Source organism: Caloenas nicobarica, chromosome 5 (genome assembly GCF_036013445.1).
Source record: "Caloenas nicobarica isolate bCalNic1 chromosome 5, bCalNic1.hap1, whole genome shotgun sequence".
Lineage (NCBI taxonomy): Eukaryota > Metazoa > Chordata > Aves > Columbiformes > Columbidae > Caloenas > Caloenas nicobarica.
This window is the reverse complement of record NC_088249.1, coordinates 17,752,338-17,873,263: the sequence shown is the minus strand read 5'-3', so window position 1 is coordinate 17,873,263 and position 120,926 is coordinate 17,752,338. Positions and strand designations below refer to the sequence as shown.

The 120,926-nt window shown below is 41.6% G+C and overlaps 1 protein-coding gene across 1 annotated transcript; it reads left to right on the top strand.

The window, feature by feature from the left end:
- Positions 1-2,206: 2,206 nt before the first annotated feature.
- Positions 2,207-68,195, top strand: KCNK13 (potassium two pore domain channel subfamily K member 13). The gene is made up of 2 exons (XM_065636575.1): positions 2,207-2,543; positions 67,229-68,195. Exons 1-2 carry the CDS (start codon positions 2,207-2,209, stop codon positions 68,119-68,121), a joined length of 1,230 nt encoding a protein of 409 aa, XP_065492647.1. The 3' UTR covers positions 68,122-68,195.
- Positions 68,196-120,926: the final 52,731 nt, after the last annotated feature.

The window sequence follows — 120,926 nt, the reverse complement described above, 5'->3', positions numbered from 1 at the left end:
GAAGGAACTCAAAATCCTTGGATAATTCTTTGGATAATGTGATTGTTCTTCCCATTCCTTTGGGCAATCGCATTGACATCGTGGTTGCAAGCAGTGAAAGGCTCGCACTGTGCTAATCCAAGCCACTCAAGGACAACTGCGATGGACAGAGACTTCCATGCGGGCCAAGGGTGCTCTGCCGGGTCTGCTGCCTCTGCTGCCCATGAGAGCACTGATTTACACCCGTCTTCTTTCTGGCTGGCGAAGCAGGGAAACATAGGGGGATTTTCCTCTAACAGGGACTATCAATAATTTTAAAGATACACCAGCATTTTTTATGGAAGCATGTGGTTACCTTTATCACTTGGCACAGAGTCTGGTTAGTTTGACTGGCATCCTGTCTTCCTCTTTTTTTGTTGTTGTTTAATGTCTTCCAGCATTGCTGTTAATTTTAACTGCCATATGTCAGTCTATGCTGAGGACTAATGAAGAGGGAATAAAATCCTGCAACACGATGCATTATGAATCACCTATGAATAACAACAAATAGGAAAAAACAAAGAGGAAACAAGAGCCCCATTCATCCTCAGCTGTTGGTTTACTTTGCAGTGTGAGAAAAGAACTTGGCTTCTCTCTGTGCCGTGCAGATTCATTGCCACGCAGCTGGTGATCCTGTCTTGAACACAGGCACAGAATTGCCCACAGTCCACCCCCACGAGTCAGATCTATACCCAAGATGCAAATACACCTGAGGTGGTGAGACCATCAATGGCTCTTACACTAAGTATACAATTGTCTAGCGCCAAGGGAGATTCGTAATTGCTAAGACCTTACCATTATTTCCATTGCATTTTAACTGCAACATAATTAAGAGAAAATGGAGAGAAAAAACCAACCAAACCAAACACAACAAACCAAAACAAACAAAAAAGAGGAAAAAACAATCAAACAAACCCCCAAACTAGTAAATGTTGTAGTAATACCTCATTAATTTGCTTTCTAAAGTAAAATATATGTAGGTCAACTTTCACTGGAAAGAGTGCTTATACACTAATACGTTTTCAGAGTTGAATTCTAGCCCCCAATCATTTTAAATTAGAATTCAGCAGTGTAGTAATTGCTGGATATTGCTGAGTTTAGCTTTTTCTTTTTATAGTAACAATGATTTTTCCAGAGGGTTTGGATCGAGAGCTCCTTGACCCTGAAAATAACGCATTTTTAAACCACATTGCAGCGGGAGAACTGCCAGTGTCCTCTACACACAATTTCCCTTCGACTCCGCAGCGTTGGAGGCTGGAGATGTAACAACCTGTCGAGAAGGCAATCAGCCACCAGACCTGCAGAGAAACAGGTGCCCTCTTTTGGCAAAAGGGAGTAATTGTTCTTGCTTTGGTAGTGAGGGGATTTAATCAGCTGCAGACTGTGACTCCGGCTCTGTGTCAGCGCCCGCGTTCCCCGGGCTGCGCAGCGCTGCTCAGCCCCGCGGCCCCGGCCGGACGGCGGCCCCAGCGGGCTCTGCGGGGGACGTCCCCGCCAACTCTGAGGGGTGGAGCCGGCGGCTCGCCCTGGCAGGTGCCCGCCCGCCCTGTCCGGGGCACCGGGGAGACCCCCGGTGGGCGGCGGCTGCGCCTCTGCTGAGGGGACCCTCCCTTCGGGGCTCGGCGCGGCCCGTGGCTTCCCGGTGGCCATGGCGCGGGCGGCCCGGGGTCAGGGGCAGCCGTCCCCCGCGGACCGGGGCAGAGGAGCCCCGCGGCGTCGGGGGAGGGCGGCGGGGAGAGCTGCCGCCGGTCCCGCCTCGCCCCCCCCGCGGCAGGCAGGAGGCGCCTGGCGGTGCCTGTCCCTGCGCCCCGCTCCGACGTGCTCGGGGCGGGGGAAGGAAGGGGATATGAAAGTGGCGGAGACGGGGGCCCGGCGCGGGGCGCGGCGGGGCTGAGGGGCTGTGCGGGCCGGGCCGGGCCGGGCGGTTCCCCCGCCCGCAGGATGCGCCGCAGCCCGAAGCCCGTCCGCCGCGGGGCCGTGCCGGGCGCGGCGGGGCAGCGCCCTGTCCCCGGGGCGGAGGTGCCGGCCGGCTCCCGGGAGCGCCGCTCGCCGCCGCCGGGCTCCGCGGCTCCCTGAGCTCTGCGGCCGCGGCCCCGCGCACGCCTGGCGGGTGGCGCCGTGATGCCCGGCGGCGGGAGGGCCCCGACGTAGCGTGGCGGCGCGGCAGCCCGGTCCCGCGGGGCGGAGGATGGCGTGTCGCGGCGGCTGCTGCTCCAGCGCGGGTCGCCTGAACGCGGACAACGCGCGGTTCCTCCTGCTGGCGGTGCTGATCGTGCTGTACATGCTGTGCGGCGCCGCCGTCTTCTCGGCCATCGAGCTGCCCACGGAGCGGGAGGCCAAGGAGCGCTGGGAGGAGCGGCTGGAGAACTTCACCCGGCGCCACAACCTGAGCCGCGCCGAGCTCCGACACTTCCTCCGCGAGTACGAGGAGGCCAGCGTGGCCGGCATCCGCGTCGACGACATCCGGCCCCGGTGGGATTTCACCGGCGCGTTCTACTTCGTGGGCACCGTCGTTTCCACTATCGGTGAGCGGTGGGACCCACCGGCGGCCGCGAAGGGACGGGCGGGGGCCGGGGCGGCGAGGCGAGGGCGGCCGGGGATGCGCAGCCCCCTCTCTCCTCCCCAGCTCCCTTGTGCCTTGCAGCGGGCTTCGCGCAGGTGCCGGGCATGCTCCTGTCTCCTCGCTGCTCCTTTTTTCCCCCTGTCCTGTGAAAGAGGCGCGGCCGCGGGCAGCACCCGCTGGCGGAGAGCGCTCTCCCGCTGAGCGCCCAGGTGCGCTCGAAGCCGCGGCCCCGCTGGCTGCCGCTCCCCGGCGCGCTGCTCCGGGCGGGCACCCCCGCGGCCGCCAGACTTTTCCCCGGGAGTTTCGCCCGCCCGCGCGGAGGAACCCGGCCCCGGCATGCGGTGGCAGACCTTGTGGGAGAGCAGCTGCACGCAAAGCCCAAAGCTTTTTCACGAACGCCGTATGTCTTTAAATTCTGGGAAATCTTAGATCAGGAGGTAGGTGGCTTCATAGGCTGTAAGCTCAGAAGGGACCTTTCTGAGGATCGAGCCTGGTCTTAACAAGAATCGTAAAATAGCTTGTGTAGCGTCCAGCTGCTGAGTGTACAACTTGGAAAGGCTGGATTTCAAACCACTTGGCTTTTTGTTCTACTGGCTTTGTGAGGCAGAATCAACAAGTCGGTGGGTACTGCTTACTTTGCGAGTAAACCCAAGTTTATTCAGGCTGAAGGAGCCTTTGGGGGAAGGTGATGTTGAATGAGCTGACGGAGAGTACATTAAGATGAAAAGCGACAGCACCAAGAACTGACTTAAGCACCCCAGGGAGCCCATGGATGTCACCAGAATGGTTTCGTTCAGGCAGCTGCGAACAGCTAAAAGCCCTGGAGAAACGGAGCTTCAGTTAGAGATGGGCAATCTTGTGTGCATTTTCCACTGTGACAAATAGGGTCACTAAATCTTGGTAATGGCATCTCCAATTCACATCAGTCTCCACGTGTGAAACGCACACTCAGGAATGATTGTTTAATTACCAACAGCAATTCTTCAGGAAATCTCCATTAGCGCTCATTCCCTGAAGAGGAAGCCTTGCTTTGTGTGGGACGTGTGAGAGTTTGTGCTGTCCTGCAGTTTGTAGAATACCTGACGCTTTCCAGTGGTTCTGCTCAGCCTCTCCCCAATACTGATTTTCTTAGATCTGGAGTTAATTTTGTTGTGAAAGCTGTAATCGGGCTGGTTTTGTATTTCCTCGGGGCATCAAGATCTGGGTGTTTTGCGTCCTTAGACCTTAAGTCTGTAAGACCCTAGAACTATGCCTAAATGTTCTGCCGAACTGGTAATTTAAATTACTTTATAAACCCATTTTTGCAAACTCCATTAAGGTGTTCTTGTACGATTGAAATACAGTGTTGGTGCTAACCTTTGCTACAGACATAAAGTCATAGTAAAAAGAGCTGGGACCAGATCTCTGAAGTCCACGTGGTCCACTTCTGTTCCTAGAGATCAATTATATGCGACTTTTCTTTTTCTTTTTTTCCTGATCGATGGTTGTCCAAGCTGCCCTTTCGAACCTGCACTGTTGGAGATCCCACAACTTCCACAAGGAATCCAGCCTTGTGTATTATTATCCTCATCAGAAAAAAAAGGTTTTCCTGATATCTACGTTACTGCAGTTCAGTGACTTGCATTATTCTTGTCCTACCATCCTTCATACCCCAAGAATAGCCTCTTAGGTACACAAAGACTGTTGTCATGTGTCCCTTAGGTCTTCTCTCAATTCAGGAAGCCACAATGTTGTCACCTCCCTTTGCCGTGATACAGTTACTCCTCACGTGTATTAACCGATGCCAGCAGTTCTTAACATAAATATTTATCTTCTATAAATGAGATTATTAAGAAGGGTATTTGTGGTCTTATTAACTAGCTTCTTGCAAACACAAGCATCCACTTATCGACTCACACTTTCTGGTAATTTCTCTGGCTTGCTGATTTCTGTTGCCCGCAATTTAGACCTCCATCAATGTTTCTGCAGAAAATGCCAAGAACCCTTTTTCCTTTGGCTTGTGTATGGTCTGTAGACTTTGGCCATTTACATCCTGTCCCTTCTTTTGACCTGGTATTGCTCTTCCTCAGTCTTATCCGTGGTGTCACTCTCTCAGCGTGTTTTACCAATTGCATCGTCCATTAATCCCATCAGTAGCATTGCACTGTTTCAGTCATATCAATACCATCCCTTTTTTCTTAATCTTCTCAGCAGCACTGCTGCTTTGTGAGGCTCATTGTGTGTTTCAGCACTTTATCTTGGCTTGTGCTGCGGGCTGGGCTCTCCAGACATTCACAAGACCCTGGTGCTTCAGTCAGATCCCCTCAGCTGTGCCACACAGGAGCATTCTCCTGCAGGCTCTGCAACCGTACACTCACTTTCATCAACTTTATTGGGGTCCTAACAACAGATTTTGTTTTACACAAATCAATATTTTTGCACTCTTCTCAGCCCTTTGCAGATGGTCCACATCTTCTTTCATGCCCCAGTACAGTGCCCCAAAATTAACATATTAATATTCCTCCAACTGCGACCTTGCTAGTTCCAAGGGAAAGTGGAAGGATTATTATTTTTTGTGTTTTCCAGTCTATACTTGTGGTGTCTATAGAAATTTCTACAGCTGCATAAAATTTGGTGCCTTCAGTTAAAAGCACTTTTTAAGGAATAGGTGCTTTTAAGGCATATTCCTAATATCAGCTAACCTACATTCAGCACTATATGCTAGTATAGACACTTTTGATTTAGCAGGGAAATCGTTGTAAAAGCAGTTATCTTTTACTTCTTCTTTAAACTTTTTTTTTTTCTCTTTTGCATAGTGGAAATTATTTTGCTAATCCACCAAAGTAAATTTATTTCTTCTGCAGTAAATAAGGTGAACCTAACCACTTTGATATACTGCTAAAGTGTCACTCAAACATTACCTGTAGCATCAACTGCTTCCTGTACTTTAACTAGAAAGAAATACCATAATGTATTTTTGGCTTGCAGAGGAAAGAAGAGAGTTTTGCAATATCTAAGAGAATAATACTGTCTTTTAAATTAAGATTCACATAAAATGTTTGTCACATAGGTATCAAAGCATGATATCAGTGCATCGAGGCAAGAGGTCGAAACTAAATATAACCAGGCTATTTTAATTTGTCAAGAAAATATAAAGCTAAACGGAGCTGAGCTAATAAAATAAATAATTTGTCTTTTCTCAGTTTAGTAATTTAGAATTTGTTCCATAAAAGGGTCTTTTCCTATCAGTGCTCATCCTGTAACACCTTATTTTGATGTGTCTTTAGCTTAGTGTGATCCAGCACTAAGGTTACCTATACTGTAAGTGGAAACATTAGAAAAATAAGAAGGTAACCACAAATACCTGCCCAACTAGGAGACTACCTAGGCTACCCAGGAGGTGACGCCAAGGAAGAAGATGGGATCGAAGCCTCTCCATCCCACAAAGGCAGGTGCCCAACTCCAACCCACAGGGAGGAGCCCACACGGGTGTAGTGGGCTCCTCCATAAGCCCTGTTTGGTTTCCGATCAGCTCTTTGTCACTTAATGTAGTGTCCCTTTTGCCTCGAAATCAGGTGGGAGTACTGTCTCAGGATGCGAGTGATCAAAGAAACTTATTTCTCCGCAAGGACTTGAAGCCACATCCCTGCATCTCAGCAGAGTGTCCTGACCACCTGTCTGGGGAATAATTTTTAAGCCGGGACTCTCAGTGTTTTCTGTTGAAACTCTTCCACTTTGCATAGACTAATCAAATATTCCTCAGACCAGAAAGTAAAACAAGACCTGAGTCCCAATTTGCACTTCAGTGCATGTATATGTGGTTTATACAGCATTTGGTATGCTCTGGGTGTTCAGCAGCATTGGACTGTAAGGTGGCAATCATCAGCAGGCATTTGGCTACTGAAGGACCTCTGTGGTACCTGGGGACAGTAGTGCCCCCAGAAGGTAGGGAGCTGCTGTCCAGGTGTTTGAAGATCTATGCATTGGATCGCTGCTTGTCTTTCATGACAGACACCTGGGCACCCTCCGTTCCACTGGAAACAGGTGGACACTACTACCTTTGAGCAACACAAAGGGTTAACATACGGAGATATTTGCAGCATCTAGAACCTTCTCTGCTTTTTGAAACCGCTCAAAAATAACTCAGTTGCATCAAATGAAGAATGTATCAATGCATTAAGACACCCTTATCTCGTTTACAGCTGTTTTTCTTTGAATAACTTAAGAAAATTGAAAGACTTTGTTTCCTTTTCCTTTCTTTAAAAAAGCCTATGTGCATCCCAGAGTCTATTATGATGTTGATTAAAACCTGTTTATTTTAACTGTAAATGGAAAAAAATGAATCTTGTCGTAAAGACAGAGCCTGAAGCAGCTCCTCAAACCGTCAGGTACAGTCGGCTGCGCAGGGCTGCGTCCTGTCGGGGTTTGAGTATCTCCATGGATGGAGACTCCATAAGCTGTCAGGGCAACCCGTGCCGGTGTTTCACCACCCTCACAGTAAAAGACGGGTTTTTTCTCCTGTTCAAATGGAATTTCCTGTATTTCAATTTGTGCCCATTGCCTCTTGTCTTTTCTGTCTTTTCTGTTTCTCTTGTCTTTTTTGTTTATAAGCAGTGAGGCAAAGTAGGAAATTATATCACCTTCACAAAATGAGGTACATTTTCTGGAGAAATTGTCAAAATTTGCATCCGTCCTTTCTGCAAGCAGCTGCAGCATTGTGGGCTGGAGGTGTAAAGTCTTTCTGCAAGGTGAGAAAGAGATTTGTCCACCGACGCGTGACCTTGGGCCCAAGAGGTGAAATTTCCTAGAGTGAAGGGTGAGATTTTTACAGGAGAGAGTGAGGAGCAACCACACGGCATGTTGTCCAGAAGGGGTAGAAGGAGTCACAGCAACTTATTTAAGCAGCCTAGGGAGGGTTGCTGACAGGAGCGTCATTTATTAACAGGGAAACCTGCACGGAGTGAGACAGCCGCACTGTCCATGTTAACAGCAGTCGGTCATGGAGCGAAAGAGGGAGCACTGATCAATGCCAGAGAAAGTGCTGCTTTCCTCGTTTTCACTTGTGTAAATGCAGTACCTGCTGCTGAGGCTGCGCACAAAACAAGTGTGTTTTTGGGATAATACCCAGCAAATTGCCAGGCTCATTCAAACCAGAGGGCTGGGGTACTGCTTGCAGCCTTCAGATCACCCTGTCTTTGCCATGTGTGGAGTGAACACAGGGTGACAACTGCGCCGAATGCTCTGCCTGGACCCAAGGGACAAGCTTATTCCTGGTGTCACAAAGGATGTGCCATTACCTGACCATACCATGCCTGAAATATTGGAACTTGTGCAGCACATGGCGCGTTGTTCTCCTAGCTAACATTTTTCTTCTTTAAATATTGCTTATGCTGCAAAAAGCTCTAATAATTCAAAATGACCCTCTTTAGCCACTGACCAGGGCTTTGTAATCCCAGGTGGGATAATAAGTTCACAGGAGCTAGCATTTTCTTTTTCATAGATTTATTCAGTTTCTGGTTTTTTCTAATCATAGATTCTGGTTGTCTCTTTTCTCCTGGTGAGCCGACACTTCAAGAAGGTTGTGCATATGGGGCAAGTGTGTCCTACCCTTTAGAGGAAAGCAATACAAGTCTGTGCTTTTAGTTATGATCCTAGCTGTGCCCCTCATTCATTAATAAAGTATGAGTGTCATCTCTCTGTTTCACTTTATCCAGCCCAACAGTGAGAATAAAACTAATTTTTGACTCAGAGAGGCTAAGCTCGTTTTTATGCCCATAAAGCGTATTGTTGTTCTCGTCCCTTAATGTCAGTTGCCTCACCGTGAACTTCAGAAGACACCATCAGACCCCGAATCCTGTTCTGAATGCAACCCTCTATACATTTTCTTTTGGAGAGATCTCTCTTTTCCATTAAAAAACTGGCATGCAGTTGTTGAATAAAAGCATAGTAATTAAAGTTCTACTACAAGAAAGGGAGTTCAGGTTTCAGTTCCCTGCTTTGACCACAGCTCTCACATTCTGGCTGTTCTTGATGAAGGCTACATTTAGTGGAAGGTGATGTGTACATAATTTCAGTTTTATGGTCCTTTACTGATTCCAAGATGCTTTTCACCAAGGCTGCTCTCAGTGATGGAGACATTCCTATGAAGAACTCCTTGTTCGGAATGGGGGCTGTTTCGGAAATCCTTCTGAGGTGCCCACCTTCTCCCTGGTACGACGTGCAGAACCAGAGCATGCAAGGACTAGATTGCTTTCCTGGAGCCAATAAGCCTCTTAGTCCTTTCCTGGATATAAAGTACTTCTTGTCATCTTGCTGTACTCATCAACAGAAGTGCAAAAATTGCACCAGGCCATTCAGATTCTCTTTCAGATAACTAGAAATAAAACATGTAGTTCCAACATGCTCTGTTGAAGGTGACATATTGATGGCTTCTCTGCTTTCTTCTATTGTAGAGTGGCCAGAAGGATAGGAATACCCCAAGTATCAATGCAGTTCATGACTGCTTGAGTTAGTGTGACACTCACTCTCTCTTTCCCTTTGAATCTACCACATCCTGCAGTGTCTGACTTGCCGAGCCTATTCTACATGTAGCCCGAAAAGGTGGAATACAGGTTACTGAATGCTGTGTCTGCTGTCCTTTTCCTTTTGTCATACTTTAAAAATGATAATTAGTTTCCATGATGACAAAATATTCAAAGATCTCATTGTTTTGGTGCAGAAAACTAGGAATTCTAATGAGTAGAAATAGTATACAAGAAACAGCTTCATAAAAATGTAATTGCAGTAATTAACGTATCAACAACTGTATGGTGATAATTTAAAAGTGAAAAGTGCATCTGGCTGAGTAAATAACATTGCGCAAGGAGATGAAATTTAGGAGGGAAGATTTTGCTTTGAAATATTTCACAGATATACAAGAAACAAAATGAAAAAAAAAAGTTACACTGATTGCTTTGGAGGCTGTTTTTTTCAGAAGGTATTGAAACAATCCTGCTGGCCTTCATTGTGTAAATAGAACAGAACTAGGTTTATTTTTTTTCCCAAATAATGTAGCATTTGCATTAAGAGGAGTGCAAAGAGGGTGTTAATTAAAGATAAAAAATACCTTGCTCAATAGATGTCTTAAAAGTGGAGCTACAAAAGAAAGAGGAACAACAAGGCTTATCCCATGCCAACAAGAGGAAACTGCAGCCAGAAACGATGAAATTAGAAGCAATGAAGAACAAGGAGGTTTATTTGACGTGTAGGGAGCTGACAGAGTGGAAAAAAAAAAAAAAGGAGAAGAATGTTTCCTCTTTCATTTTGATACTTCAAGAAGAAAGTTTTGTCTACTGTGTATTAAAAAGTCTTTTATTGTAGATCGTGTTTTATAAAGCACTGTAATACTCCTGCATTGATAGCCCTGAGCGCCTAACAGACCTGTGTGCTCTGAGAGTGAGGATGGGACTGATTCCCTTCCCCTGGGCTTGGGAGGCTGCTTCAGGAAAGGCATCTGTAGAGCAAAAGGCTCTTCACTTTCCATTGCCATCCTTCATCTCTCTCCCCTCCCCCATTTCCGCCTTTGGTTCTGTGTTTGCCAATAAAGAGTGCTTGGGCTGATGTTTTAGGGAAGTTGCAGGTAAATGATGCCATTTACATGCTTTACAGGAGCACCACGTAGTTGTCAACTCACTAACTTTTAATTGCTACCAGCCGAGGACTGCATCTGTTAATAAAACTAGAGCATTCCCCACCTTAGAAAGATTTCCCTGCTCAAGTGAACGGTCCATGAAAACTTGAACTGAAAGTTTTCTGTAATATAGGACAGATCTGTATAAAGCAAAGGTGTAGGAAAAACTGTGAAAAGGAGAACAGTGGTTATAATGACAGAATGGCCACCAGTCTCTGCTATCTGCAGGATGAAGTGGAAATCTTCAAACAAAGCAAACCATGTAATAGAAAGGAAGTATGACATTAAATCAACCTGGAAAGCCTTTTAAAAGCAAGATCTAAAAAGCTACAGGAGTGACAGCCTGGCAGACTCCTTCTTGGACAGGGGTTGAAATGCAGGTTAAACCATGTGGTTGTAACCCACAAGGTTAGAGAAAAGGCCAGGTCAGATCTCCTTTGTCGATTTTATTACTTCTGTTAGTGCCAGAGTCTTCAAGTGATCTTCAAGTCATCCAATTTTATGGAAGATATCTCAAATAGGTCAGATGAATTAATATGTCCTAATGCGTCTGTTCCTCCTCCCTGACTGGAAAAAAACAAACAAACAAAATCACACAGCAAAAAAACAGCTGAGGCACTCAAGTGCAAAGTAGATATTTATACTATTGGTGTTGAAATTTAGGTTAGACAAATCTCACACCCAGGCAGGAGCAGAATCGAAACAGCACACCACTGTTGGCAACACTGACTGTAACTTCTGTACCACAGGTTTTCTCTCTCTTAAACAAGATCAGTAAGTAGTTAAAAGCACTCTGAAGTCTGTAGAGGAAAAAAATTTATCAGTGACACCCTCAAGATCTGGAACAGGTTTTTTTTGTAAGGAGCTGGCAAGATTCTCCAGGGCATGACTTGATCATAATAGGGTATTTATCTGTAATATTTAGTGGCTTATGTGCTGGGAGATGGGCACAAGTTCTTTAGCAAGTTTTTGAAACATAGAAGCAACTTAAGAGGAAATCTTTTTGGATTTGACCCTATCCTAGTTTCACTGAAAGTGCAGAAAGCAACTTCGGTGACCACAGTGTGGCAGAGTCCATTATTCTTTAGAAGAGAAGGAGGAAGAACAGAAAACCAGGGAATTTCAAGAGCAAAACTTTTAATAAGCTCAGAGATCTGCAGTGTGCAATCTCAGAGGAACCAAAACTGATGCAAAAATGAGTTAAGGCAGGCTAACAGTCTCTTGGACAAAAGATACTAAAGATGCTGGCTCTAGTAATCCAATGTAAAAGGAGGACAGCAGTAAAAGACCAACATGTCTAAATGTTAAGTTAGTTACTGATTTCAGCCACAAGAAGGAAGCATATGGAAAATTAGTGAAGACAATTAAAAGGAATAATATGCAAATACAGGAACAGAATAAAATGTCCAGTCCCTCAAAACATGATGCCATAAGCAAAGGGGTATCAAAGGTGATGTGAAGTCATTCATCAACACAATATTGACGAGAAAGACTAAGAAAAATATTGGTCTGCTGTATAGAAAAGAGGAAGAGCTCTCAACAAATTACTCCGAGAAGACTGAAATGTTTAATGCCTTTTTCTGCACCCATCTCCTGAAAAGATCAACTCTGAACTGATGTGTGATGCAATTAACGCTTGTGATAAAGTGGAAAGTAAAAGAATGGGTTATAATCCCTAAATCTGTCAGATCTTTTCAAATCATTTAAGCCAACTCAACTTCATTCTAGAACATTCAAAGAGATTACTAAAGCAATAAGGAGCCCTTCAGCAACTCATGGAAGGGAATGAAATTCCAGGCACCTTATAACAGCATCCAGTCTTAAAAAAGGGATGATGACAGAAAGGAATTTAAAAAAGAAGATTATAGCCCAAACGACTTAACTTTAATTCACTGAAAAATGCTTGAATGGGTAATCAGATCAACTATTTGTAAACATCAAAACTGAAACAAGGAGTCAAGTAGTGATCAACATGAAATTACCAAAAGTAGATCCTGTCAAATTTAGTCTGTTTTGTTGTATGACAAGGTAACTAGCCTTGTGGTTAAGAAATAAGCAACTGATATCAGATATCTTGACTTTAGCATGACTTTTGACATTGCCTCGCATTTGATAAGCAACCTGAAGAAACGTGGTTGTGATGAATTTGCAATGGAACCAGCTGGAAATTGTATTCACTGAATAGATTTCATTGGATCATTTTCAGAATAGAAGGATGTATCAAATGGGGTTCTGCAGGGGCCTGCTGCCTGTATCTGGTCCAGAGCTGTTGCTATGCCTTTGTAAAAAATTTTTTTAAAAACTCACATTGAAATGTATGAGGAAGATTGCAGCGTAGTATTTCCACTGTATGCTGTACTGGGAAGCACTTTCTCGAATACAGTTTTCAGATTTCGTCTGCTTCACTTCTAGAAACAGAGTCTAGAAGAAAGTGATTGGTATAACCAGACACCTAGAAAACAGAACTTATGCAAAAATCAGAAGAAATCAAGGGACTGGCACAGCTGAAAGAAGGGAATTAGTGAGGGAGAAGAATGTATGAAAATTCAATACAGGAAGCATTGCACACTCTATTCTCAAAGTGCATGGCAGCTAGGACACAGGTTAATGGGCTGAAATTGCAACCAAGAAGATCCAGGTTATACATTAGAAAAAGTTTCCTAACTCAAGTGAAGCAGTTGTGTCTCCCTAGAACGCTGTACAGACCCCATCACCGGAGTCCCTTACAAGCAGGTTAAGCAAACATCCTGCAAGAATGACACTGGAATCTTTAATTCCATCATTGGGCAGTGAATAGATGAGATGACCTTTTTATGCCTCTGCCAGAACTTTTTCCTTGGATTCTATGATAATATGTGTTAATTATCCCTGTTATCCTCAAAAAAAAAAAAAAAAAGGCAAGGTGTTTGGCACACTGCATATCTTGTTCTTTGGCAATTTTTCACTTTATTTTTAGAATGCAGATAAAAATAATTTTGTGACAAATTTACATGGAACTTCATAGATTTTATGTAAACCTTCAGGAAATCAAATCAACATTTTAATATCAGGATGAAGCAGGCTTTGACATGTGCAGTTATGATACTCTGCTTAGTATACATCTCAAATTAAATAAACTTCAGAACAGCCTAAAATAGAATTGATCATGGACTGAGAAGCACTTAATTAAAACAGTGAAATCAGATATATCAATATCTTTACTGCTGCTGAAATGAAACAAACAAACAAACCAAAACCCGAATCAAAAAAGATTCATTTTAAAAAGGCTAAAAATAAACAGATCTTAACTTGTAAGAACTTGATTCTTTAAGGAGTGAAGTACTTTGCTCCAATTCTCTATTTCAGCAGCTGTAATTGATTGTACCTCCTTCTGCTGGTGTTACTTGTACTATTATGACTTGGAGACAAAGAGCATGAGGAAAGTACAGTTATCTGGGTTCAACAGATGAAGGCAATTAAAGGCAATGAAATGAAACTTAAGGCAATGAAATTCCATTTAAATCAAGTAGTAGATATTCTCATCTGTGCCCTCCACTGCTCCCCTCGTGTCCCACTTGTTGAAAAGAGAGACCGAGCAAAAGAAACCATTACTCACTTTGGAGCTCTCCGCTTGCATTGTTCTCCTGCGGAAACCAGGGGATGGGAGGAAGGGAGGACGGGGGCCTGGGTGTACCCAGGCCTTGCCTTTGTGTTCGGGTGGGACGTGGCTGAGGCCACCGTTGTGTGATCCACTTCTCAAACACAGACAGATAAGAAGTCTTAGATAATTGCTGGAAGGCCTAAATGATTTGGATGGCCAAATCCCATATTCAGGAGTGATTTAACTGCTTCTGCAGCTCCCTGGCAAAGACTGCGCAGACAAATACTGGGCCAAGGAGAGCCCTGGTAGATGTTGGCTTTCTCCAGATGAGACAGCTGGAGAAAGGGTCTGCTTTCCAGATGGGCCACTCTCCAGCCTGCTCGCCTTGTGAAAAGAGCTCCCTGCTGTAATTCTACTACTTCCACCTAATACTTCTAAGGCCTCTATTATTTTCCAAGCCAGAAGTTTCCTGAGGAGCGTGCTGCAGGCTGAGCTGGAGAATAATCCTACATATTGGAGCACACAGCGAATGAGGGGTTTCTGACTGCAGTGGTGACACATGCAATACTAAGCTTTCCTGTTTCCTGGAGGGAAAATTACTTTTTTAATTGAAAGCAAAAGCCTAATCAGGGCTGAGAACATTAGACATGCCATGAAGTGGGATAAGCTGGGTGGAGAAACGAAAAACACTAATTTAAACAAATTACTTGCTGGTTATGGGAGCAGTCCTAATTTGTCCTGCGGATGAATTCTAGGAATAAAGAGGGTCTAGGTATATCAAATAGTGAGATTGTTATAATATATATATATATTATATTGACTTAAGAAATTAAAAACTAGTGAGTTCAAATAACATTACATTATAGTTGAAAATGTATTTAAAAAATTCTTTTAACTTGGATTAGCCCGTATATAAAAAGAATGGGAAAGTTGTTCTAATTAAATCATAAATGCTGGGGGGAAGGGTTGCAAATGTGAATCCAAATATTCACTGACTGTCTTAACTGAATTTTAGAATAGTTTAGTTAAGATACAGAACACTGAAAATAAAGGCTTTGATTACTATTTATGTTTACTTGTATGGATAGTACTGTTTATTTAGTAGAATTATTTCAGCTGTTAAAGAGAAGCATTTGCTCAGGTGATTGATGCACCAACAGTTAATTTATTACAGCTTTTCAGTGCAGTAAAAACCACTTGAAACCAGAATTGTTTAATATTAAAAATGAAAATAATACTTTAATACATGAATAGTATTCTTTGAAATATTATTATATAATTTAGATTGTCAGGAAAAATATTTAGGATTATAAGACTGGGATGTTGATAGCACTCACGTGGCTGAAGTGTTCCACTGATTTCACACTGCCATCCCTGAGGGAAGAATATAGCTTGTGGAAGTGTTTCAGTCTTCTTGACTTGTGAAAATTCAATATATCAGAAGGTGCTGTTGGTTGCAAATACAGACCAGGCTTTTTGCAACCTCAAACCAATTTTGATTTTGCGGTGGTTTTGTTCTCACAGTAAGAATGTTAATAAGACCCTAAATGTGATGCTATTTGTACACAAGAAATGATGACTATTTTAAGTGTGACACTTTTTAATAGAAAGCATTTCTGCTGAAAATCTGATAGGCTTCAGTTATTAGAAAAATAAAGAAGTAGAAAGCATATATTGCTTCAGTGTCAAGCTGTAACATTGTAAAAAAGTAAAGCAAGTAGCAAAACATTGAATTTAAATGTACTAAGGATGCTGACTAAAAAAAGTTTTCTATTTTAAGCATGTATTTGCATCCAGTTTGTACTTTTCTGCAACGCTCTTTTGCAGTAATTAGTCAGAACTTCACAGCAACTGCTTTGCAGCTTTCTTGCTAAAATAGACTGTTCCTTGTGTACATCTGTACTTGTGATTCTCTTATTCACGCCAGAAATGTCAATGTAGCCTGTACAGACTGCTGAGCTCCACTGGTTCTGTCTGGTAGAGGGTAATACTCAGCAAACAGGCATGGTACTGTGTTCCATGTTCTAACATAGACGTAGTTACATATGAAGTCAAGCTCAAAAATCATGAAGCTAGGAAGAGCAAAACCAGCATGTTCCATGAACTGCTTTGAAAATAAGGAAATATTATAGCCCAGTTAGAAGCAGAAACAGATTTTTTTCCTGTGGTTATTTCTATAAAAATATAAATAGTGCTGTTAGGGGAGAACCTTCGCTTTAAATGCAACTTTTCTTTCATATTGCAGATTAATTTCTTTTTTTTTCCCCTTCCTTTTACATTCTCCTTACATCACATCACTTTTTCATTCCCTGTGTGCTGTGCCTGGCACTGTGGTGCTGTTTGTTGTAAGAAAAATTATAATTTGTACTGGGCAGTTTCTCTCGTTTTCTAAATAGGAGGTAATTTTGTTATACAGGCTTCCCTTCTTCCTTTCATCTTTTATGTATAATGCTTTAAATAGGAATTTTCATCTGCCCAGGGAACTGGAGTCTGCATCATCCATCTCAAGCTCCAATATTCCTAGTTCATTGAGTAAGCAGGTGCAAGCTTGGTTTGTGGCTTAATGAGAAAGTTCTTCAGATTGTCCTGTGTCCAGTACTGGGCATCCCTTCCTCTGAAGTGCTGCTTCACCACAAACTCAAACATCCTTGTGCTGAAACAGATGCTGCCTTCCAGATGAGCTGTAAACCAAATCCCCTATTATTAGAACTGTCCTGGCACCCTCTGTAAGAGTAAGACTTCAGCCTTGCCCATATTTTAATTTGGATGCTCCTGGTACCAAACAGGAATTCTCCCCATGTTTTCAGCTGGACGCTGTATTCTGGCTGTTCTCTGATACCTCGTGGGTTTTTGTTCGCTATTACATTACAGCCTTGTTTCATGTCAGGACTGCTGGAGTTCAGTGCCATTGACAAGACACTCCTATATAATCTTGAAAACATCATTTTGGAAGGAAATGTGTTTTGGAAATTATAAGTGTTGAAGTATTGCAAAGAAATAAAACGTTTACTCTTGAGCGCCCTCATTTACTCCTGAAGGCCGTGACAGTTTCAAGTTTCCACAAATTTGTTCCTTCCAATTTCTTGGTCTGGAATCTGAAAAAGCAGAGAAATAGCAAGTGGCATGTAATAGGCTTGTCATAACTAGATACTAAATATTTTGTAATTTATGCAGCAAGAGCTGGGCTGCTGCTTTTCAAATGGTCCTTTTTTTAAGGAGAAATACTCCTGTTCATGATGTTTTTCTCTGTTGCTCCCCCAGAATGAATTATCTCCTGCTTCAAGAGCTGATTTAGGTGGGTACTTGAAAAAGAAATTAACTGGATCAGGTTTTATTGCAGAGATTCGGAACTCTTTTCCTGATGTGTTTAAAGTTGAGCATGTGAATAACCAGGTGAGTGAGTCCGCAATCAGTTTAAAAGCCATCTTTTGCAGTGTACTTCTACACAGGTTGTAGAGTATTTTGCTACTCAAATCAAGGACAGAATGCTGCTTTTGGAAATAACATCTTATTTAGTCTATAAGTCTGTTTCATATCTTGGAGAGGCTGTTGCACTGAAGGGCAGATATGTTTAAGGTAAGTTTTTTATCTTACCAGCATTCAAGGGGCTAAATTCAATGTTCTATATAACCCGCCTGCAGAGCCTGCTCGCCCTAAAGAAAATGTTGGCATGACTCTAAATACACACAGAACAAATCTGCTTTGTTTACTAGGTGGTTTTACAGCCACGTTTCAGAGCTGACTTGCATTTTAAAAATCAAAGTTTGCTCCCATTGAATAAAAGCCGTCAAATATCATCCATTAGTACTAGTTTATGTATTAGCTCTTCCTAAAGTTCTTTCCCATTATTTCTGAGCCTCATTAACCTAAATACCCCCTCAGAAAAGAAGGTGTAAATCCAACTTTTAATCTTGTGTCCTTGCTCAAAGGCAGAACTGCAGTCAGCTGGGCATCACCACTCTTTTTAAAGCAGGTGCCTGGGCAGTGACCCAGCAGAAATTAGGAAGAAGTGGCCAGTGGAAGTGATCAAGGCAACTGCCGAGATAAAGAACCTCCCTGTAAAGAGCCAGTGGGCAGGCAGGTGTTTAGGATGAAGATCACAGGCTTAGAGTCACCTGCTGAGCTTCAGCAGCAGCACAGGTGCTCGCTACCCATTGCTCAAACTGAAGTGATACGGCTGTCTTTTAGTGCCACTGATAATTATCTAGGCTAAATGCCTTTGTCCCTCCTTCGCAGGTATTCCAGATGATTTGAAGGCATAGGTCTGGCTACTAACATGTTGAATATAGACACTTGCCTTTCAACAATGAAGCTACGCTTCAGAATCTTTTGGCCTCCGTGCTCCTGGTCTGCTTGATTTAGTGAATCCTAAGACAGATTTTGTCCCTTACACATGACAGTTACAGCATCACACAGCCGCTTGTTCCTACAACATTTCATGTCTTCATTAAGAACTTGGAGCTTGAGGCTTCATTGCTAACTGGCATATCTGTAGCTCCTGAAGAGGAAGGACCTTCAACATAATGAAAGGATCCATTTGTTAATGGTGTCGATCCATTCATTTCAGACAGGGAGTGTCTGTTTTTCTTTTCACCACTTCAGTAGGAAGCATTTTAATCACTTAGAGCATTTGTAGAAAATATAGTCACTTGGAGGGTTTGTATTTTCTTTTACCTGTGGCAATGGCTTAAAATTTACATTATCTCATCCTAATCAAAAGCACAGAAGTTAAAATTTCATCTGCATGTATGGGTAAGTATGGGACCCACCCTATGACTGTTTTAAGAATTTCCTGAACAAGGAACTAACAGGAACTAGGAACTTAATTAGGGTAAAACCAATCTCTCTGTGTACATTGCTTCCCTCTGTCTCAGCTTCAGCCTGGCAGTCCTCCTCAGAACCTTCTCCCATGCCGTCTCAGTGTGCTGGGAACCTTCCTAAGGATTTAAAAAATTATGCAGATTTCTGCATGATCCTTGCTGCAGAAATCTAGATCACAGCAGTATAGCTGTGCTATGAGTGCCGCTGATAGGACCTGCTTTGGTGGCAGAAAATTGTCCTGCAGGATGAGGAGTTACGTTGCCCCAAGAGTCACATTGGTTTTCAGGCAGTTACCGGAGTTGATGGAGAAAGGGCACAACAAGTGGTTAAGTGTCACTGGTTCTGCACAGTTTTGGGACATCCTTTCTCGGAGTCTCTTGTGCAGTCTTAGCTGGAATTAAAACCTGCTCTGATTCAGTGGGGTCCCTCGGGTGATCCTGCTGCCATTAACACGCACGCACCTCACTTGCCCAGGAGAAAATTCCCCTGCAGTAAAGCAATGTCTCTGACTATCTGGCATGTAACTTCATCCATACTAGGGTAAATCAAGTGCTGACTAGAATAAATAACTTAAAGTAGCGTTTCTTCATCTACTTATGTTGTTATTGTTGTTGCTTTCTTCTTAGAGCAGCACTTTCAATTGCAAACAGATGATTTTTTCCATGACAGAACATGTTGCACGAGAAGGAAGTAATAGGCAGTATCCCAAACCTAGTGTGAAAATGAGCAGCTCAGAGTCATACAAAAATACCAGCTCAGTTTCCGATGTTTTTATTTGCTGCTAGACCTGCGAGATACAACAGTCTCATACCTAGAATAGCCTCCCCAGCAGATTAAAGGGGGAGCATTGGCAAGTGTTTGCAATCCTGACAAAATCATGTCAACTCCTGACATGATGAGTAATAATAAAAAAAGAAAGCGTGAAACACATTTAAGTATTGGCTTGGGATACCTTAGGGATGACAGATAATCAGCACCTGATCAGCATAGAGAAAAATCAAAGCAAGAAATATGGGTGAGAAGAAGCACTACTCTGAATTCCATGAGCACTTCCCAGCACTTGCTGCAGGTGCCAGCCAGCGGTCCAAGGTTCGGCTGTCAGCGGTGGGGAGGCTGCGGGGCTCGGAAGACAGCTCGTGCCTTGCTCTGATGTTAGAAAGGTGAGGTGACTAAGCTGTAAATTCAAATAGCTGTGGAAGAAAGGGATAAATGTAAAGGGCTAGGAATTTAAAGGAAAACAATAAGTATCCACAGCAGGGGAGCCTTGTCTCATTGAACCGAAACATTAAAATCAAATCATTTGTTTACCTTTCATCTTAAATAGGCTTGGTTGCAAATGCAGTCCCCTTTCCTCCCCCTGTGCTGTTGTGACTGTTATCCTAGCTACTGATATTCACTGGAGCTGTGCCCAAATTACATCTTGGAAAACTAAACCCTCATGCCTTGCTTGATGCCTGTGATTTGTGAGAAGGAAGATGCTCTCAGCAAAGCAGTTTGTAGAAGCCTTTATCTAATACTGGCTGCTCCAAGAGTCTCCTGTAAGCCGGGCCGTGGGCTCTCTCTTACTGGCCCACAGTTATCGAGCCCACTGTTCCCCAGCTGCCAGGGGATTAGGCCTCTTGTCCTGAGGAAGGGCTTGTTTTCAGCAAAAATATTTTCTTCCTTATACTTCTGTTCTGTTCTTCAAGTCTTATTTTCCATGTAATGTCTAGTGAGCCTTGACTCTGTATTTTGCTGTACTGCCAAAATCATGGAGTGCAGATAACCAGCAATGAAGAGGTGGATATTAAGGGGGGCTGACTCTAGCTGAATTTCATCTTCTGACCTGGAATAATGAGTATTACTCTTTATTTGAGCTCTTGTAAATCCAAACATTTGGTCACAATTTTATCTACCCTTTAATGGTAAATTAGGCTGCAGGATATCTCCGACTTCATTTCTGCAGTGCTACTGCATAATTTAGAGTTACAGACCAAGTTATGAAATGAAAATGTGTTTCTTAGCAGAAGTGTTTACAAAACAGATGCTCAACTTTATTAAGAAAGGAGCTGGCTAGTAATTGGTAATTTGCCCACTAAACCCTTGAACTCTGGAACTGTCCCAGGACACAGCATCAGCATTCAGTTAGGTCGGTGGGGAAAAGTTTGCAATAACAGCATGTTCAAAGGAGGCAGGGGAAGCAGGTGCCCCAGTGCAGCCAGTTCAGGCTTGAGATGCCATTTGCACAGAGACTGAAAGTTTCTACAGATCATGTGCAAAAAGTTGTCTGCAGGAATAGTTTTTTCCCCTCATTTTCAAAAGCAACGTGGAGCAGCCAGATATGTAATGTCAGGGTTTCAGCACGCTGCCAAGTGCACCAAGGACTCCACTTGCTGAAGCTAAAAAGGAGAGTGGTTTCTGGAAAGTTTCTGGCAGTGGGACAGTCAGAGACCTTTTCCCAGAATGAGGATAGTTTCTCCAGATGCCGAAGGGAGCCTGAGGAGCACTGTGTGTCCGAGAGCCACCAGCACAGCTGGGCTGTCATGAACCTCTGGCTCTGCAACAGGTTGTTTGGGGGTTATGAGTTACTTGTCACCGGACAACCCACAGACCGGGGCTGTCTCTCAGCCACACACAAGGACACCAGGGCTCTTTAGCAGACCATGAAGGCAGATGGCTTCTCAATTGTCAGAATCCTGTTTCTGTTTTGGGAAAAATATGTCAAAACCAAAATTTTTCTGTGAACTGCTTGGGTTTGATGCTTTGTTATTTCCCATGAAAAAATGTTTTGTTAGAAAATTCCTACTTAATTCCACTACACAGAAACAATTAGAATATAAGTCATTTTCTTTATTTGTTCCCTTATTGTTTTCCATTTTAAAAAAAGATATTCTATTTTTAAAATTAGAAACAAATCAAGCATCTGGCAATTTCGGCTTTTCTTCACTTCAAGTAACTATTACGTGACTTGGTAAGAAGTCAGTTCATTCTGCCTGGTGAAGTTCATCTGTGATGGCCAACAGAATTTTACTTGAATCCAGAGAAAACAAGCAGACCATTTTATTCCATAGAGGATGTCAGAAACCTCTGCCTTAACCACAGATCCAAACTCAAATTCTCCTTGGCAAAATACCTGACAGTGCTGATGGACGTGAACATCAGAAAAGTGAAGTGGGCCTTCCCCACCATTTCTGAGGTTTGTGCTCTTGCAGGGCTCTGACTCAGAGAACAGATAACTCTAATCAGTGGTGAAACATGAATTTAGCCCTGCAGAGAAGTGTAGCTCCCTTTCATGGCTTTAATGAAGCTTTGTCCATAGGAAAACAAGAGAATCCTAATGCATTTCAAGTCTTTTGTAGACTTAACTTAGAAGAAGCATCCTGAGAGACACGAGTTATGCAGACATTTCAGCTCTTCATGTTTAATTGCCACTTAATTTAAATGTTAAAATTGAATAACTTTACTGATTAATGCGTCCAGCAGCAGGAAGGCAGAAAGGCAGAAAATGTTGAGGTTACAACATTATGTCAACATGCAAGAAAGGAAAGTTAAGTGGGCATGACAAACTTTAACAATATGCTTTGCCTTAGATGTAAATATAATTGTTTGCCATTATTTCATTAATGAGAAACTGATAAAAAGGCCTATAGATAGAGAGAAGCAAAAGCCTCAGTTACATCAAATACAACTTTTAAGTACTTGGAACAACAGCCATTTCAAAAGAATGGGCAGACTTTTGAACCATATGACTACTGATTTTCTAGCAATGTACTGGCTCTAGCACTTGCCCTTTCACAGGACATCCAAAAAAAGGTAAATCTATGCAAGATCCCACAAAACTCAGCAATGTAAAAGAAGATACTCAGCAGAGTAGATGCATTATTACACACTGCACTATTAGTTCTGTAAGATAGGTCAGACCCTGAAATACCATGAACTGGTTAGGTTTTGGTTTTTAAAATCATGAATTTGGTTTTGGTCAAATAGAAGCAGTAGCAGTAGGGTTTTTAATTTCAGAAGCGTCTTTCTAAAATGAAGAATGTTGTGTTTACAACTAGTCCATTCAGAAAAGTATATCCCTCTCAGAGTCTCTCTGGGTCTTGTTTTTTGTTTCAGGACTCAGTAGAGCTCTGGGGTCTGATTACAGCAGGAGTCCAACAGACACTGTTATGAATAGTTTAATTTGGATGCTTTGTCCACTTTATATGAAGTCGCTTTCAACAACCACAGACTTTGCACCTGATCTTTCTTTTTTCCCCCCTCTTCTTTCCTTATTGTCTACTTATTTGTTCATTCCTGACCATTACCTTGTCTCTGATGACAACACAGGCTGCATTAGGCTAGATCTTGTCTTTTCTGAAGAGACTTCTTCTAGGACGGAGCTCTGGAGAAGCCCCCAGGGGCCCTTGTCTGAGCCAGCTCTCTGGTGCAATAAGCTATGGGGCTGATAGGAGCAGTTTTTCCAGGAGCGGATTCCTCTGAAGAATCTCATTTTCCTGGGGCAGGGATGAAAGCTGACACCTTAACAGCATTCATAAGTGGTGACCATCAGTGTCAGGACTTTGCTATACTGGTAAAATAAAAAAGCAGAGGTGACACAGTCCTTATGTTCCGTGGCAGCTCTATGTCCATGCTCCGTTCCTCCTTCTGTTACAGTTGGCGCCATGGCCCAAGTTCTCCAAGAAGGGACAGAAAAGGCTCTCTCCCAGCCTTGTGTTCAAGTTGGTGGTTTAGATACTGCTTTGGGGAATGAGATGAATGCTTGAAACCTCCCTGTGGGCAAGTAGGACTTAGAGTTGAAGCTTCTGGCTTCCCAGATGAGTGGTTACTTCAGTCATTGCCCACTATATGCAATAAAATTAGGCACCACCACTAGTGATTTTGAACAGAATTTGTAATTGCCGATGCCTAGTAAAGTCAACAAATGTAAGGGAAGAGATGCAGAAAGTATAGACATCTCTCTATATGACTCCTGGAATGCAAGATTTGGATAGTCAGGATGAGTTGCTGCATTCATGGCACCTAAATAGGTGCTTTGGGTATTTGTGAAGGAACAACGAGGCTCTAGGAATTTTGTAAGCCAGGCATCTGCAAAGGGGAGAGAGTCTGCATAGCACTCTTGAGTTTCTGTGTTGAAAATGTGCCTAAAATAGATAGTGCTGTAGATAGGATCTGAAATACAACCCAGATTTATGCAGATGCTTAATCTTACACATCCTCAGTAATCACCCTGAAGTAACAGAAATAGTTACTTTCTTCCCAGAGGAAGTAGTATGTATAAACAGCTCTATGTAGAAATGAGTTTTAAATTTTCCTTCTGCAATTACACATAAAACATGTAATTAATGTAGCGGAAATTTCTTTTTTGCCGTTTTTCTCAATGTTTTCTTCACAGGACACTGAAGTATAGCCAGTTTTCTTCATACTGGCAATTCTTACAGCAAGGTGCAACAGAAGGGCAAGTGAAGTCTTCTGTAAAACCATGAACAATCTCAGGAGGACATAAAGGGAGCTATTTTTCAGATTTATTAGATTTCAAGTTTTTTGTATCCATTTAATTTTACATTTAAAGTTTTCTTTTTAAAGTATTATGACAAAAATATGTAGGCTTGGAGCTCTGATGTGTGAAGTAAAAGAATAAACCCAACACTTGCTGTTGAGTAAATCCTTCTGCTGTTGATCTGAGCATTGCAGAATCTACCAGACCTCATAGCAGCACCATGGGAACCTCTGGAAACATCAAAGGGTTCAGTGATTACTGTCAAAACATGCACAATTTAGCAATGAAAAACAACAACCCTGCAGCATTTTAGAGATTATTATCTCCTTTGAACCTTTCTGCAAAGTAATTGATACCAGTTCAGTGTCACTAAATTAAGAGCATTTTGTTGGAGGAACAATCGTTGTCCCTTTTGACGTGACATGGTGAACCACGGGCTATAACAGTGTCATGGTCACCAGTCAACTCTATGCATGAGGTGTGCAGCCTGGACCGCGTGGCGTCCTGCCCTCACATCCCAAGGCCTCGGTGCGAGATGCCGCGCTGCCAAGAGCTGCCGTGACGCGCCGCCGGGCGCCCGGTGCCAGGGCCATCGTGCCTGCGAGCCGTGCTAATCTGCAAGTGCAGGGCTGTGATATTAGTTTAGATTTGGGTATAAATTACTTTTTTCAGTGCATCAGCACTTAGAAATGAAGACTTCTACTCTTACACAGTGCATCCTTGGCAGAAGTTACATAGAGGGGCTGCCGAGGCTACTGGGACACCTCAGCCTGAATGTATATTTGACATACACCATGCCACAGAATACCAGCATTCATTTACACACCTACACACAAACAAGTGAAGTAATAAATAGGAATGAAGCCAGCCTGCAAAATTTTCCTCACATTTATCTGGTTTTGATATGGTATTTTCCTGTTTGCAGAAAGCATGTTGTCATGTAGAAACCATATATGTCATTTATCTGAGTTCTGTGTTCGGTAGGCGATTGAAATGCAGGCGTAATGCTCCTGTAGTGAACACCAAAGTGGGCGTATCTGATCAAAGTCATGGAGGAGACTGGCAATGACTGTGAAGTCCACATGGAGGAACCGAGTTTAGGGATGGTTTTGAAGCTGGTTCTACCTGTACCTGGTGCACTCACACATCTGGTAATAACCTCAGGAAACAAAGCCGAGGTCGTTACTTAGGTTTTAACTGAACTGCGAGTGCGTAACATCCCCACTGGCCTAGATGTTTGTCAGGATGTATTGAAATTTCATTAAGATTGTATTAATTATATCTGATTTTTTTAAAATTTTAGTTTTTTACTTGAACTCAGTTTCCTTTAGTTTGTTCCTGTTATTGCCTCAGCCAACTCACTCTACAGTAACGGTTAAGTGTCTTCTGATCCCCTTAATTTCACAAAAGTCATCTCTGTCTGCTACCCAAACTCTTATTGTCAGAAAATCTGGGGGATCATAATTATCTTGGAGACTTCTAGCCTGTTTCAGATTTGACAGAGACTGCTCAACAGGTCCAAAAACTAGTCAAGCAGAATATGAGTGATAGATAATCAGAGAGATCAGTAGGTGGGCACATAAGCTCCATTTTATTGCAGAGCCCAACTAAAACTATATATATATGTTTATTTTTTCAGTTGCTATCACTACTGAGCTTTCCTATGTCAAGCTTTTCTTTAGATTTCTGAAAGCTTCAAGCTTCACAGCATATCTGTGGGTGTAATTGCTTTCTTGTTAATTCCCGGCTAGGCATGGCAAGAATGTTTTCGCATTTACATGTTTTATGTGTACATACATAGGTTCAAGAAAGGTATAGAGGGCTTCTCCCATCAGAATTAGGCAGGGAAGCCATGACTAATAGATCTTTACAAAGTAACATAATCTTTGACTAGAATGTTTTTGCTTTGTAAATAATCTCTAAATAAACTAGAATGTAAAGGATGAGCAGGAAGGATATAGACTGTGGATGTTCACACACGCTTGGATTAAAACTTGAGCAACTTTTGAGCAGCAAATGAAAATGAGTAAGACAAAACTGATATCTCATGAAAATGAGTAAGACAAAACTTTACCTTCATCTTTCAGACACTATCATCTCGACATCATTATTGTTCTCTCCACCATTTTTTCTGCTGAAAAATTCCATTTCTTCTCATTGCTATGGGACTATGAAAAAACTTGCTGGGTAAAAATGGAACAGCTGTGGTTTTCAGCCCATAAAATCCAGTGAGTCATCTTTGACTCTTACACATTGCTCATGATCACATTTAATGAAAATCAAGAGCACGATAGATCTTCCTCAGCAGCCATAAGAAAAGAATTACTGGAGAAACAGCCTTTGAGTCAGTTGAGGAAAATTCTGTGGGGGAGATTTTTACTCTTCCTTCCCCCAGTATAATCCTGGGGCTCGTAAATTATCAGGACAAATGATCATCATTGAAATGTAAAGAATGGAAACCAATCACTGCTTCACCCAGGTATTCATAGCTTCAAAAATATGCAACCGTTGTTTAGAACCAATGCATAGTTCCAGCTAGAAAAAATAGCATTGCAGGCATAGGCAAGAAAGCCTGCTGTCCTGATGGTGTGTCTTAGTTGCTAGGAAAATACGGCCACTAATGCAGTCCTGTACCCATGGCAATATGAGTTTATGAAGCTGAATTTGCAGCACTCAGGTTCTTGTGGTTTCCATATTGAAATGCAAATCATCCTAAGAGTTCTCACTTCAGGAGCCGTATAGCAATGAAATTAGTAGCCCTGCCATTAGGAAGAAAATCCTGGTGATTGCACATTTTACAATGCTAATGTCCTTGCTTAGCGCATTGGGATATGAAACTCGCTGTTAATGGTGATTTTAGTTCCTCACTGATAGAGGCAGTGCCACTGATTATTGCTGGGAAATTAATGTACTTTGAGCCACAGGTCTACTGTCTTAGATTAGAGCCTGATGGTAATTATCTAAATCCCGAAAGTCCGGAATTTGGAAACTCAGCAACACTTATTTCTTGGTAGTCCATTCATAAGGGAAGGAAGAAAGGAAAAGATATCACAGTTTCTCACCTACACAAGTTTGGATTATGTATTTTTTCTTTATTCCAAACTCTGTATTACTTGATATATTCCTTGAGAAGTGGTGCTTTGTTCTTAAAAATAAATGTGTGATCTGGAAGGAAAGAAATGTCTTTAAGCAAAGGATAATGTAATGTTTTCATGATGATGATGCATCCAGTTAGGTTAGTTGTAATGACTTGTATTTAATCCTGGAATATTGTAAGGTTGGATCAGTGGTTTGGAATAGGAAATGTACCAAAAAATCAGCAAGCTGTGCTTGTCATGTAGTGCTCAAAGGTGTGACTTGACTGAGATCTTTACGATACTGCAAACTGTGTCATCTTGCAAAGGTGCCTCCCTTGACAAGGTATTTTAAGTAGAAAATTAGCATAAAATTGTCCTTTTGGACTACTATATGGACTTGGCTATCTCAGTGCAAGAGACTAGACCCTGAAATTAGTTTTCACACTTGGACAGAAGTGGCAGCCAAGGTGTTGCTGTCAATTTGTTACAGATGGTCTCGAACATTAAATTTAAAGTGGACTACTGCTATGATCTGAGTTTCAGATACCTCAGAGTTCCCAGTCAGGAATGATTTGCAAGGTACTGAAAGTTAGTGTTTAGTTGGCTCTGAAGTGATGTTTTCCTGCAGATCTTTCTGTCTTTCCAAATTTGATCTACTATGGTGCTATGTGGGGCTTCCCCTTCTCAGAGTGAAAAGGATCCTTCCTCGGCAGATGGGAAGACTGGAGTTTGGTGAGGACTGCAGGACTTCCCCACACTTTTAAAATGCTGTGGGATCTTTACGTCCCACTCCACAGCAACCGTGCATGAACAGAGGAAACACTGGCTTGATATCTCAGCACGAAGAGAAGTGTTTGTTGCCTTTTGGCCTCACATAAGCACTGATTGTCTTTCCTTGCAGGAATAATTCAAAATAGAAACAGAAATAAAGGCAGAGTGTCTTCACTGGAAGAACACGTCTTGTTTGCCTAAAGATTTCTTCACAAAGAACCGAGGCCAGTGTATACCTGCATCTCACAGGAAAGCTGTGCTAGTGCCACTCAAAACCAAGATTTTATGCCTTTTTTTCTTCCTGTATGTCAACTGAACAGCACAGTTAAATCCTGCAAAAGAAACTTGTACTCACTGTCACAGATATCACACTACACCTTACTTTGCATAGCTACCTCATTTAAAGCTTGCCAGATTATGCTCTTGATATTAAGAGTATATGTATTTGGTGTTATTTTAATACAACATTGTTATTAACTGTATCACATAAAAAGGAGAGCCTGTCATATGGTTCCAGCTCAGAAATTGCTGTCTTTGCTGCTTTGTAATGTCAGCTGGCCATAACATAGAGACCTTGCACACTGCACCTGAGACAATCTGTCCCCACCTGTGTAAGCAAGAGAAAGAAAGAAAATTGAGTATATTCCAGGCAATGATATTGTTGAAAATAAAAGGGCTAAGTTTAGCTCCTATTTTGTGGGCTGATATGCAGCTGAATAAATCAGAGTTTATTAGCAAAACAATCCTTCAATTACGAATTATGACAGAGCCAAAATATTCAGTAATTGTATCTTGTTAATACCGCTGAAGCAAAATTTTTAATGCAAAATTTGGCTAGCATGGGGTCCCAAAGGGTTAAATAAACTAAGGAGAAGAAAGAACAAAGTCCACTGTCAGTGGGAGGCAAAGATGAGTATGCAAAAGAAGATGCCATAGAAATTTACGCAGACGTAACAGGATGTTTTGCTAGAAGTGAAAAACACGAACCATTCTCAGATTTTTTTATTATTGTTTTTCCCCTGTATCTCTGCTAAAAATGAAGGCAGCGTGATATCTCCTACCATCAGCACAGTCCTGTAATGTCTGTCTGAACTGGGGGAGCTGTCTTCTCCTGGAGGAGAAGAGGTGGCTGTGGCTGAACTAACTGCACGCTGGTCAGTGATTCCCACTCTGAACTGGACACCAGGCACTGGTTCCCGCTTTGAACTGCACACTGGCCAGAGATTCCCACTGGGAACGGGACACCAGTGATTCCCGCTCGCTGGTCCAGGTCTGGCTCCCCGCTGCAGCAAGACCTGAGCACACTTGAGATGTTATTCCAAACGGTCAGAGATAGAAAATATATTTTATGAATCAGCCAAGTACATAATGCAAATAAAGAAAAAAGTGCTTGCATGCTTTTAAGGTATGTGTATATATATTATAAGAGATATACAAGATATGTATTACGTATATGTGCATATATAGTGTTTATGAAGTATTTGTGAGGGTGAACACATTGGTGTTATACAGATGTTCTTCATGTTGTTTTGCAGCTTGCACAAATGCTGTTGAGCCTCTAGGCCTTTGCTGCAATAGAAGTAATGATCTGCTGGTTTTACCTTTCCCTGCTTCCCTGAGAAGCTCTCTAACCAAAAAGAAACTATTTGTGATGTTCTGCCAGGGTAAAAAGCAATCAGGAGAAAAATGCTCACCTTTGTGAGGTTGTCATCACACATCCTCCCATGCAGTGATGAAGCATTTTGCTTCACAGTGTCCCCTTAAACGACAAGTAGGCAAACAAAACAGAGCATTTGGAGGATTGTGACTTACCAGTATTTGTTACCACTTTTGACAGCTTTGCTGCTTGCTTTGAAATAATCACTTACTCGCTTGGAACCTAAGGACGATAGAAAGACAATAAAAAAGTGTGAAGTTATCCACTGAAAAGGAGCAGGTGGAAGTTTAGAAGAACACCAGGAAACTGTGGGAAGAATATTTTGCGACTGCTTTCCTGGAAGAGGAAGGTTGGAGTCTGACTTAACAAATTGGCAGTGAACAGCTGGGCATAGTTTGCTGAAGGAATCATTAGCTAGTTAAGAGACATACAATAAGCAGCTTAGGTAAATACACAGTAGGAGTTATAAAGAAAAAAAATACCAAAACATTAGTAACAGCTTTAAAGACAGATATGAGGTGGACCAGTGACTGCTGTAGTGACAGACAGACAGACAGCTGGAGAGTTCCTGTTATCCCAGCACTGACATGCAGCAAGCAGCTACAGATCAGGTGGTAACTTCACTAAAAAGGAAGATATGGGGAACAATTATCCAATATCTTGACAAGTTAAGCTGTGACAAATACCAGTTGACTTCAACTGACAGCTTGTATTTATGAAAAGAAAATGTTCTTAATTAAGTTATGATAATTTTATAAAATGAATCATTAAGCACCTGATTCAGGAGATGTTATATACTGTGCTATGCCATGCTATACTATATACTTCTTCATAATATTTAACCTATATGTAGGACTGTGTACTCTTATTTATTTGATAATTTTGCCACATATTGATTATTTAATTTGAAAGTAACCTCTCAAATTCTTATTGTCCCTTTGGAATAAAAACAAGCAGATTAAGTAAAAAGTACGTTTTCCAATGAACAACCAAAACACAAAAAAAATTGAGCCATAAAAAAACCAAAACGAAACCCCCAAACGAACAACAGAAAACAAACAAACAAAACAATTTTCAGGAACATTTTTTTATCAATTGAAAATATATCTGGAATAAATTGGAGCATGTTTGCTGATTCAAATGGCTTGTTTACAGCAATTGAAAAGTTACAGCTGTTTATTACTGGTATTAGATTTCGGGTTGAAAATGTTCAATTGATACAATTAGAAAATATCCTTTAAAAAAAGAGATTCTTCTAAAGAAAAAAAAAGTGCTCTTTTTTTTTTAAATGAACAATGAATCTCAGGAAGAAGAAAGAACAGGTCTGAGAATCAGACAGGTGAGTTGGGCATGTTAGGTGACAATTCATATAGTTTACAATTTGGAGGGTTTTTCTGTTTGTTTTCTGTGAATAATTGTATTTTGCTTCCCGGAACTTTTTTTTTTTCACTTGGAAATTCCTGCCTGGTCACACTGCAATATCTTTAATTTTAGATAATACCAATTTTAGACCATTTCAAGAAAAAACAGGTTTACTGGTGTGTGTTGCCTGTTTCTAGTCCACTGTAATTATGACGTCAGGGAAAAGAGCTATCAAAGTTTGGATCCCTGAATCTGCAGGGACTATGGTTACAGCCAGAATCTTTCCTCTATGGACTGGATGTTTTCTTTCTTCCTCTCTTTATAATATGAAATACAGAACAGCATAGATACATTTCAGGCTAAATATATATATATATGCTGATATACTGATGGTAGATGGAAAAGAAAGAAAACTATTTTCTTTCCTATAAGCTGAGAAAACTTGAGTAGGAAGGAAATAAGGGGCAAAAACATGAAAGCCAGTGTACGAGGGATAGCCTGTATGAATTATTTTCTTTCCATGACAAGGTAATGGGCCTTTTCAGTGGGAAAACAGAGAAGTCATCATTACAGAATAAATTCTGATACTGTCTCACATGGCTGTTCATGCACATCCTGCATAAACGTGGTCTAGATTAAATTACTGTAAAGTGAGTATAAACTGGTTGCAAAACTGCTCAGCCAGAAATAATCACTGTGAGTGTGTGTACCTACGTCAAGTGGTACTCCTAAAGCAGGGTAATCTGGTCCCAGTGCAATGATTCAGGATTTTTCCTAGAAGTCTTTCTATGAAGAAAGAGAGAATTAGCTTATTGAACTCACAGCTGCTGATGGGAGGGCTGCAAGCCTGTTGAATGGCAGGATGAGAGCTCGAATTGGAGGAACAATCTGCAAGAATGGGGTGAAATCTGACACATGGGAAATGCAAAATCCTGCACACTGAATGACCAAGTGTGCAAGGACAGAAGCTGGACAACAGGTCGCGTAGAATTTCTTCAGTAACACCCAGGCATTGGAGAGGATCGCAAATGGAACATGAGAAGATACCTTGCTGGAAAACAAAAACAACCAAAAAAACCCCAAAAAACCCCACGAAGGTCTCCCTCTGTGGCATACAGGCAGGAATATTGCTTGTAAGGCGTGCAAAGCAACCACTGCTGTCTGTTTGGACCCTGTTTGCAGTTACTGGTGTACTCCTCATTCCTGGGCACTGCACTCTGAGAAAGAAGTGGAACTAAGTTGGGGAGAGTCCTGAGGAGATGGCTGAGAATGATCAGAGCCTTAAAACATCATCTGTTAGCAAAAACTGAAGATTTAAGATTGTATTGGTGAAAGAAAGAGGAAGGAAAATGGGATAAGGATCTTCCACTAAGTGACAGGAGGTGGCTGGAGCGTCCTGCTCTCTGCCGGGCGAGCGGGGTGCGGTGTGTTAGGGGGACTGAGAAAGGCTCAGCCTAGATGTCAGCAGAAAGGGATTTCAGTGCCTTTTGGATCCTACTAAGCAATTAGACAACCTTACTTAGTGTTGCTCTGGGTGGAGTAATAGATAAGATGACCTTTTGGGTTTACACATACTTACATTGCAGTAGTGTACAGAGTTCTTGTGCCCACTTCTGGGTTGATTTGTGCAAGTGCGTGGTAAAGTTCAACCCCCATCTCCAGTGATTTATGTAATGTGAAAACATTTTATCTTCTTCATCAGTATTTGTATTTAAACAAAGAGCCTCTTGTTCTTGGGTTAGAAAACACAAGCAAGGATGCTTCACTTTCTTTACACCACTAAGTATCTTTTTTATTTTTGTCATAGTCTAACTTCCCTTTATATTTAACAGCCAGAGCCTTTTCAATCTCTCTTCATTCAGCAGTTTTCCCATGCTTTTCATCATTATTGTGGCTACCCCAAATCCTCTTTCTCCTGCACTGAGAGAAGCCCACAGCTGACAATAGTATCTGCTATGAGATCACACCAGCCATGTGGAGTGGGGCTTTGCAGTGCTGCACACTCTGACCCCCAACTCCAGCAATTTACATAAGTGCTTAACTTTAATTATAATATATATGGTACCTCAGCCTGTACCGTATTTTAGATGAATCTCATCTCCTATCGTTTATGTTCTAGCATTTCTTAGCTATTTTGATTGTGACATAGCTCTATGTCTTTTTAATTATAAGACAATTTGGTGTGGCAAATCAGCATCTCTTTGTATTGTGGAAGGCTGTGTTCTCTCCTGTCATTCCTTCCAGAGGTGTGTGTTTGACTACTTTAGACAGTTTCATATTAGACTAATTCAGTTCATTAACCTTTCTTTTCTTATTTTACTCTATGCCTGTTCTTCTATATATATTTTTCTCCTTTTTTTTTTTTTTTCTTTTCTTTTCTACAGTCTCATGATGTTTTTCTGTTTCTTCTGGGGGATTCTTTACTGAACTACTCCCTTGGCAAAATTCAAGGCCTGGTTGTGGTCTCCCTGGCCAAGGATGAGATCAGGAAGAGAGCCCGTGCATGCGTGATGCAGTTTTGGACAGGGTCAGATCGAGATGCTCTGTTGAAGCTGTCATGAAAGCCTCAGAGCTGTGACTGATGTGCAAGGACATGGGCTGGCAATGTTTTTCCACAAGGGAAAATCCAGAGTTGGAGGTAGAAGTGATTCTTATATGAAAAGGGGGTTTAAGTATCTCTGGGTTGGTTTGTTCTTACAGAGTTGGGGGGATAACAGCATGAGGGCTTACAGCACTGCAAAATCCTGCCTTAAATAATGGGAATGCTTTCACACTTGCCATAGTAACAGTAAAATTGCTAGTGGTAAAATTAACTTAGCCTCTGTATACTTTGTATTATTACCATTTTAGCACTTTGTATGCCTTTTAACTTTGCCTGTGGCCAGGATATATAAAGAAATCAGAAAGGCTACAGTCTATTAGAGTAGCCCTTGATAGTGGTTGTAGTGTATACATGTGAATGGTGGTATAAAATTGATGCTTGGAAATAAGGTTTTCAATTTGGAGCCTGTCTTCATCAGAGAAAAACTGAAAAAAATGACATTTAATCTAAAACACAAGACACCGCGAGGGATAAATTTACTGCTAACTGTGCATTTTATCACTGAGACTGTGTTTGGATTTTGGAGAGTCACCACAAGCTTTATCAGGGACCTACCTGCAGACTTTCTTCCTAAGTGCTTGTTGGAGCCATTCCGAGTTAACTCCACTAATAGATCATTGTTCAGAACATGAACATCGATGCAAACTGAGTTTTAGAGCAAATGACAATATTAGGCTGCAAACAGCATGAGTTTCCTAATAGATATATTAATGCGATTGTTGTAGGTATTAGTTTTGGAAGAACTATGAGGAATCTAAGCAGCTTTTACAGATTTTTTAAAATAAAACCTTCCTTTTCTAAGAAAGTATTCCAGCAAGTATCTTTAAAAAAACCACCAACAGTTCCCTTCCCTCCCTGAGTTACAAACACTAAAAGCAGTAATAGCATGTCTTCATGATAAATGTTTCAGTGGCAAGGAAAACACAGTTGTTTTTTACAAGTCAAATTATGTATTTCCACTGTACTGCTAGAAACCAGAAAACTCAGTTACTGCTGAATCAACTCATTGAGTTTTGTGGAGGTGACGAGGAACTAGAGGAAAGATGTCCTTCTCTTTGCTCTGCAGATGTCTGCAGTCGGGAGCTCGCCCTAGAGCACCTCTTAACCTCCGTTATTTTGGCAGCAGGGTAGCAAAATTTTTACAGAATAAAAGGAGTTTAGAGGAGACCTACAGAAATTTCCGGTGGGTTGAGGTGCAGTTAGATGAGAGGGGATTTAAAAAGGCAAATAAGGCATGGTAAGAGACAGTTAAGTAAGTTTTACATCTGTTGTTTACAGAACATTTATATGTCACCGAATTTGCTGTCTTGGTGTCTGACTTATCATTGTGTTTCCCCAGTGTAAACAGATTTTTTTATAATGAAGTTACAAAGGCATAAGAAAGGAGTAACATAGCACCAGACCAAACTCTTCAGCTACTGTAAAATTTTCCTATGTGAATATCTCTGCATGGCTAACGAGATTATACACAAATAGAGACAATTTTTCAGAGGTGGTTTTCTGTTTGTTTTCATTTTCATAAGCTGTGTAAATAGTTATGCAATAGTTATGCCTTGGGGTCTAACCTGCTGTCTAACTGACACAGAAGGAAACCTTCTGTGACCAATTTGTCTTATAGTCAATTGGCAGCAGCCCTTCCCTTTCTGAAGACTAGGTATCTGGTTATTTTTAGAAGTAGGATACACTATGTTGGGCATGTAGGCACCATAATGTCATATCTATATTCCTTGGGAAACCAAACAGCAGCACAAGAGTAGCAAAGCGAATGCAATTTTAAAAGCATGCTCTCACCTTTATTTAAGGCCGTGTACAATCTTTTCCAGCTTGTGACCCAGAGCAGGGCTGCCATGCTAAGTGTATTGCCTCGTACTGTGTAACAGGCAGAATATTTGAACATCAATGCTGAGGTCTCTTTTAAAACTGCAGATGTAATTAGACGATGCTGACATGTGGAGCAGCACACAAGGGTGGGGGCAGCCTCGGAAACCGGCCTCCAAACCTGGGTGGGTGGAAATCTTAACTGGGCTGCAGGGTTAACGTGCTGCCTTGTCAGGGAGGCTGGAAATGCAGGAATATCACAGTGTATGGACTGGAAAGATGCGAGGCTGTTGCCGTTCGTGGTGTTTTGCAGTTCATCCTTTCTGCCACAGCAACAGTGTACTGGAGCTTTAGTGATGAAAGTGCTGCGTGGCGTCGAATGTCGAACAACTAGTCAGTGGGGAGTCAGTCAGAGGTCAGCCGTGCGCTGCCGTGAGATGCCTTATGTCACGGGATTAATCTGTTAGAGGACAGGAGTTGCAGAGTCTTTTTGTTGCCTTTAGTACTTTAATATGTTTCCCTGTTAAGCCTTCATTTTATACTCATGGGACAGCTGCTTGGTCAAGGAATTAGTGCTGTAAGCTATTTAAAGAAATGGGGTTCAAAAACTTTTAGCGTTTATTTGAGGTTCTGCCATTAGCTGCTAGAGAAGCTTTGCCTCTCCTGTGTCTCAGTTTAAACATGTGCCAAATTAGGCAAAAATGCTTAATTATCTGATACAACTGCAGCAAGATTCAGTTTAGTCACATTCATAATGGAATGTAGTATTTGAGTTTATGAGTTATGAAAAGTAGAAACAAATACCAGTTTTAAAGCCTTGTTAATCATCATTTTCATTAGCTGCTTCAGTTTTCAAGGTGATGCTTTGCCATTGACAAGTCAAGATTTTACTCGAAGTGCAGGGGTTTTTTGCACATTCAACCTCATGGAATAGTTTCTTTAGCTTACCCCATTCAGCTTTACGGTTATAGAGAAGCATTTGCCTATTGCCTGATGTGGTTTGAGAGCAAGTACTGTCGGGGCACTGGTGACCATTTGTTATGACAGATTCTCTTTAATGGCCTGCTTCATTACGTGCGGTTTTTCACTTCACCTGTTTTTTAAAAGAGGACACCTGAGATGTATTAGTAAACTCTTCTCCAGGTTTCTGTCTCTTGGTCAAGTCCACGCTTTGTCTTGCTTCAACCACATGAAAAGAACAGAGAAATTGCAAGAGGAGGTCAGGCTCCCCCTTTGGTGGAGGAGATATTTGTGTTCCTAACAGGAGGTAGAAACCCATGTGCCTGGGTTAGTTCCCAGGTATCTGGGGTTTTACGGGGTAATGAGCAGTAGCAGACAGCATGCTTTTCAGTTGAAGCAAATGGGATACACTGTGCATTTTGCAACAAAGATTGCAGCTGGTATTTGCAGGATGGAAATGCTCCTCAGCAGTTCTGGGGTTAACATGGTCAGCAGCTCCGTGTGCAGCCTGCACTGGCTTCTGCAGCTAGAGAGCAAAGGCTGATTTTTAACTGTCTCAGCAAGGAGATGTTGAGAAGTGGGGAGGTTACAGCCCCACTGGTGACTTCACGGTGTTGGGTGCTAGTGAATCTTGCTCTTGCAGGAAAGAGTCAAGGGAACAGCAGAGTATGATGAGACTTGTTTTCTAAGGAAAGTCTTGAGTTCAGTCTAATTTTTGAAAAAGGAGAGTGCATGATGCTTTTGTGACCGTGTGAGGAACTGAAAACTGATTTCAGAGAGTCTAGTAGGTTGGTTTGTATGGTTTGGCCAGCTCAGGCTTTCCATGGTTTTTCTAGCTGCTGAAGTTAACCAGAATTTGTCTATCAGCATTTACAGTTAGGAATTCTTTTATTCAGAATTTATGAAGAAATATTTTTTTGCCTGCTGAAGAATTCATTACCTTCCCACGTCAAAAACAATTGCCAGCAAGAATATTGATAGAATTGAAAGTAAACAACTATGTATTATTTTTCTTAATCTGAAAAAAAAATATTGCTTTAAACACAATCTTTTTTCTTACATAATATGTTTCCTTTTGGACATGAACAGTTTTTCCTTTTCTTATTTGCCATATTTTCTGAACTTCATGTGATACATGGGGAAAAAAGTGACTCCTCACATATTTCTCTGCATATTGAAATACATGAGAAGGTGCTCTGTGGAAGGTATGTGTCTCCAGGGACAGTCTAAATCATAGAAAGAAAGCTAATTCAATGTTTTCTTCTAGCCTTTAATTACCTTTCCATATGCTGATGAACAGATTATTGTGGCAGGCATCATGATTATTTAATGGAAATATTTTAAAATAATTCTTTTTCTGTAGTGTTTGCACCCAAAATATTATGGCATTGGATATTTCTGCCTGAAAATCTGCCCAGGTAAAAAAAGCAAAACTCAAACCTGTTTCCACTAACTGTAAAATAACTGAAAAACTCCTCAAAAGAGCCACAGATGGCAATTACTGAAATGCTTTTTTGTTGTTTTTTTCATACTTTCAGTAGTCTATGACTGGGTTAATAATGCTGAAGAAGAAAAAGAAATACTTGACTTTTGAGTTGGTTTTGGTTAAATTTTAGAGGTAAAATTTATCTCTGGGAGAACCAATAGTGATTTTATCAGATCAACTTAACCCATTAAAAAAAAAAAACCCAAAAGCACAGAGCATCATATTTCTGTATAACTGAAATAAAATTTCAGACTGATGCATTGTAACTAAAAGTGTGGCAAAAAATCATCAGTGGGATTGAGTAGCCATCTGTCGGTTCATTCATGTGTCTTTCAAAGATATACCTATGCACTTCAGTTTGTCACGGCTTCAAGCCAGTAATTTCCCACCATAAGATAAACTGAGCAGATGTGGAAGTTTTTCAAAGCAGTGACAATAGTTTCTTTCACCTTTTGGTGAGAAACTCAAGGAGAAGTCTGTGTGTTTGAGACTCAGCCTCACACATTGCACACTCACTTCATACCTGCATGTGCCATCACCAACTGTTTTTAGAAGAGTTGAAGTTCCTGTTTCCCATCACTGCTTCATTTTTTCAAGGCATAAGCCCCACACCATCTGTGCACATTTCATTGCAAGACTTTAATTTCTAATTTAAAAAGGAAGCATCTTTTCATAGCAGTTCAATATTGCTCATTGTAATTCAGTGAGATTCATCCTGGAAGGCAGGAAGAAACATTGTCAGAAAAAAAGGAGTTCTGGGGTGTGGGAATAAGAGTCAAAAGTGTCCATTGCCCGTGGAGATATACTTAACTTTCCATGAGGAGTGAACATGGCAGTTTCCTGCGTCTTGTTACTTTAAATTGGCAGGACCCCCCTTGTATTAGTGGAATTATTCACTTGTTCTACAGTAGGAAATGTTAGAAATTATTTCTTAATTATTGATGTCAACAATTGCATCACATCCAGTGTGCCAAAACTAAATACAGCTCTTTTAAGGGGACATAAAAAGGATAAATTTCATTTCTCAGTATTTTGACCTTTAATTTCATTCAGTGAATTTCTTCAATACTTGCCGATGTTGGGCAGCAGAGAGTTTTTCATAGACACAGTCCTTCATCCGTGGATGCACACATGCTGTACATCTGCTTTAAAGGGAAATATTTTCCTGCTCTGTATTTCCTATATAAAGCTATAATTCTCTCTTGCAATGTTCCAGTTAGTTTATGTGCACATAAATAGCAGGGAAGAGAAGCTTAAAGCTTAAGAAAATGAGATTGTTGATTTCTAGCGAAAAATATGCCTGCATCAAATGTGAGAAGAGAAAAAACAGGCAGGAAACCTCGATGTTGTCTTCAGGTAGAGTCGTACCTAATTAGAAGACATCTCAGGTTTTTCCATGAGGTGCTAGCAGACTTCTTACTGTACCTGTTTAATGCTGCTAGAAAGTAATTGGAGACCTGAAGATGTGACAGTTCCTGGTATGTTTTAGTTGAATTTACTGAAGTTGGGCTTGAATAAAAAAAATAATCCTTCATTGAAAAAAGTCAATGAAATATAAACTGGCAATGATATCTATGACTTCTTTGTAGAGCTTGTTTATATCCTCTGGGAAATAGAAGACTAAAATAAATGATAGGAAACTTAAAAGCTGCTTGCAAATTTCAGGGTAAGTTCTTGTATATCTTTGCAATTGATTTCTTGCCTTAGAAACAAATATCATAATGCGTGAAACTCAAAGCTGCGCATGAAAAATGTTTGGCTGAATGAGATCCCGGGAGACTTCAGTGTCATTCGGGTTTGTGTTAAAAAGTGAGTGATTTGCCATATTTGAAAAGAAGGCTGATTTAGCTGAACCACCTTCATATAAAACAGAGGTGGATGGAGTCTGATCTGGACAAGCGTGTCCTGAAGAAGCCAACCTGTGTAAGGTCCTGGCTCGGCTGCCTCCTCAGCTGGCTGGACCTCACTCCGCGAAGTGCCTAAGGAAAACAGGCAAACAAGGTAAAACCTTATCTTGGATGTGGAAAGAGAAAGGCAACAGCAACACTATGGGGTACTAAATTGAGAAAAATCAGTGACTTGATTGTCCAGGTGGCCTTTGAGACAGAAGCAGCAGTATCGCAGTCCTGGCTCCCCCGCACCAGGATCGAAGGCAGGGCAGCAGGGCAAGGTGAGCTGAAAGATGCGGGGGGAAAATGGTTCTTTTACGGGTTTCCAGCAATAGCACTGACATACCTGGTATCTGGCTGTCACTGTGCTTTCTGGCTCAGTGCTGTATAGTCCTGGGAAGGTTACCAAAACTGGGGCATGGTGGTATGCATGGAGTTGTCCATCTAAGAATCCTAAAAGCAATTGTGAAGCAACTGGAGGTGAGGTGGAAGTCAGCCTTTAAACTCAGGTGCGTAATAGCTGTTTTGGCTACCATCTGTGTTAATGGAAAGAGCTAACATTTTCCTTCAATGGAGGGTTGCACAGAAGGTTACCTGCTCTTTTCCTGGACAACTAAACTGCTTAGGTTAGACTGGCTTGTATAACTACCTGTCAGACACTCTGCAAGGGCCCTAAGAGAAATTAAACATTAATTTCCCTGATTGCTCAGAAAAAAAAAGTATTAATTGTGCCCAGCTAGGCGTGAGGAAGGTAGTACATTGATCACGATGTCAGCTCCTCCTCTTCCGTGAGCAGAGGGAAGACAGCAGAGGACGGTGCAGAGCTGACTGCTTTGCTGAGTCTCTGCAACTCCGTCTGCTCCCCATCCTCAGAGGAACAGGTACCTCCGCACCCTCATTTCAGGAAGCCTGAAAACTCACATCTGCTGCCAGGAGTGATAACTTTTAGCCCCTTGGTGTATTGGCTGTGATTTTTTGCGACTACTGGCAGACTGCTCGAGTTGCCTTTATATCAGCATTTATGCCCACTCTGAGAGCTGTTCCTGCTGGGCTCTTGTTTCTACTTCGTCCCTCTGGCTTTCTCTGCCTCTAGCCTACGTTCTCCTATATATAGTTGCCCATAGCAACTCACATTTGATAAGGCCCCTGGTGTTCTCTCTCCAGTGCGCCGGAGGGGAGCTCTGCCAGTGGCAGCTGGAGGAGCTCAGCCCCCTCAGCCTCCCCTGGTGAGCAGGGTCTGAAGGAAACATACCTTCAGAAAATAACCGTTTCCAGGAATGAGGGGACAGCATATCCAAACCCAAAAGCATTTGACGAATCACTTACTAGGAGCTGGTCTGGTAGAAATGCTGCAGATTGTCCTTGAGAGGCAATGTTGCACCCTGTAGCCCTGAAGCTCTTCCATGTCCAACACCCAGCACCACCTCCTCTCTCTAACCTACCTGCTTCTTGTGGGGATGTGCAATTAGCTGCATCAAGGAACTCATCTGGTTAAAAATACTCTGACAAAAGGGTTATTTTTAACCTCTGCTCTGGGTCAATGTTCTGCCACAGACAATTGCGCTGTCACGACAAGAAAGCCAACACCAGGGTTGAGTGGGCAAGAGCTGCTCCGCTGCCATTATCACAGAGATAAATGCTTGTCAAATTTCAGAGTAAATTGAGAAAGCTCCTTTTTTTTTTTTTTTTTTTTTTTTTTTGGCAGTATAGCTGACAACTTCTGCATTTATGCTGGAGATTCTGATATAACTACAGCAGCAGGGCTCAGAAAGACTTTGGGATGTAGGACCCACTCGCCCTGGAGTCCCACACTCAAATTTGCCATCACCTGGAAGTAGAAAGGATTTGGTAAAAGATGTCCAAATGCTGATATAAATCCAGGATCTGTCAAGTCTGTGTTCCTGGAGATCCAAGTCCCAATCTTTTTCAACCTTAATGCTGGAGTGTTTGAACTCTGATCTAAACTCCTTATGCCAGGTCATTTGAGCTCACACCAAGCTCCTCCTGCATTCTCATTCTTTCCTGCTTCCCCAATGTATACCACCACCTGCCAGTTACGTGAAATCATGGATCTGTACCTTTTAGGCAATTGGATTATAAAAATTACGTTTACTTAAATAGCAAACCTGCAACAGCATTTGGCAAGGCTTGACGCAGTGAGGTGTCTGAGCAAGAACTGCTGAAGTCAGCAGGTTGTGACTCAGAACAGTGGTGCAGCTCAAAACTGGGCATTGAAGCTTCAAGATCCTCAAGCCTGTGTGTCACCAATGCTAAAAATGCCTTCATTTTCTGGTGTGCATTGCACTGAATTTCTCTTAATAGGTAATCACTTCCTGAAGTAGTTTATTATTTCTGTTCTCACAGCTATGGCTGTTCTCATGTCCAAATACAAATTAGAAAAGAAGTGGATGTGGCAAACCTCTAATAAACAGAGTGAAATAGAAGTATGTTATAGCTTTTCAAACTGAAAGTTAATTTCTATTTGTTATGTAAAGCATGTGTTTTAAAGACGCTTGGAAAATACATAGTAGGTGTGTAACTCCTGGAGGAGAAGCTTATGGAAACGGTTGTGGGAACCTAGATTTTCCTTAGCCAGTGCAGTGGGTAGGAAAGCTCAAATACTCACAGATACCTTCCTACTCAAAGCAGTCAACCCATGCTTTAAATTTTTAAATTAGTTCTGCCTGCAAAATTGTTTGTATGCCTGATGCAGCTCTTAGGGGATCAGTGCAGGCAGTGCTGGGTGCTTTGCCTCACTCCAAAGGCAGCATTGCTGCAACAAAGGGTTGTGTAAAATGGGGAATCCAGAAGTTTTCAGATGGTGTACTAGCATCTTGTAAGCCAAAGCAGTAAAGAATGTTTCATTTTAAAGACACCTATACCCTACCAGTCAGTATTGTCACATCGTGGATGACCTGATCCTTGAGCAGGCTGCTTTAGCTTGTGCCTACTCACTGCAATAAATCTGGCATTTCCTCACACCTGTTCACATCATTAAGTTAGGATTATGCTGATTTACTGCCCTCACACTGCTGAGTTTAAAAACAGTCACTTCAACATATTTAAAATAGAATTAATTAGAGGATGCCATAATAAAGACTCACAATTTACTAATATGAGTAGAAGAAGTAAAGTAATATTTATTTGTAATATAAGAAACATAATTGCACAGTCTCCTTAAAAGGATGAACTCAAATTTTTATCATTTGCTTTTATGAGGATATATAAAAGGTGGCAGGTTGTTGTGGGCTTTTTGGGTTTGTGTTTGGTTTTTTGTGGGTTTTTTTTGCATTTTGTCATGTATCAAAGTAAGAGAATACCATAGGCATCAACACATTCAATAAACCTGCAGTGAGCAAAGTCCCTGAAAAGAGCAGTTACTATTCCTCATGCTGAATGGGCTGCAAAGCAAATGATGTCTTTGCCTGAATCACCAGTGATCTCCTCAGACTCAATTGTTCCAAGGTAAAAATAGCAAAGTCTTTAACTGAAATTGTGGATGTTCGGTGGAAAGACAATAATGCAAGAACTGCACATCCTCTTCCTTACAAGGTCCAAGGCCTCGGCTGTGGCAAGAGATGTAGGAGGTCAAAATACACAGCACCATGTGTTTTTGTAATTGAGTTATGAACAAAAGTTGAAGTGCGTGTAGTCATGATTATTCTGTGTTGAGGGGAAATATGTGCCTTAATAATACATGGAGACACTACAGTGATTTGCAATTCAAACTATGAATTTTTATGCATAGAATCTTGTACTCAAATTTAAATTGACAAGTAGTAAAGTAATCATGGTTTGCTAATATCCCTTGATAATTTTATGAAAACAGATGAGTTTTCACATCAAAACTTGTTGGGAGCAGGTACCCAAAACTTAATCACATGTGTGATGTCAGTCAGCCCAGCCTCCCTCATCTCGGTGTTGGTTTTCATTGTGTAAGTAAGTGTATCGTGTTTCATTTCCATGAAATGCTGGAAGCTGATTAAATAGATATTTCTAAGATGTTTTCATAGTAGTTATTTTCTGAGAGAGATTCTTTATTATGTAATTAAGCAAGGTAAAATGGAATGTCTAGCTTGAATTAATACTTTTGCTAAGGAGCACAATAGAAATGTGACAACTAACCCACAACTAAAGGAGAAGGTGGGAGAAGGACGGAGGCAGCCCTCCTACCAAATTTTCAGCATAGTTGAAGTAACATGAACACCCTGACTTGGCAAGCAGGAAAGCAAGGCTCTTCTGAAAACATGAGACATTCCCAAAAAGACCAGATCAATGCTCCCTTTAGCCCACTGTTGTGTTCCAGCAGGAGGTTCCAGCAGGAGGTAATGTCATTTGGGGATGTGAGCCTGGTCAAAGTCACAGCTCCTTGTACTCCCTCAGCATCCACAATTGTTGGATATGGATGTTAGAAGGTGTGTTCTGACCCATTCCATTTCCTCTCTGCTTGTAGACCATAAGTCTATCAATTTGTCCAATTCTTTTTTGGGTTCGCTAATACTATCTGCCTCTATGGTCTCCTTTTAAGGCAAATTCTAGACATTCAAAACTCTTCGAATATAAAAGATTTTTTTTTTAAGTTTTAAAGTGGTTTCTTACTTGTTTCACTGAATGATGTGCTAGTTCAGAATCTGATTAACACCATACCCCGATTCAGCTTTTCTACCGTGTGGATTTTGCAACCCTTAATTATATCCATCCTCAACACATTCCTCTCTAAATGGAGATGTTCTCTCCTCATATAAAAGCTACTCCATTCCTGTAATCACTTTAGTCATCCTTCTTTGTACCTTCTTTAACTCAGGTAACTCCTTCCTGAGATGTAGAGACCAGAACAGAATGCAGTTCAGGATGTCTACACCAAGAGTGTTACGTAGCAGGCAAATGATGCCCTTATTTCTATTTTCAGTGCCCTTTTTCTGGCTTGCCTTTTTTTTTTTTTTTTTTTTTTTTTTGGAGTGCTGCTACACATTGAGCAATAATTTCAGAGGAATGTCAATGTTGACTCCAAGATCTTCCTCCATAGTGAAATGTCCAGGCCTGAGTTCAGCATTGTATAGGCATGGTTTAGGTTATTTTTCCCTAACTACATTTCCCCGTATTTCTACATGGAAGTTCATCTGCGGCCTTTCTGCAACCTCACTCTGTTCTAGGAAATCCTTTTTTGCTATCAGTGGCATTTGATTACCCAGACGAACTTACTGTCATCCACAAACCTGGGGATATCACAGTGCACTCTCTTCTTCCAGTCATGGATGAAGATGCTAAATAAAACCGTCCCAATACCGATTCCTGGGGAATCGGCACATTCAGAAGATCTCCTGTCTATGGCAATGTACAGAATCTCTCTTCTACATTTTTGCTGATAAAAAATGAAGAACTAAGCCAGCTTCACTTGAATGTTCAGATGGACTCACTGATACCTAGTAAAGAAGGAATATAAGAAGAAAAGGAAGTTTGGATGTGAAGTAACTCTTCGAATAGAATGCTTATGAGGCTGTGTCCTTAGTTCTGATGCCTAAAGTGAAATGTTGAGTTAGAATCTGAACAGAGACATTTTTAAGTAGGTATTTGATGGGTTTTTTTTGGTAACATTATTTCCAGTCCTCTAATCAGATGTGCATCCTCATACTTTGTTAAACAGTTGTGATTTATTTCTTTCCTTATTCTTGGCTTGCTCTAAAGTCCATGGAGACACCTGGCATGCTGCTCTTCATGGAACCTATTTAGTTGGTGTGCAGATGTATCTGATGGCACCTTATGTTCAAGACATGTTAAGGAGATGTCAGGAGCCTGACACATTTCTCATAATGCTATTAAGGTCAGTTTAAATGTGGGTAACACAAGGGGCCAAATTAATGTAGAGAAGCCTTCACTGCCAGCACCCACTCACCAGCAGAATCCATGGAGTTTGATTCCCGGGTGCTGGCAGGGCACAGGAGGAACGTCCAGGTTTGCCTGCAGCAGCCACTGCATAAATCATTTCGAGCATCGTGAGTGGGGTCTCGCTGTCTGTGTGTACTCTGGGACCATGTGCTGGCAGAGGAAGAAGGAGCCACGGTGGTGTGACTACAGCACTCACTGCTTCAGCTGCGAGGTGCTCAGTAGCCGTGCTGGGCCAGGGAGCACTGGAAAGCAGCTGGAATGGGATGCCATACTTCTGAACACCAGCTTTGCTCCTCCTGGTGCGGGGGGGAGTCTCATTCCATGCTTTACACAAGGTCCATGTACGCTGCTTCCACCCAAGTGCTCTGCATGAAGGAGCGATGTCAAGAAGGCTGAATCCAAATCTCAAACGTTCCATAACAGGCAGACATCGCCAGCTGGATTTTTATGTGGAAGCAGCAATAGCTGTTGCATTTCATGCTAAATGCAGTCCGGCTGCTCTGTGTAAACCATGGGTAGAGTGCAGCCAGGGTTTCAAATGCTGTGGGGACCTCAGCAGAGGACTGCCTTGCCTGTGCACCCCAGAAATGCTCAGGCCAGTGGGGGTAACAGCATCTGTGGACACAAATGGGCACAACTAAGCAGCTAGAGGAGCGTCAGGGTGAGAGGGGGGAACATAATTACCCGCAGACTTTTCAATGCCTAAAGAAAAGCTGAGGTTTTGTGCATCTCTTTCTTAGACTTCGTCACCTAAATTTTTCATGAAGCATGCTTTAGGGGCTGATGTACCATTTTGGCTTTGGTCCTTGGTAAGTATTTAAAGATTTACTTTACAATCAGTATATCCTCTTGTCTTCTGCCAATAGTTCTTTGACATACATCCAGCTGCTAGGTGCTCTTCACAGCACAGGAGTTTTTACTTCAGCAAGTAAATTCCCAGCTGTGCTTATTTCCAGAGAACGTTAATGAAAAGGTCACGTGTTTTTTTCTTTTTTTCCTGGGCATTGTGCTTTAGCTTCCCGAGTTTGAGTTTGAAACCCTTTTGGTCTCTCTAGCATGTTTCTGCAAGAGGACTGATTTTTTCCATTTCATGGATCTCACTGTTTGGCCTCCCTGGCTTCCAAGACTGATACTGATCCCACAAGACACCCTGTCAGCATAAGTATCACCTTTCCCAGAGCCTTGGCCCCAGGGAGCTCAGGCGTGTGGTTTATCTCTCCAAGACCACACAGTGAAGCACATTCCACATAAACCCTTCAAATATTTAAAACCAATCACAGCTTTCTCTGAAGAGCAGGAGAAATATTCAAACTGAGATGAAATGTCTGTTTGCTAAGATGGACTGGACCACTCTCTTTCCAGTTTCCTATAGAGAAACATGTCTTCTGCTCCCAGGAATGTCCCGTTCTCTGGGGACGTGAAGACCTTTCTTCTCCTGACAGCCTTTGACTTTTTAAAACAGTTCTGTGTGTTCCTTTGCAGGACCTACCATCACACATTGTTCCTTCCCTGAGAAGGAAAGGAATTAAACTAGCTTTAGACCCTTCTTGGCATCTTGATCAGCTACCCAGAATTTGGTTATCGAAGTGAACTTCTTTGTTTTATTCTGTTTCTTTATTTACTTTAGAGAGGAGGTTGGTATGTGTCAGCCCTAAGCTGAGTTGCTACATATCGAGACAATTTTATACAACTGCAAACTTATCTTTGAACTTGCCTATCTTGCTTTACACAGAGTCCTCAAATCATCGTCGGATGTCATGTGGCTTTCTTGTTCATTCCTCAGAATCAGCTGTCAGGCTTTAAGAAGCTGAACAATCTTGAGCAAGGTTGTACAAATCTAGGGAAAAGCAAAAGCAGCACACAACATCAGTATCTACGGCTGTCGGTCTACACTATTCCTTTGCTTTCCATAGTTTGTTTCTGTGACATGATATCTGTTCTCATGACAAAAATTAATGGCAAAACTTGACTTCCTAAGATGTGAGTAACAGTTTCCAGGAATTACACATCAATAGCGGCAGGTAACCCCCCAATTTCTAGACCAGGTAAAATGCCAGCAAATGTAACCATTCTATTTTTAGCATTTATGCTTCTATCTACTAAGATATTTTTATTATGAAGAGGTAGCTTCCAATGGATCTCAAGGCTGAGGATCAAATTTTACCTCACTCTTATTGCTGTAACCCAAATATAATTCTAGTTATCTTAATAGTCTAACTTGTAGAATATGGTTTGTATCAAGGCCAAAACCTGATTGCCCAGTGAATTTCTCTGATATGCCATCATGTACAAAGGGTTCAGAAATCTGGCTAAAACTACTTTGTAATTGCTGCTTGGTGAACTGTATTTTCCTGCCTACTGAAGGCAGAAGTAATGAGCAGCCAAAATCAAGCATTTCTCATTATTTTAAGAAACATTTTCAGCCTCAACTGATTAGATCCAATTTGATTGACTCCCTCTGAATTTCATCCTCCTGAAATGGAGGGGTATTTCTTTCAAGGATGGGAAGAAGATGTCAGGGACAATTTATACGGAAGTGCTTCAATAAGGAAGAAGCTGCGAATGTGAAAGGAACTACTAATAATTCAGAATTCTCCTTGGTGTTCAGATTAACACAGAGCAAATATTTGCTAATGTCAAAGCTTCTTGTTGAACTGAAAGATTTAACTAGCTTCTTCTCTTACTGCCAATAAGTTTTCAGGGAAGGGTCTGTGCATGCATATAGTCATATTGACCCACGCTCGGTCTTCATATTTAATTCACTTATCTTTCCCATGACATTGACATATCTATTAAATTAAATCTGGGAAACATGTTCCTATCACGTTACGTTCTTTGTCTAGAATATAAGAACTCTGGGTGTGAGACCTTATGGGCACTGACAAGAAATTAAGTAGGAATGCCAAGTGTGTTGTTCTGTCTGTATACAGTCTTTTAGGTCTGGTTTACAAGAGGTAAGGAAATGCATTTATGGAAGTTGCAGAAAAGAACGTAAACATTTTGCAGTTGGCAAACTTTCCCTTCCTTGTGTTGTCGCTTGGAAGAGAAGGCAGCGATGGGCTGCTCAGGTTGGGGCTGTACTCAGAAGCAGCAAGTTTCAAGCAGAAGGAGAAATTATCCTCCCCAGGAGCTGGAATGTAATGTGGATGTCCAGAAAGCAGCTCCTAAAAACAATTTATCACTTTACCTCCATCAATCAGTGATGGCTGCCCAGACAGCAAGGAAAAAAACCACTCTTGGCCTGAACTCTTGTTGGACGAATGTTTTGGTGGAGCCACAGAATGGTTTGAACCAAGGAACAAATTTTCACGGGCAAGTAGATAACAGACAACAAAACGGACTAAAAGTGAAAGACAGCAAGAAGCCAGGAGAGCAATTGATGCACTACATGAAAATCAGAAACTGTGATTTATTGTTGTATTTTCTCTTGATTCTTAATAGCTCGATGATAAACTGCACACTGGCAGTCCTGCAGAAGTCAATATATTGTTCACCCTCCATTGCTGGTCATGCCTGACAGGGGTGTTTAAAAGGACACTCAGAATATGAAATAAATTATATGAAAATCATCTCAAACACCATATTACAATAGTTTGGAAAGGAGTTGCTTTTATCAAGCAGCTGTAAAACACTATATTATCACCTCATTACATAATTTTTGTTTGTATTATTCAATATTTTTATAATCTAGGTAACCAATATGTCTTCTCTGTTGAAAATATTTTAGGTAGAGATAGATTTATACAGAAAGCATTTTTAAAGATGATGTATCATTCTTCAGATGAAGTCGGTTTTTTGAAGTAGTAAATACTTTTTTTTACAAGCAGCCAAAAAGCTTTTACTGAAACAGCAGATAGATAACAACTCGGTTTCCAAGCCAGGAGGTTTCCACTGTAACCATCAGCACAAACATGCAAAGGCTGATGCCTAACTTCAGCATCAGTACTTCAGCTAACAATTTTCTGTTGATTTATTTTATAAATATATCTGGCGAGACATTAAACAGAAGTGGACAATAGGGAACAGGATTTAAGAAATAAGTAAAAATCATTGCCAGGGTGAAAAAATAGAGTTTCTAAGTTACCTGATCAACAACCAGGCCTTTTTCAAGACAAGTTTACTAAAAGACATGGAAGTGGACATGAATATGATTTTAAATAAGTTCGTCTGCTCAGTTAGTGAAGATCTAATCAAACATCTGCTCCCAAGTAGCAAGCAACAGGACGAGAGGAAATGGCCTCAAATTGCATGAGGGGAGGTTTAGATTGGATATTAGGAAAACTTCATTCACAGAAAGGATTGCCAGCTATTGGAACAGGCTGCCCAGGGAAGTGGTTGAGTTACCATCCCCGAAGGTGTTTAAAAGACGCATAGATGAGGTTCTTAGGGATACGGTTTAGTGCCAGTGTTATGTTAACAGTTGGACTTGATGATCTTGAGGGTCTTTTCCAATCAAAATTATTAATATTCTATGATTCTATGGTAAACTACAGGCTGGAGCCAGACCAGGATTTGGGAAAGAGGTGAAGGTACTGCTGGGCCTTACTGTGAAATATGGCATGTGTTATACTGTAATGACATGCAGATGTTCAAGCAGCTGGACCAGTTACTGGCAGTACAATCCTTGAGGCAGTTCTCTAAGCCAGGTGTCGGGTTTTTTTAAAAGAATGTCTTTAGTAGAAAGTCTGCTAAAACATCTTCAGCTTTAAACATTGTGCTGTCAGTTGTGAGGCTTGTAAGTAGTCATTGAAAAGATCCTGATACTCAATACCACAATATGAGGTCAGAAGATACATGGAAGACAAATGAATCAGCTGCAACATGCATGTGAAACAGCTGGCATTGCTAGCCAATGGTTGTCTGAATGTATTCGGATCTTCTGTCTGATGACACCTTACCATTGCTGTTACATGCATGATTAACAGATCTTACACAAAATAAAATTTCTTTGGAGTGGCAGGCTGTCTTGGTGTCCTGGGACTCATCTGTCAATGAACATCCACAGGGATGGATGGGGTTTAGTTTGCTGCCCACTCATTCCTCTTTTCCTGAACTGTGTATACTGTTCCAGAATAGTCATTAAATGTTCAAGTAAGAGTGGATTTTATGTTGTATTTTGCGCTGGATACTTACAAAACCTCTGACTCATGGACAGCATTGGATGCTTTTTTTCTTGCCTCAACCAGAAGGATTTATCATTTGAATATACTCAAAGCTTGTTATTCCCATGCTTCTGTTAAAGAGGACTTTTACTGGTGCATTTAGTAAAAGATGGATCACAAAGCCATAAACATGTCAAGATTACCTAAAAACATGTTTTAGCGAGCCCAGATATGCATCTGGTAAAGAACGTCATTGTCATGTTTCTAAGTAAAACATCACTCTTGGGACTGCAAGACAGCTGTTGGCTGGGTTTATATTTTGTGTTAGTTTTGTCTTAACCGCTTCTAGGAAAACATTCATTGTAACATCTTTTAAGGCAAAATTTTATTCAAAGTCAATCTTTAAAATCACATCTTTAAAATATTTTTTAAAATTCTATACTGAGCAAAAAGTATTTTAGCCAATTTTCACTTTCTACGATGCCAGAAAAGAAAGGACAGGGGTGGGTTTTGGTTAAATCCTCTGTGTGTGATACAGATTTTCAGGTGTTCCCAGAGATCCTGGAGGACAGCAACACTCAGCACAAAGCAAAATATGGCATCACTAGTTCAACCATAGTTTTCATTAAAGTATCAGCACCCCAGGAGTTCTAATAGCCTCAATAAAGCTGAGTGCATTGGAATAATTACTAACCAATATTTGGTCTACAGCTCCCTTTTGTTATTTGACAAAACGTTTTAGTACTGGACCAACTAACTTTGTCATTCAGCGTTTTAATGTTAGTACATATTCAAATCATACTATACTTCTAGCAACAGCCTGGAGTGTTTTGGGGCTTTTTTTCTTAATTTTTCACTTGTGGGAGTTTGGCAGTTATGGTCTCCCTCTTCTGTTAAAAAGGGGTTAATCTTTCTCTGTCTATACCATTCTGCATCATAGATGTTGAGAATTTTTTTAAAACACAGCAACATAAAAGCTTAAGCTTTTCCCATTAATTGAAAACTGTCCTTCGGAGAATGTCACTTATTTCTCTACTTGTTAAGAAAGTTGCAGTGACTTTGAAACCATCAATTTCTTCAGCTCCTGGCTGGGTGAAAAAAAAAAATAAATTTTTTTTTTCTTTGTAGTTCACAACCCTTGTTGAAGGAAATGAGCCTCTAGTGGAAGTCTGATAAACCCCATCTCTTCAACTACTTCACTGACAGAGACTTTTTATTTTAAAAGAGATTCCTTTGTGACACTAGCTTTTGTACCTATTTTTCAGCACGTGCATTGTATGCTGTATGAAAACACTATTTCTTTTTCATGTATGACAAACTGGTTTGGACTTGGCTTCCAGGAAGCCGCTACAGAGAGACAAAAGACTGCACGGACTCCTTTTAGTGCAGAGAGGACTTCATAAATGGCCTCAAAACTTTCCGATTTGTTTTCACATGGTTAGTCACGGAACTGGTCGCTTACACTCCTGAGAAATCCTATTGTTTAATTCTGTGCTTCTTTTCCAAAGTAAAATGTGCTGTTGGGCTTGGAGATAAGCACTGTGAATGATGAGCATTTAAACCTATTACCAGTACAGGTGTCATCTTCAGAACTTCTAGAAGAGCCAGGGCTTTGCTTTGCTGTTTCATTATAACTTTTTTTCCAAGGGTTTTAAAATTAAACAAGTGCTTTGTATTTATTCGTGCGTTTCTTCTTTCCCTGGCAGAATACATTATGAACTGAATAATGTGTAACCCTGTGTAACCTCACCTAAGTTTTCCTGCTCTGGCAGGGGGATTGGACTAGATGATCTTTTGAGGTCCCTTCCAATCCCTAACATTCTGTGATTCTGTGAATAGGTGATACTTCAGTTCCTGGGATAAACATACATAGTAAAAGCTTTTTCAGCTTCATTGTTTTCATAGGCAGAATCTGTAAAATTATTTTCATTAACTGTAGCTGTTTAACTGATCAGCATTAAAAGTATGAAGTAAACCATGACACATCTGTGAAAAAGGTACTTGCAAAGGAGGGTTGTTTTGTATACGGGCTTCCAACAGCTGAACCTCTCTGCTTCCAGGCTTGACAGCTTCTGGAGGACTGAGAAAAGCCATCTTCCCAAATAATCTGAAATCTGTAGCATGATTCTTGTGATAAAATTCTCTTTGTGCTTTTTGAAATGGCTTTCCTTCATTTAACTCCAATGTTTGAAATGATGGGCCTTTATTAAGTGACTGTTTCTTACGCAGACTCCAGGACGTAGCCCTGAGTTAGGTCTTTCAGAATTTAAGAGTCTGTGTGTTGCACTCCGCAGCCCATGTAATCTCTTTCAAGTTCAGCCAGGCATTTCCCCCAAAGCTTTTTAATATTTGTCTGCATTACGATTTCAACTCAGTGATGTCTTCAGGTAATCACTCAGAGGAGAGCTGACATCTCCTGGGGTCTCACAAATACTGAGCTCTGCTAGGAATCCCCTTTGTGGGGCCAGATGGCTGCAGGTGCCTGTGAGCAGAGGTGGCAGCCCCTCTGAAACGGCTTATGTCTCCAACAGAGATTTCTCACAAACAAAAGCTGTCAGTTCAGTTAAACCTGCAGAGGGGAACCTCATAAAGCAAATTAAAAGTAAATAAAGAGTTTCTGTGAGTCTCGCAAAAGCTACTTCTGACTGTTTAACCTTTAATCAAAAGTATTTCAGAAGCAGTTTCACAATTTTACTGCTAAAAGAACTCACTTCAGTTTTGTCTTTGCATATATGAACGCCTCTTTTTTCCAGATATCATTAAAGTATGATTTTATTTCCATAAATCTATAAATGCCTGACTGTAAAGCCTGGCATTCCTTTTACCCTCTGGATGAATTCACATCTGACTGGACACCTGCTGTGCATGGGAGGCCCTGAGCTGAGCTGCACTAGGCAGTCTCCAGAGCCATCCTCTGATTTCGGCATGTCCTTAGTACATTGCTCGTCTATTTATACCAGAAAACACCCAGCTTTGTAGCTTTTGACCACTCTTTATCTTCTTGTTATAATCTCTTTCAATTCTACCCTCTGTGTGCTTGTCTTGTTCTTATTTATTTTATTTATTATCTTATTTAATTGTTTGGGTGGATGAGGCAAGTGATGCTGAGATTTTGAGTTTGCCTGATGCACAGAGAGCAGGATTGGTCATCACCCAGGTAGGTAAGATGAGAAGTGGTCCTTGCAGTAGGTATTGTGTTGGTTTTTTTTTTTTTAGCATTTGCAATGGCACAATAATTTGACAGCAAGACAAAGTTGCTATGGAGGATTTGGAGTACTGCAGTGTGAACCTTCCTGCTGTATTTTACATATAGGTCCTTTTCTACATAAATGTTTGGACCTGTAAAATAATATGACTAGGCTGGATTATTTAACTTATGCTTGATTTACAGACATATGCCACTAGACCTGTCACTGAAAGAGCATCTCTGACTTCACAGGTGCAGGTGCATTTCATTTAGGCAATCCATGAACCAGGGCCTTAGCAGGTCCTTGCCTTTTGAAAAAGTCAGACATTTCAGAAACAAAACTGTACGCTGTGTCATTGTGCAGATAGAAGCCAGCACGTTGTTTGGCAATTACTTACTCTTGTCTCTAAGACAGAATTCACTGAGATCTCTACTGCTGTCACTAACATTACCTCGATTCTTTTTTCTTCTGTGTAGTGTCCTAAGCTTGTCTGAACAATATTGCACCTGGTGGCAATAATGCTTGTTTTGCAAGTGATGTACTCTGTGGAGCAGTCCGACATTATTTAGGTTGGATGGGGCTTTTAGCAACATGATCTAGTGAAAGATGACTCTACCCATGGCAGGGGAGTTGGATGAGATGATCTTTAAAATCTCTTTAAACCCAAACCATTTGATCGTTCTATGATTATTTCACAAACTCGTCTTTTATTCCCAAGTGTCCAGCTCTCAGCCACCCCAGCATAAGTTTTTGCTTTTAAAATGTGAAAAAAATATGAGAGTCTTTGCCCCCTTCATAACTCTTAGCTTTTAAGAGATCTTACACAGAATAATGGATAAGAAATTTGAATTGGATAAAACAAGTGTTCAAGTTTATCATCATATGCTCACCGTAAGTGCTCACAGAATTGGCAGTCCTACATCACCAGTTCTCCAGTGATAAATATTCACTGCAATCTCTGATATTTGCTGTCAGCACTGCCTACCAGTTTTTGCAATTTTAATCACAACATTAATATCTACTTCCCTTTTCATACAGAATATTTAAATATCTTACCACATACCATACCAACAGCCAATATGGTATGAGCTCATGGTCCTTGCTTTGCATCTGCAGTCCCTGCAGCACCTGAATTTTTTGTTTTTATTCTTAGCTTTTGGGGGCTTTCTGTCAATCTCCAAGGAACTAAAGCATTGTTTGTGCTGGTTTTTATGCTATGCTCCTTTGATCTGTTCTTGAGTTTGGTGTATCCAAGCATCATGCTAAGCTAATTTTCTGGGTGAGGCTGTGGAAGTAGCAGTGTTGAGGCCCTTGGCACATGGTGGTTCTGGTAGCGATGGCTCCCAACCTTCCTCTCTGCCATCAAGATAAGGCTTCAAATTGGTTAGGAAAATGTAATCATACAGAAACACATATGCACATATAGTATTTTTTTTACGTTACCAAAAATAAACTTTCCCTTCTGTGTCCAGCTTCCTTCCAGCCTGTAATGCTGGAGATTTTTGTTTTCCTTTTCTTTTCTTAACTTTTTTGACTTTATCACTGACAGCCTGTGTCTTTCTGCTTTAGTTAAACTGCAAGTGACAATGTTACATAAAATTGCTCTGATTGTGTTCGTATTTCAGGCCAAGGAAGAGCCTTAATGCTACAAAATCCCATTCACTGAAAATGCCACTAACAGACTTTCCCCAGGCTCATGGTACCAAGAGGATACAAACAGATACCACATTTTCACTCTTTTTTCCACTGGGAGAAAACAAAATAACTGCATTACTTCTCATAGCTTTACCTCTAAATGAGAAGAAACACTAAAGCCGCAGACCAGAGGAAAGTTCTATTAATACATGTTGGACTAAAAAAGCAAATCACAGCAGCTACAGATATATAACTTTCTACAGTATTACGTGAAAAATGCCCTCCGGGAGACACATAGACACTTTTTTTCTCCAAGAAAAATAAAGATATCTCATGTATCCATGCCAAGAATAAAATTCGCAATAAGCAAATTTAAACTAACCTTTGAAAACTCTTAAAATACAGGCAGATTTGTACTATTTAAAAGGAAAAAATTTGTGTAGATTAACCTATGGCTAAATTAGTACAAAACATTATGTTCCTCTTCCTTAATAGCTGAAGTTATTGTGTTTACACAGACTGTCTGACTGGAAACAAACCCTTGAAACAGTGTTAATTACATTCACAATTCAGATAAAGTATTATCCTACCAAGATGAATTATATCTTGAAATTATTGCTTATTGTTAGTAAGGCAGACTATTCAACAGAAGAATAAAAGGTTTATGTACATATATATGTATTCATCACACATATACATGCTTATCTAATGCAGATATGATTATATGTATTTTTCAGTTTTGTATATATATGAATCTATTCATTTTCTCTGACCCTGTCAAAGAAATATTTTTAATCCCTGTTTCAATCATACTTCAAGACATTTAGGTCTGGTTTTGATTCTTCAACACATCACAGACACTTCATATATACTGTGTATACAGTGTATACCCGTCTTCTGAACATACCCTTCTGGAATCAGTAACAAAGGCCAATTTTTTAAGACTTTTTTTCCTATAAATATGTTTTTATGGGGACTTCTTTTGGTGCTGAATGTTAACCAAGTATACATTGCCGATCTGGCAGTTACTGCATTTCCATGCTCAATGACCTTAAATCCAAAAGCATATGCCTTTGGCTTTCACACTGAAAATATTTCTATTGTGATTTTTTATTTTTATTTTTATGCTGGTTTTTAACAGGAATAGAACTGATGATAACTGTATTTCTTCCTACATTATATAAACTGCCTTCTCAGGCATTTTTTAACTAAGGAAAGGCTCTGTTTGTTCTACCATATTTCCTTATTGTTCCTTGGATAAATTTGTGTGTAGCTTGGAGTCTAGGATATTATAGCTATTATAATTTTAAGGAAAACCTTTAAGAAAATTGTATATGTTGTGTATTAAGGTTTAAATACAGCACACTTCCAAAAACCTGTTCTCTATGCAATGTTTGACAGTATATTATCCAGAAATGTTATGACCATGTAAATATTTTCATTCAGTGTTAAACGCTAATACTTTGCTGTAGTTTGAACTTGAGTCACACTTATTTCCCACAGTTTTGCCAATCTCTGTGAGGTGTGTTGGCATCCGCCCCGGGGAGAGGACTCGGGCGATGTGTTGGGTTGGAAGCAGGGTCTGATGAGTCCCTGGCTTTGGTGCCAGCAGACTGGACAACAAGCAAACCTTCCCCTCCAGCACACAGCAATCTAATTAGTTTTAATTTATTTACTTGTAACAAGAGAAACATTACTGCTTTAGCATCCTTCTCTTATCAAGACATCAAATAGAACTTTTAAAAATAGAACTCTTTTTTTTTTCCTAATTGTAAAATGTTGGGCTTTCGTTTCTCCAAAAAGAAACAGCAAAAAACTGGTTCCCCATAGACTAAGTGGCCTTAGGGCTGCAGCCCCTGCCTGAGGCCTGAGATGGGGATGGGAGCACTGACACCTGCACTCGCTGAATTGCAGTTGATGCTACTTGTCCACAGAACTAACACTCCTCATATTATTCCAGTACCCACACCAAGGTACAAGCTGCTAAGTGCATTTTGGCACAGGATTTTAGGTTGCTTTGAGGCCATACACATGCAGGTTTGCACCCAAAGAGGGCTCTGAGCACCCCCAAAAGCTGTGCTTGGTGTCATAGAATCACAGAATCGTTTTGGTTAGAAAAGAACTTTAAGATCGAGTCCCAGACATTTCTCTGGAGGAAAGAGGGGGAAGCTGATGTCTGCAGCACATTTGCAAACAGCTGCAGGGGCTGAACCCTTATCACCTTCCCAGGGGCTGGAAAGTATTAGTACTTAATTGAGCACTCCAGCACTCCTGCAGCCCCAGCAGTTATTGATATTTTTCTGCCTTTTAGAGCCTGCCAAACTGTTGATGACTGGCTTTGATGGGTGTTCAGACTGGACCAGATGTGCTGTTCACGCACACATAGGAGTTGAGTACGTTTTCGTATGACCTATTAATATTTAATTAAATATTAAATACAAATCACAGAATCACAGAATGTTAGGGATTTGAAGGGACCTCGAAAGATCATCCAGTCCAATCCCCCTGCCGAAGCAGGAACACCCAGATGAGGTTACACAGGAAGGCATCCAGGCGGGTTTTGAATGTCTCCAGAGAAGGAGACTCCACAACCTCCCTGGGCAGCCTGTTCCAGTGCTCTGGCACCCTCACTGAGAAGAAGTTTCTTCTCATATTTAAGTGGAACCTCCTGTGTTCCAGTTTGTACCCATTGCCCCTTGTCCTATCATTGGATAAATGCTGTTATGTGGTAAGGCTAAATAAAAATTACACAAACCTTTAAATGACTTTTCAACAAGTCACAAAAGAATTTGAAAATAATAATAATGAGGTGTTTTCAAAACTGAGCCCTTTTCTATCCCTGTAGTAGCACAGAAGGTTTACAGACTTACAAATCTATCTAGGGATAACAGAAAGGCACTGGGCATAGCACCTCAGGCTTCAAAACTACATAAAATTATAAAGGGGAACCAGAAGTTAGACGTAAAGTATTTATACATTGAATTAATGATAGCATAGAAGCTCTAACACAGCTGTGTACATTTCTTACTTAAGACCTTGAATGAACTTTAAATAAAATATAACCTTCATTATATAAAGCAGAATGGCAGGGTTCTCATAAACTATCTTATACAAAAAAATTACAATAATGAAAATTACAGAGGCTCTCTCTCCCAAAAAGTTATCTATTATTTAAGGGCTACACAGACATTATAACAGATACATCAACAGATCCCTAAAGATGTCTATTAAAATTGAATTTTTATTATATCTTTCATCCAGTGTTATCCCTTTAGCACTTTTTTTACTTATGTCTTTTAGATTTCTTAACACTGGAAGCTTTTCTTAAGATAGGTTTCTGTTCAAGGCAGAACATGCAGATTGTATAAGTGGAATGAGAGAAGAAGGGCAGTAACAGGTATCCAGCTCTCCAGACAGGTTTAAACAGTGGCTCACTGTGAGTTGAACTTTGCCATGTTAAATACAGACATTGCCTCACATACGCTAACACGAAACAAGCTTTATCTTATGTGCTCCAAAAACAAATCCATGAAAGCCTCAATATTTTGCTATTTCTACCCTTGAAGTCACGTTCGCACACTTGGCGTGACACTAACCTACATCTGTGTTACGAGATTGGGTTCTCAGAACATTTTTCTCAGAGGCAAAGTAATGTTATGCACAATCTTTCACATAGGTCTTATAACCCCACAGTGGCACAGACTGAGCATGGGACTTGTGCCGCCCTCGAAGAAGTGTCATCTTCCTTCTGTATTTCAGCCTCAATGAAAAAGTGGTGAGGGTGCTGTCTGCCAGCTTTGATGACTCTCCAGACAAGTTAGAGAGGGAAAAAATATCTCGATATATATGAGAAAGTATAGGTTGTAGTTGGGTAACTATATTTATTGTTTCATGAAAACATCTTCTATCATTATTCTCAGCATCAGCATTGCCCTTTAGGAATGGACTTAACCCTGCTGGGAGCCCTGCAGAAGGTTACATCTCTCTCAGCCTGCCCAAGCACGACATTGCGGGTGCAGACTGGTGCAGAAGGAGGCAGCAGCAATGGCATTCAAGGCAGGGTCCTAGGTCACCGAGCAGCTGATCACTCAGCATAGCGGCGTATCTGCGGATGTGACTCAGATCTAATAGCCCTGGAGACATTTCCAGCTTTTACAGCTCTACAAAGTGTTTGGGATGCCTGGGCAGGAGGCACAGAGCTCACTCAGGTGGGCAGGTCTGGAAACAGAAGAGCATATAGCACAAAGGAGTGTTATGGCCATACGTCCCTGACTGCCTGGGCAGGCTGAGCCCTTCACCACGTAACCATGTAACCATCTGCATGAGAAAATAGCATTGCCGATGAAATAAATGCTAACACACTCCAGGCTGTCCCTGATAAAATATTATTTTGTCAAATAATTGTTGCAGTAAAGGAGGGTTTCAGGATGCAGGTAGCTCTATCTCCCCTCATAGTCAGAGCGTCAAGATGTTTATCTGAGTGGTTCTGACAACATGTATGAATTTAAGTATGTCTCACCAGGCAGCCACACAGTTCAGACGCTGAGCATCCACTAATGGGAAATCACAAGAAGGGGTTGTGTGCGCGTGTGGGCGTGATTTTCTGCATACACTTAGCAAAATGAACCACACTAGACATTTGTTTTCATATCAGAAGTTAGACCTAAGTCGCAGTTTATTGCTGTCAGGTAGCTGTGACAGCACCTTGCCTGCTTCCATGAGCATCTCCTCTCACACAGTAAAAGTCTTCACAGAAATGTGTCTTTTTCTTCTCTTCCTGGGGAGGACTTAATGCCCCCATTCCTTTCTAGAGCAGGGCTCTGTTACAAGCTTGCTGAAGTAGCAGTGTCCTAAGGGGACTGATGTGACAAGTGACATGATCTGAGAGTGCTTTGGCTCTTCCTGCAAGAGTTCCTATGGGTGGCAATTACTCCAGCAGAAGTAGAGTTTTCCTAGGACTACTTTTTGTGCTCTGGCAGAACCAGAATAGGCCATAATGGCAGAAGTGAATTTTGCCAAATAATTAGTGTCTGCACACTGTAGGAACAGTACACAGTACAGGACTTTTTCTCAGTGAAGCTTTTGAAGCACAGCTTCACTTAGAGTCATTTCTTCTGCCTGTCTTTTAGAAGCACAGAATGTCCTTACGCAGATAGTTCAGTGCAGAACGTGTCTGAGGGAAGGACAGTCAGCATCTTTGCAGGTATCTAAGACTTTCCATATTTCTCTCTCCTATTAACTCTTTTCTTTATGATCTTTTCACTGCAGTTGAAAGTCTTGGTATTTAGCTTGGTTCACGCCTGTCACGATCTTCAGTTGTTTTCCATTGACCATTCCACTGGTGAAATTCATCATTTCCCCAGTGAGTCATGACCAAAGTAGAGCTGATAGACAAAAACAAGGAAAAGAGTTAATCAAATAAATAGAAAATGCATTAGGAATACAGTCACAACATGACAGACAAAGAGCACTGATCGTAGGTTAAACTGGAAAGCTGTTTTATCATGATATTTCTAGCATCACAATGATTCATTACTGTTGCTATAGTGTTACCCCCTCTTTCTACCCACTTCCTCTTCGTGGGAAAGGCAGGAGCAGTGAACTGCACATGTTCAAAAAGGAAACGAAACCTCTCAGAAAAGAGTGCTGTTTTGCAGAACAATAGAAAGACTCAATCTCATGATCCAATATTAACTGTAAAATCTGTATGTCTGTTCTAGTCTCCCTACTCACACATTATATTTGGCACTCCACGTTTCGTTCATGAGGGATTAGGACTGAGGAACTGTTTCGCATGCTCTTTCCCAGCATCAAGCATACCGGGAAATGAAAACTGAAGGTTTAATTATTGTAACCTGTGAATGTCAGGACACCCAGAATTAAAACAGATGCCAAACTGTGTATCACTAGGCACAGGGAGATGAGTGTGAGTGCTGATCCAGGAGAAACGCTTACAACAATTGGTAGCGTTGGAGTTTACAACAGAAAAGATGAAATGACCTAATATTGGCCTGGAGTTGGCAGCTGGATTCCCTGGGGCTGTGTGTTGTGTGTGTGACATGCCAGGACGTAGTGGCACGAGTGCCCTGGGCTGTGCCCCCTTGGCTGTGTCTGGGGGGATATGGTGGCGCTGGGGGACCTGGGCAGGACATCTGCACCACATCGTCTTGGGGGTCTGGCTTTTGGGGGCTGGTGCTTGTTTTAATTCAGCTTTTCTAGATTTTTGGAGGATGATAAATCAAGGTATCGAGGAACAAAAAATAGAGATACTAGATTTTTTTCTAGAGTTGTTTAATTATAGAAAGTTGATACCTGTTTCCTCTTGTGAGATTTCAATACAAGCATGTTACTATTAAATTAAGAACAATATTTGCTTCATGTTAGTCAATATTTACCTTCTGTCAAAGGATTCTGCTCTAGGAGAACTTCTGTTGGGCCTCAGTCCTTATCAAGCTGACTATTGATAGGAATTACAGCTGCTTGGTTTTCTTTGGTTATACTTGCTACAGGAAATCATGAAGCATGATTATATTATACTATCGATGCATTTACATTTTTTAATTGTTCTTTTGTCTTCTTGGAACATGCACACAATATAACCTGAAAACACAGGTGGATTTTAGAGCACTTTGCAGTAACAATCTTCATGATAGAAGTTCTGCTGCCAAGACAAAATCTGCAAAATTGTTTTGCATAAGAGGTATGCAGTGCTTTAGAAAACATTTACTGACTCTACTTGGAGTTTAAATTCCTTCCAGCTTCTGCAAAATGTAGTTCTGCTACAGAGAAATTCAGAATTAGTATGAATATTCAGCAAACAAATTTGAATTTGTGCCTAAGCAATATGTGAAAAAACACATAACCACAACAGTTAAAGGAAAATTGAAGCTACAAGGAATGTAGTTGCTCAGTTCAGCTGAATATTAGGAAAGATAACACCAGTTTATAGTAGTCAATGGATCATGGGACATAAGTAAATCTGTGTCATTCTGATTTCAGAATAGAAATCTGAAATTTTTACTAAGAAGGCCTTCTTCATTGTTGGGCTGGTAAAGTCAGAGTTTATCATGCGTATCTGTCAATGGTGATAATATAGTGCCATATCTGCAGACATACCTAACAAATCAATTGAAACATTTTTCAGTACCTTAAAAATATTCAGTTTTCCAATTCAGAATGATCTGATTCCGACTTGATTAACTGTAATCTCTATTTCTACTTGAAATAACTCTTTTTCAAGAAGTGTCACCCAACTTGTAAAATAAAGTTCACTAAATTTCATCAGCAGTCTCTCACACCATAAAAATTAGCATTTTTTTCCTGCAGTTGTTTCCTGTTTTCTTTCTTCATCACAAGAAGCAACCTTGTATAATATTTTCAAATAATCTGCGAGTGTCAGCCACTGCTATTATTTCCTCTTTTATATGATTTCATAATTTCATTCTGTATTTGCTTCCCAGTCTGCCTATTTAACTTCTTGCTCTTTCACTGTTACGCTGCATGGATCAGATTTCTGCTCTAATTGCTCACTAAGTCATTTCCCCTCCGTGTATTTGGCTGATGGTTTCTCCTCTATTTCTCCTATTTGACTAATCTCATCCAGACTGCCAGGACTGAAGTATTTCATGCAGGCCTTATAAAAGAACTCAAACATGAAAATGCTGCTTAACTAAGTGTGGTTTATAGCCTAAAATCAGGTTTGGTGCAAGGAGAAGAAAAGACAGCAAATGTAACCACAATTTGTGGAAAAGGCCACAAAGATGTTCCTGGAAACCAGAGGCCAGTAAGTCTGTCTGCCATGGAGGAACATGAGGAAAGTGTAAACAAGAATAGAACTAGTCAGAAAAGTGGTATAGCTTTTGCAGGGGGGAGTCACGCCTCACAAAAATTACAGTGTACCTGGACATTACAAAAGCTTTTTTGCAAACATCTTCATCAAAAGAAATAAACAACACTCCAATGGGATGAAAAGTGGAGTCCTATCCTTGATAAATAACTATTTAAAAAGAATAGATGAAAAGGCTAGGTATCAATATTCAGTTTTCAAAATGGTAGCAGATTAACAACAGGGTCTCTGGGGCTATTTGCTGACACCTGCACATTTCAACAGTCATTAATAATGTAAGAAAAGAGATAAATAAATAGATAACAACCTTTCCTTAGGACAGAGAAGTATTCAGGATAATCAACTATAAACCTGACTGTAATGAACTATAGAAGAATCTCGTATTCCTGAATAACTACGTGAAAATGTAGATGTAATTCAGTGCTGATTAATGCAAAGTAATGTATATGGAAAAATAGCAATTGAAAAGACAAACAGGAATTCCTGTGAAAAAGAGAGCAAAGCACAACACATCAGTATGCCCTGCATAAATTCAAAGTACTTTTGCATTGCAAATACTGTGTATTTCTGGTCCTGCTCCTTTATCTTTGGAAGACTGTATTAAGGTAGAAGAGAAACAAGAAAGGTAGTAGGGCTGGTTAGAAGTATGTCTTCGCAGAGTGAAAACTTGAGATTAAACGTCATAGACCTCCTCAGACTGGGGAAGAAATGAGAAAGATGGAAATAATAGAAGCCTATAAAAGCAGAAGGGGGAGGGTGAAGGGATAAGGTGCATGGAGAATGACGATTGCTAAAGCTGACTGCAAAAAGTGGAACCCTGAAATGAATTGTCGGGCAGCAGGTTAGACAAAGATTTCTTTTCCACAAAACATAATTACATTGTAGAACTTACTGCCTCGGATTTAATGGAGACCAACAGTATAGATTATTTTTAAAAATTATTTTACAAGATTGATGATTGAATTATTAAATGTGATGTCCTCTAAACTGCTGATTTCCGCAAGATGGGAGAGTATCCCAGAGAAAGATCACTCTGTTCATGTTTTCTTCCCTATTCGCGTTTTCTTATATCTTTCACTGTCAAAGACAGCAGTCTGACCCAGTATGGAGTTTCTCTGTCCTAGCAAAAGTGCCATACGAGAACATTTATTTCATTTAGTTTCATTTCCACTGTTTTAAGCCTTTTGCAATTTTGCCCTCCTGCATTTCTTGGCTGATACGATTAACCAAATTTTCTTGGATTTATGAGTATTTCAAACACCCCAAAAGTCCATTTGGAGAAAAATGTACTTACTGTCAAACAAGCCCTAGTCTATAATACGGCATCCCAAATTAATCCCGAGTGTAATACTGTGATGGCCAAAGTTAACCAGGCATAGTGTGGCCCACTACATGGAAATACAAGGCATTTAATGAACTGAAATTATTTCTGGAACTAAAATCTTATAGGTAATTTTTTACAAATTAGCTTTGAAGGAAAATGCTTGTTAAATTAATATATTTATACTGCTTTTAGGTTTTCCATTTTAGTGCTTCCTTAGAAATCTTAGCATTGATTGCTACACATTGAGATTTATAAATAGAAAAACGAACAAAAATTACATTTACTCCAGGAGGCCAAACCAGTGCCCCTGCTGACGAGGAGGAGCTGACAGGGGGTAGACTCCCCGTCAGAGCCTCACTGCCTCTCTGGATCGATGGTCTGCATCTTCTGGTATTTATAGCTTCACCATGCATTTCCCATCATGCCTGCTTGGTGCCTTTGTCAGTGGTTTTTTATGCACACACATCTCAGTTCTGTGATAAAATCCAGTCAACTGAACAAACAAAGCTAATGAGCTCTGGCCGTGATGCCAGTGGCAGGATCCAGAGAGGGGCCTGTGGGAAGCAGCCTAAAGGTGTCGTGCCACGCTAGAGGTGTGAGCGTGATCTACCTTTCTCTTCCCAGGGCATTTGCTTTACTCTGTGAGAGGTGCTGCCCGCTGCCCTTCACCCTGTCCCAGAGGCTCCCTCGCCTTTCGGTCCCTGCCCAGCCTGCAGCCCTTCTGCAGTGAGCAGGGGGGCCCGGGACATGACAGCCCCCAACCTCCCTCGCACCGGCTGCTTTGGGCAGATCCCACCAGCTGCAGAGAGGTTCCCCTCATCCATCGCTCTTTACGGGCCTGTCCACAGGGTGGAGGTCATGACTTGCATGCAAGCCAGACTGCACAGAAAATAAACATCAAAACTAGGACTATAGGGGGATCAGTTCACGGAGCAGAATGGGAAGGTAGAAAGCGAGTGAAAACATGTGTGCCAAGGAGAACAACAGCAAAAAGTTCTTGTCATGAAGAACATTTTGTCCATGTGATTCGTGTCACCATGCTGTTCCCCACAGCACAGAGCTGCAGTCCAGCTCTCTCTAGCACCGACATTTGATGAGGAGGCTTGAGCCTCCTGTAGCTCCTCTGGAGGCTGCAGTTTGGCCGTGGATGCAGGCGAGGATGCAGTGACCCTCCACAGCCCACGCTTGGGGCTGTCATTCGGAGGGGGTCCTGCTGGAGGGGTGACGGTGAGGGCTGTCACTTGACCCCGTGAGGCAGGAGCAGTGTTAGACTGCAGTCTGTGCTGGTGGCAGGTTTCCAATGAAAGGGGGTGCAGTTCAGCACTGTTGGAAACATGGTCTCTTCTCGCTGCAGTTGTGTCTTCCGAGCACAAATGTATCACACTGAATATGACTTCCTTTATTTCTCAGAGCCTAATGCCTTTATCTCATAATTAGCATCTCGCAATACAAAGACAGGAAAACAAATAACTGTCTCTCTTGTCCAACATGATTTTTCTCTCTCAGCAAGATTGTCTTGGCTTGATTGATCAGTTATGTAATCCCTTATTAATCCTAATAAAACAGCAGGGACTATTACTCCAATTTGCTCAACGATGTTCTGGACATGCTTTTTATTCTTTAATAATATCTTATTACATTAAGATTATCTTATCAACAGTTTTAACCAAAACAAAAATACTGTTTTCAGGCTTTAGGAACAGAGGGATTTGAGGGAAGCCTGAAGCATCTCTGACCTGAGAAATCCCATGACGGGAATGAGGCCAGAGAACACCTTAGTAAAGACTCACATACAGATTCGAGCTGTGGAGGGGGACACTGAGAAATAGGAAAACTTCAGCAATGCCGATCAGAAAAAGGGCTGATAATGGGTGACAGACCCCAGCGTCAGATGCAGGGCAGCTCTAACGCCTGCTGGGGACACCCATGAGGGGCTGCCGACCCTGCCAGCAGCTGCCTCATCTGGTGCGTGCTCCCAGCCTGGGCTTTCCTCACTGGGCTGCCCTGGGTGCCGGCTGCTGGCTGAGGGGCCACCTGCGCTTACAGCGGGAGCTAAGTGAGGGTCCGAAAAAACTCGTGTTGGGTTTACTCAGGTCTGGTGGGGACGGACCTCTGTGAGTCAGAAGCCACCCAGAACAGCACCAGAGAGAAGGAAGCGGGTGCGATAACCCTGGAGCCTGGAAGTGATCGAAGGCACAAAGAGGGGTGGAGCAAGCCTAGCAACCAGAACAAAATTCAGGCCTCCACTAAAGTCTATTTTCTTTCCAGTATGTTTTCTTCTGCTTTTTGTTTCATTCTGATTCTGGAGGAAATGCTAGCATGAATTTCCTTCCCCTTATTACTAGGACATGGTGAAGCACAGGTGGGTAACAGCTGGAGAGAGTGTTTTCGCTTTTTTCCAGAGATGAGCTGTGCCACAGGGTTTTGCTGACAGTTCACCGGTCTTCCATGTGACAAAACTACCGACACCGTAATCGCGGGTTTATTTTTTTCAACTGTTCTGTTTTTTCTTCCAGGGTTTGGCATGACCACCCCAGCCACCGTTGGAGGCAAAATTTTTCTGATATTTTATGGCCTTATAGGATGTGCAGGGACCATTTTGTTCTTTAACCTGTTCCTGGAGCGCTTGATCACGGTCATCGCCTACGTCATGAAGTCCTGCCATGAAAGACAGCTGAGGAGGAAAGGGGTCCTCCCTCACAACAGCCGGCGGGGCTCGGGGAGCTCTGAGGTGGACAGCCTGGCGGGCTGGAAGCCCTCCGTCTACTACGTCATGCTGATTCTATGTGTAGTGTCACTCATCATTTCCTGCTGTGCCTCTGCAATGTACACACCAATCGAAGGGTGGAGTTACTTTGACTCACTTTACTTCTGCTTTGTGGCCTTCAGCACCATTGGTTTTGGTGATCTGGTCAGCAGCCAGAACACCAAATATGAGAGCCAAGGCCTTTACCGCTTTGGCAATTTCATCTTCATACTCATGGGGGTGTGCTGCATCTATTCCTTATTTAACGTGATCTCTATTGTCATCAAACAATCTATAAACTGGATATTAAAGAAGCTGGACTGCAGGTGCTGCCACAGATGCCAAAGAAAATTATTCCGTTCACGGAGGAACGTGGTAATGCCGGGAAATATCCGTAGCCGGAGAAACATCTCCATTGAGACTGATGTTGTCAATGAGAGTGACACAGACGGACGCCGGCTGTCAGGCGAGATGATCTCCATGAAAGACTTCCTGGCCTCCAATAAAGTCTCACTGGCCATCATGCAGAAACAGCTGTCGGAAACTGCTAATGGCTATCCGAGGCAAATGGGCTCTAATTCAAAGCAAAATGGATTCTCTGGTGGGGTTGGAGCCTTAGCAATTATGAATAACAGACTGGCAGAGACAAGTGTGGATAGGTGAAATAATAACAGTAAGAACAGTGAAACAGTGTGAACCATTTCAACAATTATAGAAACAACATGAATCAAGTGGAAATAGCTAGGGAGAGAGTGTTGCCAGAGGGTGGGATGGATGGGAACAGCATACCTCCTGTTGGAAAACGTCTGACACTTTTTCGGGGGCTATCACTTAGTGTGTTTGCTCTTTGAATTGCACCAGTCTCAGCCTTCCTTCTTCCCCCTCCTTCTGTTCCTCAAGCAGGTCACTGCAGGAGAAATTTTATTTAGCCTTCAGATCCATTTTCCATGTCCTGTTCTCCTCCATTTATATGAAATGCAGATTTCAGGTAGAGAAGTCTATGGTATGGGAAGAAAACAAGTGTGTCTACTGAACACATTCTTATTTCTGAGCTTTTTGTCTTACTCTCTGTATACCTGTTTTCTGAAAGTAACTTATCTGAGACCAAAAGAGGAATCAGCCTTTCGCTGTGATATTGCAGACCCAATTTAATGGAATAAAATAAACAAGCGATTTTCTTTTCTAAATCACTTCTTAAAATGTATTCCTATTTTGAAACAGCTAGGCTTGAAAAGGCAACTTCTGCTGCCATTAATATTTGTGTAAATCTGGAATAATTCTATAAAAGTTGGTAGGACTACTCTGGAGCTATTGTGATGTGAACGAGAAGAGAATTTGTCCTTTAGAATTTAATTTAGTCTTCCCTTTAAAAGGATACTGTCAAAAGTGATAGAATAAGAATTTATCCTACTTTTATTTTCTTCTCTCCATTTGCAAAGCGTGATTTTTTTTCTAGGCTACTTTTTCTTCTATAATTGAGTCACTGTGGCTTTCTGTTTCAAAAATATCAAATTAAATTGAAAACTGCCATGCTGACGAGTTGTATGAATTATTCCACAATAATAATCAGAGACTTTTCCAAATTTCTATTCATATTATGCTCAGTTGTGACTGATGCAATTGAGCATCAGCATTATGTAATGCAACTAGTAACTGAGTTTACACAACAGACTTTAGTATGCAATTAGATTGCCATGCCAACTATTATAATAAGTGACTGTGATCCCAAAATCACTTTGGCAGTGTCTTTTTTACCTTTCATGTAATTCTGTCGTTCTTCATCTGCTTTTCTGGCTTTCAGTGATGATAATGACAGGGTCTTGATTAGGGAAATAGAAAATGTTTAACTCCTCATTTTTCTCAATGAAATGCTCTGAGTGTTCATTATGACTGAAAAGGAGACTTCAATGAGAAGAATAATAACAGTGAGAAGAATATGAAAACAGGTAACAAGGTGAGGTTTAATAGTGCAATCATGCTTTGTATTAGGTAACTGGAGAAATAAGGGATTAAATAACATAAAGTCTAGCAAGAATTTAAGGAAGACTAGGCTGAATTCCTTATTCTCCTTTAACCGTGCAATGCATTAATGCTAAACAGTATATGAGAGTGTAAATAATCAGAATTGGTCACAAAAGTCCTGATCCAGTTCCCCCTGAAGAGAACAGTACCTGCATCAGGATTGAATGTTTTCTCACAGCTAGGAAAGCTTGTAGAATACTACAGTTTTAGGAAATTTAAAACACCAGTATTCAGTTCTTAATTTCTCTTATTAGGAACAATGCAGATAGCTTCTTCAGTTTAATTTGTGTTAGGAATTAATATCATATCCTTTTTCTTCATTCTGACCACAAGTTCTTTTATTTAGGTTCCTAATACTGTAGGATAACATTTTAATACTCATTTTAAGCAATATTTGAATTTCAAAACAAAAACATACCTATTGGAATCCTTACATATAATAAAATAAAAACAGATATTAAACATCTGTACTTAACTAGTGAGAAGAATTGCAAGCTCTTTTTGACATATTACAGCTAAAATGTCCTGATTAAAAATAAAATCCTGCTGTCTTTAGTTACAAGGAGAGCTTCCAGCTGAAGCCATTAGTCCAAATACTGATATCAACTCAGCTGTGCAGCAGTGGAATGTCCCTAGTAGTATCTCTTCATATTTGCATCCAAGTAAAATCTGAATTCACTCCCAAACTTTACCTTTGGTGAGAAAAGCAGTCTGACTTGTTTCTGGGGGGTTTATGTATTAGCAAAAATTGCTACTGAATTATTTTAGATGATATTATAGCACCCGAGATCTGTTACGTTGTTATACTTTTTTTACTTTTTTTTTCATTGCAAGACCTTCTTTGTCTCAACCTCACTGAATAAAAATACTTTGATATAAAAAGAGATAAGTACTGCTCTGAAGCCTTTTTTCCAAATTCCTTCAGCAATCCCTCTGTTCACTGCCTGTAACCCTAAGATCTCATTGTTGCAGAAGTTTTCCTCATGCTGCCAACTAGCAGAAATAGTTTAGGACTTAACCTGTTGCTTAAGAAGGGCTTTCATCATGGGCAGAACAGCCACAGTCTCGAAGGGTGCAGCTTACTTCTCCATTTATGCCAGTTATTAACTCTAAGTTGCAAATGTCATATTTTGCTGAGCACTGAAGACAGAAGTTACTCAATACTACTCCGTTTTCCAGATGATTGAGGCAACGCACATTTTCATCTTAGACAAATCATCGAAACATGCAAGTTTCTGTAGTTCATTTATTATATAGTTCTGTGTCATTGTTAATGAAGGATCTGGCTTCCGTATAGGATTTTGACTCAAATCCTTCCATAGCTAATTAGCTTTCAAAATTTGATTCTGGAAGTCTGAACACAGAGCAAAATTCATAGCAAATAGGTGAGAAATCAAATTGAAAGAGAAAAAATCATACATATGTACACTGATGGAAATAGATAAAGCATTACCATCTGTAAGATTGTTTAGCTTTTAGATCATTAAGATGGTCTTTAGGTGGTTTCAGCTGACATAAGACAGTTATGTTGCTCCTTTCCATTCTTTGTGATACTGAGCCTCAGTCACCCATCGCCACAGAAGAATCTTTATCAGCTCTTTTCAATAGATATGAAAACATTTATGGTTATGAAAGCAAGGGACTAATATGCAGCCTTGATCAAATAGACTGGGCAAGGCTGTATGAGATCTTTGGTGTATGCTGGCTCTGCCTTCCATTGGTCGGTCCTGACCTGCTCTCCCAAGCAGTGGCTTCCTCATGACCTGAGCCTGCCAGTCGCAAGGCTCTCTCCAGTGGTTCTGTGGCCTGATTTAATGCCCACTGAAGATAAAGAGGGAATAAGTGCACTAATTTTGTCTAATCATCTCCGTTCAGATGTGAATTGCCATTCCAGAGATGAAGGACCAGTACATTCTGTGACTGTGCCATCTTGTATCGTGATGTCATCCTGTCCCCAGAAGACCTATGACTTTGTCGTTGGGTTCCCCCTCTAGCAGCCATGCTGAACATTGCATGAGGTAGCTTTACCTAGGAGACCAGTAGAATTCCTAGAGAATATTTGGGGATAAATAAAAAGACTTTTAAGATTGGAAAGGGAAATTTCTGACTTCAGTCCAATGATATTATAGAGACAGAGAAAACCCCAAAAGCTCAGTTCATAATGTAACACCAGTTTATTAACGTTGAAAAACATGTGGAGACATACATGTGCCAAAAGAAGAAAAAATTGGCATAGGAGTGACAAAAATACAGACAACATTGCACTTCTTGCATGACTTTTTAAAGTAGTGATGAAGAATTAAATGAAATACTGTCAAATAGCCAGGGCTCTATTTTCAAAGCTATGTAATCTAAATTTTAATGCCGTATTGCGTAGCACTACAATCTCAGTCAACAAGACAGAAACCTGCTTTCAAAAGTACTGATTTTCCTTATTGCCTGCTACGAATTGCATGATGGTTACTGAGATATGGGTGTGTTTTTTAAAAAAAAAGTTTAGATTCCCCCTTGCAAAAAAGTTTTGGGGAAAACCTTGGATGTACTGAGTCTCTGAATCTGCACTTACCAGGTCAGGAGTACCACTAAAATCAGTGGGTTAAACTGCAAGTTGCGGCCTGGCAGACTAAAACTGAAAGTCCTTAATGTAGTAATCTCTAGGAAGTTGGTCTCATAGTTATGCCGCACCTTAATAATATCTCTATTGCACAATATAATTATTACACATGGAAAGGAAATATTTAGTGTTAACCAAAACACAATAAAATAAGTAAAGGTAGCTCTTAGGGTTTTCTGGCTAATCTTAGGTCTTATAAAATTGATGCATCAGATGCTTTGCTGGGTATGTAGGTGTCAAAGGAGTTGCATTAGTTTATCTGCATGAAGGACATGGTCTGCTGTTTACAAGGACATGGACAGGCTTTTCAAAGGCATCTAATTCCTGCTGAAAGACAATTCACTCCTCACAACACATTGACTTTCAGTACAAGTCGGGTACCTAATTCTCTTAGGCAATTTCAGAATCCCAGCCGTGTATTAGGTTTTGAATCTAAGCTGACCTGACAGTGTCCCTGAAAAGTTCAAACACTTGGAGCAAGGTTTCAGTGCTGCAGCACAGTGATAGCTGAATTCATTTATTTAAAAGCCTTTTATGGTGAAAGCTTTGCATCAACCAAATAGCACAAGCAATGTTTACAGTTTGTTTGATTTAACCTTGGCCTCTGCCACTATTAATTATATTTGACACATTTACAAATTGAATAACAAAGAGAAGGTTGGGCTGGGCATGAAAAACAAACCATCTCCATTTCTCAGACTGAATTAATCAAGAGAAAGAGGTCGAGTTGGGGAAAGAGCTTTCTGATAAACATTATATTTGAATAAAGTTCCTCTGGAGGTGGAGGGTATTAAGTTGTTTGGATGACTCCTCTCCAAGAGCTGTGGAAGTGGAGCTGTTTGCTATGACCCACCAAAGTCCCCACTCTGGGAGCAGCAGCTCAGTGAGCCTTAGCTGAGAGAAGGGTCAGCATTTCAATCAATAGAGTTTGCATTGGTTGTTGTTTTGATTTAGGTTACTAACATTTGGCTAATATAGTAATTTCTCAGACTCTTCAAGAAGTAGCAAAGCTATTTTGTCCGATTTCATGTACAAGCTGTGGAGAATCACCAAGTGTTTTCTTTCCCCTGGGCAGATAATACTGCCAAATATATGAGTACAATCTGTCTATTTGAGAACTTTCACAGTGGTTTTTCGCTTAACCTAGGAAATAAGAATACAATCCCTTCCCTCTTCCTTATTTTCCAAACATCTCTCAGCAACAATGAGTACACAATACTCTGTGCTTACTGCTTAAAAGATCACATTTCACTAGGAAAATTAAAGCCATGGCTCATCAAGGTGGACCAACACATTCCTGTTCTTTATTAGATTTCAGAGGAAGACAGTGTGAACACAAGGAATGACCCTCAGCTCCAAGTAGTCCAAAGCTTTTTGATATGGCCCATGTTTATAGAGCGTCAAACCAGAGGAAAAACCCCATCACTGCAGACTTTTAAAAGCATTAGTAAAGGTAAGAACAACCTTGTAGAAGAGATGCACTCATTTATATTTTTTCTACATTTCCACTCTAGTGTTTGCCTGAAGTTTTCATTATTTGAAATTATTTGCAATAATAGAATAAAGAACATAAATCTGCAAAGATTTTGAGAGGCATGATAGTGAGACTTGTTTAAAATGAAATATTATATTCCTCAGGCTGCCTACCTTTTTACAAAGGGAAAGTTTGATTAAAAGTAGAATCAATGGGCTCTCTTTCCAAGCAAGTGTGCCAGTTTCTGGATTCCAAATGGATTTCCTATCAGGTGTCCATGCAGAAGCTCCCAGAGCAAGGCAAGATGCCCTAGTTTTCAAACACTGTATTTTGAAATGTCTTTCAAAGCTATCCCGCCTTTCAAAGCGATAGAACACTGTCAGCATTTTCTGTTTGTGGTCTTCTCTGAGAAAACTTAACCTTGCTTTTTGATATCTTTAGAAGAAAAAGATGCACATGAAGAAAAAATGAAAATAACCTACATAACCTTTACATGTACCACTTGGAGCTGCTAAAATCCTCCTCTTTTTGCTAAGTTGAAGTTTGCATCAGAGTTTAATTTCTACAGCTCACTGAAGAGGTTTAGTCTTATTAGTGAATAGTCACAGTTCGAATCAAAGAACTTTAAAGGTGTATTTGTTCATCTGTTCTAAATGCTGGGAAAGAGCTGATGGTCTGAATAACAGGTGCTGTGTGAAATCTGTTAAAAAGACTAGAATCACCATTGCTCACATCTCTGCAATGGTCAGGGAGACACTGTGACCAGTTGAGTCCATATTGCTGCAGTAGCAGCAATTGCTGACTATTAACCTCTGGGTGTCATATTGTCTGCATCTAGTATCCAGGGCTAGAAGAAAACAGAGATAATGCTGTCCAGAACCACCAGTTCAGAAATTCACAGAACAATTTACTCTGGAAGAGGCCTCTGGATGCTATCTATTCTCGGAACCCTTTTCCAAAGCAAGTCCAGCTAGTTCCTGCCCACCTCAGAGCAAATACCTGTAATTTGCTGGGTGCTGCTGGCTCTGCCGGTGGCACTCGGTTCCCAGGGTGCTGGAAGGGCCCTTCTCTCATGAAACACTGGCCACCACCTTGTACTAAGGGCAAGTCACAGCACTTCCTCTGCAGCTATTGCATTTGGGCAAATACTTTGCTTTAAGTTGAACACATTTCTTTGTAAACAGCATCTAGGCAGCTGCTTTTCTCAGCCTAATACATAGCAGATGGGTATCCTGATCCCTAGGTATTATTGTTGGCAGCGTTATTAGAGATGGTAGGGACTGAAAAGGTCATCAGTCTGTGAGCCCTGGGTTTCCAGGCAGGGGTATGACCCCTTGGGCAAGGAACCTATGGCATCTTGGCTTGGCTCTGCACGTTGGATTTTTCTGTGTTCTCGGCTCAGGAACGGATTCTGCTCCACTGAAATCAATGGAGACTTTGCCACTGGGCTCTTTCTGGCATTTTTCACAAGAATTTATTTCACGTCACAAAATAATCCAAAGAAATGTCGACTAGCCTTTTGCTTTGCTTTTACCACCAGCAGTGCAAATGCTAATTCTACTCAAGCAGTACTGTGTTCTGCACCAGCTTCTTAGCCAGGGTCCATTATTTGGTTAACAAAATAATAATCTACTTATAAGGAAGACTTATTTAAGATTGAAATTATTCAGACTATTATCTCTAAGAATTTTTTGCTGGTCACTCATTTCCTCAGCTGGAAACTCCGACAAATATAACATTTTCCCTGAAATGTCCTGCAGTTCTGCAAGGGCAGGTTTTGTTCTGTACTGACTGCCTGTGTCAGGTTGTTCTTTCCTTCAACTTGCTTCCCTCAGTCCACACTCACAAGATCCTCTTGCCTCCTTTTTTTATTTCAATTCATCTTTGTCTCAGTTCATCAAATCCTTCCCCTAGCCAAATAAACCATGGGATTTGCCTCTATTGAATATTGCACTTGAAAGTGGACTCACTGTCAAAAAAGGATTCTTGTAAAACAAATATCTCTTTGTTCAATAAGGATTCAGAGCCATACCTCATCCATTAAATGTAATGATAAAGATGTGTTTTTATTATTTTTCATACCTACTTCCACTGAGAGTAGCAAGACAGTTTTTATGAAGTTGGAATTAAAGTATCACGTAGAGGTACTTAGATGGAGAGCAGCAGAATTGTCTTTGATGCCTTGGCAGCCAGAAGGGATATTCTGCCTTTTTTTGTATATCTAATTGGCCTGCAATTTGTGCGGATGCTTATGTTCTCCATGGATACCTTCAGTAAAGGCTGCTGAACTGATTCAGCTTCATGGTATCAATATTTGTTGCTTTTGGCTTACTATATTTTTAATAAATGAATGGGTTTGCATTTCTCTGTGAGCACAGTAACAATCAGTAACACTCCAGACTTCCCCAGGTATGAGAGAAACAATAGTCTTGACTTCGCTTTTCTTCCTTTGAATAAGGACTGATCTTCACAGCAGCTATAAAACACAACCATGGCAGAGATGTTAAAGAATTTTACCTCATCAGCTTCTTGGCGATGATTTCACTGGTATTTGAGTAGAATTTCTCCCAGCAGTACCAGAGGCAATAATAAGATGTTCTTAAAGCATTTTTGCTTGAGACCTTATGGAACCAAAGTGCATGGAATCTGACGGTACATACATGTCTGTGTGCTGCTGCTCTGTTTTAAACATGGTCCAGTTTCAAATAAAATTGCCAAAGGGGGAGACGTCTCACACAGAATTGATTTCCCACACCTTTTGATAAAATTAGCAGCCCACCTGAGAAGAAGTCTGAGAGGCAGGCTTGCAACCTGTTAGGTACAAGAAAAGCCACACAGAGCAAGTCAGGAGGAAAAGAAAGTGAGGCACAAAGAAAGAATGATGTCCTGAATGTCCTGTCAGCCAAGAAAGTGTCAAACAGAGCTTACACCTTCCCAGACTCACAGCACAGATTTGAAGTGAAAACAGCTTCATGTGGTCCACTGATCACAGACCTATGCTTTTGCCTCATAATGTATCTAGCTTTTAGGAAAAGAGTCGCCTTTGACTGAGAAATTGTTTCATACCAGGAGTAAGACTTCTGACCTCCTTTCTACAAATTACTGAAATCCCATGTTCTGCAAAGCATGAAAAAGATTGTTGCAATATTCTAGCATCACTTAAAAAAAAAAAAATCACTTTAATCTGCCAGGATTTTAACTTTTTTATGTATAAGTCATTCAGCTTCTTTGCTAGCTGCCCTGAGCTCTGTTACCTTCTTTGAATGTCCAAGGCTTGAAGGCCCTGTGTTTAAACTGGAACTACAGAAATGTGTCACCATATTTGCAAAAGATTTGGTCCTTGTTTGACTCCATGTAACAGGTCTGTGCAATAGCAAGAATTAGTATCTGCAGACTAGAGTCCATGACAATAAGAAAACAGAGAATTTTCTCATGCTCTTAATGGGTTCCCAGTGTTAGACATTCCACAGTATTTCCATGCAGCTTACTGGAGAGCATCATTAATTTTACTTTCAAACATTTTTCCAAATGCTAAATTTCAATCTCCCTTGCTACAGCCAAGGCACATTGTTTGCATTCTAGCCATGCATAGAACAGAATATTCCCTTCCTTTTCCAAAGGAAGGTGTTTTTTGCAATATGTCCTCCTGGTCTTTGCTACCCCAGACTAGAAAAATCCCTTTCCGTATGTGACATTTTTTATAATTGCTTTACTGTGCTCCAGACTGTCTGCTTGATCCACTTTTTTAATTTTTCCTTTGAAGTATTGTGCTCAAAATCAGATACAGTGACACAGAAAATATTTTATTAATAGAGCGTGGAGCAGTATGATTTTTTTCCACATCTTACATAAAACATCCTGTTCATTTAGGTTCTAGTCTAGTGCTTGCTATTTTTAAACACTGTTGATTTATCTTCAGTTTGTCATGTGCTATTGATGCCAAATTCTTTTTTCCAAAACTGTTTTCTAAACTCTAGTGCCTCCAGTCTACACAGGTGATTGTTCCTATGTACCATTTTACATGTATTGTTCTTGATTTGCTTCTGTTTTTTCAGATCCCTTTCCCACACCCATTTTGGTCCTTCAGCATCTTTGTCACTTCTGACTACCTGGGATCATCTTCAGACTTAAAAGTTGTGTTCTCTATTCCGTCATCCAAGCTATTAATAAAAATAGTGACCCAGGGTAAGTCTTGCAGAACCTAATAGATACCTTCTTCCAGTTCGAAACGGAACTATCACTCCATACACTCTGTTGTCTGAATACTGCTTTCTAATCAATTTTGCACTCATCTTGTGTTAGTTTCATGAAGTGTCATGGACAGTAAGCTGCAATTGCAGTATGTTTATTCCAGGTTCTGAGATATGAGCCAGAAAACATTTAGTTTTCAGATCCCTGGGTGAATTTACACAACTGATTAGTAGGGGAAAAAGTAGTTGAAATTTAAAATCAAACACAAGTAAAGCTTGACTTGCCAACCTCCAACACAAAACTCCTTTCTGTCATTTTACAGTTACATCTTATAAAATAATTTTGTTCCCAGAGCTACAGAAGTAGATGAAACTACTTCAAAGATTACCTGGAAGAATTCAATTTGAAAAATACAAAAGTACTTGGCAATACACGGTAGGATTTTGGTTAGTTTTTTTCCTTCATAACATGTTTTTTTTTTTTCTTCTACTGATTAAAATTCATTTTTAAAAAAAGTCAACGTGCAATATTTTTCTATAAATATGAGTTCAATTTTAATTAGTTTGTGCATCAAATCCTATTTTAAGTGAGATTATGCTAGATATATTTAACCTGAAAAGTACTAAGACACAAACAGCTTTTTGTGTGTGTGTGACAAAAAGGTTTTTCAAGAATGATTTTCCCTTGATGTGTCAGGCTGTTGATTATATTTTTGAAACACTGATCTCTGTGAGTACAGCAGGAATAGAACTGTGTGACCAGCAGATGATAGAAACATCCTTGCTTTAATCCCCAAACCTTGTGGATTTATGATGAATGTGCTTATTATTCATTTGTCTAAGGCATCTTGACTTATGGTCCACTAGCAAATGCCTATCTGACAGAAAAAAAAAAGAAGGTGTAAAATGTCCCTTGCATTCCCATTAGATAACCTTCATAAAGGAATCATCTTTGCAGGGAAGCTGGCCTGAGCTAAGGCTTGCTGGAGGGAAGTCCTGCTGCTCCCTCTCTGAACCCTGGACACATTAAATATACAAAATCTGCTTTGTAGGAAGTAGGTCAGTACAGCAAAGCCATCACTCGCTTGATTTCTATAGACACTGAATGGGCTCATGAAGGGAGTTGTATCACGACCGTTTGGCAACAGTAATAACTGTAATAAGTGATTTCTAGCACAGAACAGCATAGAGCTATACAGGACCTGTGGAAGCAAATATAAGTTAATAGTAACAGCAAACAACAGACAATGCAGAACAAGACTGCAGAGAGGAAAGTGATGAGAACTCACTGAACATACTTCTCATCTTCTTACAACCTTTAGGAAAGGACATCAGATGTCAATGAGGACTGGGTGTAGGTTATAAAAGGGAAGCACTGGTCTCTTTTCAGGGGAATTTTTAGGACCACTTTTTCAAGAAGTTGCCCCTAACTGTGTATGCAAAAGTGCCAGCTGCACGCAGCATCCTGGTAATCCTATTGCCAAAGCATGTTTTGTTATTTTTACAGGAAGACAGTATTGTTCTGAAGGGAAGAGAAGTACTTAAGTATCTTAAACAGACTGGGTTCTTCCAAAATAAATTTTCTAAATGATCTAGATTATTTAGGTGCCCGAACGTGAAATTGGAGTTATTGTCAGCCAGGTTCCATGGGTCACTTTCAAAAAGTGGGTCTGTTTCCAACACGAGCCCACTTTCATATTCCCCTTGTACCACTGCTCCACAGAAAGGGGCCAATGTGGCCACATCATGCCAAATCTCTCCTTTAACATGAAGGCAGCCACCACACACCACATGTTTCTTCCTGCTCCGCACACTAAGCTGAGCCCCTCTGGACCTGGAGGGTTCGGGGGCATGTGTGGCTCCATCCCATGAGGCTTGCCGTGGTGGCATAGCAAGGCATTTCCCTGCTCTTGCAGTTTGTTCTCATGGTCATCCAGCTCTGATTTTCCTGGGGAGCGGCTCTCCAGTCAGGCAGCCACACGTGCTGGAGGCCTCCCATGCACCCGCAGCCCCATGTTCATGCCCTGCAGCAGCAGAAAAGGCTGCGCTTCAGCCTGTCTGCCCGGCTGCTGATGGAGGTTTCGCTGCCCAGCGGGCAGTTTGGGTGCCCAGACCCCCTGCACGTTCCTGGAGCACAGACTCACAGGGATGGGCAGCTTTGGGAGAGTTTTAGGATGAAATTGTAGGATTCTGCTCAGACATTCCTTTACTTAAAAAGCCTCTCTACTAACATAGCTAGCAAAAACCACCATGAGCAAGTTTTCCTGTGAGCTCAGAACTAACAATGCCTGTGTGTGTACAAATTTATGTCTGATGTCCCCTGTACTTGATCCCTGCATTGACTGTAACATCCACATATTTCCTGTACCATCAGCAAAGTAATCCAGTCCCTTTCTTTCTATTCCCAATGACACCCTAATCCAATACCCCCATTGGATATTCAATATCCAATATTCAGATAGTCTCAGCTCCTTCCTGTAGCCATAGCAAGCCCACTATGATACCCTATTTTCCACATTTTTAATACCCCCATCTCCTGCATTGCCCGCTGGCCAGCACATCCCAAGCTGGCCGTGGCTGGGCAGGCTGCTAACAGGCCACGTAACAGCTTGCCATGCCTTTCCCTCGGGCACACTTCTCTCCTAGACACTTACATTTACAAAATTTGTAGAAATTTAATATCTTTCATATTTCTACCCCTCCATCAAACATGGTTTAAAATAACCAAGATATTCAAGTGCTTTCAAAGAGTCCCAACAGTTGTGTTCCCAGATCATTGCCAACAAAAAGTGTGAGCAGGAGCCTGTAACCATGACAAACCTCTAATACTTAACAGGTATTGTGATGGGGGAATCTGCATCTGACTCAGTCCAGTCTGCCAGCACAAATACTCTAATAACTAAGCAGAATCAGGGTGTTCCAGTAACAAACATCAGAATATTTCAGGGTCAGTGGAAAACCTGAACAAAGAATAATATTTCACATTTGTAGAGCTAGAGGTAACTGAGGCACTCCAGAAACACTGTGTTATTAGCAGATTTAACCACTCAAGCATATTCTGTTTTAAAGGGAAAGCATTACAGTGCATGAGATGAGTTCCAAATGATATTTATAGAGGCAAATAAAACCAGATATTGCCTGTGTCTCCAAAGGAGCTGAATGATGACATCTGCTCAAAGTGCAAAGCAAGTGAAAAAGAAGTAGTATGTTAAACTGTATTAAGAAGATGTGCTATTGTGCTATATCAATAAGATTTATGTCCTCGTCCTGGTTATTATTGTAATAGCTTGACAAAAAGATGGTTTAAAAAGTCAAAAAATAAAACCCAAGGAAAAGCAGCTAAAAAACTTCAAATCAAAGGTCTCTGAATGCTTACTTCCAAGACACAGCCATATAGGAAGACAAAGTCAGGACTATTTGCAGATGTGAGTCATTAAATAAGTGTGAATCTTGCTTATCCTGTGACTGGAAAGAAGAGAAAAACAAGGGGCACAGGGCATGACAGAAAAGCCCGTCCTTCAGCACGAGCCCTGCCGGGTGCTCATGAGGGCAGCTCTTCCCTCCTGTGCAGGTACGACAGGAGCAAGGCTCACACGTCTCACTCGAGTCCCAGGGTGCCCAGCAGAATGACCACTTGCAGAATAAAAGGAACAGAACATATAAATATCAGAACCCATTTAGTTATCTCCATTGAAAGCATTAAAATACTTGAATGAGATTAAAATGAAAAAAAAAGCAAAAAGCAAATAAAGGGAAAAAAGTGCACTTTTGAGTTCGTGTTTAGTTAAAGCAGAACAATAGTAATGTAAAAATGCAGTAGAATTTTTAAAAATGATGTCAACATAAATAATATTTGTGCTATTTGAAATAAAAGAATGCTTCTGAATCGTCATTCTTCCAGGCAGATAGTGTTAAGAAAAAATTGTCCCCTCCTGCAAAACATAAATTTTTATAAAAAGTGCATGTGGAGTTTTTCTCTTTAGCAGTTGGTGCTAAGGACTCGTAACCAGACCAATAAGCCTCTACAGTTCTCCTGAACACTGTTTCCCATGTTACGCATCTGCTCAGGAAGTACGTGAGCGAAGTAAATTTACTTTAGAAATTTATATCTGTGCTAAAAGCAATAGCAATGCTGTAGCTTAATATTTAGTAAGCAAAATGCATGTTTATATACTGCAACCATATCATGCGTTTAAAGATTTTCTTCTCTGCAGACAAATGCTCAGGAAAGCAACAGGTTTGTTACAACAGATGAAAACTGCCAAGTTCCTTTCCAGCTTTGGTAAATGCTGTGAACTGTTTAAGGGTGAAGAAGTTGCACAAACAGATTTTTCAGGTGGGGGTAAACTGACAGGTTTACACCAGAGAAGGATTTGGCCTTTGGCACTGTGGAGCCTAAATATTAGGCCAGCTCTTCCCCATGAAAATAGAGTACTGCTCTCTCTGAAGCCTTCTGGAGTGCCCACATTTCTGATTCTTGCAGCAGTCAGATATTAGAACAGTAGGGGTACAGTGTAAAAGTGCATTTACGTTCAAAGACCTGTAAGGAAATGAGTGCTAGTGTGCTAATGTATGTAGCTCTATGAATCTTTTAGATTGCATTTTAAGTGTTGTATTCCATCATCATATTCTACTTTAACAATTATTTAGTTTTTGCAGAGGTTGGGAATTGGTACAGAAGCTTAGCATCAAGGATTAGGCTAATATTCAATGAAGATAGGCAACTGCGATAATACATCATTCAAAACTCACGTTTCATGAGATTCAAATGTTTTGAAGTGATTTTCCCACTATTTCTTGAATTACTTATTCATTTGATGACACTTTCTCATTGAGAGATATTCAGTTATTGACCAACTATTAGAAAGATTGGTGCAGCATGCTGAAAGCAATAAGTGTAGAATATGACCCTTTAAAAGCACTATTGTCACCAAGTTTGGCTCCCACAAACGACAAGCTATGAGAGTATGAATAGCATGAAATCCATTTATTTTCATGCCCAGAAATGGTTTGTAAGTTATTTTAAAATGAAGATACTGATATTTTTATATTCAATAAAGGATGGCAATGTTATAAAACGTGTGGATTAATTTTTTTCAGGTAACACTGTCCTGAATGACTACCTGCTTGATACTACAAACCAGCAGACACTAGGAAACATGTTAGATTTTTTTCCAAACGCCTTTTCAGTTTGTGGAAGAGCAGGATTAGCAGCAGTGCTACAAGACACAGGAAATCATGGCTGGCAGTTTGGGGTGAAGCTGGGATTTGGCACTTTGCATCACAAACGAGAAGTGTTTGCCCAGGTCAGAAGGCTGCTGTCTGAGCAGAGATTCCAAGCCTTTCAAGTGAGAGGGCTTTTTGTTGTTCTTGCCGTAGGGCAGGGCCGCAGCCTGGCCCCCACATCAGCCCCCAAGCAGGGGGCTGCTCTCAGCCCCACATGCAGGCCCTGCTCCTCCCTTCACAGCTGCCAGGAGTTTTGGGGAGGCACCGGGTGACCCCCTGACACTGGGGACCAAAGCCAACCGTGAGCTGGTCCCTCGGGGGAGCCATGTGCTTTGGCCTGTGCCCCGTGGGGCCACACTCAGCTGGGAGGTGTGGGGAGACAGCCAAGCTTGTGAGGCACCTTGGCAGACGCTGCCTGAGACCTGCCAAGGCGAGATGCGTATGGATGAGACCCCGCTGAGGGGAACCAGGGTTGGTATGGCTCTGGGGTGGCCAGGTAGAGCCATGGCGACAGGCACAGGCCAAGGCTGGGCCAGGACATGGCCCCACAGCCAGGCAGGGCAGGGCTGTGGGGAGCTGGAGACCAGCCCTGATGCAGCATCACTGGGGCAGGGGCTGATGGCGCCAGGGGGGCTGTCATGGGTCCTGGGCCATGGGCAGAGGCCGGTCAGGGCCAGTGAGGCTCTCGGTGCCCTCGCTCATACAGGGTTTGCCCTGGTGAGGGCAAGAGCTCCAGCTTAGACAGCCAGGGCTGCCCCTGGGCACGAGCCTGTCAGCTGGCAGAGATGAGAAACAGCCTCTTTAGGCCAGAGCTTCTCAAGGGGAGGTGAGAGCATGACAAGCCTGGTGGTTTGCTTCAGTTTCTGTTCCCCAGGGAAGTCCCACCGGTGTGATGCCCCCAGACCCCACAGCCATTTGCTTGGCGTGGCACAATAACATGGTTGCTCCCAGCGGCACCCCCGCCATGCCCTGTGACAGGAGAGACAGTTGGTACTCGCTGCTGACACCACAGCCTCTCAATTAAGTGCTCTCTAATTTAATTTGCCCGTCACGGACTCAAGCCACTTTGTGCAAGGCTGTCTCTAGCCCTGTCTATTAGCATGTTAACACAGCTTGTCAAAATGCTCCCATGGTCTCAGCAAACAGCTAAATGAGGCACTTGTCCCTTCTAATGTGCTGTATCAAACCCACGCGTAACAGCTCCCGTGCATGCTGCTTGCCTAAAGGCAGATGTTTGTGTTCATTGAAGCTCAGTTGCTATAATTAAGATGATTTTTATGGTTTTGGTTCTATTTTTTCGGAATCTATTCTTGTGGCTGAGTTTGTGCTCCTGACAAATACAGTATCAGTGGTGAGTGAGAGTGAAAGAGAACTCTGTTCACACGTGGATAGTAAATGATCTATGTTATTCTCAGAGCATAACCTGGGGTTTGTGTTTCACAGATTCTTGAAGGCCTCTCCTGTTTTGCATGTTATAAGATAACAAATGCTGCAAGAAAATGCATTGGCTTTGTGTAAGCAGACAACAAATATCCAGATTGAAATCCCTGTTGAAAACAAATGATCAGGCCTGATTTTCATTCTTCAAATGAGCAGACTCCTATATCCCAGGTTACTGTCTCAGTAACTGGGTCATGGACTGCTTTCTTTGGTTTATATCTGTCTTGGAAAAATGTTGCTACAGTCCTGAAAAGTTCTCCATTTAGTAAGTGACAAAAAAATTCAAACTATTTCAAAGGAGAATTAAGCAAACTGGTGGGGAAAAGGTCTGTTAAGGGTGCTTCCAGGCACCTATTTATTTGAAAACTAACCTCTGTGTTACTGCTGTGATTATTGTTGAGGCTGAGTCTACATGGTGGGGCAAGAGCTCTCCCTAGTACATATGTCCCACAGTTCAGGGTGCTCTTTGCTGGAGGCTTGTGGCAGAGCAGCTCAGGTCACTTGTGCCAGCACTTCTTTTTGAAGGAAACTTGGAGGCAAGTGTAGGTCTCAAGCCCAGTCTCTGGATGTGCCCCTGATGCACGGCCAGGGAAAGCTGGGGCGCCAGAGCTGCAGCATGGGTCATGGAAGAGCTCAGTCCTGTAGCCTCCACTCAGCGTGTTTCACATCTTTAATTTATTTATCTTCCTAGCACAATTATGCCTTTTTTTCTTTTTTTTTTTTTTTTTTTAACAAAGAGGGGGTTTGTTCTAAGGCATAAAATTCTACGTGATCTATTTTAATGAATTGCTGGGGTGGTGAAGTACTCTGTTATGCTAGTGGGGAAAAAAAAAAGCAGCACCATTTTCATCTTGACTGTAATGCGCTGTCTTTGGCACAATGGGCTGATGATGGAGTAGGCCTGATAAGTACTCACTAAACTGGGACAGGAGAAATATCAGTGTGAATCTGGTTGTTCTTTATTCATTGGCTGTCAGTACATTGGAATTTAACATTATTTTCATTTCTTCTCCCTGTTCCACATTTCCAGTGAGACCGATACCAACTAACAATTACACTGTTAGGAATTTGTTGTGCTTTACTTTGAGCAACAGGCTTGTTTGACATTAATAGCTTTGAGTACATGACTCTAGCTCGTCATCACCTGACATCACCCTTCCTTCATATCAATGCCTACGAGACTAGAGGAACTTCTGGGAAGCTACAGGTATTGAAGACTCATGCTCTGTCCCTTTACTCTTTTTGTTATGTTCAAATCTCAAGCTTAGGATCCTGCCTTCCAGACACTGAATCTTCATCAATTCTGGTGAACTTTAGCATTGGAATTAAATCTTCAGACAGGGCCAATGCAGTAGCATGATAATGGAAAATAATGGAAGACCCTGTGCAATGGGTTTTGTACTCTTCATTTGTTTGCGTTTGAACTCGGCTTCCTTTAATGAGTAACTTCTTGTTGGTTTGTGGGGTTTTTGGTCTTTTAGTTCTAAGAATGTTAGTCTTCAGATGAAATAACCACGAGTTCTGTCATTTTTTCCAATTAAAAGTGTTACTTCTGACATTTATCAAGTGACTAGTTTCTCTTAGTGCTTAGTAGTACAGTCCTAATGAAGTAGTAAGGGAGATTTTGTATGTTGGTTGGGTTGGGTTTTGGTTTTGGTTGTTGTTGTTGTTATTGTTGGGGGGGGGGTGGTTGTTGTTTTGGTTTGGTTTGGGTTTTTGTTTGTTTGTTTGTTTGTTTTTCCAGTTTGTATGCTTTCTATTTCATCTGGTTACTCTAATCAACCATGTCTGAAAGCCTTGTTACTCTAAGGGGTAGCCAAGTAGATCAAAACTAACTTTTGGCAATGCATTTGTTTTTACCAATACTGAGAGTAGCAGAATTGTCCTTCATGTCAAGTTTCATGGACATTCCTGCTAAACTTGTCCTATTTTTTACTTTGAAAACTCACACAATTTACCGATTACTTCGTGTTACTTCCTGATTGACTCAGAGGTTTTCATTGCATGCCAGTGCCACTGTGATAATTTAAAACCACTTGTTGCTGATGAAAATAAATGTAAGTGGTCTCATTTACCTCTCTTGACCACTATTTTTGATCTGCATGTCACAAGCTGTGCTCAGAAGAAGTCTGCATATGCAGATTGATCGAAATCTGTGGACACTCATGGAAATTTGCTAGTTAGTATGCTGGCAGATTTTTCTGCATTGATGGCACCCCCTTTTCCTCCTGCCTATAGCAAGTGTCACACTCTTATGAATTAATTATCTGATATATACAGGAGCAGAATGAGTTTCCATATCTTCCTGTACTGCAGTCTTCTGCTTCTAAATTAAAATGTTTGATTGAAAAGGAGATGATTGAAGGTTCCATTTCTCCCTGATTGTTACACCAGGGTTCTTGTAGCCCATTTAAATGGAATTTGTGATGGGATAGATGACCTCAAAAAGAACAAGGAAACATTTTTTTTTGACTTTCCATTCTTTATTTGCAGAAAACACAGAATACGTTGTTCTGTCTTCTCCGGCAACAGCTACAGGACAAAAATATATTGAGTCACATGACTTTACCTCAAGTCTTTTGCTTTAGACAAAAGTTTAGTATTTTTCTTCAGAGTTGCCAGTTTTCCAGGTGAGGATGTCTATGCAGTTTTGGAGCACACATCTTTGCAAGCTGGTAAGTACACAGTTCAAAACTGTGGATATTTTTTCTTGCCCTCCAGGAGGAAGTAACTGCAAAAGTAACAACACTGAAGAGATCTGAATATGTTCAGACAAGTTTCAGGCATGAGTGCGGTAGGGAAAACAGCAAAGATCTGGTAGTCTGTGTTTTATTGTGAGCCAAGAACCAGAGCATGAAGTGCCAAGGAATTCTGCCCATGCAATTGCCTTATATGCAGGCAAACTGCTAATGTGTTTAAGGGTTGTACTTTCATTGCCATTGTTGTCCAGAAAGCTAATTTAAAAACTAGCAGTGGACTTCTTTGCATATACTACTGTGGTACCTAGAGAAAAAACATCAGCTTGTTCCTAGATGTTAAAGTTGCTTGAATTTATGCAAGTGGATTTTCTAAGATTCCTGCAGAAAAGAATCCAGTTTAGCTTATTTCATCGAACTCCTCCAAGGCTTCTCCTTTATTTTGCAAATGTTTCCCTTATCTGTGTGCTTTTCCTGGGATGGTAGCCAAATGTTAAGAGAATGATAATACTAAATAGATTAAACAGCAGCACTATGTAAGGTAGTGCTTTTTCCATATTGTATCTGTAGGAGCCTAGGAAATGAGGCTGAACTGAAACCCCCAGTATAAACTCATAGCCCAGACTGTGCAAGAGGAATGATTTGGATACTCCCAGAGAAATATTCAGCTAAACTTCCTTTGAAGATGGCATGATTTATTTCTTGCATGTATGTGTGTGCCTTATATTAACTCTAAACAAATCTTAATATGTAAACTTGCACAAGCCTTTTTCATGCATTCACTGTTTTTACTGCTGTGTAGCTCTCCTCCCAGCTTTCAGAATTGTTTGCCTCTTAATGACTCAGTAGTTTTATGGTAAAAATACTTAAAATTACTTACTCCATCATTTCATCTCCTGCAAGTAGAAGTAACAGAAGTATCTGTGGTAAGAAAAGGGATGACGATTTCATTTAACTGTAAGCCTTTCAACAAATCCATGTCCACCTAGCACTTTCTTGTTATCACCATGCAACATGTCATGGTCATCTGAAATTTCTCAGTGACAGTGGACAAAAATCTGATGATCCTACTTCAAAAGCACTTACCTTTCATTAAAGCAATAGGAGTTAACTTTGCTCCAGGTTTAGCAATATAGCACAAAGTAGAGCAATTCTACTTTCAGCAAAAATGTAAAAGCAAGCCAAAAACGCTTTCCAATACTAAAAGAACACCTGTGTCTGCCCATTAAGTATATAATCAGACACTTATTGTACTTGCACAATTATCCCCAAAGCAGCACTACTTTAAGCACACATTTTGTTAAAATATTTGATCTATAACAGCTCTAATACTCTGAGAATATGACACAAAGCTGCAAGGTAATTTGTAGATGTTCTGCTTCTTGACAAGTTGGTTTAGACACCTTACTAGCACTTGCTTTAATAAAGCACCACAGTGCTGGTGGTTCTCTGGTGTATTTAAGACATTTCATTGTCACAAGCAATTATCTTGATGAATCTTTTCTGAGAACATCGGCTTCCAGTCCACTTTACCTCACTCTTCTCAGGGAGGAGAGTTAAATTTAACCATGCACAGTAATGGTTTACATTCATACTTGGACAAAGTGTATTAAGTGTTTTGCATTTACACCATACTTAACTGGTGTTTCTCTGGACTGGCCTGTGCTCATATTTGGTAGGGAATCATTCAAGCAAACAAACTGATCCAACTGAGAGAAATTAGATCAAACTCCAGTTCTAGCAGACATACTGAATATGGGCTATGGGTAGGGACAGCAGACAAGGTTCTGGGTGTTGTGTTGTAGAGAGGAAAGAAGAAAATCATTAAAAGTAAAGGTCATGTCTGCAAGGATCAGAACTTGAAACAGCCAAGTGCCTCTGTGCTAATCTTCACACTAGTGCACATGTTGTGGTAAAGACAGGGACTGGTTAAACATCCTTAGGCCTTGCCAGCCCATCTGTTCTGAATGTGAAACAAATGAATTTCAAAATTGTATTTATTAATGAAGCATTTTGAAGCCAATGAGCTGTAGAAATTATTTTTTCCCCAGCAGCTTGGAATGTCTTTGCATATCAAAGACCCTGAAATTTCTGTTCACCAAGTAGAGCAGCTACAGCTCTTCCTGACAAGACTCAGAAATCTCATCAATATGAAGTGGCTCAACTGACTGTTTTCTTGGCAAAAAAATCATCTTAGTCTGGAGAAATAAACACGATGGTACTTTGAGCCTTCAGAGAGCAGCTTGGCTCTGACAATTACAAAATGGGATGCATAGGAGGAGGGAGATAAGTCCATCTCTTACTAAATCACTCATTTATGTTCTCTGCTCCTCAGATAAACACTTCGGAAGGAAACTGTTGGTTCCCTCTTCCTGTTGCTTATGGATGTCCCATTAACTAACTGGAATCTTCAAATATGCATTCATATAGAGTCAGCTGAAGTGTGGTGGTGAGTGCTACACTGCCTGTGGTTAACACAGGCTACTTGGAACTGCGAGTTTGAAAATCTGTTTTACTGAACAACAGTATTTCTTCTCTGATGTCACTTGGAGACTTTTTTTTCTGCTAACTGTGGTGAAACAGCAGCAGCTGTCCACTTCAGTTCCATGTTGCTCCAATGGACAGATGTGCCATCTCCTTCCCTCATTCAGGTGCTCTACACTTGTGCGAATATTTCATAATAGATGTGAAACACTTCTGCAATGTTTGGGTTTAGTGAGACATTTTTGAGCTAGGGATTATGCAGAACTAAACAAACCTTCCCTGGCCTTGCCAACTACAGACTAGATCTGCAACAGCCCTGTAGTCCAGCTCTGTTTTCACCATCTAACTTCCAATCCTTTCTGTGTCCCTCCCTGCAGGGACTAGGAAGTCACTATACCAGACTGAAGTGTCATGTTCCCAGCTATAAGGTGTATTACACTGCCCTCATTTGTCATATGCAGACTTCAGCCCCACCAGCTTCATTGCCCATTTGGGCACTTCTGTAGCTGTGTTTGTGCTCTCGCCACACAGCTCCATCTGGGTGGGAACTCTCTTCCTGAGCCTGCCTCTGCTCAGAGCCAGCTCCTGGTATCATGGTGATCTATTGCTTGGTGCTTCACTTTTTCCCTTAATTATCTTCTCAGGTAATGGGAGTTTAACAGAACAGTACACTCACAAGAAAAAAATACCCATTTTAATTGTCTCAGTCATAAAATTCAGATGTTGGCCAAATGGTCACAACTGAGCAATAAAAACCCCTCTCTTATGGCTAGCTTTGATCGTGATCTTATAGCTCTTGTGTTCGCAGTATGTGCTCAGCTTGCAAGAGATCTATCTTCAAGTTGCACCCATACCCAAGTGTTCAAGCTGGTTTCTTCCTTCTCCTGTTGACAGTCCAGTTTTCAGACATAGACAATTATTTCCACAGAAACAGGGTCTGAAAACCTGGTATTTCACCTGCTAAGTTGCCTAAGAAATCAAGTTATTGCATTGTGACTGTTTAACTATTCTATACAAATATTAATATGTAATAGAGCTGCAATAAAAGAGAGGGAGAAAAAGACCTACCCTAGAGTAGCCTGCCATCTGGTAATTAGATTATGCTCCAACAGATGGGATATCTCAGGCCCCTGGTTCTTAAGAACCACTGCTTATTTCTGAATTGTTCCTCAGCTAGCTATTGAAAGATGAAAAAAGCTGATTTACATTTGGTCTGTGCTTTGTCTTTTCTTTCATGTATAGCTGGGCATGATAGGATCATGCTTGGAGGGCTTTTCCCTCAGTCCAGTGAGTCTGAATAACAATTTCAGTATAAGCATTCTGGCATGGACTAGATGCACGAGTTAATATCAAAGTTTTCTGGCAGGCTTGTGCAGTTGATGCTGGTGCCTGTCCTAGCTTTGCTTCTGTTGTTACTCAATTAAGCTGCATAAAGACATCCTGGGCATGATGATCCCATCCAACTCCAACATATGTGCCTCTGGCTTCATAATCTGCTGTCATGTCAGTCTGTCTTTTAAAATAATGCCTTTCAGAATCAGTATTTTAAGAATGTCAAGACTTGTTTTCACAATGTAATAATTTTCTGTTCTTTTGCTGTACCTCAATTCCAAATTCTAGTGCCTTTAAGGGTGGAGATACTTTGGATTTGGTGATAATTTTCTTTCTGTTTCTGTGAAGAAATTAAACTATTTCTATTTGAAATGTAATGCATTTGAAATTAAGAGGTGGCAGGGAGCATCCTGAGGCAAAACTTCAAAACCATAAATCCTCGAACTCCTTGTCTCATTCCATACACCCAGCCCCTGAAAAAATCCCAGAATAAACAGTGAGTGGAGACCAGTGACTACTGCCATTCCTCAGGGGCTGGTATTGGGACCAGTGCTGTTTAACATCTTTGTTGCTGACATGGACAGTGGGACTGAGTGCACCCTCAGCAAGTTTGCTGACAATACCAAGCTGAGTGGTGTGGTCAATATCTTGGAGGAAAGGGATTACATCCAGAGGGCTGGAGAGGTGGGTCTATGCAAACCTCATGAAGTTCAACAAGACCAAGTGCAAGGTCATGCACACGGGTCGGTTCAATCCCAAGCACACATACAGGCTGGGCAGAGAATGGATAGAGAGCAGCCCTGAGGAGAAGGATTTGAGCGTATCGGTTGATGAGGAGCTCAACATGACCAGGAAATGTGCATTTGAAGCCCAGAAAGCCAACTGTATCCTGGGCTGCATCAAAAGAAGCGTGGCCAGCAGGTCAAGGGCGGTGATTCTGCCCCTCTACTCTGCTCTGGTGAGAACCCACCTGCAGTACCATGTCCAGCTCTGGAGCCCCCAACATAAGAGGGACACGGACCTGTTGGAGTGAGTCCAGAGGAGGGCCACGAAGATGATCAGAGGTCTTCTATGAAGACACACTGAGACAGTTGGGGTTGATCAGCCTGGAGAAGTGAAGGCTCCAGAGAGATCTTCTAGCAGCCCTCCAGTACCTAAAGGAGGCCTATAAGAAAGCTGGAGAGGGACTTTTTATGAAGACATGTAGTGATAGGACAGGGAGTAATGGCTTTAAACTGAAAGAGAATAGACTTAGTTTAGATATAAGGAAGAAATTCTTCCCCATGAGGGTGGTGAGGCACTGGAACAGGCTGCCCAGAGAAGCTGCGGATGCCCCATCCCTGGAAGTGTTCAAGGCCAGGTTGGACGGGGCTTTGAGCAACTTGGTCTAGTGGAAGGTGTCCCTGCCCATGGCAGGGGGGTTGGAACTTGATGATCTTTTTAGGTCCCTTCCAGCTCAAACCATTCTATGAGTCTATGATTCCGTTACTTTCATTTACTTTCATGGGGAGAGAAGAATATGATACTGGATCAGATGAATGGTGTATTCAAATCTGTGTCTGGCAGCAACCAATGCAAATTGACTTGGAGAAGACTGCCTGAATTCTGCTAATGGATGACTACGAAATAATCTGCTTGTCTTGGAAACTTCTCTTTAATGTCTTTCACTTAGAATGTAGTTTATGTCTAGAAACAGAACAGTCTATATTGCTTAGGAACTTGTCATATCTAATATTGAATGGTCCTATTCAGATGGATGTTACTGTCTTACTTCGTTCTGTGTAAAAGAAGTAATGCATTGGAATTTCATGGGTTGAATGTAACATTGTAAACATCTATACAAAGTGCATAAGAGAGAAGCAGTGGAGAATAAGGCCAGCACTACTAAAACTGGGATGTTTCTGTGGAAAAGGTTCCTGATCAAAACTCTCCAAGACCTTCAGCACTGAACCATCTTCACCATCTTCACTCTCATCACACCATATTCTAGCTGGCACAAAAAAGTCTCACTGATTTGCCTGTTTCTCCATCCTTCTAAATTTACAGGGAAACCACACCTTTCATTTCGAATACATATTTTCTATTGCACCTGTGTAAACACCCATATCCCTTTCAGATACACATTTTGCAAAGTTGGTGGAAAAATACTCATTTTTCTTGTAAGGCAAGATGACATGCGATACTACTTCAATAAGATCATAACAGCAGTAGTAAAAAGAAAAAAGATATGTCATTGTCTTCTGATAAAGTATCCTTCATATGAAAAACCACCTAAGTTTTATGAACTCTGACTAAATTATTAATGATTTCATTTTAAGGTGTCTGACTGTACTATGGATTTCAGTTATTATTTTCTCATTTCTCATAGTATAATAGATGCACATACATCATCTAAAGGATAGTTTTAGTGCTTTGAAACAGTCATCTCTGCATGTTCTTGTTCTGCCCTAGCTGAGCTTGCTTAGAGGTGCTAGCAGGCCTAAAGTTAATGGTATGGTGGGCATGAAAGCATTAGATTCATGTGTAAGGGGAAGCAGCAGTATATGGATTTATGTAACCTTGCAAGTGGCTAGAGAAAGCTGGAACTTGATTTTGATGTCTACACACTTCGCCCTAGTTTGGTTTCTTGGTGGCAGTTGCCACCACAGCATCTGAGAGGGGAAAGAAGCATCCTCATCTATAGCTGTGAACGTGGCCTTCATCCCACTGGAGAGCTACCCAGGGTCACACACATTCTGAGTATATTGGGACTTGAACCTGCAAAATATTCAGCTTAAAAAGTATTCTTTGCATTACAAAGCTGTATGGTAAAGCCATACATTGAGTGGCAGTAGGACATTGCTCCACACATAGGGAAAGGGTGCAGGTGGCCCTTTCAGAGGGATGTGAAGGTGTCTGTTGCTCCTGGAGGAATCCGTACATAACCTGCTACAGAACAAAAGCCAAGGTCTTTTTGTCCTCCCCATTGTTACCCTGGAGTAGTAAAAAAACTCAAATAGGTAACTGCTGAGCATTGTCCAGAAGTACAGAAATGTGTACACACATATGCACTGTATGGGTAATTTAGAGGCTGAAAGGCTGGCACTGCAGTATGAGACACTCCAAGGCAGCACAAGATTGCTTTGGAAATTGTGTCTGGCACAGATGCTCACAATGTTGGTGTGCTCCATCAGCAATCAGTTTCAAGTAAGTTTGCTCAGCTTTGGCTCTTATTCTAAAAAGTTATTTGTAAAAATACTTGTAGTTCAATACTGCATTATTTGTTCTGTGCTATAAAGTCTCCTTATATTACTGCTCTAACTACACACACAATTCCAAGTTTTGCTCATGGGTAATGAAATTGGTAGATGACTAGAGATGACTAGAGATGACTAGAGATGACTAGAGAATTGGATAGATGACTAATGTTAAGTCAAACAAGGAGAATTTAAGCTCATGTGACAGTCCCCAGGAAAGACATACTGTTATATATTTCCCCTGAGCCTCAGCAACTGTACGATCAGTGCTTACCACTTCAGCCCTCCAGTTTTAACAGGCAGGAAGGGGGACTTTTTGGTGCTTAATCATTAAAATTTAATCCTATGCTTGCAGTATGTCATAGTTTAATGTAGGCAAAATGATGAGTGAGAAGTGTTAATGAGCATCATTAGTGTTATAGGCTGTTACTCTGGACTTCAACTCCTTACTTTTACACCAGGGGTTCCGAAACTGTCTTTGCTACGTACCATCACAAACAGGAGCTCTGCAGTGTAGGGCAAGCTATGTGACACTGTGAAGTCTTCTGCACACTACTGATGTTACACACATAGCTCCTTGGGTAGTGTCAACTTGGCACTCCAAAACAGTACTAGGATACTGTTAGAAAATCTCATCTGATTTAAGGGTATTTGACTAAGTTCCAGATCCCTAAGTTTAAGGAATTCAGTTACATAAAGTATTGGCTATGTTTTTGAAGCTTCAGGGAGGAAAATTAGGTTGAAAATGTATTCGATTTAATCAGTAAGCTGCTGTGAGGCTTTGCAATCATTGATCTGACCTAATTGTTCATCTAATTACCATAATCACTCCTGACATCTGGTTCACACATTTTCTTGTATTCAAAGGAAAGTATAAAACAATGGTCTTGGAATTATTTCTGCAATGCAGGTCTGCCCTGTTTGACCAACAGCTGCCTTTGCTCTCGGTAAGACAGAAAGCCTCATGATGCTGTTTCTAGAGAACTTGGAGTGAGGGAGCCACAATCTGAGCCCTCTCAATGCCTCTAGCCTCAGCTCCAGGCTACTTCGGCCATACACTGTTCAGAAACATCCTACGACATCTCTAGCACTTATCCCAGAAAAGGTCATACTAACTGTTTATTCAACTGTTTTTTCATACATACTGACCTGTTTACTGGTGAAAATGTGGAATTATACTAAGCCCCCTTTCTTGCATTTTGATCATGAACCATGTCTCTGACATGGTTTTCAGCCCATTCTTATTCACCTTTAAGCAGTCTCATTTGGGTTACATTTCCCTAGATCCCTTCTGAAAATATTATGGAAAGACAGCATCAGAGATTTGCAAAGATGCATGCTCTCTACCTCTTCTCCCATAGCTAGGAGGTCCTCTGTTGCAGAAAGGAATTGCGCTGATTTGACATAATTTGTTGTTGATGTACCCATCTGCTTGGAGTCAGGGAGTGGGTCTGCTCTTTGTTTGTTTGTATAAGTACTTAGACACAGTTTAGCTGCTTATTTGCAGAGATAGGATTCTGATCAAGGCTATTGAAGCATTCTAAAACTCATATAAAATAAAAAAATGTAGCTTAATGCACTTGAGTAAAGAGAGAAAATCATGATCAGATAATCTAGGATTTCTAACAATTTTGTGCTTGGCTTAGCAGCTTCAGTAGGTATTCAGTTAGGTATTTTTAAACGGAACTTGCATTTGATATTCTCCATTAAAAGATACTCCAAGGCACAAAAAGTGAGAAAATTTTCTTAGAATTTACAATGTGATGCCCCTTCTGTCATTTTTTTGTAATTTGTATCAAGAAAATTAAAATAATATTAGGACAAAGGTATGTTCTCTTCTTCAAGTTCTTCACAGACTGCCTAATAAAAATAATTGCAAGTTACACTAAGAGTGTTATTTTCTCTGAAAAGAGTGTTAGCCCAGACTTTCCTATTTACAAGTAAACCAGACAGCCTCGGTGAGATGGAGATTACATTAGTAAAAGCATTATGAAAACAAGCCATAATGAGACTGACCAAATTGGACTGTACTTACCAAAGCAGGTATGTTTTATATACTGGGCTTACAGTGAAGATTGTGAAAGCTGAATCTTCCGTTGACACTTCACATCCAGATCTTTACCAGTGAGGTAGCTTAGTGCAGAGCTTAGAAAGACTGTCTTAAAGTGAGTGCTGTTAAGGTTAGCAGGAAAATTAGTTGAATCTCTGTGCTCTGTGTGGTTAAGAGAAACTGTTTTGATTTTGGGGGCTCGGTTTTAGGGCCAGTGCTCTTTAATGGTTTTATAAATTATCTGGATGTGGGAATCAAATGTACATTAATTAAGTTTGCCAGTGATACTAAACTAGAAGGAGCTGTGGACACCCTCGAGGGTAGAAAGGTCTTACAGAGAGATCTGGATAGAATAGAGAGCTGGGCAATCACCAACCATATACAATTCAACAAGAGTAAGTGTTGAATTCTGCACCTGGGATGAGGTAATCCTGCTTATACATACAAACTGGGCAATGAGGGGCTAGAGGGCAGCCCTGAAGAAAGAGATCTGGGCTTTGCGTTGACAGTAAGTTGAATATGAGTCAATAATGTGCCCTGGCAGCCAAAAGGGCCAACCATGTCCTGGGGTGCATCAAGCACAGACTTGCCAGCCAGTCAAAGGAGGTGACCGTCCCACCCTGCACTGCACTGGTGTGGCCCCACCTTGAGTATTCTATGCAGTTTTGGGTGCCTAAAGATAAGAAGAACACCAAACTATTAGTGTGTGTGCAGAGGAAAGTGATCAAGATGGTGGAAAGCCTTGAGGGTAAGGCTTACGAGGAGCAGCTGAAGTCACTTGGTTTGTTCAGCTTGAAGAGAAGGCTGAAGGGTGACCTCATGGAAGTCTACAACTTCCTCAAGGGGGCTGGCAGAGGGACAGGTGCTGATCTCCTCTCTCTGGTTACCAGCAATAGGACACAAGAAGATGGAATGAATCTGCATCAGGGGAAGTTCAGCGTAGACATTAGGAGAAGGTTATTCACTGAGAGAGTGGTGAGTCACTGCAACAGGCTCCCCAGGGAAGTGGTCACAGCACCAAGCCTGTCAGAGTTCAAGGAGCATCTGGACGATGCTCATTGTCATATGGTTTAGTTTTGGGTAGTCCTGCGTGGACCAAGGAGTTGGACTTGATGATCCTCATGGGTCCCTTCCAACTTGAGATATTCTATGATTCTATGATTTTCCTTGTATGTAAAAGGACCTGGCTGCTGCTCCACAGCAAGATCTCTCCTCTCCTGACTCCTGGCAGGCAGCTATCCCTCCTGCCCTCCTTTACTATATTTTCCTTATGAATTGTACATTTGGTTTGGAAAGAGAAAAGAGTTTTGGAAGAAAACAGTAAAGGAGAACCATGACATGGAGAACAGTGTTACAGTGAGTGCTGCCCATCTCCATCCTGTAGGCTGAAAAGTTCTGCATTGTTCAGATGAACATCCCAACCTTTCAGGGATACTGAAAGCTGTCCTTGGTGTCACTTCATGAGCTAGTGTTTGGTTTGTGAACACTTCCAAGAGGTGGAAAGGCCTCCTCCAGCTCTGACATGTAAGGCAAACCTTTTCCTCTGCTCTATGGCTTCAGGAGAAATTCTTGCTCATTCTGCTGCACAAACACCCTCTCCCAGCAGGAGACAACCTGTGGAGGAGGTATGGCAAGAAGTATCTTGGCCAGGGCCATGCGACAGGCAAATTGCTGTGGGCAGCAGCCAGCTCTCCTGGCCCGTGGACCACTGCTGTCTGCACTGCCACTGACAGAAACCTGTCTGGCTTGGGCACGATGTGACTCAGACACAGATGGGAAAGACTTTCTGAGAGCCCTGGGGCAACCTTTGTCCAGCTGCAGACGATGCTTGCAATTATTTCCGTTTGAGCCTACTAAGTGAACTATTCACCCTGCTAGGTGTGAATAAAAAGGACGTGTGGTTTTCACACTAGGGAGTATTTTGATCTGAGTTGAGAAGCTGTTAATTTAAGGAAGGCAAGTAGGCAGGTCCAGATACAAAAAAATCACTTCAGTTGTTTGTTGGCTAGTTATCCAATAAAATTATTTTTCCATGTGGTAACTTTCATATCCTTGAGCTAGGAGTTAAAAAAATTATACTGCTACCTTAGGGATAACTAGTGAAAGGACCAAATTCAAGAAAGCACACACCCTTCTCCTGCAGATCAATTATACCAGCCCTTCCTGGGAGGGGGCCAGAAAACAGATTTTCACTTTTTGTCAGCAATAGTCAGGCTTCTATGGGGGCTGTGTGCCTGAATGTAGCTGCAATTAAATTGGATTTTGAATAAAATATTATAAAAGTTTGTAGAACAGAAAAAAAAAATCGTTTTTCCCTCCCTAACTGAAGGTGTTAGGAAATGAATTTAACCAAAAGCAGGGTGACTTTCTGCTCTGTTTCATCACCCTGCACGAATTTACTATTAATTATGCTTTGAACAGTAAACAGTTGTAAAGCATCTTCTTCCTATGTATTTTAAATACAATGACATATTTGTTTTAAAATGTGCAGAAAGAAGTCAGAGTGCGTGACAAGCAAGTTTTTTGGCACTAAGCTGGCAGTTGGGGACCCAATCCTGTAAAACATTTATAAAGGGATTTATACAACCTAGCAGCTGTGTACGTCAGTAGTCACTTGTGCTATAAAATTTATGTGACTCTTAGGACACAGATCCTGCTATTCAGTCATCCCATTGATTTTTTGTCTTCTGCGACATTGACTCTTGAGGCTGAAATGGTGTGTGTTGCCCTGTGGGCAGGTGACAGCCTCACGTCTGGGTTCTCTAAGGTATTTGTGCAGTCAGAGATGTGAATAGCAGTGTGCAAATTCCCCTTGGCATCCACAGCCCTAATGCCTATTTGTCCCTTGTCTTAAAAGTTAGATTTGGTGGGGTCAGGAAGCTGTGCGGGAGCAGCCCCAAGTTTCAGATCACAGCCCCACGCAGGGCTGACACCCCAGTGTAGCCACCACAGCGGCTGGTGAGGAGAGCAGGAATCACCAGAAATAGCCGGCAATGCCTCAGGAGTGTTTAGCAGTTTTGGTGCTGATGTTCCCATATGCTTTGTAGCTTGTATTAAGTACCTTCTCATAGGATGTAGAAAAACCTCATGGAGACCGCCCTAAGCATTGCCCAAAAAGGGTGGCAAACGTGGTGTTTTGACATTGTTATGCTCTTAGCTTGTTGGATGAAGGTTCTGCAAACAGTGTGGGTCAGAGAGCACTCAGTGTACCCCCAGTTGTAGGCTTGAAGAGGCTAGATGCCACTCAGACCCTGGTTGTTGTCCACATGCCCGTAGGCTATGTGCGCACTAGATCTGTTTTATATGTCCCCAAGGGCTGGGTAGTAACAGAACATTCATTTTGAGAATCTAGATTTTTATATACTTGTCCAAAACTAACCTTAACTATGCTTTGTGAATCTGCACTGAAGTCCCCAATTCAATTTTGCTGTTCTTTTTAATGGTTCTGAGGCTTTCTAAGGATAACTTTAAAAAATACCCTAATTTTGGAAAATCTCAGTTACTCATTGTATCTGTCAATGTTTGTAACTACTAAAACAACTTCATTGCTCACACGAAATGTGTCATAAGTCTCATCTGCTGTTCATGCATTTTACAGTCTAGTGAAATGATTCTGCCTTTCCACAACACTGTTTGGAGAGCTTACTGCTATGAGGATAATTAGAAATCAAGCCCAGGATCTCCCACAACCTACTCGCTGATTTTGTGACTCTGAGGCTGTAAGGAAAGCACCATGCATGCTCTTCCCTGCAGCTCCCAGTTGTGCTGCTTCATTACAAGATGCATCACAGTCAGTCTTGATGCATAATCTTTACACCTTCGATGAAGAAAATAACACATACAGACACCTCTGCCTCTGCTCTATTCTTACTGACGTCAAGGACTATCAGTGACACTAGAGAGAGTACACAGCCTTCATGGTATTACCAATAAACTCTTGCAGGCTCTTTCACATTAGGGATCAGCTAGTTTAGACATTACCTCTTTGTATCGCATTGGATGGCTAAGACTGGCTGAGGCATTTGTGCTGTCAATATGGAGGACTAAACCTCCCAATATAGGCAGCTGGAAGCTGCCAACTGAATGATGAATCACCCCCTGTAAAATCTGGTCCAGTCTCTCAGGATTTGGGGCTTGTCAGTCTGATGATTTCTAAACCGGTGATGAGGTGCTCAGATGCCTTTGCAATGGGCAACCTGCCATGCAAGCAAGAGAAGCAGCTAAAAAAATAGGGAGTCAAAGATTCTCAATAAAAATGAAACATAATGGCTTAAATCAAATTTAACATCCAAATACTTCCTGCAAACTGGGGCAGTTGAAGCATGACATAGAAACAGGAATGGCTTTGTCGGATATCAGATGTATCAGGTTCTGAAACAACACAGACTGGATTGCAGGAAGTTAATTAGGCAATGCAGGTGAAACACTCTGTGTGCTTGGCAAGAAGCAAGTCTTGCCCTTCTGAGTAAACCCCTTGTTTTGTGCAGGCAATTTGTTCCATGGCAATTTGAAAAAGGAGCAGTCTTGTCCTCAGACAAATACACCAAAACATCCTACACTGGTGACAGCAGTGACCCCATTCCCTTCAGTGAGGTCCTGCAGCAGCCCTCCTGCTGCTCTGCTGGGCACAGCTTTCTCAGGGGGAGATGGCAAAAGCTGGGTTTGCTTTTCCTCTGACTGCCTTTTCTCAGTGTCTTGAGAGATGAGAGAGTGACAGCAGCAGCAGCATGGTGGCCTTTTCTGCTGTGCCCTTTGTGTTGAGACACGAGCAGGGTGACCTGCACTGAAAGGCACAGTGCAGGGAAGGAAAAATGCATTAGTCTTACAGGTTCTTCCCAGCACAGCCGGTTGCTCGCAGAAGCCTACGTGTGCCACAGGCTCTGCGTCATAAGTAAGTGCCACAGTCCCTTTTGGCTCTTAGCTAGGAAGACCTCTCCTAAAATGTACAATCAGAACACAAGCAAGGCTAATGGCCTAGAAAGTATACAAACTGCTGAGTTGTGTGAGATGGGGAAAGGATGTGGCCTGGGACATGGGGGCAGATTTTCTACAGTGAAGAAATGTGCAGGTGACAAATTGCACGAGTCGGATGGTGTAGCGCTGGTGAAGGGTGTGAGAGCAGCAGCTCTTCACGGGGGTCTGGTGAGAGGCCACAGTGCAGCAGCTGTTTTCTGTTCGGGTGGAAAACTTGGTGAAAAAAACAAGTGTGCTTGAGCTTGTGAGAAATGGGACAAGGCATGCTGGCAGCATGTATGGTAGGAGAAGGGAGACTCTGAGTGAGCTCATTATAGGCAGCTCGCTTTGACCAGGATGATGGGGTGAGGAGTAGATGAGACTCCAGCCGCTGTTCAAATATAGAATAATTACAGAACGTACCAGTGATATAATGGCTGTTGCATTGATCCAAACCACTGGGCCTGTCTGGGCAATTATTTCCTACAGTACCAATAATACTGCATGTTCTTTAAACAGAAATGTTCAATTTTTTCTAACAAATACACAAGTGAGTCACCTATTGGGTCCCATTTTATGCGCCTTAGAATCCTCTTCTCAGGATCTATATTTGGGCATATTCATGACTGAGTCAAGATTTTATTGTGACTGACGAGAGTTAATCTTCAATTGTAAAAACAAGCGCTGCCCAACAAGATGTTTCTAATCAAGCCAGTGTCCTTGGAATTGACATCTTACTTGTGTAGCCAAAACATATTTATCCCGTTAACTCTCCCTGTACCTCCATTCCGCATGTACCGGGGGGGAGAAGCAGAGCAGTACACGGCCAGCAGCAGTGGGCAGCTGTCTCGCCAGGAGCACACTGGCTCGGGCAGAGAGCGGCTGGTTGCCTGTGCAGAAAAGGAAGGCAACTGTACTCGCTTTCCAGTCACTGTTGCCGTTTGCAATGGTTTGCTGTAACTGAGGGATTCTTGACCCTCTACCATCAGAGTAACATTCAGAAGCAAAAATTCCTGCCATCTGTTCCAGAGTGAGCCGTATGCAGCAAACAAATTCAAACAAACACAGAAATGATAAAATTAAACACCTGGATATATCACAGCATTTCAATATCTTAAGATCGTGGGTAATATTTCCCTTCAGCAATTTAAAGTTGCCATGGTTTGTTGGAAAAACAAGAATAATATAATTTAATTCCCACTTAGTTACCAGAGAATATGATCATGATTAATTATAGCTTTACTGACTAACAATGGCCTTTACACCTCACTTGAAGTACACAGACTCTTTTTGAGTCTGTAGCTTGCTATGAGCTGTGAATAGAATTCTAATGAGGCTCGTTGTGTTTGAGATATATAAGCAGATGAGTATTTGTCTTCCTACCATACAGTGAATGAATCAGTGTACATTTTTTGGCTACATGGCTTTTTCATCCTTCTGTTCCGCGAGTTGAGTTCTATCCTTAGTGAGGTTGTAACAGTGTGTTACTTTTTTGTGGTTTTCTCCTAGTTTAATGGTTTAGCTGTTGGATATCTTTTTTCACTGAGCATCTGGAAGAGATTGCAGGAAGTATTCTTGTGATCAGATCCACTGTCATGATCTGTGACTGTTAACAGCAGATCTATATACCATACAATAGTACTTCAGCCCTGGAGTGACCAATGCATATATACAACTGCAGTTTTTATTAAATTAGCCAGAACATGGAATAAGGAGTTTACACCAGCTCCATGACTTCATGGAGATGAAACCAGAATGTTGGCAAGCCTGCAAATCTTTTGAAGAAACTTCAGCTACTTGAGTAATTTGCTTCATGCTTGATTCTGCATGATGAGACAATATATCCAGCTCTAGAAATCCTCAAACCATAATCAGCCAAAGTGCAAGCTGTCTCAGGACACAGCTTGACAAGACCACTTAGTCCAGAACAGCAGCTTGCTGCCAGAGGAAGGAAGGGCTCTTGTCCACCCTTCAACCACTAGGGAAAAGAAAGATCTATTCACCAGAGCAGCAAAAATCCCAGCTGGCCCTCACCAGCAGGTCCTGTGGGAGCCAGAGCCTTGGTGAATGAGAAAGTAACAGAAAAGGTGCAAAACTACACCCTTCAATATGCCTTCTGATCCCAGCTCACTTTCAGTCCAGATGCTTTAGATGATCATCTCCAGATGTGCAGACCCAAATCAGTACACAGACTACCTGCTTCGCTCTTATTTTCCATTGAACCTTGGGAAAATCAGACCTCAGCACTCAAGCTGCACTGCGTTTTGCAGTAGTGGCCTTCAGTTGGGAACTTCCAGCACACCTGCCCCAAAACCACACCAACGCACCCAAGGCTTGGAAAAGTGGTACGCTGGGCTCCAAACCAAGATGTGAAATCTGTGCCTTGGAGGACAACTCTACTGCTTTTCTATATGTGATTAGTACTTCACGCACTATGCTGCATGAGATATGGAATTATAAAGCCTAGACTTCATCTGGATGATTTTGGTTCAGAGCACTGGTTTGGAAAGGTAACTTAAGTTCTCTGTAATTCAGTTTCCCCATCTGTAGAATGGTTTGCAGTAGCTTGCTTTTGTAGGATGCACTGAGACCTAGAGAAGAAAAGCACTGGTAATAAATAGCATTTATGCACCGCAGTTGTGCATTAAGTGCTTTTGATTTATCTTTATGGACCTGCAAGTAATTACAAATTGTCTTCCCAAATGATTATAATTATTGAGACAGTATGTTAACTTCTACTCCATTCCAGTCTGTTCTTGCGCTCCTGTCTGATGATTTGAAGACTCTGAGATTGTTAAAACTGAAAAATACAAAAGCTGAAGAGAGTAGGAAATGCAGTTTCATCTGGGAGAAAACCTGGTAATACAGCCTACGTGATTCAACAGCTGAGTGCATTTCACTCAGCAATCAATGTGCTTAGTTGTTGAAGTATCGGAGGCACAAACTCTGCTTATAGTTGCTGTTACTTTAATGTTGCTAGTTTTGAAAGTCCCTGGACAAAACCAGATGCCTTTCAAACGTGGCTGTTCAGAACTGCAGGAGCAGCACACTGACCTGTTGACGATAACCAAACAGAAGTCAGAGCACTTTGCTCGCAACAGGTTATTCCCAACTATGTCTCACTGCTTTGGCGGCACTGTGCCAGGGCTCCTCTCTTCATGAAGTAGATGCTCTGATTCATCAAACAAGGGGAGTTAAGTCAGAGCAATGAAACCAAGACCTGCAAAAGGCTCACGGTAGCATCCAAATGAGAAGCTTTTTTTTATTAAATTTGCAGCTGTCATATGATTCCATTGAGAGATTTACAAAACAGAATCTGAGCAAGCGTGATCCTTGCAAGATCTGTCTCAGGATACAGTATGTTAAATGAGTATTTTCTACATCTGATTGTAATCTTCAAGGCACAAATACACTGCATGGGAGCAACAAGCTCCCAGAAAAAGCACACAGTGATCGTTGAAGATTAAACCACTTCACAAGAAAGGTCAAACTGAGATCCATGGGGATGAAATCACTGACTGGACCATGTGTTCATACAGATTAAATGTTTAAATAGATCTTCACGCCAGTGGGTCATCTGCTTTTATACCCACAGTAAGTCATACCACTAATGAATAAGTGAAGGGGAAAAACGTACTGTTTCCTTTATTGATAGAATGTTTACCCATGGTCAGAAGAACTGGAAAAAAAAAAAAGTTAGAACTTTGTATTACTTACAGAAGAAACAAAACCAAACCCAAACCCAAAACAAAAAAAACCCAAACAAACAAACCAACCAAACAAAAAAGACCCATGAAACAAAACACGAACAAAGCTAAAAAACCCCCATTTTTCTCATTCTCTCAGGAGAAAACTTTTCATGTCTGTCCTCTTTGATCCAAAGGAGAGAGTCGCAGGGTTGGGCAGGTGTATGGGAATGTAGCGGAAGATTTGGCGAGGAGGTTAATTAAATGTAAATACGCTCAAGTGACTTGCACTTGTCTGTAGAAAAAGCACATACATCACACTAATTGTTTTACTGACCTTGTGTGCTTGATGAGTAGAACCTCTGTGTTAGATAACATAGGCCTGTGAGAAACCCTAGGCACCTTATCACCATGTCTCAGATTCTTGCTTTGTTGTAAGAAAGAGCGGGAGGCTGCGCCTGCCCGAAGCCTTGAAATACAGGCGAGCTCAGCAGGCCCAGTGATCTTCCAGCAGGGCTGAACTTACCAGCGCCTGCGTCCCCGCTTGTGTCACCTCTGCCTGGGAGCTCAGGTGTGCCTTCGGAGATCCCCCAGTAGAAAGGTAACTAAAATAAAACTTGCTCTTTGCAATGCATTCATGGCCTCTGGCTCTTCTTGCGACGTGCATGCGTATGTGCACACAGCAAGAGATGTGGTAGCCCATTCCCAGGTTTGCTCCCATGACATGAGCACCACAGTTGTTCCTTCTCAGCTCAGCCGGTGCAGGGCAGGCAGATTACCAGGGCGTACGCTGGGGTACAAACACGCAGCCACGCAGCTCTCCAGCCCAGCTGCCCAGCCTGCAGGGACTGCAAGGGTGTTCAAACACTGGCATTGAGGAACCAGCTCCCCAACGCTTCCACATTGTAAACTCACATGGTATCTTGCTTTGCAGTAACCTGTCCATACTGTAGAAAAGGAATTTGGGGGTTTTAATTTGATTGCAGCATTTTAGTCTAACTGCAAGGTGCTGAATAAGTCCAAGGATTATATTTGTTAATAAAACAGGGAGTTAATTTTGGGTGGCATCCTTTGAATATTTTACAGGTTGCCACAGTCAGATGTAGGTTTTGAATGGCTTTGGTACCTTTTGGCACAGGTGAGTTTGCACACACTTTGCCAGTCCTCAGCAGATCTCCTGCACCCTGAGATCCCATCAGCGGTTACCGTGGTATAAAATGGTGCTGTGGAGGGTACACACAAAGCAGCTTTTAATGGCTCTCCCTTCTTCCTTTGAACAGAAACTAGCAAAGAAACAAATATTTTTCTGAAAATCATGTTACGATTGTCAGCCTTAGAGTAGGAGTGAGCCACTACAGCACTACAGGGCTCCAGAGCTCCCACTGAAGTGGCAGGAGAGCAAGCACACAGCCCTGCGGGGCTGTGGTGGGAGGCAGCAACACCAGCCTGCCTGTACCTTCAGGTCAGCATAGATTCTACCCCAATTACCTGCAGTGGGATTTAAGCATGTGTTCTTGCTATACTGATCTGTAGACCCTCAGAAACATGAATCAGATGAAAATGCCGCTGACTCTACCAGCATCCACGAACTCCTGCAGGGAGCATCTGTGTAGCAATTGTAAGAAAAGCAGCTTTGCCGCAGGTGCGTGGAAACTCTCCTCTGTGGCGTGTGCTGTAAGGGCCAGATACGCTGTTTTCATCCAGGTAAGCTCTTTCAGGTTCTTCCCTGCCACAGCAATGCATCATTCATTTGCTGTAACACCTGCTGAGTCCTAATGACCTCCTAGCCTGTAAGCATGGGCTTAAATGCTCTGCTGAACTGGGACCAAAATGATGTTATTTAAATACAAAATGCTTTCTTGTCCTGCTGGTTATTGAAATGATTGGGCCTCAAGTGATAGATGCAACACAGTGATGCGGAGCAGATCTATGACAATCAGACCTTATGGGAATTCTGTACTGTAAAACAAATTTGAGTGCTTTGTCACCCTGATAAATGGAGAAATTGAAAATGTGATATGTAATTCAGAAAATAATGGGATTAATTAAATAGCCTTGTAAAAAAAAAGATTCCTTGAGTAATAAGGAACTTAAGAGAGACCCATAATTATAGGAGAGGAGAGGGGACAAAGCTGACTGGCAGTCACATTATTATCTCTTGTTCCAAAATTTACTTGAACAGTGCAGTGAAAAAATGCACTGAGGAAAGAGTGATTGCAGTGAGCCATGGTACAAAACAAGATGGTAGCTACGTTATTTCCTCTGAAAGTAGTCCATATCATGTGGTTTGATTCCAGCTGCCCAACTCTGGAAGATGACCAGAGGATAATATCTATTTTGCATTTAGTTGGTATGTTTCCTGCCCAGTACCAATATCACTACTGATCTGTCCATGTACGTGTCACTAAAAGCATAGCCATATTTGCTAATTGGGCTATGAATGGGACTTCCACCTAGGGGAGTAGCAGCATATTCATAATCTGCAGACCATAAACACTAGGATTTGGGGTAACTTTTCTGAGAGGTTATTTTTACCTGTTCTTATCCTGTCATCTCCTCTATGAGTACAGATTTGTTTATGCTTTTGGGGGTAGGCAGAAAGAGTATGTCGGATGGACATCAAAGGCAAACCAGTGTTAACAGCATGTGTGCAAGGTGCTGCAGCCACTGCCACATTCGGAGGAAGGGTAGCTGGGTGGTCCCATTGCTCCCAGGTCTGCTCTGTCCAGAGCCAAATCAGCTGTGCTCCAAAACCACCTGCAGACAGAACAACAGGAGCACCATCTAAATGCCCTGCAGCATAAGCCAGATGCTCAACTAAAAGACAGCTGCTTATGGACCCACTTTGAGGACATAATGATAAAAATTACTCCAGGTACCTCCTGGGCTGGGCAGCAACCGTGCTTAGAGTTTAGCATCTCTGACTTTCTGTATTGTCACACTATGGCCATTTGAGTGAATCTGGACACGTGAATCCTTCATGCATCTATAAGTCATGCTAGCAAGTCTTGCCCTGTAGAGAAGGGCTGAGAGAACAATTGGGACCAGAAGGTCAGCGTTAGTCAGATACCCTTCAGTGGGGAAGAGTCAAACCTCACTCTATTGTCAGATCTTGAGTGGGGCCAGAGAACGAGACCCTGACCATGTGCTAAGGGGGAAGAGGAACATTTCTCCCTGCTTACAGTTTTCCACTGTGCAAATTCTGAAATTTTAGGAGAAAAGCTGTTTTACCGAGCCTTCATGATAAGGGTTCTGGAATGGCATGACACGGGAAGCAAAGAGAAATCACGGAGGAGAGGAGAGGAGAGGGAGCCAGAAACACGTGCCTGTTGGGCCATGTGAGCCAGGAAGCAAGTCGCTCCACCTTTGCTCAGCTCTCTCAGGGGATTTATGGAAATATCAATCCCATGTTCACTTTTGCAATGCACAAAGTCAACCACAGTTCTGTGATTACGCTCGCAGCATCTCCAGCCTTGTTCTCCTTCCTATGAGGCTGCTACAGTGCAAAATGTCTCTCCCTCTCCTCCCACTGCTGTAAGACTATTTTATTTCAGCAGTCACACATTCAGCTCCATTAAACATAATAGCATCAGATCGACATGAATGCTCTTTTAGTTATCTGAGTGCTTTTGCCTTTGAGCAGGCAAATCCTCTCTCTAAAAGCCTCCATTCTCCACATTGTGCCAATGGATGGCAATTAGTTACCAGTTGCAATGTAGCTACACTTTGGGGGGTGGTTGCATCTTGCTGATAGATTTTTCTCATTCTTGTCTGAACCCCTGCTCCAGAACTGTGCACCAGTAGGTAAAATTTCCTCCAATGTTTAAGGAGGAGATCTACAGACTTGGTAAAATTATACAAAACAGAATTGTCTTTCAAGCATCAGTCACCTATTCAAGCTCTTCATTTCTGTAAAAACGAAGCAATAAAAATTGACACCATAGCATGTTGTGAGAATTAACAGATGTTGCAGAGCACCTGGGGACCTGAGGTGCAAGATGTTCACAACATGGCTGTCTCAGTTTTGTGAGGCAGTTCAGTCCTTCCTAGACGTTTCGAATATAAACGCTCTCCCCAGCTGGCACCACAAGCAGTAGTGGCACATACGCCTGCTAGGATGTACTTGTGTAGACTTCTGGGAGTGATTTCTAGAGGCATGAAAAAGACATAAGCTGATTCACTGCAGTTAACCCCAAAGCGCTCTCACATCTCCCACAGACAGGCAGATGCACCAACATCTCGTACTAAAAAATCCTGGGAGCTGCTCTCCTGTGGCACATTTCTTCCTTCGTGCCCCACTCCGCAGTGCAGGCTTGGAGGCTGCTGCTACAGGAATGACTTACTCCTTCAGCTTGCCTCTCTAGCTCAGTTTGCACTTCAGTGCTGGGACAGTAGTAGCAGCTGCTGCAAAGTCAGGAGTCAACAAAATATAAAAGGCCTTGTGCTTTTCATCCCAATGAGCGGAAGAGAGCAACCAGCTGCTGCAGACAGAGGTGGCTGCCCTGACCTCAGCTGTGGGAAAAAACCTGTTACCTGGGAAGCTCAAGCTGATCTCTGTGGGGCCAACATATAAAGCAGAAAGGCAACTGAAAGGCTGGAGTGTCAGCACTGCCCTTGTTGTGCTTCATCATTGTCTTATAGTTGTCACTGAGCGGGCTTTTGTGCGGACACTTCTGCTCATGACAGGCTCTCTGCTCTCTGTGCATCTGCGTTCTAGCACAGCCTCTGCCAAAAGACCAGCGTTAGCTGCCTGGGCGACAGGGTCCCCCACGATTTGCTTGCAGTGCTGGGGAACATGGGGGCTGATGCTCATCCACCCATCATTTTGTCTTTCCACAGACCAGTTCCCTCCTGACAGACTTCAGATTCACTCCGTGCCATGGCTTAGACGTGCTTCATGCACTCTAGATGAATCAATAGGAATAATGTATTGTTAAGTGCAACAAAGGGCCTCAGAGCATCTTTGACATTCACTTGAATTTTAATTTTCCCTTTTTTGAAAAAGAACCACTGTGGTTTCCATTTGATCTCTTGGGCAAACATAGAGCAGAGTGTGACACGTGGCCACTTGTGCCAGGAGCTTAGGCTTGGCAAAATGTGATAAATTGGCAGGGCACTAATGAGCAACATAGCCCTGTACTCTCATTTGCGGATGTGGTTTCCAGCTGTGGCTTTGTATGAGAAACCAAATCAAATGCAAGTAAACAATCTGGAATTTGCAATCAGAAGTGCTTGGGTAAGAAGCTGTGTGACAGCTTCTAACCAGAGGCACAAAGATGGCAACAAGCACAGTAATAAAACATTCCATGCAATTTAGAAGGAGGAAACAGTCACTGAAATTCCTTGTCCCCAAGAGACAAAAGGAAGAATCTATAGATTAAAACCCAAACTGAAGGTTAAATGAGCTGCCAACAGTTTCTAGATCAGATTGTCATGTTCACCCAACAAAGCCCCAATGCTGCTGGGACCTCAGGCTGTGGTGACTTTCTTCATATCTCCTGTGTCTTTTTGCCATGGCATGTTACAGTCTTGTAGACTTTTGGTATTGTGTACAGAAGAGGTTACACTTATCACAGGATATGGAGAGATATTTCCAGCCCAGAGCTATGGCACGGAGGGGAGGCTCTGGAGAACACAGTGGATTAAATGTCTGCTGTGTGGCTGCCTGGGATCATAGGGACTGGGTTTCATGACCCAAACAGGCCCTTCCAGCTTTTTGAACCTCTTGACATATGTGATGTGCTTGGTAGCTCTTTGATGTTGATGCACAAGGTGAAGTGTTGCTTCACTCCAGAATCGAATCTCCTGAGGACAGAGACAGCCGAGCCCTGGCCGTGCCCGACTGAGGACAGACGGGTGCTGTGGCTGCCAGCCCGGGAGACAGGAGCACAGCTCTGCTCTGAGCAGACTCTGGTGAGTTAGGGGAGCACACGCTCCACTCGCCAGTGCCAGTGGGGAAAGGATTAGGTTACATTAGGCATTCTCCTCCCCTTCATAAGCCTGCATGGTATGAGCAGGTTTTGTTTTCCCTCTTTTCTCCTGTGCTAGCATAAGCTTTTTGTAGGAAACCAAGCCATCGAACACATTCTGCGAACCCACTTATTTGTCCCTTATCCTATGTGTTGCCTTCTGCACCTCAGAAACAGCCTGCAATTCGGAGACCTTTTGAGAAAGGGTTTGGTCATTCCTGGGCATCCCTTCACTGAAGAAGTACTATTCAAACACAGATCATTTGTAGCCTTCCTAAAACAAAGTTGTTAATGGAACAAAAAAGGCTTCTTCGTTGCATAGTGCTATGCTTTCTGTGGTAGGAATGAGCTTTTATTCCTCATGAAGTACAGAAGAAGAATAGATGTGAGTGTCTCTATGGTAGCAGTATATGCCCATTTCAACAGTTCCCTGCATACAAAACAGCCCCTATATTACAATGCACTAAAAGTTATGAAAAACTCACTCATGGAGGATGCCTTAATGAAGCTATGCCAATTCAGATCAGGTCAAATGTCTAGTCGTGCTTCCAACAGCAATCAGTAGCAGAAGTCCAGGGCACTTCAATGCAACAGTGTCTCCATACAGCCTCTCAGCCTCCAGGGATTTTTCTTCTTATAGATTTCCCGCACAGATTGTGAGGGAACAGAAACTAGAAAGAGGCACCCCGTGTCCCTATAATTTGGAAAAGGAGCAAAGAAAAGGAGTCCAACAATGTAATTTAGAGGTAGACTGAGCAGTGGAGGGTGTCAAATAATATCTGCTGGCTTGCAGATGTACATCAGTCCTGCAGATTCGCCCACAGTTTCCAAACATTGTGTCGTCCTCAAGTCAGGAGAAACACCGGTATTGATGCTAAATGAACCCAGTCTCGAAGCTCACTTGGTATATTCCTTCTCTGAAGAGGCTGCTATGAAGGTACTTGCTGTGCTGGTGCTTGCTGGGTAGCACTGGGTTGGCTGCAGTGAAAGCGGGGCTATGTGCCAGAAAGGAGTATCTGGCACCTTGTGAGATGGGGTCACCAGTGTTTGCGTGCACCTGCACTCCCAGGCACAAGAAAATTAATGAGCTTTGCTTGACAAACTGCCTTGAGCAAATTCCTGCAGCAATTTACACGTTAGGTATACAGCAGTAAGGATGTAAACATTCAGACTAGCTCTTTATAAGGGGTAAAATAGGGGATTTGTAATAAAGATGAAATATGACTTGGAACTTAGATAGGAAATGAATAACTGAGCTAAAGGCAGAGTTCAGACAATGAACTGAAATACACTTTCGGGAGGATTTTTCTATTAAGGCTAATCGCAACAATATCTGTTCAATAACGTAATCCTCACACAGCATGAACTGCTGCTGGTCCCATACCCTGAAGCTTAACTAGAAGAATTTACAGGCCTGTAACAGGCTTCCACATTTTTAGTGAGAAAACTTCCAATATTCGTATTCGTGCTGCTTCTGGACTTTCACCTGAGCTGCTAGCCCTGGCCATTGCTTACTGCAGGCAGACTCTTACAGTCAGCCCTGGTGTAAACTTACTTTCAGCAAGTCGAATTAGCCTAATGACCCAATCCAGTTCTGTCCTGGGTGTTGCATTCATGCTCAGACAGTGGTGGCTTATTTTCAATTAACTGTGTAGACAAAGGACTTGAGAGCTTCTCCGCAGTGCCAGAGATAACATGGAGGTGGCCAATAAGGCAACAAACAGCTCACATGTTACAAACAGGTATTGTGTTTAAATACAAAAAAGATGTTAATCTGACACTTGTCATGGTCTCACAGTGAGTTGCTACAATAACCAGTTGCAACAAGCCACATGGGAGGAAAGTCTCTTCTTTTTCTCAACAGTGCACCCATTGAAAAGTAAACCAATGAGCCTTCGGTGCGACAAATGGCCCGACTGTATATGTGTGTATCATTGAACAGCATGTGCGCGGAGTTTCCTGATACACCGCAGGTGATACTGTGCATGCTTCCACTCCTCCTCATGGCTTGTCTGCTCTGGAGGGCTGGCAGCACAAGGGTGGTCAGTGATTTTCGCTCTGGGTTGGCCACTACAAGTTTCCAGGTACCTGCTGGGTCTGGATGCTTTCAGTAGCTGCTTTTTCCTCAGCAGCGGTTCTGGCATCAGTCTGTGCCCAGTTCCTTTGGGGGTGATGCTCACACCTCAGCGTATTCTGCAGCTGGGATGCCTGGCCACTGCATGAGCTGAGGGGAAAGGATAAAGAGAGATAGGCTCATGAAAACGGAACTCTTCTGCATGTTTGGAAGTGTACCTCTCCCCCTAGGTCACACAGGTAGGGACAACATCCAGGCTGTCTTGGACATGTGTATAAATCCTCAGTCACCAGGTTGTCAGTATGTTCAGCCATAATGCATGGAGAATGGAAAGGAGAAGGAAAAAAAAAGCCCTCCTCGTCCTCCTGACCACTTGGCCTCTCCCGTTTCCGTGTGCCGCTGTCTTTCAGCTGCCAGCAGTGTGTGCAGGAGCTCCCAGCAGCCCCGAGTCTCTGGGAAGCCTGGCTAGGCTGGCTCCAGGGGACACACAGTGTTGTCAGCATATCTCCCCCCAGAGCAGAAACTCCCAGGCTTGTTTTCCTCCCTCGAATCTCTTTGTCCATGGGAGGAATAGAATTGTTTACAAACTCAGGACAATCATGCGAGTTAAAGGTTAAGGGTTCCCGCAGCAATTTCTACCTCCTCCTGACAGCACAGCCAGAGACATCATATTCCTGATGGTTTTGTGCTAATTGAGGTCATGTCAGACCACTGCCTGTCCAACACCCCTTTTTTATTTGGGGTAACTTTCCAGTGTTCCTACCATAAGCTAATGATGAAAAAGAAATGATGGTCCCATTTTTTCTATTCACTGTTACACAACTCCTCCAGACTCACTTTCCTCTTCTGGAAATACATTCTCTGGCTATAGTTGACAGGAGTCAGCTGAAATCCCTTCACACTTCAGGCAGGACACCTCTATAAAGCTCTGCTCCCCTGCCTCTCTTTTCAACTCTTCAGCTGTTGCTGCCCTCCATCTAGCCAACCAGTTCTTACTGTTTTATCATTGCCTTGCAAGGTCTCCACTTTGCTCCCAGAGAGATTATCAATAACCATGCTTCTTGTCAGCACTGTTGATTTTATTGGCGTATTGAGAATATTGAACACTTTCCTTGGAACTCCCAGCCCCTGCATTACTGCAATCCAGGAGCATCTCAGCTTTCCTTTGTAACATAAAATACTCTCATGACCACAAGGAAAAGCTGGAACAGAAGGTTCTGGTGCACTCTGTAAGGTCATAAAACTGAGGGCAAAGAGATCATTAAAATGTGTTTCTAAAAATAATGGAAAAAAATGTGATTCTCATTTTGGTGTTTGCAGTGTGGCTTTGGGATTTAGGGTTGGCAGTGCTGTGAATGTTACACACAAGCACTGCAGCCAGCAGCTGTTAACATGGGGCTGGATTGTCAGCAGTCTCCACATAAAAACCATCAGGAGGAGACAGCATAAAACTCTGAGAAGAGCTTCTTCCAAGGGAATTAGCATCCTTGAGGGGGAAAGTGTTTGGACTCCGCAAACCAGCAGGAACAGAAGGTACTCAGTGCTATGAATATGCAGACCCCCAAGCGAATGGTGCTGGCCGCCTCCCCAGGGGCTGCAGTGCCTTCAGCCAAAACCTCTGCCTGCTTGGCATGGGACATCGGTGACTTCTGACACTGCAATTCAAACCCAGCTGCTGCTCAGAACAGCCCATGCACCAGCCCAACACTGCTTGTCCAGAACCTGCGTGAGTTGCCCTGCTCCACATTCGGGCGAGATACCTCACCTAGAAGTGATTCAGCTCTGCTGCCTTCCCTGCCAGGTCTGGGCCACTCATCGAACCTGGCTCCTGTTCCACGCTGCGTGAGTAGTCTCTAGAACAAACTGAGAGGAGCACCAGACATTGACCTATTCAGAGAAAGAAAAATGGATGAAATGATAGCTTTCTTGGAACTGCTATTTCAGGATGTCTTGTGGCCTTTTTGTTCGACAAGCTTAATAAAGAATGCTTATATTATACAGGAAATCTGGTTAGTCTCCACGAGAGGACTTCTCAATTGTTAATCTCATTTCTGCCAGAGACTAAAATCTGGCTACCATGATTATTGTCAGCCTGTTGATCTAATATTCGTAATCATATCCTTAATTGCATAGCAAATCACTTTTTAACTGGCAGTAGGATCTCTGAAAAATACATCTGGTTGGGGTAGCAAATCCACCAGCTCTAGAGATTCCTGCTTCTAGTATGTCTTGCTTAAGATACTGAACAATTTGCAGACTTTGAATGAAGTCCGCACAAGCCATAACTGGCAGGGCTGCCATTTGCTATACAAATGCATTGTTTGTGTGCCATTTATTTTGATACCGTTTATACTGTTGTGATGTAACCAATAACATAGTCATGAGGTGAAAGACAGATCAGCTGCTCCAAATACCTCGGGGAGACACAGATTGCAGTTAGTTATAAAAAGAGAGACAGTCTGTTTACAAAGCAATGAGTCATATTAGATCATTTTAAAATTTCCTTATATTTTAAAGACAGCATACTAACAGTGTGGGATCTAGCACAAGTGAAAAACACCATAGCTATACAGGCTACAGATTTTTCTGGCTAAATAACAGATATTTTATACTAAGAGTTTTAGCTAGTTATCATATTTACTTAAAGTAACATGCCAACTTTTCCTCTGCCTGAGTATGATTTGTACTAGTACAGGGCAATTTGTTGCTACTAGAGAGATAAAGGCCATCAACCTAGGTCCTCAAAAGGATAAATGCCAAGTTGGGCTTCAGACATCCACCAAAATCCTCTGGAATCACATGACTGTGAATTCTTTTCTCTTGTCATCTCTTGGAAATCATGACCTTGAATTGGGTGTGTGGGCTCGCCTGAGAAATGCTAGAAAAAGGACTTCCAGAACAAGATTGTGGTGTGCTGTGTTTAAGATATGCTGTGCACTATCTGTTATAGAAGAAGTGTGGTATCTTTAAAGAATAAACCAGTATAAAATATTGGGAAGTTTTCACTCTCCATGATCAGAACTGATTCCTGAGACTTATTAGTTTTCTGGAAACACACTACTGGTGTCTAGGTTTCAGAGAAATGCCCTGCTTAGTCACCTCTGCTGTGAAATCAGTTTAGTTTTAGATAATATGACTTGCGTTTATGCAAGTCCTGGCACAGGAATCTCACCTTTGTTGGGATGCTAACTTCCAAGGACTCGGTTATTCCTCCAGAGGAACAATGCCTCAGGGAAAAAAAAAGACAAACATTGTCTTATTATCAAGGAGATGTAATGAAGAGACAAATTAATGTTATTTATCACCCACATTGAGGAGAAGAAAACCATTTCATCCCCATATAAAGCACCATATTGAGAGCAGAATGGAGATGGGGTAACTGTGAAAATCAAAAACAATGGGAGAGAGTTCTTGTCAAGTTTCTAGGGAAACAGTGATAGTTCCCATTTAATTGCTGTAACACAAACTTGAACACGCTTCTAACTTACAAAGTAGTAACTGTGTTCTACTCTGAACAGACGAAAGCCTGGACTTAGTAGAAAAATGCCCTGAGGTCCCTACTAATGCCATGAAACTTCGAAGCTTGAACTGGACAGAAGAATGAACTACAAAAGAAGTTGAAAGTGCTGTTAAGGAACAAACAGCAAATTGGGTAGGTTCCCCTGGCCTGTTTTCTGTAATGTTTTCTGTAACCCTGCCCCAGGGAAGCCAGCAAAGCTCTTCCCCAGCAGCGCTGCTGCATGGCTGGGGCCAAGGCCACCCGGCTGGGCAGAGGCTCTTCGGCCTAAGCACGGCCCCGCACCCTTGGCGCCTGCGGCCCGGCTGTGAGGGAGGAGGAGGGCTTTGAGGGGTACTTATGAAGGTTGTGTAAATAAAATAACACCATCCTTTGAAAGCTCCAATGTTGACAGTTCTTCCTTTGTGCACTTTTGCATCACATGAGAACCTGAAGTGACGTTTGGAGCCAGTCAGAGCTGGGGGACCACACCGGCAACATGAGGAGAGATTTGCATGTTCAGAGGGCACTTCCCAAGAAAACTCTACAGTCTTTATGTAAATAGCTGTATTCAGAGGTGTTAATAATTGTTTTCAGGGAGTTTACAGAGCCATAGGCAACACAGTTGCCCAGAATAACTATAATATAGTACCAACAAACCTGTTTTCAACAACCACCTAAATGCAGAAAAGGGACCGTGTAACATAAACTGTGCAGTCTTCTCAGCTGTTGGAGGCTAAACTGAATTTATTTCTTTGCAACAGCACCATATTCAGTCTCAATTGAATGTGCTCAAGAGATCAATTCTCAAATGTTACTCATACTGCTTTACCAATTCTTTATTTACAAAAGGAGCATCCTGAGCTAAAAAGACCACAAAGTGAGTAATTCTTGTTGACAGGGAAGTCCCAAGAAAGCCGGCTTCGGCAGAAGGAAATGACGTGCCACATACTGCTGGGAAGAGGAAAATCCCTGCCCTGTACCCAGAGCCACTCAGGGCCAGGGCGGGATATTGGCAGCACTGTGCGCCCAAACATTTGCCTCATTGACCATTTAAATGTGTTTACTCCAATACTCTGTTTAGAAGAATACTCCACAGGCTCATAACTGGGCAGCTTTTTCTGTAAAGTAACATTATGTTCTGCTCCTTTCTGTCATCCTGGTATTCCTGTTTTCATACTATCTCTCACTTCTTAGTGCTTACATTCTTCTGTTATTCTGTTCTTCCCAACCCTTGACATGTATATACCCTGACATACATTTAAGTACTGCTTACATCTTTTTTCTTTTCTATTTATTATTGGTTTTGCGATGTTAAATATTTCCTCCTTGGTGATTTGTATCACCACATCCCATTCTGTCTTTGTTTAGTCTCTCACTTTATTACGTACCTAGGATCTAGCTAAACTGGCTTAAAAGTGTCTCACGTATTTTTCTCTGCAGCTGTGACCTTTCCGTGTAGGGAGGCAGTTTACTTAGATTGTATGACCACTGCATAGCTGTGCACTGTCAATAAGAGCAATAGCAAACAATAAACAAGTAGCAAAGGGGAAAAAGTTGATAACCTAGAGCAAAAAGTGCATCTCTTTATGAAGACAGAAGCACACGTACCCATGAAGACCTCTGCTGGCAAGCTCTATTTGAGAATCACTGAAAGGAGAATGAGAGTCTAAAAAATGTTAAACTGTTTAATGAATTTTACTCCTAACGATAAGGTATCATTTGTGTATTTGTGGAGGAATATTGTCATGGCACTCTTTCTTACCATGCATGATGTGTTCTTAAGGTGTATTTTCTACCAAATATACTACTAATGCAGTTTGACAGGTCCAGTCAGTTGCTTTCCGCTCTTACCCTTGCAATACGCAGCCTGGGCACTGCTGCCCTTCCTCCCCAACTTCTCCTGACATGAGCTCCTTCTCAAATTCCACCCTGGACTCAGAGCCGCAGTTACCACCTCCTTTGCACATGCACACACACTCCAAGCACACCTACGTCAACTGAGTTGTTAATCTTTCTTCAAATCAAGCATTTTGTTTCTCTGGTCAGAAGTGTCTTTAGTAAGCTAAATACATGTTAAATAATGTTCTTGTCTTTCAACTTTATCTAATGAAAGTATAAAACTAATCTTACAGGCAGACCCTGTCTTTGATACTTCCAGATCTGGCTTTTCTCTACAGCATAAACATAAAACATATGCAGGGTCAGCTAAGGCTTGTTACGGTCTGGGTTTGGGAGAGAAGGACAGAAACATGCTACTTATTTTACTCTTAGCCCTGAGCTGAATTTGGAGCCAGACCACCATGAATTTAATTAGGAACAACTTAAATCTGACACTCAACACAAGACAGTTTTTGAAATGGCAAATGCTTTTCTACTCTGAATCCTGGTGGTATATGGTAAACAACATGTTATCTCTAAAGCTGATCACAGGGAAGCACAGGTGGATGGAGCACAGACACAAAGACAAATGCTGATAATAAAAGTACAACCAGTCATGGGAAGACATTAATTTCTCTAAATTTAATTATACTCTGAGATCCAATGATAGATGTAGGCCAACAGCGCACTGCGTTTAATATTCCATTTTAGTTGGAATTCTTTTAGTTTTGCAAAAGACTATTGTTTCTCTGAGGAGGCATCTGCCTTTTTCATTCTTATGCTGGAGAGGTTTGGTTTCCCATGAACTAAAGAGTTTCCCTTTTAAGAGCTGACAGCAGAATATGTTAACGTTGTTGTAACTACCATCCCTGCTTCATATTCAATTAACTGGAACACTTTCATGAGGCTCCTGAAAATACGATTGTGCCACGATGCAATCACATTTCATGTATAAATATGTGTGGGCTGGATCATTGTTTGGATGTGAAACCTGCCAGAAATACACTGCGGCTGCAGAAAGTTGTCTTAAGGTGTTAAGAGAGATGAAAGCAGAAAAATGGACTAGAGAATTCTGCATCTTGCTGTTGACCCACATGTATCATGTGCCAGATCGGTCAGACTCAGCTTGGGAGTACTCTCGCAGTCTACATCATTTTTTTTTTCTGCAGATTGAGAAACATTCTGCAAAAAGTAAGGTCTCTTCTACCTCTAACTTGTAAAATTCTATATATCTTCAATTGAAGCCTTTCTCTTGTGTTAGAGGGGATACAGACAAATCTTACTGAATCACGACAGCACAGATAGTTGCAGTCTTTGCACTGATGTGGTATAATACTTTTGACATGAAGAACTGCACGCATCAGCCTGTCACTAAAGCATTACAACCTCTTCATGTTGCCACTCAAGAAATCACTAGTACAACAGGTGGTTTTACATGTTTCAAATGCAGTTAAGAGTAAATAGCATAGCTTCTAAAACAGATTATGAAAGAAGAGGTGACACCCAAAATGTCATAGTATGACCCCAGTTCAGACTGATGTTACTGAAAAACAGTATAGTCCTGCAAATCAAACTCATGTAGTCTCTAAACACTTCACACTAGAATATGAAGTATATTATCCTGATCGATGAAACATTTGAGTAATATAGTATGAAGGAAATTTCTGAGAATGAAAAAGAAGGAAACTGAAGTAGAGGGCTATTTTTACAGCAAGGAATACAGACAGTTTCACTAACTATAAACCCGTATCTGAAAACTTTTGCCAAGGCTGATTTTATGGGATTGGCAGAGAAATAGTCTGGATCAGGGAGGGACAAAGCTTTTTCAACAGACATTTTTGTAGAAGGTAAGATACAGCTTCAGAGCCACAGCACCTGCACAGCTCCTATGCTTTTCCAGAGGAGACTGGCATCTCCAAATACTCCTGAGTTAACCACCCTGCCCATTATTAGAAACTCCCAGATAAAGCAATACCCAAGGAAACAGGAATTCTTGCATTTCTCATTTCTCACTCCGCATGCCAGTACCACACTCATTCCACTGAATTCAGGGCCTTCTCCGGCTGTTTTGGATAGACAACATTTCTGCACAGCCTCTATAGTAAGTGCTGACACTTCCACAATGGAGATTTGGTTCTTATTTTCAAACTTACCTTTCAATAAAAGTATCTTTTGTGTGAATGAGCAAAGTAGAACTAGAAAAAACAGTCCCTCAGCAGCTGAAGAAATCATCTGTAGAAACTGCTTGCAAGTGAGGATGACTGATTTGACTACCTCAACAGATTCAATTTGCACTATTAACAGTAAACATAATTACACAGGTATATCAGCCATACCTCCAGACAGAGCCGCAAACACAGGCTGATTGAACAGCCCGTGCATCATGCAACCGAGGCCACAATTATTCAATAGAGGATGTGAACATGGCGAGACGTCTGTGCAGCATTAGATTACAGTGCCGCAGGAAATGACAGGGAGGAGTGATTACATGATAGCCAACAGATTAATGCAGAACCAGTACTTCAGAGAGGAGCAATTAAAATCTTCATCTCAATTCCAGTGGCAAGGTGGTGAAGGTAGTGACTCCCAGGTTACTGGGGACATTAAGATTTTTCCATTTGTTTTTCTGCTCTCAGACAATGACT

What these genes read in the sequence shown, in the direction of transcription:
- KCNK13 (XM_065636575.1), top strand. Translation starts at nt 2,207, where the DNA reads ATGGCGTGTCGCGGCGGCTGCTGCTCCAGCGCGGGTCGCCTGAACGCG. An exon ending in CACCGTCGTTTCCACTATCG is followed by an intron (nt 2,544 to 67,228) that starts GTGAGCGGTGGG and finishes TTTTTCTTCCAG; the next exon opens with GGTTTGGCATGACCACCCCA.